The sequence below is a fragment of the Bombyx mandarina genome, chromosome 15 (genome assembly GCF_030267445.1).
Source record: "Bombyx mandarina strain Sakado chromosome 15, ASM3026744v2".
NCBI lineage: Eukaryota > Metazoa > Arthropoda > Insecta > Lepidoptera > Bombycidae > Bombyx > Bombyx mandarina.
Window position 1 is genome coordinate 15227235 of NC_143221.1, and position 120770 is coordinate 15348004.

Here is a 120770-nt window from a genome sequence, read left to right on the forward strand (position 1 = left end):
AAGACAGTTATTCGTTAAGCATACACAAAAAAAACCTCCCCTCTGACAAGACTCTTGTAGTTTCGAAACATTATTATTCATCGATAAAACTAACTGGTGGTAGGACCTCTTGTGATTCCACGCGGGTAGGTACCACCACCCTGCCTGATTCTGCCGTGAAGCAGCAGTAATGCGTTTCGGTTCGAAGGGTGGGGCAGCCATTGTAACTATACTGAGACTTTCGAACTTATATCTCTTGGTGGGTGGCGCATTTGTTATATGTATACACGTTGTAGATATCTATGGGCTCCAGTAACCACTTAAGATGGGCTGTGAGCTCGTCCACCCATCTAAGCAATACGATAAAAAAAGGAAATCAAAACAACCTTTAAACATTTCATACAATTTATTAGAATTTTGGTACAACATTGTTTTAACACAGAATCGCCTTACGTGACTAGTGGTAAACATTACATTATTTAAAAAAAAAAACAGCCATTTAAAGGGCAAAAGCCTTAAACTAATAAATTAGTAGGCAGCACCAAAACTTTATAAATATAAACGTATCCATATAATATAAAAAGCTATAAAAATGAGTACAACCCTTATTAACGAGATTATCCTGCCTATACAAATTGCACATCTACGATAATCATTAATTTAACGTTAATTTATCTAATACGTAAAAAAAACTGCCTGATTTTAGGATTGAGAGAATCAATCGACACTATTAAAACTATCGAATTTTTTGTACGAATATTTAAAACACAAATAAATACAAATAATTACAAAATTTTATGGCAAATTTATATTTTTGTTATCTTCTGGTGAGCATAGACCACTAAAGAATTGGTGATCTCCAGTATAAAATGCTAATAATTCCTTGTAATGTTTTATTTCAAAGTAGATTTTTAATTAAAATGACAGGAACAGTTAATTTCACAATCCAAATTCGTACAAATACAATAAATTATCAAAGCTATAAAAAACTTATCAGAAATGCATTTAATGTAAGGATAATATTAATAGGAAATTAGGATTTATCAGTCATAAATACTCTTTATTTAAATAACTATATAATGACGGGAAACAAAATCTAAAATCAAATATAATGTTGTTCTTATTATGAGCCATAGTATCCTTAAACTATTATAAATATTAGCATTAATTGTCGTACCAATACAATCATTGTGACGAAGCCTTAAACTTTTCTATATATACTTTCTAAGCATACTACAAACTGACACAAGCGAGGTAACTATTTTGTGCATGTCACTGGCAACACTTAACCTACACATACAGTGTTACCAATTTTTTAAACTATATGCATGTTTTATTCTTATTTAATGGACAATTTTCTTTGACTATCACATTTTAGGAACATGCTGAGCACGGGTCACCAGTGATTTACTTCATAAATATTAGATATCAAGGAGTAGCGGTAGGCAGCGGTTTGGCTCTCGCCTGGCCTGGCATTGCTGACGACGATGAGCGACGGTAGACACTGACCATCAGATGGGCCGTATGCTAGTGTAGTTAGTAGTTAGTGAAGTCGAATACAGAATTAATCTTTCCTTTTACGAAACATAAAAAAAATAATGTAACCCTAAAAATTATGATTTCATCGCAACGATTTTTTCTCAGTTCAGTTTAATTTTAGTCTTTTTTTTCAACATAAACCTCTTTGGATTTAGTATTGCTAGTAATCATTTTATTTTTAAAAGGTGAAACATAAATAAATAAATATAAAAAAGGCACTTTAAAAAATACTAAGAGATTCATTTTAGTCTTGATTTAAACAAGATAATAAATATTTTATATTTTATATTCACACGATATTAAGCGGTTACCGTGGTCCACATTACAGCATGGGTGCTACCGCCTACCTTTAGCCATATTACGCCACGGAAGTTAAGCACCTTTTTTTTAAGGTTATAGTGGTTTTTAAGTATGTGAAAAAATGGGAGCGCTAAAAAATAATTTATTCTCATAGTGGGCAAGTACACAAAATAAGTTTGGGAGCCCCTGATCTAGGGCCTTAGGGAGGTTTTCTTTTTAAATCTTGACTCTTTCAACATCACATAACAATTAAAATTTGTAACGCTACAACAATAAGGCAACTTGGTATTTAATTACAGCACAAAATACTTATTTCAACTAAACTAAATTCCTTACAGAAATGTTACAAAAGCGGCGGCGGAAGACAGAGTGATATTAATCATAGTATTTAGATGGATCTGACCCGAAGTCATTATTATGTCTGTTCCTTTAAACATTTGCACATCGATACAATTCCCGAGAAATAAGAAACGTACTGTGTGTGTGACCGATATCAGAGGCAATAATTCTACTATTCTGGTAGAAAATTTATATTTCGGGCAACACGCAGTGAACACATTAGAAGAATAGCTGACTTCTCCTATCAGACTCGTTAACTGGGGAGGTATCTTAGATTTATATTACGGCTTCGCGAAACATAAAACGACAAGTGATTTTTTTGCAAAAACACATTTAACGAAGATTGGTTTTTTATCCGGTTTCAATTTAATATCTGCTTCATTTACAACTCAATCGTTTCATTCGATTAGCAGCGAGATGAAATTTAGAAATAAGCAAAGCTTACTTAGCACTCGAACTTAATATTACCAAAAAAACATTGATCCGGAGTTCGCATCTTATTCAAAACTTTTCCTTAAGCCGATTCATGCTGGTCACAGCCCATGTTAAAGATGGTACTCCCAAAACTCTAAGACTCTTTCCCTACCAAAAATTCTATATCAAAACTCTCTCCTAGCTTACCTTTAGAACTTTAGACTAACATATCCATGAAATGTAGACGTTTCCCTTCTGATATGTTCGCGAGATCCAACCTTCTGACGTAAGTACATTGACCGATTATTATTTTAAAGTATTTGATGACTTGGACTCTTATTCTGTAACCCAATTTATTATAATAATATTTTTGTATTATGATAATATTACCGATAATTAGGCGGAAGGAATGAAGTAATCTCTTAGCAAAATCGTGGCATAACTCCCCTGAGATCTACTCAAGGGTTTATTAACTCTTGAAGGAATACTCTGGAGCAGTGGTAGGCAAAGTGGAGGTCGCGATCCGTGTGGGTACCGCCAGGAGGATATTGGGGGTTGCCAATTTTTTTAATTTTTCGTTCGATTTAGTAGCTGCCTCCTCCCTCCGATATTATTTTTCGTACCACTGCTCTAAATCCACATTCAATGGTTTGTTTTATGTTCCCACGATTTTGTACTCCACAGATAATAAGCGGCTAATGAATTACCACTATCACATATCCAATAAAGCGGATATCAATAACATATTATCTAACTAAAATTTCCATTTCCGCTTCCTCCCGATTTATTCCTAAGCTGTTTGTGAAGCACTCGCTGCAGTATATCCCAAGAAGAATCAAATTTTTTTTTACAACAAACAACATTATTTTGCTAAATTTCAAAGTCACATATCACTAAGGCAATTTTCCGCTTAATCGTTCTACGTTTCCATCCTGTTGGTACATTGAAGCTACTTACTACCACGAAGAAAAGACTTGTAACGACACGTGCAGCGCGGCGCTAGACGGGGGCGGGCGGGGGGCCGGCTGGGTCCACCGGGGGGCCCGCGGGGTCGGGCGGGGGGCGTGCGGCGGCGGCGCGCTCCCGGAGCTCGGCGAGGTCCTCCTGGTCGCCGTGAGCCGCTAGGTCAAAGTCCGAGCCCGAGAGCGAAGCTATATGGTTCCAGTTTGGCTCGGTAGTGTCGCCTGTGGGACATTGACAACTGCAAGTTAGTAAAATATATAATAGTCCTTTATTTTAAATATTATAATTTACTGATTTAAATCAAACAAAAATACAATAATAGAGTTTACCACAAAATAATGTTCGATATTTATATCAATCTTAATAATGATATTTGAATAAACAAAATTTTATTTACTTTTACAAACTTATTTGAATATGTTTATTTTAATATCAATATGTAGTTTACTTCAATATGTAGTATTTGAATATAATATGTTGTAAATTGCTTTTCTTTTGTCACATACATACCAAAGCCATGTATGTACGTTTGCAACTACAAAGCTTCTACAAAGCTTCAAAAGCTGACTGCGAGTAAAGCTGTTACTACACTTCTTCACATTAATGTTCAATTAAGTATTATTATAATAGCTTTAATGTGTACTTCGTGAAATTACGTCCCGCCATACAACCAGATGCGATAAAAGCCATACTGTGAGTGCCATTTTTTGCGTCGATTCGTTTTATTTTTATATTTTGAAATGCATTTCGGAAGTTACAACAAATAAATCGGTGAACGCATTATTCACTCGTCGATTACGACGAAGAGTTCGACGAGGGCGGTACTTCTTTTTCTTTTTTTTCCGAGCTTGGTTTCATCCCTACTTTGTCCTACCCTCCCTTGTCCGCGCCTAGGGGGCACGCGGGGTTTACGGGATGTTTGTTGACAGTCTGCAAATGCTGGGAGCAGACCGCGGGCCCAAGATAAACAACAAGCAATAAGGCAAGCATGACCAATCGCATTAATATACAGGAAAAGCGTCAGTTTCCATTGGATCGCAGACTTTAACAGCTTACACTACTTGCATTTACAAAAACCCACAATATTTTTTTTTCCTACCTAAGCTGGTAGCCTTATATGGCTATGGCAGCGTATCCGTAACGTGTAGGTGAGCTCTCGGTGCTCAAACCTGGGGGCGTTGCTAACACTAGCCCTAGCAAGAGCCGTGCTTCGTAGAATCTACCACCGGATCGAAAACGTGACCCACTGAGAATATCCCGCGAGAAACTCAGTGGCCTGTGTCTGTGGGTTAGTTCACTCGCCGAGCCCTTCGTCGCAAGCGACGGGTTCGATGAGAACGATAACCGGAACTTGAGGTACCTAAAAGCACCGTTAGTGGATTGGGAGGGTCCGTAAGGTAATAAAACCAACACTGACGTTTATAAAATCTCATGAAAAGTCAACGCGTAAGATTTAAATGTTAAATCGATTCTCTTCAATCCGCATTGCTTGCTTTTACAACCCGTTTTCTGGAAATTTCGCGATCCATGCCACCGCTCCATCGACTATCCGAAATGCATTACAAAATTTTAATGTACTACATCTTAATCTATGTTAGTTGATACCGCAAACTCCAAACACATGCTGTTGTTATAAAGGCCATAAAGGCAGACCTCCGTGTCCTGTCAGTCTGTAATCCGGAGCTCGAGACCTCTCACTGAATCGATTGATATGTACTTCTAAACTAAAACTTCTTAAACAATTCACAATTACTATCGACTTCAAATAGTGCAAAGGTTTCTATATTTATTAATTATTTTATACGCTAATTTAAAGGTGCCTTGTACATATTTGTATTGTAAATATTTTGCTGTACATACAACATTTAAGAATCTTCACAGTGTTCAACCGAATTGGATCATATGCGATAAAATTATGTGGTGCTTATTTGAGAGCGCTTTTAGTGTTTTCGACTTAAAAACTTTTTGAATCAAAACACATTGGAAAGTTATACATACGCTTATAACATTATTATTCTCGCAGTTCACTTGTTAAAAACTGTTATAAATATTGTACGAAGGTATACTGCAAACTGTGTATGTGTTTGTGTCTGTGTGTAACCTAGTGTGAATAGTTTCAAACCCCGGAACAGACAGATAGAACACCGACGTGCCGAATGACAATAAAACACAATTTTCAACTCACTGTAACGTCGACGGCCGCAAACCTGTACTAAACCTAATAAATACTCATTTAGTAATAAGCTAGCCTTAGTATATAAGAAAATCGAAAATTTAATTTGCAAGAATCCAAAAACATCATTTCAAAATCGATTTTATTACACTCGTTATACGTAGCATTCGATTAGTAAACTTGGGAATATAATTGATCTGTCTAATGCCTTCTCATAAGGCATGTTTGGGTCTAAGAACAGAAAAAAAAAATTGTTAAAAAAAATTTCATAATTTTTTTTTTGTAAGTCCACACGAACATCAGATAAACAAAGAGCCAACAAAGAAAACAACATTAAAATCACAAATAAGAAGTGATAAGTTAATTGCATTGTAGGTAAAAACCGCATTATTTTATACAATGACGTCAACGTTCAAGCGCGTGTTACTGGAAAGGGATCTACCATTCGGGACGCGCCTAGTGGTAAGTGGTTACCGGCACTCAAAGACAATGTGAAGAAATTCTCCGGTGGATTTCTTTATATTAACAAAACATACATGGAAAATGTATTATAATAACATACGTACATGAATATTTTGAATTCTTGCAAACATTATACAAAGACTGCGTCAAATGTGTATAATACATTATATCAAGAATTTTATTGTCGAAAGCATATTTCTGATGTCGGAATCGGATGAATTATTTTTATTATTAACGGTAGCCACAAAGTGCCGGGTCAACCTTTTCCGGGACATCAACAAACCCGACCGTTTGGCGATGCTAAATGTTTTTAAAATTTGAGACAAAGTTACAATTAAGTAACGTCTAGTAAATAAGCATCCATAAAATTTCAAAGCTGGCAACCCAAGCCCGCTCTAGCCGTTGGATCTATAGAAAATACGTTAATAAAAATCTCGAATCGTCTTAATAATAATTTAAGGAAGTATTTACTAATATATACAAATTTCCAATGGGAGCAGTCAGAGCGCAGGTCTCAAAGCAGAAGGGCTTGATAGAAAAAAAATTTTTAGAAATTCACATGACAATCTCTATAAATAAAAACCAATGTTTGTATGTATGGTTGTCAGCAATTCGTGGAATTAATTTTGTCCTAACACTTTTAACCTACGACAGATGGCGCCAGTAGTTTTTACTGATTTTTGTTCTTCATACAATTGAAGACATGAGGTGATGAAGGGGATAAGTGCCATTTTTAAGATTATTGAGTTTTTACATTGAATGAAGGTGTTATGTGCCTATAAACCATATTAGAACTTAAAACTCGGGATTTAAAGGCTATTTTTATAAATTGCATGTGATGAAGGAGTTATGTACCAAAAAAAAGGACAAGTAACAAAAGTTTGTTGCCCATTTTTCTCAAAATTAACAAATTGTACCATATCCCCTTCATCCCCTCATATCTTCAAATATACTTTATCGATAATGTATTATGCAATATTACTGTGCAAAGTTTCATCATAATATGATTAATTCTTTAGGAACTTATTGACATACAAACATTATTTTTATTTATATATTTAGGGCCATAAACGTGAATTTCAAACTCAGTTTTACTGGGATATTCTCGTTTACAGGGGATAATTACAAATCTCGTTCCTGACATATCCTTACCGGGGCCCAGGGACATATGCTTATTCCTTCAATGCAGCACGATTGCGATCAAGTACGTGTCTAAACAATAACTTCGGCACTAAAATTTGACTATATAACAAACCCCAAAACATTCACATCAATTTCTGGGCATTCACATGGATTCGTGGCATGCTAAAAATAAACACGCTCCGAATTGAGAACCTCGTTTCTGTTTTATTCAGTCGGTTGAATCTGTCTTCTTTTCACGCCCACGAATAAAAATACTTTAAGTATTAAATACACAAAAACACAGCCTTCATTACGTTTTAAGGTCACCGGCGCGTTAATCAACTCTCAAAAGCGCATGTCGCATTCACTTGAGAATAACATAAAAAAAAAAATTAAAAAAATTAAAAAAAAAACATTACGTGTGACGAAACACAAATGATACACGCTCTCGGCGACGCGCACTGGTTCGACGTTAGCCGAACCGAGAGAAAGCTATGACGTCACAAGCAACAAACTTCACACCGGTGATCAATAAAACGTTTGTTAATGAAACCAAAAGAAAACAAAAGAACGCCAGTTTTTTTTAATTACCAAAAATATTGAAAAAAAAATGACTAGTCTTGTCTGTCGATCGTAGCGATCATAGCGGTCATCTATTAATCAAATTTAAAAATAGAATGCAAAACGAAAACGAATTTTTGGTCACGAGATTACCTTAATTCGTTTCAACAATAGCCTCTCTCATTAAAGGTCATTTTCGTCACACTTTTCTCTTTGTGTTTTTTTTTTTTTCATTTTAAACACTGTCCGTAACTTTATCAAGAATATCGGAAAACTTTACTTTCTCTTAGAACTGAGTTTCAGTATAATTTGGAATTTAGAACGTGTCAAGTGACATCCTCTTAAAACTGAGTTTCAGTATAACTTCGAATTTAAAACGTGCCAAATGAAATTCTCTTAAAACTGAGTTTCAGTATAATTTCGAATTTAGAACGTGCCAAGTGACATTCTCTTCTTCTTCTTTATTTTTTTGGCTCCAGCACGGTTCGTGCATTAGCCAGAGATTCTCTTAGAACTGAGTTTCAGTATAATTTCGAATTTAGAACGCGCCAAATAACATATGTTTAGATTAAGTTTTGGTAATTAAAAAGTATCGGCATATATATATAGAGAAGAAGCACCGCGTGCGTACCGTGGCCGCGCGCCACGCCGGCGCCGCACCTTGCGAGTCGCGCCCGGCCTGCGAGCGCGCGCGAGTCTCCTCCAGGATGTACGAGTTGATGACGTAGGCCTCGCGCCGGATGCGGTCCCGGAGCTCGCCCGACATATCCGGGATCGCCCACTTCACTATTATCGTTCCGAGGGCCACTACGTTCTGCAAAGAAACGAACAGAAATATAAAGATTTATATTTCAATAGAAAGATTAAAATAAAGAATTAGATTAAATTAGACTAAATTAAAAGAATTAGAGAAAAAGAAGTAGAATTAGAATAAAGATTTAGATTTTTATTTTATTAATGACAGCGAGGAATCTTAAATTAGTCATTATTTCTGTCATTAATATTGTCAGTACGTTGGTCACGGCTAAGCATGATCACAGTTGTAGCCTACAGTAAAAATATTATATATAAATTAAAAAATGCTTACTACGAATTCTTCGTAGATACTTGTAACCTTGTGCGCTAATACAGACCCACTGGCAACCTCAATGTTTTTAAGATAAAATTAATCACAATAACACTAATAGTATTGCTTTAAAATAACTACTATTCTTTGTGGGTACACACTCTCAAGTATGTCAACTTGACGTCGATAATTATCAAACACGCTATAATTGCGAATCACAGAAAACAGAAAATAATTATTTTTTTACCCTTGTATCCCTGGCCGGTCAAAGTAATAAAATTATTTTATTGCCATAGATTCTAAATATTAGATTTTAAGATTACGTTGTGAAGTTATTGAAAATTATGTTTTTTTTAAATCCTACCTAAGCTGATAGCCTTGAGAGGCTATATCAACGTCGCCTTAACTAGTAGGTGAGCTCACTGGGCTCCAACCTGATGACGTTGCTAACACTGACCCTAGCAAGAGCAGTGCTTCACAGAATCTACCACCGGATCGGAAACGCGACCCACTGAGAAGATCCGGCGAGAAACTCAGTGGGCTGTGTTTGAGGGTAAAATTATGTAAAAACATTATATTAAGTGTCGCATATGGTTATCATAGTATTACACAGCATTTCTCAACGCACTGTACATAAGATCGGCGCATCCCAATGTAACCTCATGTCTATTGAGACATTTCACTGGAATGCATTAGAACCAACCTCAAAGACGACGACGAAGGCGAGTCTGGCTCCGATGATGTGCCAGTACCAGGTGCTGTGCGCGTAGTCTTTGCCGTTCTTGTAGTCCCAGTAGCCGGGGAAACTACAAACGAACAAAATTTCATGTTTAAATAAATATATGTTACGCTTAGAACTGTATGTAAATAAATAAATAAATAATTATTAAATTAATTTAATATAATAAATAATAAAATAAAATAATTAAATTAATTAAAATAAATTATTAAACAATGTGATGGTGTAGCACTGTGACACTCCTGCAATACAAGCTACTACCAGTAAACAACTGATTGCAGTAAGCTGATGTAAATATGAGAAGGCCGTGGTTTGTTGTCGGCGAAATACGGTAGTAGCCTTACGATTCACAAGAGGTCCTACCACCAGTACATACCAATAGAACCATAATAATGTTCAAATTTTAAAATTTCAATTAATTATAGTCGCATTTCGACTACTGCAGGACCTCTAGTTTTCGTAAAAAGGGGGTACAAAGTTTTTGCTTAACGTATTAATATCTAGCTTAGTTAGTCGAGACCTGCACATGGTCCCCCCGTACGTGGAGTTGAGCGGCGGGTGCTCGAGCACGGTGATGTTGAAGTCGGCCAGCGTGTTGTTGACGTACTGCTCCAGCGAGCCGTGCGTGAACGCGTACACCAGCCGCGGGATGAACTCCGACGTGAACGCTATTATGAAGCCCTGGAAACGAGACTGCTGTTAAGATATCTTGTGAATCCGCGCGGGCAGGTACAGCCCGCCTATTTCTGCCGTGAAGCAGTAATGCGTTTCGGTTTGAAGGGTGGGGCAGCCGTTGTAACTATACTGAGACCTTAGAACTTATATCTAAAGGTGGGTGGCGGCCTTTGTGCTCCGGATGTCTGTGGGCTCCAGTAACCGCTTAACACCAAGTGGGCTGTAAGCTCGTCCATTCATCAAAGCAATAAAAAAAATACTCGTTCACGTGTGCTTAAGATCACCGCTGCGAGTGGAGTTAAAATCCAATTTTATGTATCAATATTTGTGTTCGAGTTCAGCTTTCTGGCAATTATGGTATAGAGGACGCGTTTTGTAAATGAAATTCATGAATATCACCATCACGATCACTGCCAGTGGATAGTAAATAAAACAAGAAAATAACATTTTCTAAGCAGTTGTTACACTCGATTTATAGTAGTATATATTATATACAGTTGTATTGTGTAATTGATGTGCCAGTCTTATTAGGCAATTTCAATTCTGTGAGACATGAGGGTTAGTGCTTGTTCATATTCACAGTAGAGCGTGGGGGAGGGTGCGGTGGCGGACGCGCTGTCGTTCGCAGCCACGAAATATCACACATGCGACTTATTCTTAAATTGTTCATATTAGGACGCTGGGCACACCTCACCCCCGCAGTTTTGATGAAAATTTTAATTTATTATTATTATTGAAGTGAAAACTTCTTTAGAATCGTTGTGATTTCAAACCGGATGCAACGGAAAAAACGACAGGTAAGAGACACAAATAAAAAAATGTGTAGGATGAAGCCAGCAAAGAATGAGACAGAAATATACATACTATTTAATACAGCGCCATCTGTGAGATTTTTTAATACTAACGTGTGTATGAAAGCTCTTGTAGTGAATTTTAATTTAGGATTATACGTGAAATTAAAATATCAATTCACAGAGGGCGCTACCTTACAATTATTTACTAATGACAAAACTTTACATATACTTAAGACGTTTAGGATAATTGTATTTTAATTTTGGAAGGTTTCACTTCTACCACGTGTGAATTGCACACATTTTGTTTTTTGCTTTTATTTTATTCCGACATTGTATATGATTCTGGTATACTATATGAAATATTAATGAATGTAAAATAAAATAAAACATAAAGTGTTGAGGAACGAGTCGTCTCACGTTGGTGATGACGCTGAGCTTGCCGATGGAGTCGAGGATGCGGTACCAGACGCCGATGTCGGTGACGCGCTGCGGCACGGGGCGGCGGAAGCACGTGAGGAACTTGCGCGCGTCCAGCCGCATCTCCAGCACGTTGTTGATCAGCGCGAACAGCGGCGCCAGCGGGAACGCCGCCACGAAGATCGTCACGAACCCGTACTGCAGGACTGGGAACACGACGCTTGTGCAATCATTCTAAATATTCAAATTTACTGGTCGTAGGACCTCTTGTGGGTCCGCGCGGGTAGGTACCACCACCCTGCCTATTTCTGCCGTGAAGCAATAATGCGTTTCGGTTTGAAGGGTGGGGATAGCCATTGTAACTATTCTGAGACCTTAGAACTTATATCTCAAGAGGTGAGTGGCGCATTTACGTGGTAGATGTCTATGGGCTCCAGTAACCACTTAACACCAAGTGGGCTGCAAGCTCGTCCACCCATTAAAGCAATAAAAAAAATTGGATTATGAAACATTTGAATATGTGAAATATTATGTATTTTGTTCTTGACTGTTAATTTCAGACTGTATCTCCTTTGTGATTTTTTAGGAGGTTTGTGACTTCTGTCGCTAAATTACGAAATACTATTAAATTATCTTAGGTTTTTCAATGTGAAAGTAATGTTGTACATAATATTGCACGTCTTGTAGCTGTTGAGTCCCGTTCAGAAGTGAAGGTGTTTGTGTATTTTATGCGTCGCGGAGTTAGCACAGTTCCGCCGGTAGCCGCCCCCTCCCTCGCCGCGGCATTACCGACTTTACAAAGGAGGAGTTGATGCGTAAACATATTTTAACTTAGTATAAGTAATTTATTACTATCATTGGGCAGGGTATTTTATAAAATCTTATATCTGTTAAAAAATAAAAAAAACGATTGCACTCACTCATTTCCAAATATTCAGGAAACAGTCCCATGTTCGGGAAGTCGACCAACTTAAAGTCTTTAACCCACTGAAGCGGACTTTTTAACCTAAAAATATATTATTCAGCATCAGCTCATAGAGACATCAGACGGCTAATTTTGATATTGTTCTATTTTAAAAGAAATTCATTTTCTTCTGTATTGTGCTGAGAAGTTTGAAAGCTCGCGTCACCATCGTGTCTAACCGAGCAGTGACCGTTTCCACCTGAAGAGTAAGGTGGTCTTTATTACAACACAAGATACTTTGACTTAGTGTACAATCAAGTCTATGGGCTCTAGACAGCATTCGTCACCTGTGTGCTTAGAGCGAGAATTTTAACGTTCTCGATAGCGTAAAAGTTAACTCAAATTTGTATGCAGTTAGAGCGTTTGCCTACGTTTGCCGCTAGGGGCGCTGTTCCAACTTCATACAAATTTTAGTTAACTTTTACGCTATCGAGAACGTTAAAAAACTCGCATTAAGGATAAAGGCCAGTCATTCATGTAGTTAACAACAGGTTACTTGATTTTGGTCACTCGTGAAATTGAAAGCATAGTGGTGCGCCGCCAGACTCGTGATGCAGTAGATGAGGTAGGGACCAGATCCAGGATGAGAGAGACAGACAGCTCACGGCACCAGTGCCACCAGCCGTTGGAGAAGGCAAGGTATATCTTAATAGACCTCATCACGCTAAGCGAAATGTGAGGTATCTCTCAACTTCGGTGATGCATACAGTGGCAGAAGGCACCATCTTTCAATAATCACAACAGTTTATATCATCGACCTTTAGTGATGATCCTCAAAGATATCATTAAGTACATACTGTCTCTTCCTGCCGATGGTCCTGATGATGTTCCACCAGGAGAGCAGGTACGGCATCATCATCTCCACGATCGTGTTGATGAACTGCTTCCCGACCATTATGATGGCCAGCTGGATGGAGAGCTCTAGAAGACAGCCTCCGGGAGCGCACTGAACAAATGATCATTACTTAGCAGCCCTTGCTTCATACACTGGACAAATAATATTAAGTAACTGGTGGACGCGACTATTGTTTATTGTCCGTCAATGGTAGTTCCCACTTGTACTGTGCTTCTTTGTAACGCCAGCAACGATACCAAACTCTAGCATGACCTAACGAAACGTTTGGGTACGCATACATACAGACATGCAAACATCGATATCTATTTATATCGAGGGGTGAAATGTTAGTTGGTTCAAACGATATTTCGCTTAATACACGACATTTATTTTTGTAATTAAAGGTCCGTTTTATTTGGTATTAGCATTAACAGTTCGCTTTTTTGTTACGAATTTTTTTCCAAATTTTAAACTTTGAACTTTAAATTCGGAGTCGTCGTGGTCTAGCGATGCAACGGTGCTCGAATCCCGCAGGCGGGTACCAATTTTTCTAATGAAATGCGTACTTAACAAATGTTCACGATTGACTTCCACAGTGAAGGAATAACATTGTGTAATAAAATTATATAAAAATTACTGGTGGTAAGACCTCTTATGAGTCCGCACGGGTAAGCACCACTGCCCTGCCTATTTCTGCCGTGAAGCAGTAATGCGTTTCTGTTTGAAGGGTGGGGCAGCCGTTGTAACTATACCGAGACCTTAGAACTTATATCTCAAGTTGGCATTTATGCGGTAGATGTCTATGGGCTCCAGTAATCACTTAACATCAGGTGGATAGATGTCTATGGGCTCCAGTAATCACTTAACATCAGGTGGACTGTGAGATCGACATCCCATCTAAGCAATTAAAAAAATATATATATAGATTCAACAAACCTCCTCTTGTCTGTGCCCGAAGAATCTAATATACTCTCCGGGTCGACCGATGATTTTCCCTTTGAAGAAAGCGATGTAGAATATCGAGGCGTAGTAGTTCACGAACTGGAGCAGGTATATCTTGAGCGTGAGCGAGTCGTCGAACTCGGTCTGCGTCCGAAGCAGTTCCTTCTCCGTCAACCATTCGGCTAGGTACTGGTAGATCTGTCAAGTGCAAATATAACACGGTTAATGTACAGCTGACCATTATTAGTGGACACCCGGACAGCACAGCATTTTGAAATCCAGTATACATTTAATGCCAGGTGCTCACTGGCATATTAGGGTTTTTTTTAAACAGGGTTTTTTTTTTCTAGAATAATAAACCTATTTGAATTTTCACGAGTAAAGTGTCGCATACGCACATACCGGCTCGTGACGTAACCAGCATTATGACGCGGGCGTGCGAGAGGGATAGTGATATGTTGTGACGGTGCACTCACACTGTGCTATGCTATTTCATTCTTATTACTTGCTACGTCATTTTACGATTAATTTCGATGATATTTTCGTTAAAGATAACTTTCCTGTTGTTTAGGATCAAAGCGGCATGACTGTTATTCTTCAAACTGGATTTAGGTAGGCAGCATCCTGGTTGTTCCAGTAGCATGGGCGACGACAAGCAGTTTTACTGGTGGTAGGACCTCTTGTGAGACCGCAGGGGTAGGTACCACCGCCCCACCTATTTCTGCCGTGAAGCAGTAATGCGTTTCGGTTTGAAGGGTGGGGCAGCCGTTGTAACTATACTGAGATCTTAGAACTTATATCTCAAGGTGTGTGGCGTATTTACGCTGTAGATGTCTATGGGCTCCAGTAACCACTTAACACCAGGTGGGCTGTGAGCTCGTCCACACATCTAAGCAATAAAAAAAAATAAAAAAAAGTCCAATGAAAAAGTCTCAGTCAATGACCACCATTTTACTGAGATTATATTTCATCCCATATCATCTCATTTCATTTCATAATTTTTCATAAAAAATAAGAATATAAATTAAAATAAGACATGATTTAAAGGTCTTAGTGACCAGGTCATAAAATCTCATTAAAAAAAAGCACTCACATAGTTGAAGAGGAAGATGAAGCACAGGTTGATGCAGGCCGCCGTCGCGGTGGTGAACATGATGGGGCTGTACGTGATGAGCACGTTGTCGTTGTGGCGCAGCACGGCGGCGCCCAGCAGCGACATGCGGTACAGCACCACGCCCAGCACGGTGGCCAGCGCCAGCAGCACCAGCAGCGCCACCACGCTGAACGACATGAGCGTGGCGGGCAGCCGCATGCGCCAGAACGGGACCATCGGCTCGTTCTCGCCCGTCACCACGTTTAGCTGCGGCGGACAGTCAGCAATGTATTATGTACAGTACTCGCCAATCTTTATGGCCGCTCTGAATGTAGCCGTTGGTACGAACTTGCGCATGGTACAGTCGGGTAGACATTGCATAACCAAGATTTTTTTTGTAATTAATAACGATAGCAACGAGAAACAAATAACCAAAAAGTAACAATATGAAACTATTCTGAACGCGACGATACTGTCACAGCTCAGCGAGTTGTGATTGGTGTAGTAAAATAGCACTCACACTAACGCGCGGGAGGCGAGGATGCTTGCGGGTGGGAGACAGCGCGCGCGGGGGGCCCTGCCTCCACGCCCCGCGTACGTCTCGCTGATACCTGATTTTGTGTTCTGCGCAGCGTAATGCGGCTAGGTTCGGAGCGGCCATAAAGTTTGGCGAGTACCTACAATTCCTGACTGAGGTCAGTACAGTTGTGAAATTTATTTTGTACTAACTGACCCGGCAGACTTCGTTCGAAATCGATAAATAAAAGACCTAAACTTTGTATAAAATAAACTTAAAACAAACAAAAGGAATCCGTCCGACGGGGGACACATCAAAGGGAAAACAAAATTGTTATTTTTATTTAATTCCGAGCATTTTCATATTTATCTACCTTTTAAACCTTCTTTGGACTTCCCCAATAATCTATATCTAGACATCACGATTCGATTAACTGAAAATCGCACACACCGCGATTTTACTGGTGGATTGTGGAGGGACGTCTTATGAGTCCGCGCGGGTAGGTACCACCAACCCGCCTATTTCTGCTGTAAAGCAGTAATGCGTTTCGGCTTGAAGGGTGGGGCAGCCGTTGTAACTATACTTGAGACCTTAGAACTTATATCTCAAGGTGGGTGGCGCATTTACGTTGTAGATGTCTATGAGCTCCAGTACAACTGATGACAACTTCAGTACATTGACCTATTGTTGGGTTCGCTTATGTTCGTTTGGAGAGGCTTAAACGACAAAGGGAAGATCTTCCATCGAGCGGGTGATATTGCTCGGTAGACCGACGGTCCCAATGTTGTTGTTCGGAACTTGTATATATGCAAGCTTATCTTAAGAATGTCGTATGTTGTATGATGGCTACCCGCCACATTCGTTTTAGCTTAAGACATTGTATACACGTGATGTGCGGTCAGTGGGCGCACCTGCCGTCGCTTGACGTGCGCCAGCCGCGCCAAGTACTGCGGGCGCGGGTGCTCCTCGTACACGTCGAACCCGGTGAGGTCCCAGCGGTGCGTCATCTCGGCCGAGTAGCGCTTCCAAAGCTCCAAAAAGCACGCCGCTGCAACAACAACCGTTTCTCGCGTGAAACAACCTCATCACATCGGCAGCGAGGCAGCCCATCACACACCCACAATAGCATTGAGCAGTCAATCGAACTCTATAGATTCAACTGATTTTCGAAGTGAAACTTCTAATGCGACTTCCAACAAGGTAGCGTTAAACGTTTAACGCTACCATAATAGAAAGAGACAGAGCGAAAGTGAACGCATGGAACGCGTGGACGCGTCGTTTTTTTATTCAATGCGAATTTTTTTTAAGGACAATTACGGTAAGCAGCTGCTTTACTACCGCCCATGGACACCAACAAACCAGCGGTGGCCACTGTGCCATCTTGACGTTTCAACAGGGATCTACCCATCAACGGAAATTACTAACCAGATGGCTTTTTGGCGGGAACGCGAGGACTGAAGTTGTGTGATTTGTTTTATTTTGTCTATTTAGTCTTTCTTCAGGTTTAAATGTGTAATAACGTTGCTTTATTAATTGTTTAATATCTGTGAAAATGCACAAATGTGGGAAAATGAAGCAAAGCCGCAAATTTCATCCCAGTTGATTAATGTCTCAAACTAATCATGTTCATTTCATTTCATTTCACTCCATATTATCATCTTTCAAAAATAAGAATATAAATTAAATTAAGACATGACCTAAAGGTCTTAGTTACCAGGTCATAAATACCCTTTAAAAAAAAAGATGTCCGACGTCCCTAAGTCGAGGTCACTCACCCCAAAAGCTCATGAATATGGCGAAGAATACGGTGGTGGAGTTGTCGAAGAGGTACGTGATGCGCGACTGCAGACAGGTCGCCTTCAGATCCCAGAACTCGCAGAAGTAGTCGCACTGCGGACACATCTTTATCGTCGAGTTGTAGTTGCAAATGTCTTCACTGAAATCAGTTGTCAGGGTTCAATTACGCGGCATCGGTTCGAGTAGAGCAGGGCGGCCATTGGGTCAGCGCGGGTCACGTGAACGGTGACGTCATTTTTAAAGTATTGCTTTCTCTGTCTAGCATTAAATCTTAACTTATTATGTATTTCTTCTATCCATGTGTTTGTTAGTGAGCTCTTCCTAAGCAGCTAGAATAATTTTGGTGTTTTTTTTTGTGTGGTTTCGTATGGATGCGAGAATGTTTTAAATTGACAATTCGACAAGTCGACTACAAAAAATTTAATTACTATTTTGAATTTAAAAAAAATTATATATGTTGGAGACAATGTCTGTCGGGTTCGCTAGTACCTTTTATTCTCTTTATTTTATCAAAGGCTTTTATTGTTGGTTGGTTATTAAATTTAAGAATAGACTGTCCCTTATTTATATCTAGGAATACGATCCCTAAGGCCGAGGCATTAAAGTTGAAATTACCTCGGTTTGTTGGAGTACACGGTCGCGGCCGAATATATGAAGCAGATGAGGCCGACGAGCGAAGCCGGGATCAACATGTGCGTGTAGAAACCGAGCCAAGCAAAATACAGTCCTGAAATCAGAATGACACGTTGTAATTATGACAATAATAAAATTATTAATTAAACAAACGACGGCTAGTTTTATCCTAAACTATGCATTAAATGCAGTAGTTCATTGATTTTTCTTCCCGGCAACCCAGGAAAAGTTTTTACTTTAGTACCATCGGAGTACGCTAGATGACGTTGAAAACATTGATGTTTTTCACAAAACTAACGACATTCATAACTGAGTCCCCGTTTCACTAGCATTATATAAATTTCGAAGCAATTATTAAATTTAAAATACGGTTGTAGTAGGCTAGTAATGGACAATATTTTGTAAGCATTACTTCACCAAAAAGTTACATTTCATTCATCATTAAAACACCGTTGCAGCAAAACTTATATAACAGTTGTCAAGTGTGACTCTGTTTTTTTTTTAAAGAAATTATTATTATCTCTTTAATTTTACAAATTGAAAGAAACCTTGTTTTCGTGTAGATGGGTAGACAGCATAGCGTGACCGTCAACGGTGGGACACGCGTTCGAAGTACATATTCATTTTCAAAAATGTCAAAGTCAGAACTGCTCTTACCTATTTTAACACCGAAATAATCTTTCACGTAGTCTAGCGGTTGGTATTTGAGGCATTTAGACACAGCCGCCCATTCTGTGTACAGCAAATATCGCATCGAACCCGGTGTTTTGAGATCACCCTGTAGGCAAGGAACAGAGATGTTAGTAAAAATAAGTTCAGCAACAACCACGCGCGTACTCATAGGACATTCGATCACAAAAATTCGAAATACGAACTTACCACTATCCTGTCTGTTTCTACGACATGTTTCAAAGTCATGCTTTGAGGCTTGAGAAAACCGTTATACAATACAATCGAGACTTCAGCCTCATGGTCTCAGGGTGGGCGGCACTTACCCTATGCTGACTGCGGACCTTGATAACCACTCACACCAATTAGATCGTAGCTTGTTTACTCATTAATACAACAAAAAATTCCTAATACATTCACCACTTTCTGGTTCAAGGAAAATTAGTGATACCTCATTAATAACAGATGGCGTTAGTTATGTGCTTAGAAAATTTAATGAAAGCACTTTTGCAGCGCACTGTACGTCAGCTACGTTGCCACTGCTGACTAAACACAACCCAGGAACATCTGACCATTCTCTCGTTTTGACGATTCCAATCTGACCGTTTTCTTTAACTCACATCGTGTAAGGGATAGGCCGCGCTATAAGTACAGTTTGATATGAGTCTGTTGATACCGAATGCGAAATCGTCACCCGGCTTCGAGAACTTCTTCCTGTCCAGTATGAATTGAACTATCCTAGAGCGGATCGAGGGTGTCCAGAAGCATTCTGATGTTGTGTCGAATCTGAAAAGGAAAATATGCATTAGGAGATAAAAAGCCTTTATAATGAGAGGTAGGTAGATCCCAGGGGTATTATTCAATAAAACTATGGGTTAGTCACTAATATCAAATGTCTAATTCTAGTCTTGTTACACAAACAATTTACGATATAAAACAATAATTCCAATAACACGCGGGCGCACGCAACTCACACTTAAAACGGAAGCTACCGGAAAGAAACTTAATTATCTTTTTATTTTTTTTTTATTGCATAGCTGTGTGGACGAGCTCACAGCCCACCTGATGTTAAGTGGTTACTGGAGCCCATAGACATCTACAACGTAAATGCGCCACACACCTTGAGATATAGTTCTAAGGTCTCAGTATAGTCAACGGCTGCCCCACCCTTCAAACCGAAACGCATTACTGCTTCACGGCAGAAATAGGCGGGGCGGTGGTACCTACCCGCGCGGACTCACAAGAGGTCCTACCACCAGTAATTACGCAAATTATAATTTTGCGGGTTTCATTTTTATTACACGATGTTATTCCTTCACCGTGGAAGTCAATCGTGAACATTTGTTGAGTACGTATTTCATTAGAAAAATTGGTACCCGCCTGCGGGATTCGAACACCGGTGCATCGCTTCAACACGAATGCACCGGACGTCTTATCCGTTAGGCCACGACGACGACAATGTCAAAAAGACGGATATAGATAGTAAAAACTATGTAAGCGAGCGGGCATACGGCCGCGAAAGTGACGTACAGGTCGGTTTGCTATAATACCTTCTTTTATTTATTGAATAGATAGGAAAACAGGTAGACTACCCACTAACTGTTCAGTGGGTAGTGAAGGCAGCACCACACGACTGTCACTATCTGCCTCAGGCTATAAGGTCTGGACTCTTGATAGTACTCTGTGTTGGTTTTCCCATTCTCTAAGCCAGTAAGCTTGGCTTCTTCGCGGCAAAAAAAAAGCAGGATGGTGGTACCTACCCGCGCCCTATAAAGCGGCACGTGAGTTATTTTAGCCATCTTGGCTAGTAAAAACGACTTGTAAGGTATTTGAGAACACAATCTACTCTAAGGTTGTTTAATTAGTTTTTTTTTTTTGGCTTTTTAGAAAACATTTTAACTTCGCTTTTTTGCTAAAAATGATATGAAGCAGCTGACTTTCATGCTACTACTCGCTATTAATTAATTTTTTATTTATTTTATATCCCAATATACAGGACCCCTTCACGTGTATTTTCTCAAGGAAACCTCACGAGGCCACGACCCTCAGCATTGAGGATTGTCGACGCAAGGAGGAGGAGAAGCACTGTATAAATAAAATACAGGCTTGTATATTGAATATTTGCGTTTATTCTAATTTTATTAATTTAAATTACAACTTGCCATGAACGGGGCTATAAGGCTGGAACAGACGAGGGTTGCCAAGCGCCAAACTTAAAATTAGCAACTTAGAACTTAGGTGTTACCATTACAATATAATTCTAATGTTCATATTTTGATTGAACAAGCGCAGTAAAACAAAACTTACAAGTATTCTTTGTCTTTGGAGTAAATAGCGGTTAGACGATGTCTTCTTTCAGGGAACAACTCCGGATCCACCCTTATCTTTGATATGAACTTATCCCAAGTAGCCTCAACTCGATCTATGAAATTACTAGTCTTCACTGCTGAAAACTGAAAAAATTTTTTTTTGTGAATTTTTAATTTTGTAGATCAGACGAAATTGATTACAACGCCATCTGTAATCACTGGAAAACAGCATACGAAAAGAAAACCTGTTCTGCTTGTTCTGTAGCTTTTTTTTATTTACTGGTGGTAGGACCTCTTGTGAGTCCGCGCGGGTAGGTACCACCGCCTATTTCTGCCGTGAAGCAGTAATGCGTTTCGGTCTGAAGGGTAGGGCAGCCGTTGTAACTATACTGAGATCTTAGAACTTATATCTCAAGGTGGGTGACGCATTTAAGTTGTAGATGTCTATGGGCTCCAGTAACCACTTAACACCAGGTGGGCTGTGAGCTCGTTCGCCCAACTAAGCAATAAAAAAAATAAAAAAAACAATGCTGATGGTCTTGAGAGACCATATCAGCGTCACCGGGCGAGTAGGTGAGCTCACGGGGCCCAAACCTGACGTTGTTGCTAACACTAGCCCTAGCAAGAGCCGTGCTTCGCAGAATCTACCCCCGGATCGGAAGCGCGACCTCCTGAAAAGATCCGGCGAGAAACTCAGTGGGCTAGATGCATGAGTTTTTTGGATATTTTTTTGAATAAAACACAGTAAACTTCATCATTTACTACATCACTGTTTGTGTGAAAACGCCTATGCTTACTTACCTGGAGCCTATAACACTTTGAGATATGGCTAAACAAATATACGAGTAGATAGATAATACACGACAATCTGTGACCAGCATCAGTATTTGCGCATACACAATAATATTTATAATTGCGTGTGTGTAGCGATGAATGTATCGTGTGATATGCGATGCACAAATAAATCTGCGGGAATATTACGTATTTCAACTTTGATCAGTTTGTTTAGTGGGAGCTTTTTAACGTTCTCGATAGCGTAAGAGTTAACTCAAATTTGTATGCAATTGCAACAGCGCCTCTAGCGGCAAACGTAGACATACATTCCAATACCATACAAACTTGAGTTAACTTTTACGCTATAGAGTAAGTTAAGAAACTCGCACTAAGCACGCTGTATACATTTCTGAGCTTTGTGATCTTTGGTATCGGGGCACCGCTTGATATTCTATTTTAACACGAGGTATCTTATCCTTTAGGCCACAAAGGATTAAAATTATCGATACATTGACGAGGTCAGAGGTAGATGTGACCAAAATTAAAGAGAATTAAATACACACACTGTTTATGTTTATTCGTTAATTGTTAAAATGGGATCGTATATGTGGACTTAGATTATTAGGTCATTAGTACCAAGTGTTAGTGCGAAGCCGTCACGTTATCTTTTAGTTTAACATGCGGTGTTAAATTCCTAATGATATAAGTATCGTACCGTACCACTATTTGAAAAAGGGCCCTTTCATGTTTTCACCTGTCTTCGCACTGCTATTTTTAGGTAGCAATACTATTAATTAATTGTTGAAGACAATTGCAGTACTGATTTAAAAAAAATCTGAAGTACAATTGAGAAACATTATCCTTCTGCGGCATTCACAGTATTGGATAACATAACAGATTGAGAATAAATTATCCAGATTATAACGCATTGCCAACGACTCATGTTCCGTAAATGATCGCTCTATTTACCAGGAAATACTTCGAATAAAAAATCTTAATTATTTAATTTATAACTTTGGCTATAATCTATGTTTACAACCGTTACATTAAAGAGCTTATGTTGTGTTCAAGTGTTAGAAATTGGGAATAATTACAACGCATTTTGTTTTGTATTCACAGTCAGCTGCAAGCATGTCTGGAAGAAGACAAATCATGCTGCAGACTAAAATTTGTCTTTGAATTTATTGCTTTTATCTACACATACGAGTATAAGTTATCATGACTGATTGTATGATTCTTCATCGCAAAATCCAAAGAGATGAAGCTACAAGCCTGAAATTTTAGATGATCAGGCCTTTTATTTTGTATGCGTCCACTAAGACATGTTTTGTTCGGAAATTAGAACTCTAAGGAGGTAAAATTTTGTCATTTTAAAGGTGGGAAGCGCAAAATTATTTACATATTTATGTTTGAGGATAAATGTACAGGTACAGCGGCATTTTTTTATATATTTTTCCCCTACGAGGGGATTGAATTAGAGGGTTTAAAGTTTATATGGAAGTTCGCCACTTTTGCAGGAGAGGCATGTAGTTTTAAATGAATTTATAAAAAAATAATATGAATAATTTATATATAATTACTGTGATTTACTTTTAGCACAATAACCTCATAGACCCGAGCGACGTCCTGACGGATCAGTAGTTGATAGTTACAGGCTTTATCTTTGATTGAGGACGACGACCAACTTCATAATATAATGGTGGACTAAAATTTTATTTTGAGTGCACCAAAAGAAGCATTATTTTAAGAATCAATACAAATGTTTTATTCATTATTAATATTAATAATATAAATACCAATAACCCACACACAAACAACGATGAAACAAGACATTTGTTATAAGCGCCATCTATCGAGCAAAGCTAGCCAAGCTCACGTCAGGGACCGCGGTCGTATCGCACATTGAAAACAGAAGTAGCGCTAACAAGTTTTTTTTAAAAGTTAAATTATTGATAAATTCAATACTTTAATTCACAAACCCGTCTAGAAACAAATACGTCAAAAAGACTATGTCCGTACAAAAATATTAAATCATTATTCTATATAGGTACAAAAAGTTTGAATTTAAATTTTGAAATTGTAGTGAAAGTTTGGGTGTTTACCGATAAAGTTGCCGTTTACTGTACAGAAAATGGAAGTCAGTTTTTATAAAAAAAAATTCAATCAAACAAAGTATGCATATACCTTGCCAAGGCAAAGCATACCTTAATGCGTTCTTCTTGTTGGCTATCATTCGGTTCGTGCAGCGGCCATTCCTAAATTTTCGGTAGCTAATTTGACGCAAATGGACCAATGTTGCTTTGATGCTAATGTTAAAAACTACTAAATGCTGTTGACGCTCAGCAGTAGAATGAGTATCGTCAGCTTCCATTATCGCCTTTAAATTGCGGTTCAAATGGCCGGTATCGTTAAACGGCAGCTTCATAGGTAAATGCCTATTAAATATCTTGAATAAAAATTAAGTTCGCTTTATTAACTTGTTCAATCAAGCAATTCAATAATTACAGCCGTTGGTGCGCTCACCATAAAACCTAATAATCATTGCTCCTTAAAATTCAAAAGTACATAATTACGTAACAGTTAAATTTATTACAACGCGATCTATTGACGATTTCCGAAAAAGCATTAACGTTTTTTTTTTGTTTTTTTTATTGCCTTTGTAGGCAGACGTGCTTATTTCTGCATGCTATCGCGATCCACGAGTCAGTGCGGCGTAGAACGATATTCCCGTCTCTATTATGATCACTTTTGATTTCAATATGCGATGACGATGTCATACCTTAGAGATATACAAGGCAGCGTTCAGTATCGCATTCGTCCGTCCAGATTTCCTTAACTGACTGCCATCCTACGAACGTACACACAAATGTTACTCTCGCTGTGCTTCTCTCAACTCCTCGAGCGAGAGGGACGCGGCTTCATTTCACATTCAGCGTCATCAACTCATCTGAATGCGCTTTTTTTTTTGTCCCTACCTAAGCTAATAGCCTTGAGAGGCTATTTCAGCGTAACCTTAACTAGTAGGTGAGCTCACGGGGCTCAAACCGGAGCGATGCTAACACTGACCCTAGCAAGAGCAGTGCTTCGCAGAATCTACCACCGGAAAAATCACGGATTTCAATAGATAGCATTAATATTCGTTTTGAAAATCTAACCAAACAAATTACTCCACAAGATAAGGTAAATCGATTTTAATACTTTTATTCTATTTTATGTTTTTATTGAACCGATGCCGAAAATAAAAATTAAGAATTATTTTATATAAAGAAAAATTGCACTTTCTATTCAGATACCCTAACCCAACTTTTTATTTATTAAAAAGAACAGGTTGATATTTCAAATAATTTTTGCAAGCATCTCGTGACATTTTGATTTCTCTGTCGTTTTTATTGTGAAAACAATTATTTCTAGTACTTTAATCCAGACAAACGCTACCAATATTTAAATAAGCTTCTAATTGTACATACGTTGATTACTTTAACTGTGTATTTTTATCTATTTAAACGCATTTAAGTTTGAAATTACTTCCACGCTTTGCGACTAGTAAACATACATGCTTAGACTACAACATCAAAACGGATGAATATTTAAATTTAACATGGATTATCAGATTTTTGGAAAATGAAACAAAAATCGAAAAGTATCCAATCCTGTTTTCAAAAAAATATAAATACGTTACACAGTGTACAAAAAAAACTTTAAAGTGATTAAAATACGAAATGAAAATTAAACACCCTGTATTTATTGATTTAAAACTTAACACTAAAATGTTTTGCTCTATATTCAGATAATCCACGTCAACTATAAAAATACATCCCGTACGGCCGCACATTTCGACAATAAAACATACTATATATGTATATAATTTTTTTTTAAACAACCATTCCCCATTGAAATTAAATCAACAAAACACGTACAGACTATCGATGCACAGAACATTCTACCTCGAAGCGTAAGCCCTTTGGATCGTGAAGCCATTTGCAAGAATCCTCAAGGTTGGGAACTATTAGTTCTTGACTGAGGGGATCACGATTACGAAAATTGCACCTACCTTCATCGGCATCCTTAATTTTAATATCTCACTGTAATCTCTCAGGACATCGACCGGCACGTGTATCTGTTGAACAAAAAATAAACGGGGACTTTATTCTACACTGTTTATTTCTTAACAACTGCACACTACTGGTGGCAGGACCTCTTGTGAGACCACGCGGGTAGTACCGCCACCCTGCCTATTTCTGCCGTGAAGCAGTAATGCGTTTCGGTTTGAAGGGTGGGGCAGTCGTTGTAACTATACTGAGATCCTAGAGCTTATATCTCAAGGTGGGTGGCGCATTTACGTTATAGATGTCCATGGGTTCCAGTAACCACTTAACACCAGGTGGGCTGTGAGCTCGTCCACCCATCGAAGCAATAAAAAAAAAAGTAAGCCGATTAAATAAAAACCAACCTTAACAAAATTCAGTCCATAAAGTCCCTCCGGCTCCTCCCTTTCTAATTGCAAGCCATCGTGCTCCAGATTCTGCTCAAAGATCCTCCTCTGCTCGTAGGCTTCGGGTGTGGTCGCGTCGTTTCTACCACTCTCCCAGACCAGAACGTAGTCGATCGAACGAACGCCATCGTTGAAGGTCAACGAGGGTTATTGTTGATACCGCCCATAACTATCCTGCGAGGAAAAGTAAGCTATTAATTAATTTTTATTTTTTTAATTTTAATTCAACACTAGCTGACCCGGCAGACTTCGTAGTGCCTCAATCGATAAATAAAAGACTGACGGGGGGGGGACATCAAAGGAAAAACAAAATGGTTATTTTTATTTAATTTCGAGCATTTTCATATTTATTTACCTTTTAAACCTTCTCTGGACTTCCACGAATAATTCAAGACCAAAATTAACCAAATCGGTCCAGTCGTTCTCGAGTTTCAGCGAGACTAACGAACAGCAATTCATTTATATATATATAGATAAATGAAAGTACATACTTGTTGAACGACGTCAAAAAGAACTACCGCCAATTCACAAAAACTAGCCTCCGTCCTGAGAAGAACTGGCAAGAAACTCAGCGTTATTTTTTTTAATATTACATTTTTTTTAATATTCATTTTTGCGGATGATGATACGTGGTAGGTAGGGTCATATCATTATTAGGTTGTGCTCGTACAATTTTTCGTAATTAGACCGTATCAAGTCGACTTACTAAAGAAATTAGACAGTAATCACTAATCATAAAACCATTATATTGAATCTTTCCTCTGTCATTTAAACTACAAACATGTCGAGGGGTGAAGGCTATTTATATAAGCGATATTTCCCGTAAAGTCGCTTTCAGACTACGCTATAATATAATAGCATCACTACATAGTATAAAACAAAGTCGCTTTCTCTGTCCCTATATCTATCTGTCTGTCCTTATGTATGCTTAAATCTTGAAAACCACGCAACGGATTTTGATGCGGTTTTCTTGAATAGATAGAGTGATTGAAGAGGAAGGTTTATATGCATAATAACATCCATTAAATAGGGGAGAAATCAATAATAAATTACAGTTTCCGAAGCGAAGCGAGGGCGGGTCGCTAGTATAGTATATAGCTCATAGCACAACATTATCGCACACCATATTATGTACATTGTTAGGGACACGTTCACACTGTACTGTACTGTACTATATATTATTGGCTAAGTATAGGCTGCTATAATATATTATGGCACTGTAGTATAGCGTAGTCTGAAAGCAGCTTGATGCGTGTCATTTATCTTTGTAATTAAAGAAGCGTTTTATTTGGTATTAGCATCAACAATACGATGTTTTTAATTGAACATCAATTAAGTTTACTCAATTCAAATAGCTGAAGAAGTTTTTTTGTTACGATTTATTTAAAAAAAAATTCAACTATAAATGGCTCTCCTTACAGTTACTGTTAAAAAAATGTGCCTAAAGCCAAATTACCTTTCACCCCTCGGTGTTATTTGTCAAAACCTTTGACAAAACGCACGCGCAAGATCGCAGATTTTTTGATCAAAAATCATTCACTACAATAATATTTAGTTTTAACATATGCGTTTCGGTTCGAAGGGTGGGGCAGCCGTTGTAACTATACTGAGACCTTAGAACTTATATCTCGAGGTGGGTGGCGCATTTACGTTGTAGATGTCTATAGGCTCCAGTAATCACTTAACACCAGGTGGGCTGTGAGCTCGTCCACCAATCTAAGCAATAAAAAAAAAAAACTATTTAGTTTAATAATGAATATTAACGTTCATAAAACGAACGGTATTTGTTAGAGCTGATATAAAATTATTCTCCGGAACAGCATAATTATGTTGATTGCCTAAAAGTCCTTCGGAAACCAGATTACAAAAAAAACTAATGACTTTGTACATATATATTTTTACGTTCCACATTTAACAATCCTGCAGTAATAGTTATAGATAAGAGCCTATAGACATCTTGGTTCGTATAGCCATTGACCAAAATGTCAATTTTGTCATGTCATTTACTGGTGGTAGGACCTCTTGTGAGTCCGTACGGGTAGGTACCACCACCTTGCCTATTTCTGCCGTGAAGCAGTAATGCGTTTCGGTTTGATGGGTTGGGCAGCCGTTGTAACTATACCTGAGACCTTAGAACTTATATCTCAAGGTGGGTGGCGCATTTACGTTATAGATGTCTATGGGCTCCAGTAACCACTTAACACCAGGTGGGCTGTGAGCTCGTTCTCCCATCTAAGCAATAAAAAATAAAAATAAAAAAACACACTTAAAAAGTAATACGACTATTTTATGATGAGCAGTTACCAAATTCTCCTTGCAGAATCGATATGTTACGTCATTTGTCAGTATCATTTTACGTAGTCAGGGTCACTAACCACTAGTCCGAGGAAACGATAAATGACATTGATATTAACAACACAAATAAACTACAATAACACTAAGGAGTGAATCACGGCCAATTAAATACATATAGTTAATTACACAACATTTGTACCAATTTACTAAATATTCATTGATATCTCAATGTAACGAATTTAAATCAGTAATGAATGCTTAAATTTTATTGCTTAGATGGGTGGACGAGTTCACAGCCCACCTGGTGTTAAGTTGTTACTGGAGCCCATGGACATCTACAACGTAAATGCGCCACCCACCTTGAGATATAAGTTCTAAGATCTCATTATAGTTACAACGGCTGCCCCACCCTTCAAACCGAAACGCATTACTGCTTCAGGGCAGAAATAGGCAGGGCGGTGGTACCCACCCGCACGGACTCACAAGAGGTCCTACCACCAGTGATTACGCAAATTATAATTTTGCGGGTTTGGTTTTTATTACACGATGTTATTCCTTCACCGTGGAAGTCAATCGTGAACATTTGTTGAGTACGTATTTCATTAGAAAAATTGGTACCCGCCTGCGGCATTCGAACACCGGTGCATCGCTACATACGAATGAACCGGACGTCTTATCCTTTAGGCCACGACGATGACGTATTAACGTAACTAATGTAAATGAATAAATGAGTGCTTAAAATGTTATGAGTTTTGAATTTAATGACTTTGACTTAATTCCTCAAGGTGAACGACAGTCGGTATTATCCAGTTAACATGTTTCGTATGAGTTCACAATTGCACACGTTTAGAAGTCAGTTAGAAAATTATTAAGTCTTGTTAATAACAACGGAAATGATCACGTTCAAGACTATCACCGGTTTACCGGACTGGACACCAGAAATTTGGAACGCCTTGTGGTGACCGGTAAAATAGAGGAGAAAACGCCTAGGGGTAGAGGTCCCAAACGATGGTCGGGCCAAATAGTGGAGGAACTGGGGATACCTGTCAGCGACGCACTCCACCAAGCTACAAAATGGGATCGATGGAGACAGCTGGTTGATGGAATCGAACGGAGTCACGATCCTCAGCAGTGAGGGACCGACCGAAGAGAGAGAGAGAGACCGGACTTGAATAACTAATCAATGGTAAAGGTACGTTTTCACTTAGGTCCACCAGTATTTATTTATTGGCTAGCGTTACAAAAATAAATATACCCTTAAATTTTAAATTTGTTTTCTAGTGTCGTCTTTCATGGCATAATTTTTAACCGACTTCAAAAAAGGACTCTCTCTCTCTCAATCGACTGTATTCTTTTTTTGTTTTGTTTGTTTGTTACCTCAGAACTTTTTCAACTGTCTACTGCCTCGGACTGTACAATAAGACTGAGTTCAAATTGCAATTTAAATGACAACATCACTTCATTGAATTTCGAGAATTGGGTGTACCGTTTCTTAACGTTGGCAGTACTCATAAAACAGAAGATAATTCTGAGTCGGAATTGTTAAAGTTATGAATCTTTATGACCCTTGTACCTTCATGCGCAAAGCCGTTAATTCCTCACCCCACAAAGCATACAATTATGCACAAAACACCAACATAGATACAGGAAAAAAACAAAACAAGAAACTTATAAGTAAATACATACCTTTGTTATTTTTCTAAGAAATTTTTACACAATAAACTAATTATAATTTAAGTTATTAGTTCGCTTAATAATAAGGAAACTATAAAGCAGGTCAAAGTTTTCCTCGTTTGTATTAATTCTCAAATAGTAGATAGAAAACACGACTTTAATACAAACCAGTCCAACCTTTGCTTGTCGCGATGGAAATATGTGAAAACGTGTCCCTGTGCCGTGGGTAAAAACCCCGAGGGATCTTTTAAGCTACTTGCGTAGATACTAATGTCGTCACGATATACGATAGGTCCATCGGAACCTTGACAAAATGGTGTAAAAATGACAGGTGCTTAATGAATTAAGTTAATGATATAATTGAGAAACGTGTCTGTCTGGTGCTACTCACGAGCAATGGTTGGCGACGGGTTTGCCATTGGGTTTCGTTAGTTGGGGCTGACCGCAACCGACTTCTTCGGCAGCGCGGGTAGAAGCTTCGCTACCGTTGTCCCTGCAAACGTTGTATAATTCGGGACAATGGAAACTAATTTTTTTTTATATCACACTGCTACGAGACGTTTGCTTCGAGTTTCCCGTTCCCAACCCTACGCCTTCAATAGTTTTCATATCACTTGATAAGATCAACTAAGGCACCTTCAACGATTACTACTGCAGCCGTATGACTTCCGGTCATACCTACATATTTATACGCTTATTTCTAAAATGACAAATTTTTTCATTGTTAACGTTACGAAAAACTGTTACTTGAGAATGAAAACTTGAAGCATACTAGTACCAAGCCAAATCCACAATAAGTTACGGGTGCGTATTAGCCGGATGACAGGGGCCGAACCGTTTATTAAATACATATAATAATTTCGCACGCATGCTTTTGTCACCGGTTGTTACACTCCTTTGGATGATTAATTCATGAAGAAGACACGAAATAACGACACTTCATATACGAAAAAAATGTACATCTGGGAGTCGTTGCGTAGCATATAATTTTTATATAGGAACTAGAAAGTGACGAATTATGTAGGTAGGAGAATCTTTAGTAGTTTCTGCCGATTTCGCAACTTGTAGACGTGATTAAAACTACTTTTGCGATTTAATCTCGATTTAATACTACTTCTTCTTCTACTACTACTTCTACTACTATTACTGATATGGTTTATTCTTGTTATTTTAGGTTTATCGAGAAAGAGTTCACTTCAGTCTCGGATATCGTTTCTAACTTTATATTTGTCTAAAAATAATGACTCAAGCGAAAACTCTGTCAAAATAACATTTCTATGATGATCAAGTTGATGAATGATGAAGTTAGTCGTCATTTCATTGATGTAATTAATTTTCTAATTAAATTATTACTTTAAATAAACTCCATCGAGACCATATTTTGACATTCACAGAAACCCTAAAATCTACGGAAGCCAAAGGAATATAACATCTAAATAACGCACGATTGAGCGCATTCTTAACTCGCAACACTTTCAATTCATATTCACGAATTATTATTTTTCAGACTTACAAATCCATTTTTATGAAATTTTTATTTTCAGTTGAGAAATCGAGAGGATGCAATTGTACCGTCGACGGTGTTATCTCGTTGCCAATGTACGGAAGCAAGCTCTGTGGGTAAAGACTGTCTGGAAAATGTCAGGTTTTATGTACACAATTTGTCACGACAACAAAAAGTGAAGTAAGTTTTTTTTACACTCCAATTTGTATAAAGTTGGAACGTTTGCCTACGTTTGCCGCTAGGGGCGCTGTTCCAACTGCATACAAATTTGAGTTAACTTTTACGCTATCGAGAACGTTAAAAAACTCGCACTGAGCACACTGGGCTTGTGAGCGCGAGTACGTTTACGTAGAATAAGTTTTCCTCATACAAAGAAAGGCTTTATCAACAAACGCGTGCTTTAACACGGTCACAATTTCAATGTTCTCTCAGCTGTTTAATTTCAATATGTTGTTTGGAGTTTGCGCGAAATCTTAATGTCATTGATGGCAAAAAGTGGATAGCTCTTTCGGCTACATTTTTAATGATGTTAGTTTATAGTACTTTTTTCTTTCACAAACAAAATTGGATATTAACAGGGTTTCAAATTTAATTAAAGATGGCGACTTCGATTGAATTTATACAGACTTCAAGCAAACAAAACTCGTGGAGTCTTCAGATCGACTATGATAATGAAATAGGAAATACTCTTAATCGACTTTCTTACTAGAAAAACTAAGGAGTCATTACGCGCATTTACAATTGAAGTGACTTAATCCAAAATTCTTGTTTTATGGCAGACGGCCAAAAATGCGTTTGATTTAAAAGAGACGGCAATAGTACTTTGTCCTTTTCTAGACTAAAAGAGACTTTTTAATTTTATGAACTGATCATCATTATCCTGCTCCTCTCCCAGTCACCTGGGGTCGGCGCAACATGTTTTCTCCTTACATACTCTTCTATCATATACCATTTCTTCGCTCACTCCCCTCTTACCCATATCGTCTTTCACGCAATCTATCAATTTCTTCTTAGGTCTACCTCTTTCTCTATATCCTTCCACATTCATAGTCAACATTCTCTTAACAACCTCATTTTCATCTCGTCTCATCACATGTCCATACCATCCCAAACGCGCACTTCTCAGCTTCTCTGTCACAGGTGCCACTTTCAGACTTCCTCTAACATATTCATTCCGTATTCTATCCATTCTCGTTACTCCACACATCCATCGCAACATTCGCATCTCTGCTGCATGCAATCGCAATTTTATAAACTGATAAAAGACATATTTTTAAGGTGTACAAAGTATGAGACTTATTTTCTTAAATCTTTTAGTTATGCCACTTCAATTCTAAAGATGCGATCTGTATAGTTTCAACGACTTTAAAACATCATTTCTTCCGTCACAAAATTCACGCGTGAACATCGGCACTTCCATCCACATCGGCAGCGCTTCAAAGAAACTATTGTTAATAAAACCATTTATGAGATCATACAAGCACACGATTGTTTTATAATTAACGCTTATTCTTGTGTACAAAATACGTCACCGTTCTTTGGATTTACAACTAAACCGAAATAAAATTATAATTAAACAACATTCTGAGATCAAAATGGCCTGAATGTAATCATTACTACAACAGTAGGCCCACTACTAAAAAAGCTACTGCCGTAGTTTACATAGTGTCACGTTGGAACTGTTTCGCTAAAGAATACTATATACATAAGTATAATATCGAGGGGTCAACGGCAATTTGGTTTAAGCGACATTTCGCTTAACACGCGACATTTATCTTTGTAATTAAAGGTGCCTTTTTATTAGATATTAGCATCAATAGTTCGATATTTTTAATTGAACTTCAATTAAGTTTACTCCATTGAAATAGCTAAAGAAGTTTTGTACTGTGCTATTTTTTTAAAATTTTAAAATCTAAATGGCTCTCCTGTAAAGCTCCAAAAAATGTCGCTTAAGCCACATATCCTTTCACCCCTCCCTCCATATATAATATTACATAAGCTTTTTAGGTAGATTATTTAAGAAAAAATTAACAAAAATCCCGTTGGATAAATCTATTAATCATGTAATGTCTGTTATAAAAGTCAAATTCTGCCTTATGACAAATGATAAGACAAATTTAACACATCATATTTTAGAGCTCGGTGCTAAGTTGAACATAAAATCGCAAAATGATTCACGAACACGGTCATGACTCAAGACAATTCGCCAGACTAAGTTCGATGACATACAAACACATGATACACAGGCAAAACAAACACATGCAAAGTATAGAGATCGTGCAAGCATAACCATTTTGAGCTTCCGTAAGGATGTGTAGCGGTTCAGTTGTGAGTCTAAGCTCACAAATCGAATAAAATCAAATTGTCAAGTTATTATATGGATTTCGTTTTTAATGAACAATTTTATTTTATTGCTTAGATGGGTGGACGAGCTCACAGCCCACCTGATGTTAAGTGATCACTGGAGCACATAGACATCTACAACGTAAATGCGCCACTCACCTTGAGATATGAGTTCTAAGGTCTTAAGTATAGTTACAACGGCTGCCCCACCCTTCAAACCGAAACGCATTACTGCTTCACGGCAGAAATAGGCAGGGCGGTGGTACCTACCCGTGCGGACTCACAAGAGGTCCTACCACCACTGTTTATTGGTAAATTGGACTCTAGCATCAATGTCGATATCCACTGCGCGGAGGGCAGGAAAGAATAGAGGATCATAGTCCTGACAAAAGTGCTCCGTAAAGGTCACAACCTTCAGCACTCAGGAACACGACGCACGGAGGGAGGTTTGATAAGTTGATGTTGTTCGGAACGGATTATGAGAATTGTACGCTGACATTGCTTTTTTTTTACCTATTCTAGTAACCGCGAAGGGTTATAGATTCACAGAACGAGTAAGTGACCTCACTGGGCTCTAACCAGAGGACGTTGCTAACACTAGTCCTAGCAACAGCAGTGCTTTGCAGAATCTGCTACCGGATCGGAAACGCAACCCACTGTGAAGATCCGGCGAGAAACTCAGTGGGCTGTGTCTGTGGGTTAATTTACTCGCCGAGCCCTTCGTCGCAAGCGACGGGTTCGACGAGGACGGTGACCGGTGTTTGAAGTACCTAAAAGAACCTAAAGATGATGTGGGGATGATGACAATACATGTTTCGGACGACTTCTTTGCGTGGCCCGGTCGCCTGGATCGAATAGGATTTTTCATATAGAGTTGAAATAGCAAAAAAATAAAATCTATGTATAATAAAGTACTCATTCTTTTGGTATTATTACACAATGTAAAAATTTAATTAATTACATTCGAATTCCCGACCCCTGAGGGACCACGCTTGATAGATATAAATTACTCAATGTTGTCATTAAAAATTAATTAGGACGTAATAAAATTCATTTAAAAATTACATATTAGTCAAATTATCAACCCCGTGGGTCAGTTGCCTACACTTGCGGGGCGTCAACTCAATACTCATCTATGTATAATTTAATAAATTATAGTTTTTTTTTTGGAACGAAGTTCCTTATGGGACGATGCGGAGGGGTACCCTAATCGGGAAAAAACGTCCGTAACGAAGATTTTTATTAGTAATGCACACAGTGTAAGACTTAATTTGTAATAAAGTACAAATTAGTAATGCACACAGTGTACGACTTAACTTTGTAATAACGTACAAAAAATAACATATTTTTTTAACATTCATTGACCACGATCTCAGAGCGTTCGTTTGCGCAATACACTAACTCTTATGCAAACAACCGTGAATGAAATGTACCACAATAAGTTCGCACGTTACCGAGTGACCGTGGGTTGTTGCGAAACCTCCAGTTTTATTTTCTTTATACCTCGAATAAAACTTAAAATTAATATTTTTATAATAAGGAACTTCGTTCCTATCCGGTGTCCCACGACACCACACATCTTTTTTTTATTTAATTCTAGTTTCGATCGATGCTGCGGGGTAGTCAATACGACCCTCAGTAATGAGGAGAACTACGCAAGGCGGAGGAGGTTTATTTTTTAATATTCTTATTTTGCAAAGTGACTCAAATGCGTTTTAAAAATACAGTAACTTGTTCTGAATTACAATAAGCGTCAATAACCTCGAGGGGTGAAAGGCAATTTCGTTTAAGCGACACTTTTGCAATTTTACCGAAGAGCCATTTAAAGTTTAAAATTTTGGAAAAAAAATATCATAACAAAAAAACACATCTTCAGCTATGCGAATGGAGTAAACTTAATTGAAAAGCAGTTTAAAAAAAAGGGTGCGTGTACTTATGTACGCGCGTAAGAAGTTATACTTTATTTTTATTAAATTTATTTCTTTTTTTTATTTAAATTTTAATCAATTTGAAAAAAAAACGATTAAACAACATCCTCCAACACGCATATTGGACATCCTTTTTCTTGACATCGTATAAATTCGGCAATTCTCGGTACGGTTCGGAAAGTTCACCTGCGGCTATATTCAGACTCGCCAAGTCGGTCGTATTGTAATGAGCGATTTAGTGGGCAACTTCATTCTGTTAATATTGTGTCACGATGCATCGTAAAATTTCACTCTCATCAATATTTCATAACGCGACTAAAGAAGTATAACCTCAATAATATCAAACTGCTGATGCGATTTGGTATTTGGTTTATTACAAAGATAAATGTCGCGTATTAAGCGAAATGTCGCTTAAACCAAATAGCCTTTCACCCCGCGATACGATGAGACGAGACAAGAAAATGACCCACCCCAATTTTTTATCCTTGTTACCTGTATTTCTACAACTCAACGCAATTAATCTCGTGCTCAATTTACTGGTGGTAGGCCCTCTTGTGAATCGGTATGAAGGGTGGGGCAGCCGTTGCAACTATACTGAGACCTTAGAACTTATATATCAAGGAGGGTGGCGTATTTACGTTGTAGATGTCTATGGGCTCCGGTAACTACTTAACACCAGGTCGGCTATGAGTTAGTCCACCCACTTAAGCAAAATTAAAAAAAAAAAAAAACTACTCGCTTATATTAGGAGGACATACCGCAGTGCTAGGCCAAAAGCGTCTTACATTTTATATTCAGTACGAAAAGATAATGATAATGAAGAAGGTAATTTTAAATTCTACAGCAGTGTAAATACGAACGTGACCTAAATAATTTTATCATTATTTATACAAACTCATAAAGGTCCGTTAATATTGATTGTTTACTAAAGTTTTACTTAATAAGGATTTAGTGTTCCAAAATAAGGGCGGTTAGTATCATTATATGTATTTTGTGTATTGCGATTCGTGTGTGTATCTTTTATTTGTTATTTATATGTATTTGGTCGTTATCGAATCACAATGTTGAATTTAAAACAAGTTAATAACATCATTATTATACATATTAAAAATTTCGACCATAAACAAAAAAACGAATAATGCAAAACTTTTTGCAGTACGATATCAAAAAGAAACCTAATTTAGATCCCATAGAGATTGAACATAATAAAATGAAACCTTTTAGCGGTCACCGTTCTCGTCGAACCCGTCGCTTGCGACGAAGGGCTCGACGAGTAAATTAACCCTCAGACACAGCCCACTGAGTTTCTCGCAAGATCTTCTCAGTGGTCCGCGTTTCCGATCCGGTGATAGATTCAACGTTAGCAACGTTAGCAACGTCGTCAGGTTTGAGCCTCGCGAGCTCTTTTTTTTTTTTTTTTCCTACCTAATCTGGTAGCCTGGAGCGGCTATTCCAGCGTAACCGTAACTAGTAGGTGAGCTCACGGGGCTCAAACCTGACGACGATGCTAACACGAATCCTAGCAAGAGTCGTGCTTCGCAGAATCTACCACCGAATCGGAATCGCGACCCACTGAGAAGATCCGGCGAGAAACACAGTGGGCCTCGCGAGCTCACCTACTAGTTAAGGTTACGCTGAAGTAGCCTCTCAAGGCTCTCAGCTTAGGTAGGAAAAAAAGGAACCTTTTAAATAACAAACAAAATTAAATTAGTCATGATTCATTCCGTAATTAAAATTTTTAATGGGCACGTAACAGTTATAACTTGTATAATGATATACAGGTTTAAACATACTTTGATGGTGCATTGATAAACCAGTGCATGACAACACAAAACATTAAAACTCACCGGTCGGTATTCATGTCTTGGGAGAGGTTGTCTTGGTAGTTGCTTAGCACCGACATCGCGTGGATGTCACCGATCTTCTCTTGAGCCGCCTTCTCCGTCTGTTGCCAAACGAAACGGCTTTCTAAATCACATTTCATTTTGTGACTGCAATACTTAGGGTTTCTATTAAAATTTAATTTAATCTTGCCGAATTATGTAAATATTTGATAAGATCACACAGTTTTATTTGCAAAACTAAACTCGATTATCATTTAGGAACGTATTTAATTATTTTTTAAAAGAACTAGTATTTATTAAAGTGCTAACGACTCGATTATTATTTAAGAACGTATTTTAAAAAAAAGTAGTAATTGTTAGTGCTAACGTAGCGAGAGCGTGACCGAAATAAATGACTAATTTCGAACACTTCAAGAAAAGTGTTGACATCGGTAATAGGGGCGACCGGCACACGAGATAAGAGAAGCAATTCTCATTTAGGATACATTTATGTAGCATACATTTCGTTTTCCTTGCGCCGAATTGTTCTTCGGCCTCCTCAATGCCACATCGTACATCAAATAACAGATAACTTCCACTAAATATCTATACATTGCCAAGAAAAAATTGCATTTAATCGAGCGGTGTACGTAACCACCGACCTTGGCTCAGCACAAGACTGAATCATTTTGTTTGATTTAACAAGATACCTGCGATCGCGCTCACCTACTGTCATCACATCTTAAATTATATAATTATTTTTTCAAGCACATCACATTAAGTCTAGGAACATTGAACTATGAACGTATTCACTATTTGACTACGTAGTGCTCAATGCCAAATATGTGCGAATGAAAGTAAACAACACACGCCCGGCGTTCGCTAATGACGGCGACACAACGGGGAATGGTATTTAAAATTATTTTTATCATTATTCGTGGATTCAAAATGACAATGACAAGTGTTCACACACGTGTTTTAATGTTTTTATTCACCTACCTACCAAAGTTATTTTAATTAATTTTGTCTAGTGTCAACGTTGAATCATAATATGTTTGGCGCATTGAACTGGTAAATAGCAATTGATGCACGGTTTGCGCTAACAAGGTTATTTCCTCATCCCCCTATACCTCAGTGGTGGGTGAGGAAAACGTGTATTTCCGTTGTAGTTAATTTTAGTTTTACTACCGCCTGTCTGATATCAATACTATTTAGGAATGCTTTGGATTTTCAAGGCGGGTTAAGTGCACCAATAGTGTGAAACTGAAGATAATATTGCGGATGTGTGATAAGAGGAAATTATAATGACGCTAATTGCGTGAAGAAGGCCGGTGGTTAGTTTTATGGTAATGTACATATATTGATATTTAATTTATTATCATATATACAATTTAATTGGTTCAAACTCATAATATGATTTACTACAAATCACAAGCACCGACAAATAACTCACTTATCATTTTTACGGAGTTGGAACGTTTGCCTACGTTTGCAGCTAGGGGCGCTGTTCCAAAACCGGATACAAATTTGAGTTAACTCTTACGCTATCGAGAACGTTAAAAAACTCGCACTAAGCATACTGGTATTTACGTTAAATGTTGTTTCCCTTAGTGCACACCGATCATACACCATAATTACCTAATTCAATTATCTTAATTAACTGAATACCTCGGAGAATTAACAAAGATACTTTTCGAATTTAATACGTTTGTAAATTCATCCACAATATGTATGCGTCAATAATCATTCTATTTGAAATTAGTATTCCCATTATGTTAAAAAAACATGCGACTTTACTGCACAATGTAATAAGAAAATGTAATCTACTGCTATGACTATTAAAAAAATATATGTTTGCTCTTTATGTATCGATATATATTATTTTGATATCGTTGCTCATTAGCGTCAATTGGTCTCTCAACCTTGAAGTCTCTGAATCTAGATCAGACACTGCTGTTAGGGCGTATTGTGAATATGAATGTTTTGGACTGGACCACCGGACTGTCCATTATTGACGCGAAGTAAACATTCAGTTGCTGTTTTAAAGATTTTTTCCCGACCTAACCGCTGATATCCCCAAGGGGCTATCCCTTTTTTTTTTTTTTTTTTTAACGCTGGGGAATCCATTTACATATACCCGGTCCGAGGGGGTAACGAACCGGGTTATGTCGGACTCGGAAGTCGGAAGAGGGGGACGAGAAGGTCCTCCACCCCCCCGAATTCCTCGCAAGAGACTACGCCTTGAAAAAGGCGCGCGAAGCACTTGCCCCGCAGAACGACTACCGACTAAACCCCATCGAGCTCCACCACACCGGCTACACCAGGGTACTCACAGTTTAGTAAGTGAGTCCACGTCAACCTGGAAGAACTTCCTAAAACTAGCCCTAGCAAGGACAGTGATTCACTGAAATCTACCAGTTTTTAGTTAGTGAAGTCAATCAATCTTTACTGGTGGTAGGACCTCTTGTGAGTCCGCACGGGTAGATACCACAACCCCGCCTATTTCTGTCGTGAAGCAGTAATGGTTTCGGTTTGAAAGGTGGAGCAGCCATTGTAACTATACTGAGACCTTAAAACTTATATCAAGTTGGGTGGCGCGTTTACGTTGTAGATGTATATGGGCTATATAGGTCCGGTAACCACTTCACACCAGGTGGGCTGTGAGCTCATCCACCCATCTAACCAATAAAAAAAATATCAAAATCAATACATTTCAAGAATGCCAAGAGTGAAATTGATTCGATTTATACTAGGTAAGTAGCTGTTCTCATTACGTCACCATTCCAAACTGCAAATATGAGTGGGAACAATCCGATAGTGTCACTTTGAAAACTTTATGTTAATTATCCTTTCATCAGTTGACGATAACGTCACTTTGAAAACTTTATGTTAATTATCCTTTCATCAGTTGACGATAACGTCACTTTGAAAACTTTATGTTAATTATCCTTTCATCAGTTGACGATAACGTCACTTTGAAAACTTTATGTTAATTATCCTTTCATCAGTTGACGATAACGTCACTTTGAAAACTTTATGTTAATTATCCTTTCATCAGTTGACGATAACGTCACTTTGAAAACTTTATGTTAATTATCCTTTCATCAGTTGACGATAACGTCACTTTGAAAACTTTATGTTAATTATCCTTTCATCAGTTGACGATAACGTCACTTTGAAAACTTTATGTTAATTATCCTTTCATCAGTTAACGATAACGTCACTTTGAAAACTTTATGTTAATTATCCTTTCATCAGTTAACGATAACGTCACTTTGAAAACTTTATGTTAATTATCCTTTCATCAGTTGACGATAACGTCACTTTGAAAACTTTATGTTAATTATCCTTTCATCAGTTGACGATAACGTCACTTTGAAAACTTTATGTTAATTATCCTTTCATCAGTTGACGATAACGTCACTTTGAAAACTTTATGTTAATTATCCTTTCATCAGTTGACGATAACGTCACTTTGAAAACTTTATGTTAATTATCCTTTCATCAGTTGACGATAACGTCACTTTGAAAACTTTATGTTAATTATCATTTGTCACATTGTCATTGGAATGTAATGGTTTTTTTTTCTACAAAACTATCATCACGCATCTCTTCTACAATTCCATTTAAATAATGTTTAGTAAACTAGTAGCCTACGATCAAAAATGAATTGATTAAGTGCCACTAATATTTTCATGCTTTATCTTATCACACATTTTTATTAAAGTAATAAATGTGATTTTATAATGAGTCTTTGTTTAATGATATAAACATTTAATTAAAATTGTGATTTGTATGAAATTTTCACAAGTGAAAAGTACATTTTAGGTAAATTGTTTTGAGGTTTTTATTATCAAAATATGTTATACCTTCACCGTGAAAGTCAATTGTGAACATTCATTACGTATGTTTTCATTTGATTTTATTAGAAAAATTGATACCTGCCTGCAGTATTCAAACACCTTCACAGTTACAATGCTTGATACAAATGTACCAGGTGTCTTTATCTTTTAGGTCATGACACATCCATGTGATGTTGACAATAATAATTAATAAAATATGTTGTAGATGTAGATAAACATAAAAATTCAAAAAGTAGACTTTTTATTGATAAAATTAGACTTACAAGGCCAAACATTAAATGTTCAAAATTTCAGTCAAACCATTTATGCAACTTTTTCTAAAAAAACACCCCATGGATTCAACAGCAAATGTGATATGTGATTTTTAAAAAAGCCACCTTTGGAGGTGAGATGGAAACAAAAATTTAGTGGACTTGGGTCTTTCAATAAGTATTTTGTATTGTTTGTAATACCTTAAAATAATACCTTTTAAAAGTCCATAAATAAATTATCATTTTCAACTTCATACTTACAAAACTATCTTAACAGAACTAAATTTAAATGCCCAGGAGAGTGAGTCTCATTATAAGTGAATTTTATAACATGCCTCATTGAAATCTTTTCTCATCTAATTTCTTAAATTTTTACAAGTTTATTCATAAAAATAAAAGAAAAAATCATATTACACACAAACTAAACAGTAGAGTGTAATGGACCTTAGGAAACTGACAAAGTTTATTGACATCTTGCTATGCGTTACAAAATTGAATTAGAGATGGTTGGGCCACATGTGCATAGACCCAACCAAAAAATGGACTACAAAGTCTAAAATAATCAACACCTCACCTTACAGCACCACAAGAATTAGGGCAGAGGACATAAACAATAAAGTAAACAGTAAAGTAACTTAAATAAAACAGCCAGTACCCTGCAGCTGAGAACAACACCAAACAGTAAATAAACAAGTGAAGTGAGAACTGTTGGAGCCAACATTGGGACAAAATGCCCGAATGTTGCATTCTAATCAAGGGAATACTGTGTGCCAAAATAATAAGGAGGCTTTAACAAATAATAATTTTAAGCAAATAGCTTTCCTATAATCATTGCACCAAATATCCTTAACTATATCTGTGAAGATGTTAATGTACAATGAAGAGATAATAAATAAAAGTCGAAACACTCACTTCGTGAAATGCATCATCTCCATCCTGGAAGAGTTGTTGGAATGCAAGGTCATTCCTCTGAGAGTCTGAGAGGAAGGATTCCGTTTCAGCAAGATCGGTCCTCTTGTGCTGCAGTTTAACACCACCGGCGTATATCGGAGTGGTTATCTTAGGCGTGAAGACATTCTCTTCTACTTTTACCAGCAGAGGCTTTGGTACGTCCTCTTCAAGCGATGGGTCTCCGTCGGACATCACAATTCACAATATTCACCGAGAACTCAGCGTCATTTCAACAAACACTAACCAGTCCGTAACTTCTCTCAGCGATTAGTCACACAATAGAAACACTAAGATTTATCTCGAAATAATTTTCTTGGATACCTATTTATGAACAACGAACAAGTGAACGTGCGGCGGTAATACGAAAAATTACTTAGAAATACCCACAAATTTAATTATATTTTTTAAACAGGCATACATTTAATGATATGAACTTTTTTTAGAAACTCAATTCAGACTTTTTTAGGTACGGTACCGTAAAATGGGGCGATTAGGGACAAATTCCAACTTTATGACCAATTTTAAGGTAGTTGTTGATGTATATAATGCTATATCAGGATCAAAATGATTGAGTCTTGGCGGCATCTTTGTTGTCTAATTTAAAATTATGCAACTAACATTCCAGTTTAAGCAAAAAATGCAAAAATAGGTGTAATCCCTATTTACCCGAAAATTGCGGTTAATTGGGACGAAATGAGAAATTTGCTAGGGTTGGCACTACTTTTATTTTTTTATATAGTTTTAATTTATTTATTTATTTAGTTGCACCAACAAAGTGATCATCAATAAAAAAATTTGAAAAACTGACAAAAGTACATGGCAGACATCACCTCAATTATAGGTGCAATCGACAGTGCATTAACAACAATATATATATATATATATATACTTATTTATACATATATAGTGGGCTTTCTTAGAAACGGTTTATATTTCTCCGTTCTTGGTAAGTACTTAGGGGCTGATTTTTCTATCTGGGTTAATAGATTTGGTGTGTCGGTTATTCCATGGATTAATCAGATGAATACCCCCACTCTGAACAAATATAAAATATTTTATTAAGTATTACTTAGACATTTTTGTCCACCTTGAGATTTCATTGATCTTGTTACATGTCTCTGCAAAATCGACTTACTTATATTAAATTGATTATCTATTTCAACTAAAGACTTATTCCCAATTTCGCTTCGAATAAACCAAATTTTTACCAACAAATTTAAAAAATATTGTTATAACTACATAGACAACCCTACAAACCTGTACCTATTTATACTTAGGTCGTTTCCATATCACGTATTCTCATCCCAATTGACCCCTTTTTCGTTGTTATTTATACCTAAGACGTCCCCAATATCCTCAAAAACAACAGATTTTTACATGTATTTTTATTTAATCAAATACATTAAAACCAATAACAACTGAGACTTACCTTTAATATATATGCTAGTTCAAACACTAAATAACGTTTATAAATCATAGTCGTCTTCTATTAATATCAAATAGCAAATAGAGAGCAAAGTTTCTAGCACTAAAATAATTACCACCACAGGAAGTTAATTTGAAACGCGATTTTTTATAAGTTAGCAGCTATTATCATGCATATTCAGAGTTGTTTTGTGAACTTTCAACATTCTACTATTAAACTACAAAAAATGGAAGATGTTGCAACGAATATAAAACATATATTGAGCGTCGAAAGATTTTCCCGGTTTTTTCCCGATTCGCCTCTCAATCCCTAATCGCCCCATTTTACCGGTACCATACCAAAAGTCAAAGACTTCTTCCCCCGCCCGCTGTCTTAGAAAACTTGTTCATAAGTGTATGACCATTGGTGCTTACACTTTCTGACCAAATCTATGGTCAGTAAATCTGCACTAAGCAAAACATCTTCTGTCATCGTCTCTGTTGGAGTTTGATTATGCAGATACGGCGTTTGGATTTCTAATTATTTTTTTGTTTTAGATATTTGAGTTTTTTTAATTTTATACCAGTGATTGGATATTTTTTTTATTGCTAGATAGGTCGACGAGCTCACAGCCCACCTGGTGTTAAGTCGTTACTGGAGCCCATAGACATCTACAACTTAAATGCGCCACACACCTTGAGATATAGTTCTAAGGTCCAGTATAGTCACAACGGCTGCCCCACCCTTCAAACCGAAACGCATTACTGCTTCACGGCAGAAATAGGCGGGGCGGTGGTACCTACCCGTGCGGACTCACAAGAGATCCTTCGACCAGTAATACTTTTTTATTTCCAGTCAACGTGATGCAGCCCGTGGCCGAGGAAGAGGTGGGCGGGGTGGCGGTCAATGTGTCCAAACGCGTGGTTGTAGTCGCCACCAAGCCCGGCCTTTGGCCTCTATATCGTAATTACCCTTATTTTTATAAATTTTTGTTTGTTTGTTTTATTGCATTGATGGGTGGACGAGGTCACGGCCCACCTGATGTTAAGTGGTTATCGAAGCCCAGATACATTTACAACTTTTTTTGTTTGTTTGTTTTATTGCATTGATGGGTAGACGAGCTCACGGCCCACCCGATGTTAAGTGGTTACCGAAGCCTAGATACATCTACAACTTTTCACACAAGCTCATTTCATATATTTATTTTAATGCTAATATGCATTTCAGACTTCAATCGATGGTTATTGAAGAGTTGCCACCCGGCCAACCACAGGAGAACCCACGGCACCCTAAGAGGGTAAGAGTGCTCTCTCCTAAGGTCGCGAAACACCCAGGGTGTGTATTCTAATACTTTTAAATATATTTAAGTTTTTTAATACTGATACTTAGAATATGGGCCTGGGAGTAGCTGGGCCAGCACCCCGGTCATGGAGCGGCCTGGCACTAGCGGTGCCAGCACCCCGGTCATGGAGCGGCCTGGCACTAGCGGGGCCAGCACCCTGGCCACCGAGCGGCCTGTGTAAGTATACATTTTTTACACATGCAAATAAACATATTTTTATACGTATTTTTTTTTAATATATAATATGTTATTAAATATTCTTTCTATTTTGTAATATCTCTTCGTCCCCTCGACCTCCTCGTCCTCTTCGCGAAGACGAAATTATGGCTCTGCTGAATTACGGTAAGTACATTATGACATCAATCTTTTTATCAATAATCGCGAAAGTAAAATACCTATTAAAATCGAAACCATAACTAATAACTTTTTTCCTTTCAGGCAGCGAAGAGGACTCTGAGGGAGAGGACGAAGATATTCTGCAGCCGCCGCTGGTTCCCAGGTCGACCAGGATGTGGCTGGACGAAGAGGATGAGGAAATTGTACCAGAAGCGGAGAGGCTTAGTATTAATTTGGAGTGGCCTCAACCTCTTCGTCCATCCACGTCTGCCCCAATGGACGCCTCACCGACGTCAACATTAGAACCTAAGGATAAATTTAAGTTCAAATGGAGAAATATGTCGATGCCTCAAATAGAACCTCATTTAAGGCGAGAACCTTTCTCCGAAATTAGTGGTCCATCGGTTTCTTTCGTGACTCCGTATAAGGCATTTATTGCCATATGGGGTCGTGAAATTAAGGAAGTGATAGTCACGGAAACCAACATTTATGCACAGCCGCTGGCAACGGTCATATTGGCGAGTGGGACGATCGGCCCTCATAGCCGGATTACTCGATGGCAAGATACGAATGTAAACGAACTTTACACGTATTTTGCCATCGTTCTGGCTATGGGCGTGGTCGCCAAAAGCCTATTGAGGACTATTGGCATACTGCGAGGGACATTTTTTATACTCCGGGCTTCTCCGCGGAGATGTCTTATGACCGTTTCCAGCTGTTGTCCAAATGCCTGCACTTTAATAACAACGAATATTGTGAAATTACAATGTTGACACGACGCCAGGCCAAGCTCTATAAAATACAGCCAATAGTAGACCATTCAAATACAAAATTTGCGGAGCTGTACAATTTGAGTCAGAATTAAGCAGTGGATGAGAGTTTGACCATGTGGAAGGGCTGGCTTGATATAAACCAGTTCATTCCTAACAAGGCAGCGACAATTGGGATCAAAACTTATGAAGTGTGTGAATCGCAGAGTCGTTACCTGTGGCAGTTTGAAGTTCACGCAGGCCATGACATCTCGGCTTCACAGGACGATCCAATTTCTGGCACAGTACCAGCTCTCGTGCTCAGACTTTTAAGTGGTCTTGAGCATAAAGGGCACACAATATGTATGGATAATTATTATAACTCTCCAGCGCTAGCCCGAGAACTTAAGACCCGCGGCTTTGACTGTGTGGGCACACTGCAGACTAACCGACAATTTGTGCCGTACGAATTGACGTCCCTTACAAAAAAGGATATGACAGTCGGTCAAGTGATGGGATGCACCTCGGGAGATGTGGATCTTTTGGTGTGGAAAGATAAAAACCGGGTGGCTTTTATTTCCACATACCATGGTCTCGCATCTGTTAGGTTTGAGGAAAGACTGAAGCTGACTGTCGCTTGCGATTATAATGTTTGTATGAGCGGAGTAGACCGCAAGGACCAGCAGCTCGCGATGTACCCCATAGAAAGAGGAAGGACAAGAGCTTGGTACCAGAAGTTGTTTAGAAGGCTCTTAAACGCTAGTGTCTTGAACTCACACATACTACACCAAGATCATTCGTTTTCACACCGTAAATTCCGGACGGTGTTGATCACTCAATTATTGACTAGACATAGAAAACATCCTCCACATAGCACACAACTCACACCAACACAAGTGCATCGCCCGGCACAGTATGACCTGATCAAGGGTGGAAAATCCGACCGCCTTAGGCGAACATGTATCGTCTGCTCCAAGCGGAGAAATTCATATTGTAGAGCCTGTAACCAGGCAATATGCACCTACTCCTGCTACGGGACACACCACGCCACACGCTGACACTTTACCGCTCATTGACACTTTTTATACACACACGCGCACGCACACATACAGGATATATAGGCACTAGTGTTAAAGATATTTCTATGGCCCTTGTAGCCAGACGAGCATACCTGATGGTGAGTGGTTACCATAAAAAGTTGCGACGAGCATATCTGATGGTAAGTGGTTACCGTAAAAAGTTGGTGGTTTGTTATGGTTACCATTCATATTGTTGCACAGTACTTAAAAAAATGCTGCATGTGTTGTACTTTTTTTTTTGTTATTTGCCGAGCTATGGCCAGCGTCGTGTCAACAATGGAATTCACAATTAATTATTAAAGTTTTATGTGCGATCTTTTAACTGTATGGTATCTAGGTACGATTAATTGCAAGTTACCTAGTTGTTATAATTTTTTTTCATCACCAAATCACTAAAAAACATTTTTATTTGACCTATCAATCAAATAGGTTCGAAAAAAAAACAAATAATAATGATTATTTTTATTTTGAATAAGTCCATGAAGAAATCCATACTTTTTTACCATTCGTTGTTATTTTTTCACTATATAGTATATTTAGGATTTATTTTGTTAGAATTGGTTGTCATTGGAATCAATGCCCAGTTTCATGTAAATCTTGAATAATTAATTATTATAGCACTTGCAAGCATATATTCTGCAAAATCTTAGTTTTATGAGACACTGTTTTTTGTACTAATTTTGAGTGTCATATTTGAGACGTTCATATTCAAAATCTGTAAAATAAAACAAAGTGTCATTGCTTAAAATAGCTTGGCGATAAGCTCAAATTATTGTAAACAAAACATTCTTTGGCCCTGACGCCAAGAACATAATAAAAACAAATGAGTTACGAGAGCCACTCGAGAGACATTTGCCGAGGGTCGTTTTTGTGTAAACACGTGCAGTATAAAAAAAATGTACCGGAACATGTGGCGGTTTGCCTTTTATTTTATCACGTAGGTTAGTTTGTTTTATAAATATATAATATTACATCCAGCAAGCGTTTTAATTTTTTTTATCGGAAAATGAAAGTTAAATTTGAGTACCCCGTATTATTTTTATTAGAACTGTTAGGTGTAGTATTAGACATTACATAAATAAATCTATCTTCTTGATAAATCTAATTGGAATTCTACAAAATTCCAATTAGATTTAGAGAAAATCAGATTTTTCTAGATCTAGGTCTCAGTTTCACTCCAACAGTTGATTCACTGGAATCCGTTTCAACAGTTGGGGTCAAATGTAGGGTTACAGTTTTCGAATATTGGAATGCTTATTTAAATGTTTAAAACACGAACAGTGCAACATCTTAGGGTTTTATAAAAACTAGAGGTCCCACAGTAGTCGAAATTCAACTATAATTAATTGGAATTGTAAGTTTGTACGCTATTATGATTGTAAGTTTTTGCTTCATGTATTAATATATAGATAAAATATTATAATGGTGTAATAGTGCACAAAGTATTTGCAATATAATTATATTAACCATGAAGCAGAGTGTTTTTAAATAGCCTCTCACCTCCAGAGCCCATTCCCCTCATATTTAACCGTCCAACAGTCTCAGTTGGAATTTTACAGAAAATTTATATAAAATAGTTTATGAGAGAAGCAAATGGACAAGCAAGCAAGCCAAGCTGGGCTCATGCGTAAGTCCGGCGATATCTATTGTCAAATCAAAACCAACCACCGAACGTTTTCACGTTTATAAATAGTAAAATAATAACAAAGCTCTCAATCATTTCCCACAATTTTATTGGGTGGTTGTTACATTATTATTAATTCTATATGACGCATTTTATGATTTTTGCGGTGCTATCTTCGAACAGAATGAATTGACCGATTGATAAATTGAACAGAGTGTCATAATATTATACCTTTTCGTGGAAGTATTTCGTTGTTGAGTAATTTATTAAAAAACTTGATACATGTCTGCAGAAATAAAACACCAGTATTTTATGGGACTTTTTAGCGAGAACGCGAGGAGTGAAGTTGTGGAATTTGTTTTATTTTATCTATTTAGTGTTTCTTCAGGCTTAAATGTGTAATAACGGTGGTTTATTAACTGTTTAATATTTGTGAAAGTGCACAAATGTGGGAAAATGAAACAAAGCCGCTGGACGTAACTTCTCGGGATCCTCCAAAAAGTCCACTGAAAAAATCTCAGTAAATGACCACCGTTTTACTGAGATTATATTATTTCATCCCATATCATCTCATCTCATTTCGTCGCAGTTGATTAGTGTCTCAAATTAATCAACTTCATTTCATTTCACTCCATATTATCATTTTTCATAAAAATAAAAACTTATATTAATAAAATAAGATATGGCTTAAGAGTCTTAGTTACCAGGTCATAAAATCCCTCAAAAAAATATCAATGGAAAAAGTCTATGCCCTATGCCACGCTGTTGTGAACTGTCAGAATTGTCGCCGACTGAAGAATATTTAACGAAGGTTGCCGGTGCTTCTTACTTTGATTATGCACTATTAAATCGCAAATCTATGTGAAATTAAAATAAAGTACCCATAATAAAAAAACAAAATGACGGCGGAAATACAGAGCAAGTCTAGATTACCGTACTTGTCTTCGGACAAACAACTAACATTTATAAAACTCTCTGTTTTGTCAATGGCAGCAATTTTATGTAAGTAGCAATAAATTAACTAAAAATAAAGTAAAAAACAACACTAACAACATTCATGAATTGATATCAGGGAACATTCATACACGAATCGATATAATACGTGGCCCAATCGCTACGACGAATTATACTCAGTAACTAGCATGAAAACTGTATCGAAAACACAAAACATCGTTGATAAAAAACATGTTTTTTAACTGAATTTATTAAATTTCCCCTTTACGATAAAATACCATAATTATGATTTATTTTAGCTTTTGCGACGCGTTTATTCTCCGTTCTGCGTTTTGAGAGCGTAATCCATGAGTTTGATCCCTACTTCAACTATAGAACGACGAGGTATCTCACTGAAGAGGGATTTTATAACTTCCACAACTGGTTTGACGATAGAGCATGGTATCCTCTAGGTCGTATTATTGGAGGTAAGCCTTTTTTTATAAAGACTATCAGTTAATTTCTGACCTTTTTTTTTTATTTACACATTGTGGATGTGGATAAACAATGAAAGAATATTTGTTTTAAATCGGTCTCACAAATCAGCACGAGAGAGGGCGCTGCAGTCAGTATTTAGGTTATTTTCCTAGAATTATTCCTATTATTCCTAGAATAAAACAATGTTTGCTGGGTCGGCTAATGTTTAATATGATCAATTTTAGAGATAAACATTTTTCATATCCAGGTACCATCTACCCTGGCCTGATGGTGACTTCTGCCACTCTTTACAATATAATGCAATACTTAAACATAACAATTGACATCAGAAATGTATGTGTGTTCTTGGCTCCATTCTTCTCTTCACTTACAACTATTGTCACATACCTCCTTACCAAGGAGTTAAAGGTAATTATCATTAATACAGATAACCTATCAAATTATTTTTTAATATCTATTACTATAGTATCTTGTTTGAAAATTACAATTTATTATTTATATATTATATATTATTAATATATTTTAAACCTATAGAATTTGCACATGCTTATTAAGAAGCGATATATTCCAAATTACTTAAAAAAATTAAAGTATAAAGACTGAATTTTAAAATGTAAATATGTATAGAACTGTCGAGTTTCTTGTAGTGAAGTAAAAAAATAGAAGTAGGTAAAGAAACCTTTGATGAACACCCTATTAAATTTAATTCAAAATTGCTACTAAATCCAATTGAACAAATTTAAATTTGTTTAATGTGTGTTTGACAGTATTTAACTCAAATAATTATAGTGTCACCCACATTACATATGTATTGTATGCCTGACATAGCACTCCACTAATTTAATTGCCAAAAAAATTTAATGAACGAAATCAATAATAATAAAAAAAACAATATTGAGGAATTTAAAAAATGTGAATGTTTATAGAGAATCTATGATTACTTTAAAGGAATAAATGTGATTAGATTTTTTATTTTGTTAATTAATAATTATTCTTATGGTTTACTGATTATTGAATATTAGCATAGTGCAAATTCTTATATATACTCTGTATATATTACAACTGTGTATATAAATTATTAATTCCTGTAATAAAAAATAATAAAAATTACTTATTCATAAACAGAATGAAGGAGCGGGGTTAGTGGCAGCAGCAATGATTGCAATTGTCCCTGGTTACATCAGTCGTTCAGTCGCAGGAAGCTATGATAATGAAGGCATCGCCATCTTCTGTATGCTGTTGACTTATTATTTTTGGATCAAAGCTGTTAATACAGGAACTATCATGTGGGCAACTATGACTGCTCTGGCATATTTCTACATGGTGAGTATTGATCTAATTAGGTAACAAACGACTTCCAGTTATTCATTCTTCACATACTTGGTGGACAGAGCTCAAGTTTTAAGTCCATCAAATGCACTCAAGGATTATGAGAAAGTGGAGGAATTTATATACTTGGGGTCGCTGATCTCTAACCGTGGTAACTGCGAGAAAGAAATCGGACGCCGTATCGGGATGGCTAAAAGTGCCATGACTAGCCTCGATAAAATCTGGAAAGACCGTAATATTCGCCGAGTAACTAAGATGCGTCTGGTTCGTACGTTGGTCTTCTCTATCTTCCTGTACGGGGTGGAGACTTGGTGTCCCAGGAAAAAGGAACGCAAAAAGATTGAGGCGTTTGAAATGTATTGCTGGAGAAAGCTGCTACGCATTCCATGGACAGCTATGAGAACCAATGTCTCCATCCTCGAAGAGTTGAAGGTCACCAAGCGCCTGCTGACTATGTGCCAGGAAAGGATCCGGAGTTTCTTTGGGCACATATGCGATCCTCATTGCACAGCCTGAAGAAACTCACAATTCTCGGACAGATGGAGGGGAAGCGCGCTAGAGGAAGAGCGCCAGCTAGATGGGTTGACCAACTCAAGGAGGTGACTGGAGGCCAGATATGGGGAGCGGTACATATGGCGCAAAACCGGACCGAGTGGAGAAGATTGACATACAGTCACGATCCTCAGCATTGAGGGAACGACCAGAAAGATACTTGTTGATATTTTTTACTGGCGTAACCTGACTTTGGTTATAATTTTACTGAATCCTAATACTCCAGTTTGAATGAATTGTCAAGAGATCAAATAAAAATGTATTTTTTACATAATCAGTTTTGAAGGCAAAAAATTTATAGGAAATTTTTTGAGTAACTTGCATTGCCTGTCCCATGTGCATTTATGATAGCCTATATGTGGTTCTATATAAAATTCAACATGTTTGAGACACAGGTATCATCTTTTCTTATGTGCTTCTCAAAAGGTGCCATGCACATCTGTGATTCTAGCTCATTTTATAATGGAGGTACTTTACAGTCTTATATTGTTATAATTAGAATGCAAGGAAAAATGTCCAAACAAAATTGGTTTTGGAAACATTAACATACTATAAGACTAGTATCTAGCTTTTCTTCGGTACTTTAATTTCGAAAATTCACACGAATTACATAAGATAAAAACACTAGGCTGGTGGCTCTGTAAATTACGTGAAATAGATTTCTCAGACAGTCTTTAAGAGTATTTTCCTTTAACATATGGGTAAACCAAACCTATAAATGCAAGGTGACTCAATTTAGTACAGTGTGCATAGAACGAAAATTTTTTTTTTTTTATTATGCTACTTAACATTAAACTTAGTTCAAATTGAGATATCCTCCTCCTTGCGTCGATAACCTTTAATGCTGAGGATCGTGGTCTCCTTTAACAACTTTCTCCTGGATTATCTTGCGCCATTCCTGCCTAACCTCGGCTGTGTGGATAGCAACTTGGACTGAAGTGTTGAGAGTAGAGCGTATCTGGTCCGATCAGCACATTGGGCTTCTACCTCTGCCGTAACCTGTTACCAGCAGCATTGAGATATAAAAATTAAATAATTTCTTAATATACATACTTTGTTTACATGTTGATTTAGTTTTGATTGACACAGTTAAAATTTGATGTTGGTCGAAAAATACCATAATCAATACAGTCAATCATACATTAAACATGTGAAAGTTTGAAGCCACTAGTGCAAGAAGCTGGTTGGTTTTCGCGCTTTCATACAAATCTATTAAATTGTTCATTTGAATTATGTTTGGCTATGTCTGGTGTTTCTTTATTTAGTAATTGGATCAAATTTAAGAATATCTCTATAAGGAAAATCACTGACATAAGAAGAATATTGTTAATGTTATATATTAACTACATACAATTTTTTATTAACTACTTAAATAACATTAACAATGTTTTTATAAACTGAAATAAAGTTTTGCATGTCGACCAACATAAAGTCAGATGATCTGTAGGAAGTCTTAAGAATGTAATGAATATAAACCACTTTAATTTGTTTAATCTATTTATATATAGGCTACTCAGTTTTGCTGATTGGCTACCTGAGGACCTCATCTCTAAAAATAATTTTACAGACTTGAGAATTCAGTGTATTGCTTGATATAAAATTTTATGTTACACTTCTATGGCCTAATACATAAAAGTTGTGTTAGCATAAAAAAAACCTAAATTAACGCAGTTGTAACCACCATAGTAACATCCATTAATGCTACATTATTTTGAAGTCGTCGTGGCCTAAAGGATAAGACGTCCGTTGCATTCGTATCGCGCGATGCACCGGTGTTCGAATCCCGCAGGCGGGTACCAATTTTTCTAATGAAATACGTACTTAACAAATGTTCACGATTGACTTCCACGGTGAAAGAATAACATCGTGTAATAAAAATCAAAACCCGCAAAATTATAATTTGCGTAATTACTGGAGGTAGGACCTTTTGTGATTGAAAATTATAAAAATTTTGGTTGTAATTGTAAAATTTGTATAACCTATTCTGTCAATCATAGAACAATCAGATGAAAGTTTCACGCCAGCTGGCAAACATAGAGTGGCTTTCTGGTTTTTGCACTTTCATACATTTTTTAAATTGATGTTTTCTTACTATTATTTTAGTGGTTTTATTGATAAAAATAATAATTTACAACATCCTTACTGCAAGTATAACTTTCATTAGTTTATGCCAGACAAGGAAATGGTTTTAAGGTCTCGATCATTGATTAGTGTTGAAAATGGTTGACGAATAATCGTGATTTGTTTGCTATAATTATATCTAGAACCTATTTAGTTTATGGGACTTTATGACAAATATTGTCATTGAAAAAAAAAATTGTTTCTGCTTGACAACTTAAGACTGCTACCTTGTTTTTCAAGTTTGGCCACACTAAACGTAAAGTGAACTTATGATATGAAGACTGTTAATTGTCTACTATAAAGTAGTAAAAGTATTTCTTATTTTGAACCATAGGTGTCATCATGGGGTGGCTACGTTTTCCTTATAAACCTGATACCGTTGCACGTACTGGCCCTCATTCTGCTGGGAAGGTTCTCGTCGAGGGTGTACGTGGCTTACAGCACGCTGTACTGCATCGGAACCATCCTCTCAATGCAGATTTCTTTTGTGGGCTTCCAACCTGTGCAGAGTTCGGAGCATATGTTGGTAAGAATATTATAATTTGATCAGCAATTGTTTTAATGTTTTTCTTGTAGACCATAGTATTGTAATAAGTATTTAAATTATTTGCAAAATAACACTAAAGACTATGATAAAATAGTTAGATAAAAACCATAAATATCAAACATATTCATATATTAACCATCTGATATATGGCATGTTAAAAAGTATATTGAATGAAATATTACATAATAATATTAGTTGTTCAATCACACATAAAGGCAGATACAATTCTAACCCATTTGAAGATATTATGTTGTTATTGTATCTCGGTATTCTCACGAAGACCAATATTTTTTTTTATTACTTTACTGGATGGACTAACTCACGGCCCTCTTATTGTTAAGTTACCGAATCCCGTAAACATGAGTAACGTTTACCTTGAGACATGAGTTGTAAGTGTCAGTTTTATAGTACAGCGTCTGCCCTCATTACTCCAATTGAAATGCATTACTGCTGCAGGCTAGTAATAGACAGGTTGGAGGTCCCTACCCAAGCAGGCTCCTTTATAATTATATGCATTTCTTATGTACTGGTACATACTATTGTGATAAAAGACTTCGGTTACCTAACGTGATTTTCCACCAGGCACTCGGTACATTCGGACTGTGTCAGCTGTACGCGTTCACGCAGTACCTCAGACAACATCTGTCGCCGGCTAACTTCGAGCTGCTCTTCAAGGCCCTTGTTACAACGCTGCTTCTCACCCTGGGCTCTGCTATCATAGCCCTCACTTTGACCGGTAAGTGACGGGCAAACAGTTCCATCGTTAAATTACTTTAAAAATATTATGCTTACTTAAATTTTTCCTCAGTTAAAATATCAATTAATTCATATCTGCAGGAAAAATCTCACCGTGGACTGGCCGTTTCTACTCATTGCTCGATCCATCGTACGCTAAGAACCACATTCCTATCATTGGTGAGTATGGTTTGGTAATAAATGCACTCACTATTATATAGTTGTCTATATATTAAGTAGTTAATATATGTAGAACGGAATGGATCGGTATGGATGAATGACAGATATGGAGCATGCCTGAGTAAGAGAGATAGGAGATGTCGTGTTAGGAAGTGAGAAAGACGACGAATGAATGCGGAACACATAGTTGTATTTTTAAGGAAGAGGAGGGTAGTTACCGGACGCAACGGCGAACAGACACGGTGTAACTCTGAAGACGTAAGACATTTAAATTTTAGTTACATAGATTAAGAAAGATGTAATAAAAATCAAGTTTGTGTGAATTCATCAACCGTTTCACTGCCCCAGCCTGAATAGAAAACCCCACATATATATTTAAAAGTAAATATGTAGACTAAACTAACCTTACATATCGAGGGGTGAAAGTTGAAAGGATTAAGCGACATTTTTGCAACTTTACAGGAGAGCCATTTGAAGTTTAAAAAGGATCATATCAAAAAACTTCTGCTATTTGAATGGGGGAACCTAATTGAATTTCAATTAAAAATTGTTCATACTAATACCAAATAAAACGGACCTTAATAACCAAGACAAATGTAGCGTATTAAGCGAAATGTCGCTTATACCAAATAGCCTTTCATCCATCGATATGTGGTACTCTCTAGACGTCTGTGGGAACCACTAAACACGTAACGTCAGATGTTTTGTAACGTCGTTAACTTATCTATGCAAATGAATCAAATCGTTAAGTTACCGATAAATGGGCTACATGCGTGGAAGCTTGATATGAACCACATTTAATCATGACGTCATAATTGAAGACATGAGAGGATGAAGGGGATATAATATATTTTATAAATTTTGAGAAAACGGGCAATAAACTTTTGTTACGTATACTTTTACTTTGTACATAACTCCTTCGTCACATATAATTTCTAAAAATAGCCTTTAAACCTGGAGTTTTAAAGCGTAATGTGGTTTACAGGCACATAACACCTCCATTCAATGTAAACACTCAAAAATCTTAAAATTTGTACTTAACCCTTCATCCACTTAGTCCAGTCATTATAGTAAGTTCACCTCGGAATTCCGAGATTCTTACCTAATTTAAGCTTAAATGACTATCATGTCTTCAATTGAGATGAAAATTTATGTCTCCAGCATCTGTGTCCGAGCATCAGCCCACGTCGTGGTCATCATTCTACTTCGACCTCCAAGTCCTGGTGTTCCTGTTCCCGGCTGGACTGTACTTTTGCTTTAGCAAGCTCACGGATGCAAACATATTCATCATTCTGTATGGCGTGCTCAGTATATACTTTGCTGTGAGTTGATGTTTTTGAGTGTTGGTAATACATTTTATTTCAATTCTGGCAACATTTTCATTCAAAGAAATATGATTCATATACTTACTTAAATTCGACATCATTGAATAAATTTATTAAAATAAATAATAAATTTTACTCGTGAAGTTCCTGCATCTGTGTTAGGGAACATCTATTAACTTCGTGACCTGAAGTTAGTTTCAATTTCCTTTCCCCATCTCCTAGTCCAGCGGTTCCCAAACTTATTTTGTCTACTGCTCACTTTATGAACAACTTATTTTTTAGCGCCCCCATCTTTTCACCTGCTTAAAAACCACTATAGCGAGAGCTCAGTCGGTGTGTAAAATCGCTTCCCAAGCCTCTACACAACGCCCCCATTTTTTTTCTGGGTCTCTTACGGCCCCCTTTAGGCCTGCAGTGCCCACAAGGGGGCTATCGCCCACTTTGGGAAGGCTGCCCTAGTCAAATTGAATGATGCGGTGAGACACCCATGAAACAGTTTTAAAAAAAAAAATGTGGTCTAGTGAAAAACGTTTGTAATTGATGTCTGAGAATATGTAAAAACTAACGTTAACAATTAGCTAGTAAAATAAGTACTCTAGGAAAAATCGTGATGAGAAAGAGATCTGGAGCGCGTAGAGACACGTAGAGCGAGCTCCGTCGACTCCGCGCCGTGACTAAACACTTTGATCGCTGACTACCCTCACGCAAACAACACTAATTTTGCCAATATAACTCGAACTCACCATACTTTATTATTCCTAGGGCGTCATGGTTCGTCTTATGCTGGTACTCGCTCCGGTCATGTGCATCGTCTCCGGTATAGCAGCTTCCAGTCTACTTAGTCTTCACGTTAAGGATATTGAGCCTAAAGTTGAGAAACACGATAAGAAGAAGAAGCATGAAAATAATCTTGTGTTTAGATCTGAGGTAACAACTCTTTTCATCAACTAATCTCAACAACGACAACAATCTTCGTCAACTACATTTGAGAATGTTTTAAGTGGTAGATATAAGTTTGCATAAAACTACTAAATGTATAAAAGACATTTTGAGGCAGTATTACTCACTGTACAGAAAAAAAAAACTCACGGTGATGTTCATTAAATCTTGAATTTATGTATGCAAGTATCAAACAATACCATTAGCTTGGGATATGTTTTCCTTATTTACATGTTATGTAGTAATTTGCACTGTTTTTTTTTTTTTCAAGCATTTTGAAACTTGCATGTTTCAATATAAACGTTAATGTCATTTAATTATAAAAATATTTTTGACCTTGCCGCCTATGATACTTACTAAACATATGTTATCCTTTCATAAATTTTAGGTAAATTCAAAGCATGCCCCACAAGTTTGACTCAGGGCAATTAAAAAAAAAGTTTAAAAGCGTATTATGTTAGTTTTGTTAAACTATTATTTATTTTTAATTTTTTAGTTGAACTTAAATTTTTTCAAATTTTCTTTTTTTAATATTGAATTGTCATAAGTATACAAAATTTCGAGTTAATTCGACGTTTTGAAGGGGGTCAAAATCATGTTCAAAGATTCCGCTACATACATACGTCTGAACTTTTTTTTTATTATTGCCCGTGTAGGCAGACGAGCATACGGCCCACCTGATGGTGAGTGGTTACCGTCGCTCATGGACTTCAGCAATGCCAGGGGCAGAGCTAAGCCGCTGCCTACAATAATGCTAATAAAAGCGTATTAAAAAAACGGAAGTTTGTCTATGAACGTTGCAGGTGGGCACGTTGTTCGTGTGCGTGCTGGGCTGCCTGCTGGTGTCGTACGTGGTGCACTGCACGTGGGTCACGTCGGAGGCCTACTCGTCGCCCTCCATCGTGCTGTCGGCGCGCGCACACGACGGCGCCCGGATCATCTTCGACGACTTCCGCGAGGCCTACACCTGGCTCAAGATGAACACTCCCGAGGTACTCTACTCTTCGAATCCGTCAAATTTTAAAAATTCAAGTACTTACCGGTGGTAGCACGAATTATGAACGCGCACGGATAAGTGTTGCCATCCTAATTGTGACGCGAATTGAAAAATCAATATACAGTACGATTGAGACTTCGAAATCCATTCACGATGCTGTGGGCTTATTCCACACACACACACACACACACATTTAGGTACTCATCACAATATAATATGTACTTATATAGTATATTTTTTTTATTTTTTTATTTATGTACACACAGAAAACAAGACACAGTACAGAGTAATAGGAAAATTATGTACAAAGGCACTGCTTATTTCTTTGAGAAATCTCTTCCAGCAGACAGATAAGAGTGTGTAGAACAAATAACACATAACTAAAATAACAAATACAACATGAGAATTATAGCACATACACAAAGCAAATATTATAAGTAACACAGTAACACTCGTATATGCGAAGAGTATAGAACCATGATCATTCGGTTGATGAGAGATAAAATTGTTTGACCTTGTATTTAAAAACAGAAACAGACTTGCAAACTCGGATGTCAGCCGGCAACGAATTCCACAGTCTGACCGCGTGCACAGTAAAGGAGTGAGAATAGAAATTGGTTTTGTGGGAAGGGAATAACAAAACAGAACGTTGGTTGGACCTGCAGGGAGCATCAGGAGAACGAATGAAAGAGAATCGCTCACGTAAATATAAGGGAGAAGTGGGCTTATGTAGGATATTGAATAGGAGACATAATATTCGAGTATTCCTACGAAGGCGTATAGGGAGCCATTTAAGTTCTTTGCGAAAATGAGAAACATGATCGAATTTTCTGAGATTGTATATAAAACGGATACATAGATTTTGCATCCTCTCAAGCTTGTTTGAGAGCTCCTCAGTGGCATCCAAGTAGCAGGCATCGGCGTAATCAATTATGGGTAGAATGAGAGCTTGGACGAGAGATATTTTTGTATGCTGAGGTAAGAAGCCCTGCAGACATCTCAACGAGTGCAAGGCAAAGTGCACCTTCCTACTAATCTCAGCAACGTGAGAACTCCACGAAAGATGTCGATCTACAATAACACCCAGGTTTTTAACTGAATCGGTTAGAGTTATTTGAGTCCCATCCAAATAAATTGGGGGGAGTATAGGATCGCTGAGTCTACTGCGCAGTTTTTTACCCCCTATAATGATAGCCTGTGATTTTCCCGGATTAATGTGCAGACCGTAGGCTTTTGCCCATTATATATATTTAATATAATTATTAATACACACAAAATAGACATACACGACAACTTATCGTACCGCGTCAATCAGTTGGTCGCCCGTTCGTTTGCGCTGTGGACACGCGGGCTTGGACGGAATGTCGCGGGTAGCTCGACAAAGTATTCCCGCGCAGCTGATCGCGGCTAGCTAATTGACGCAGGTGACGATTAACAGATGAAAGTGTATTACCTAAAAGGCCTTCATGAACGGTAAGGTAATACACAGGAGTATTTTATTTATTAAAAAGCCCCTTAAATAATTACCATTACCATTCATACCAAGATACGCATGTCCGTTCATGGTGTGGTGGTGACAACACTATTCTGATAAAATGTTTGAACCTATAATCAACTTATCGATATTTTAATTATTCCGTATAAATCACAGGACGCCAAAGTGATGTCGTGGTGGGACTACGGCTACCAAATAACGGCGATGGCGAACCGGACGGTGATCGTCGACAACAACACGTGGAACAACACGCACATATCGCGCGTGGGGCAGGCGATGGCCTCCACCGAGGACAAGGCCTACGAGATCATGAGGGAGCTGGACGTGGACTACGTGCTCGTCATCTTCGGAGGACTGGTCGGATACTCTTCGGACGGTAGGCCATTTGTAGCCAAGTCACAAAGATTTTGAAATCGAAGATTGATAGCGTTGGACAAATTTTGATCGGAGAAGAACCTATCACATCATTTTTATTATTTTATTATTATTATTATTGCATAGATGGTTGGACGAACTCACATCCTACTTGGTGTTAAGTGGTTACCCAAGCCCATAGACATCAATAACATAGATGGCGCCACCCATCTTGAGATATGAGTTCTAAGGTCTCAGTATAGTTACAACGGCTGTCCCGCCCTTCGAACCGAAACCCATTACTGCTTCACGGCAGAAATAGTCAGGGTGGTGGTACCTACCCGTGCGGACTCACAAGATGTCCTACCACCAGTAAAGACGGACTGACTGGTGTTTCTTGAGCGCTATGACACATGTAACTATACTGAGACCTTAGAACTTATATCTCAAGGTGGGTGGCGCATTTACGTTGTAGATATCTATGAGCTCCAGTAACCACTTAACACCAGGTAGGCTGTGAGCTCGTTCACCCATCTAAGCAATAAAACATTAAAAAAATCGTCTTCATACGAGAGTAGCGGAGAGTATGTGGTGTGGGGTGTGTGTGCAGACATCAACAAGTTCCTGTGGATGGTGCGCATCGGCGGCAGCACGGAGCGCGGCGCGCACATCCGCGAGGCGCAGTACTACACGGCGGCCGGGGAGTTCCGCGTGGACTCGGCCGGCGCGCCCGCGCTGCTCAACTGCCTCATGTACAAGATGAGCTACTACAAGTTCGGACTCGTCTACACGGAGGGCGGTACGGAACCTCTTCAACACTCATACCACTACCACTAACAATACAGTTCAATCTAAAGTATTATTAATTTAAGTTATAACAAATTATTAAAACTATTCCCGTTAAAGGTGTATAGTTTTAATGATATCGATGTAAGGTTATAGTTCGTTGGTGGCCATATCGACTGACAGTTTCTCGAAGCTTCGTGGTTTTTTTGCCAGCGACGTCTCTGCCGCTCCGCCCGCACGCATGCCCCTCCAAGACCCACGAGTAGAACAAATAGGAATGTGCGCGTTATAAAGTCTATTTTTTATTTATTACATAAATCGGTGGACGAGCTTATAACCCACCTGGTGTTAAGTAGTTACCAGCGACCATCTACAACCCAAATGCCGCCACCAACCTTGAGATATAAGTTCTAAGGTGTCAGTATAGTAACAACGGCTACCCCATCCTTCTAACCGAAACGCATTACTGCTTCACAGCACAAATTTGCATTTGTAAATATCGAGATCAAAACTAAAGATTAGAATTATTTATTTCTCTTAAAATATTGTGGTCATAAAAGAAATATTTTAAAACTGATTCTGTTGTCTCTAATTTTATCTTTGGTTCATGTCGTGCAAACTTCGATAGCAGGAATATAGTTTATTATGCTTTTATGACAATTATTGTCATTAAGCCCATTTTTATGGTACACAGGTCGGCCGCCAGGGTTCGATCGGGTTCGAGGAGCTGAGATCGGCAACAAGGACTTCAATCTAGATGTTCTAGAGGAAGCGTACACGACGGAACATTGGCTGGTCCGCATTTACAAAGTCAAACCTTTGCCGAACAGGGGAGTGTAATTCTAAACTTTTACAAGACTGAATAATGCCTTTTCTAAACATTTGAATCACAATTTTTGCAACTATTTTTGAATGCATTTTTTTATATTTGAAATAATTTAATTTTCAATTCAGGCTCAAATTGTCCTCATTGTCTGTGATCTGTTGTGACATTATCTTTATGTGACTATTGTGAAGGATATTTAGAATAAGTCATTTATATTAAATTGGTCTAGAAATAACTACACAATACACATAGTGAACTGATAGAAACAGTTCACTCAAGTTTGTTTACAAAGTCATTAATAAAAATGGAAAGATAATTTAAAAAAGGCATTCTTCAGTCCATACTAGAGGACATTTGGCGTATTAAAATAAAAAATAATGATATTCATTTTTAGTTCTCTCTAACGTTGGCAACTTGTCTCAAAATGCTAGTTTTATTTTAATACACCAAATGTGTTATTTTTATAATGTAAAAGTGAAGCGAGTTTGTGTTTTGATGTTCACACACGGGCTTATAACATTCTTGATACAGGAAAAATATTTAGGAAATTATAATGTTACAATTATGAAATTATCAAGATGTCTTTTCAATGTTAAATGTAGAGGAGAAATGTAATGTAATTTTAGTTTTTCAATAGTTGTATGTAATTTTTGTCCCTATTTTAGTGAAGTTAACGATGTGGCAGCAGAAAACGTTGTCCCTTAATGAGTAAAATCAAATTGAAAATATTGAAATTCTGTTCATGTTGGTAAAGAAATACACAGTTATGTTTCAAATACTTAACTTATTGAGAATGAAAATACTATTTTAGTCAATTTGTTATTTTAACTGATTAGAGCTGATTTTAACACAACTGTTCTACTTATAGGAATGTTACTTTTACTGAATATTTTTGGTGTATAATTTTGATAACTGAATTTAAATCTCACTGCATTCTGAAATCGTTTTCGAAATATAACCAAACATGTTGCCCTTAGGGCACTTGAAGGTATGTTATGTAAATAAAAAAAAAGGATACATTAGCTTAGAAAAAAATCACAGGCAGGACAAACAAAAAATGGAAAACTGCAGTTTGGTGGCGAATAATTAGTAATTTGGTCACTGCGCGTTTGTCGGCCGGAATGTATACATGCAAAGTATGATGTACATTGAACTTTTGGAATTTCTCTTCGTGTCGACGGAACTTGAGTGTAGGATTTCACATTGAAATGACAATTTTGTCTTATATATATGTAACTTTAGATACGAAACTACGCACAAATCATTGATTGGTATGCGATTTTAGACAATTCTCAATCTGTGTGCTAATGATGTAAAATGTTTTTTTTTATTATTTTATTAATTAAAATAAAGTTTATTAATGAAATATATGTATTTTATTTAAACGGGTTATAAAAAAAGCGAAATTTATAAGATTAATATTTATATGCACCAAAATAAATAAACTCTTAACACTATTTATTATTCTAGTTTTAATTAGTATTGGATGAACAACAATGAATCTTATCCTTCATGCCTTCTTTAAGTTAAAGAAAATTACATTGAAACATTCCATGAAATCGACCAATTTAATAAAATTGTGTTAACAATCTTACACAACAGTTCCAATGGTATCAATTGCTAACTAAAGTGTGTTGTAAGTCCGACTGGTGTCTTATTTACAAACTTCTCAAAGGGAACTATTTCTATAGTCAACGTTTTGCAGCTGCAATGCATTGGAGAAGTAAACGTTCTATCAGAATCAGGGCTCTGGTCCCTCTTCGCTCTGGTCGGAGCAGTCCTCGGGTCGGAAGGTGTCATCGTTATTATGGTTGTATGGATGGGCTTTGAAACGCTTGCGCCTGTGAGATTTACGTTCCACAGGCTTGAAGCCGATCTGGGGAAAAAAATAATTTATTAGCCAAGATGGATAAGGCTCACGGAACCGCGATGAGCACTCAGATGTGACGCTATGTAAATTAAAAATATAAAATACTTTTTTGGCCGAGCAACTGACGTGACATAACCCCCAGAAATAGCAGGTTTTCTTGAGCTGGTGGTAAACATATCACAGCTTTGACATTCAGCAATTATGTTTAGATGAAAATAAAATGAATTTAATTTAAATTTTTTGACATGTTTAATAACATGTTTCCGTTTGCTCACCTGGTGAATCATCTGGTAAGGCCCGACACCATCTATAAACGCATCTCTGAATGCCCTCTGTAATGGTTTTCTTTTAAATACCGTACATTGTTCTTTTAAAGCCGCTACGGCTCCTGCAGGGATGTCTGGAATAATCGGATGAATTTTGAGTTAACAATACTGAACTTGACTAATGTATTGGAAATTCAGTTTATACAACTCTTTACCATAAATTTGTGTGAACATATCTCAATTGTGTCATTTGGTTTACAGTATTATGCGCAAGTACATTTAGTTGAATTTTGAATTTTGAATTATCTATACTAATATTATAAAGAGGAAAGATTTGTTTGTTTGTTTCGAATAGGCTCCGAAACTACTGGACCGATTTGAAAAATTCTTTTTCCATTAGAAGCCGACATTGTCCCTGATGAACATAGGCTACTTTTTTTAATTTTTTTTTTTTTTTTCTTGTGTGTTTTAATGTTTCCGAAGCGAAGCGAGGGCGGGTCGCTAGTGAATAATAAATAGAGCATGGAAAATTTTTGACTGTTATCTGAATAATTGTCTAACAAAAGTTGTTCAACCTGTGTGGTCAATGTAAATAAAAGTATTGTTAAGCACACGGACATCCCTCCGTAAACGTAATCAAAGCGCCGGAAATAATATGTCGTATATTGATCATAACAAAAGGAGAATCAGGCCATAAAGTCTAGTTTTAATAGAAAATTTAATATCATAATGTAAATAAAATAAAACTGCTCTTAAAGAAAGTTTAATATGATGCAAGCCGGAATGTAATGTTATTTCAAACGCGCTTGATTTCTTCAAACACTAGTCACTTTATATTAAATGAAGATATGCCAAATTTTTTTTTTTTTTTTTTTATTGCGTAGATGGGTGGACGAGCTCACAGCCCACCTGATGTTAAGTGGTTACTGGAGCCCATAGACATCTACAACGTAGACGCGCCACCCACCTTGAGATACAAGTTCTAAAATCTCAGTATAGTTACAACGGCTACCCCACCCTTCAAACCGAAACGCATTACTGCTTCACGGCAGAAATAAGCAGGGCGGTGGTACCTATCCGCGCGGACTCACAAGAGGTCCTACCACCAGTAATTACGCAAATTATAATTTTGCGGGTTTGATTTTTATTACACGATGTTATTCCTTCACCGTGGAAGTCAATCGTGAACATTTGTTGAGTACATATTTCATTAGAAAAATTGGTACCCGCCTGCGGGATTCGAACACCGGTGCATCGCTTCAACACGAATGCACCGGACGTCTTATCCTTTAGGCCACGACGACCTTTAGGCCACGACGACATTCTACAAACGACGACAAATTTCTAACAGAATGAATAAAAAGAAATTCAGAATTAACAGGCTAGTTTTGTGTGATGTCCCGCAAAATTATAATTGGCGTAGTTACTTACCAGTGGTGGGACCCCTTGTGAGTCGGCACCGATAGGTACCAGCAGCCTACCTATTTCTGTCGTGAAGCAGTGATGCATTTCGGTTTGAAGGGTGGTGCAGCTGTTATGTTCTAAAAACTGAGACCTTGGTACTCATATCTCGGTGGTGGCGTTTAGGTTGTAGATGTCTATTGGCTCCAGTAACTGCTTAACATCAGATAGGCCGTGAGACTGTCCACCTATCTAAGCAATAAATAAAAAATTCAAAGCATGACTACCTCATCATAGAAACTAAAAATAACTAAAACTCAAAATAAAAAATGACCACAAAATTATCATTAAAGTACACACATACCTAAATCCTTAAAAGAATACTGTTTGGGTCTTATATCATAAACTCGATAGTCTAACACGAGTACCAGATTCAAGTGTTCATCTTCTTCTACGGCGCTTTGAGCAGAGAAGGATATCTCAATGTGGGAAGCGTCCAGAAGTTTAAAGAGTTGAGCTTCTACGTTCAGCATTTTCTGCAACCACGAGAATATTAAGTCTACAAATAGATATGGACAATCTCCTCTACTTATCAAACGTTGTAGACATTTTTTTAATGTTTAAAAATATATTGGATTCAGTTTTATGTTAATTATAAATGCACCACACTCACAAGGTCTGGACACACATCTTGGGGATGTGATATTGAATTCTCAAAATAGCTCTCCTTTACTACAAATGGGCATATCTGTGCAACATAAATAGGCAGGATGCAGACACACGTTGCGCACTTAAAAAAATTGTGCATCTTTGAATTGAACTGTAAACATCAGGCATCAAATAAGGACTTCAACCCAGCCTATTAATGCGGGAAAACAGTAATGGTTTGAAAAAGGAGCAGTCATTATACTATATAATTAATACTCATGTCTCAAAGTGGGTAGTGATAGTCTTGTACAACTAAATCTACAACAAGTGCAAAAATATGTTAGCACACTTACTTTTAGTGCTTCAAACTGTTGTAATCTATCATAATAAGCAACCAGAGCCTTACGTATAGCACCAAGACATTCTGGCATCATGATATTATCATATTCTTCCATCACTGCATTAATATTGAAACCCAGAGGCAAAGACGACTTGGAAACTACGTTTGCTCCTACAGAAAGATATAAAAATTAGCACTTAGGTTTTTTCTTCTTTGATTCAAATCTTTTCTAAGCCTTGTTATTTACTGCTACTGGTGGTAGGGACTCTTGTGAGTCCGCACGGGTAGGTACCACCACCCTGCCTATTTCTGCCGTGAAGCAGTAATGTGTTTCAGTTTAAAGGGTGGGGCAGCTGTTATAACTATACTGAAACCTTAGAACTCATATCTCAAGGCGGGTGGCGGCATTTACGTTGTGGATGTCGAACGCTGCCGAACACGGAGGTCGATTGTGCCTCTTTGTCGCTTGTTGCGTAAATGGAACGCCTCAATGAGTCATGTTTTTTCGTGCGTGCAGCCAGCTCCATCGAATTATAAGACGTTGTTACGTCAAAAAAACATTATCAAGAATTATTGGAGATGATCTATTAATGGTGTATGGTTTTCATGGAATTAATTTAATATTTAAGTTTTTATAGCTCTGAAACATCCAATGTGCTCACAAGTTGATATCATCAGTTTCATAGCATCTAGTAAACATCTGGCTGTGCCCCCAGTGCTGGATTTGCATTCATGAATAATAAACAACTATTCATCAGATGAACAATGTCTTTTTCTTGAAAGGCAATATAACATTTTGGTCAACCATTAATAATATGAAAATGCATTTATTACCTGCTTGCATTTCAATCCTGAGTCCATGTTTAACCACATTATCAGAATCATGTTGCATGTGATACACCACACAGCAGTGTTCGCCTACAACATATGACTGAACCTCCATTCCAGTTAAAATAGACATCAGTTCTAAATTCCTCTTTAGGCTGTCTATAGAGTTTGTTAATACTATTTTCTGTAATTCAGAAATGTAATCAAAGTTAATCATAGTGGGACAACATTAAGGTTCTGAAAGCTTTATAGAGATTTAAATGTCTAGTATAATTTAATGGTTTGGGGGATTTTGTGAGTCTGCACTCTCTGATTGCATTATATCCTAAATCTATATTTACTATAAAGCCTTGTGGGTTGCTCTAGGTAGACCACTAAAATAAAACTGAAATTTCAACCATATAATTTTAGGCAGCGGCAGCAGCATTCATTTTGTTGACCAGACCCTAATATCATTTAATACAATGTGGTGTATGAAATTATTCCAAGGAGATATGGTTTATATAATGGAATGGAATAAACAAATAATAATTAAATACCAATTTAAATCTTCAAAGTTCTGGGTAAAATGTTAATTTTGAAAGGTTTAAATTGGATATGCATAGCTTAGAATTAATCGATTTTTTTTAAATCATACCTGTGGACGTACAAATTGTTCAGATTTCTTCTTTACTGGGGAAGACTTATGCTTATAACTATTTCTTTGTAGCTGAAACAGTTCGTTTTGTTTTTCTTTAAGGTTCTCCCTAAGTTTTTCGATCTCATCTTGAAGTTCATCACAATCATCTGAACTACGCCTTGCTACAACTGTAGAAAACTTTTAATTCAGATCTAAGTTACTACTTCAAGCAAAAGTTTAATTCTAATATTTTAATTAATATTGTTTGAGCGTTTATATAGTATTTCTTGTATATAATAGAAATAGAAGATTAAAAAGCATTCAAGGGTTTCAACTTACGTTTTGTTTGAAACAGCTTTGTAATTTTCGTTTGCTTCATTATTCTTATTTTAAATACAATGACTATCAAGCTTTGTTGTATGGACAACAACAATCTATTGTTTTAGTGAATCTATAAAATTATTTCCATTATGGGAATGTCACGTGTAAATCGTCAGTGGTTATAACAAACAACACTATGTAGGTATTATTATTAATTTAATTATATACATATAATTTGCTAGCTATTAAAAGTTCTATAAGTCTTTAACCGACTCCAGAAATTTAAATTCAAAATGAAATAATCTTGTCAACAATGTGACATTAGTTTATCATTTCGACAGGCAAAGAAAAAGCCCATACAGCATTTGGTTTGGAAACCAAACCCATGGTTGTGACATACGAAAACTAAAATGGAACACAATGAAATGAAGGAAAAAGAAATACTTGATATTTTTATACATTGATGAACAAGTTCACGGCTCACGTGGTACTATTTCGTGCAAGAAACATTTTAAAAAGACCCAATCTGAGTAAATCACCATCTTATATTGAATATGGTCAGTAGGTCGGGTTGAAATCGACGATAATTAGATACCAATATTTCAACACAATTATGTATTGCATTTTAGATTACTGAATTTCTTTATCTATTTATGTTTAGCTTCTGTTCGCAGCTTCGCCTGTACAGACAATACTTTACTATTTCAAAAGATTATTCTTCTATCAACTAGCATGCTGAATTTCACCGAAATCGGTTCATCAACAATATTGTTGTGGCGGCGCAGTGCCGTGTAATGCAGAGTTGCCAAGCCGGAGATATGTGATCGTAAGTGTTAGTGATCCGACATGGCAACTCGGTGTCAGAGGAGTCAGCTAAATGTAGCGGGTAGTATCACAGAATACAAGACATCCGGGGCGTAGTGACTTTTCGATAGCTATGATGAAACACAGGATATTTGAAAAATACTTGAATCTCGGTAACGACACTTTCAAGACAACTTTGTAAATAAAAGTTCCGAATAATAACATTCGGACAGTCGGTCTACCGAGCAATTTCACCCGTTCGGTAAAAAATTTGCATTAGTCGTTATGAGACGTAACGACAAAGGCAGTATTATTAACTATTTTACTTTCAAAATTTTAAATTAAGAAAATAAATTGTATAGTTTTTTAGCCCTTTCTATTTAAGCCAAAGCTAGAAGATTTTTTTGCAACTTCCCTTTCCTTTCTAAGGAGTTTGAACCAATTATAGAAACAACAATGCCTACGAGGGCAATATTTAGGAGAAAACAAAAATGAGAACAACTTACAAACACTTTTATTACATACATACAAATGACACAGAGTTTGACATTTTACAAAAAAATAAACAAAATGTAATAAATATTATTTATATTCGAGGAACGAAGTTATACGTAATGATAGCTTATTGACCATTTAGTATCTTTGAAATAACACAAGTATAGAAAAATAAAACATAGTCGCCGGAGGTGACTTCTCGGGTTCTCTAAATCCCCACAGAAGTTTTTATGATTACTAAATTTCCACCATTTTATTTGGTCATTTTTCATTTCCATTTCATTTAATTTCATACCAATACCAAATACTATTTCAAATAAACAATTTTATCTCATACAGTTGCAATTTGCTTAAAAAATAATTTATTTTTAAAAATTCGACACTGGCAACAATGGCATTTAAAGAAGCCTATTACCATACTGGAGAAGAAAGTGTACTTAGAATCTCTCCCCATTTATATTCAAGACCACCTGGCGCCAATCACTTTGAGATCATTTTCTGATAATCTTCCCTCACTCCATTTTATCCACAACCTAAAACCAAAAATATATATATGATAATTTGTCACAGTGATTTAAAACTATTATATTTTTAATGTTCAACTGAAGGCGTAAATGCAAAATAACAATTTTTCATCACCTGCCTCATTTTATAGGAAATAAATAAAATCTTAGGCATCGCATAGATTAATCTAATTGTTCTGTCTTTACATCATATCGACACAAGATAATAAAAGCTTTGTGGAACCTTAGGCAGCTTATGGCAATTTATCATCTTACATTGCGGTTTTTAAACTGTCCATCACATAAGAGCGTTGATATCGCCAAAATAATACACAGCGAATCCCTTACCACTGCAAGGACATATACCGTTCAGTAAAAACATTCTGTGGAGACAATAATCTCTGGAAACACATAAACTGCCAACTGCCTTCGCCTTTTCGTTTGTAAAATTAAAACACAAATGTCATACTTCCTTTTAATTTTTTCAATATGGCAATTAGCTTCTTGTAATGTCATTGTTGCCAGTGCCGAATTATAAAACTCATCAATTATTAAATAAATACTGTAAATAAATAAAAACGGTACAATATGAAGTTGTTCTGTTTGAAACTGTAATACATAGGGAGTGCTCTGAGGAATTGTTCGAGATAACTATACTGAGACTTTAGAACTTGTATCTCAAGGTGGGTGGCGCGTCTACGTTGTAGATGTCTAGGGGCTCCAGTAACCACTTAACATCAGGTGGGCTGTGAGCTCGTCCACACATCTAAGCAATAAAAAAAAAAAAAGATGATACCGGCCATCTCGTTTTTACCATCGCACCGCCCGCCACCGGAGTAGAGTTCATCCATACTACCTGGAGCCACTGTGTTCATCCACAGTGCGTTTCCAGAGGTCTTTTTTGCCACGTACCATCCGGCTTTGTAATGAGCTCCCCTCCACGGTGTTTCCCGAGCGCTATGACATGTCCTTATTCAAACGAGGCTTGTGTAGAGTATTAAGCGGTAGGCAGCGGCTTGGCTCTGCCCCTGGCATTGCTGAAGTCCACGGGCGGCGGTAATCACTCACGATCAGGTGGGCCGTATGCTCGTCTGCCTACAAGGGCAATAAAAAATAAAAAAAGACATAGGGAGTGTTATACCTCTCTTCGTTGTGTTTGACGGACCACAGATCAGGCAAATAATTAGGCTTCATGACATTTATGAAATGTTCCCGCCACATCTGCTCCAGAGCGAGCAGACCGCCGTCGCGTTTAGAGAAATATTCAACAACCTTCATTCCGTGAGATTCATAATCAACATTTTCTTGGCTAGAATAAAACGATTTCTGTATGAATACATTTTTGTCATGATTTTATCAGAACAAACATAACAGACATACAATATGACAGTAAATTTAGAAGTGTTGAATACACAAATAAGAATTCATTGCTACTTTTTGTTTTTCTAGCAACACTAGAAGATAAAGAAAATCAATGTTATGAATAAAAGCTGAATGACATTTTTCAGAATACAAGTTTATTTTTCTATAGTTTGGTATGAAGCGTTTGGTTAGGTGTTTGGTTTAAGATCAATGACGGTGGGGAAATAAAAGTATTCAGAGTAATATTTTTTCACGTGTCAGGTTATATATAAACATAATTTAAAAAAAAAACACGTTTGGCACTCGGGGACTGCCGCGGTAAAGCTATTGCATAGCATTTATCAACTTGAGCAATTATAATTAGACAATATTTTTTTTTATATTAACACAATATTAAAATAAGATCACGCTATATTTATAAACATCAACAAAAGCAACACATTAACTGTACCCTTCACACTCATAAGCTAGACCGCGCGAGAGAGATGGGCAGACTTTTCATGATGCGCATGCAGTGCGACGTCACGCCACGCGCTTATTCACAAACACTACACCAGCGCAACGTGTAAATGTGTTGAACGCGAGCTACATAGTAGGTCGAGTGGGGGTGTTAGGTTTTATTTTCGTTACGGAATTACTCGATTCGGTCGCCGCGCTCAAAGCCCGCGATAAAAGCTATGCAATAGCTTAAAAGTTTACGGTTTCACATCGCGTTTCTTTATTGTCATTATACATATTGTTTCATAGTATTATTTGGGCTGGGGCTCACGTGGGTTGGTATTTGAATCATTAAGAACCAATTAAATAAAATCACAATTGATTTTTAACTTATATATCCGATTTCCATTTAAACGTAACTTGCAGGCTTCTATTTAGGTGAATGGAGATCGAAGGGGTCAGGGTGCAGTTAGCATGCCCATATCTTTAGAAGACCACAACAGCTTGATATTTGAAGTTCAAATTTTGAAACTATCAGCAAAAGGTCATTGCACTTTCTGTTTGTACGTGTTTCGATTTCAATAAGATCAACAACAGCATCCGTTAATATTGGGGGTGTTCTTCTGTAACTCACACGACACACAGCTCGACCGCTTCCTTCAGTACGTCCTCGGAGACCTCCTTATGTTGAGGGTAGTAATCGAGGATGATCTGTTCTAGCACCTTCCGCCTCTCCTCTGGCAGCTCGTGCTTCTGGGATTGGTAAAGCAACGCGTTGGCAGCAGACTTCACTTTTCTGTTGACATAAACATAGAAATTTTACTGGTGGTAGGACTTCTTGTGAGTCCGCGCGGGTAGGTACCACTACCCCGGCTATTTCTGTCGTGAAGCAGTAATGCGTTTCGGTTTGAAGGGTGGGGCAGCCGTTGTAACTATACTGAGACCTTAGAACTTATATCTCAAGGTGGGTGGCGCATTTACGTTGTAGATGTCGATGGGCTCCAGTAACCACTTAACTCCACGTGGGTTGTGAGCTCGTCCACCCACCTAAGCAATAAAAATAAATAAATAAAAGCTGCCCTTATATATATAATAAATAAATAAATAAAGGCTGCCCTCCCTTCAAACCGAAACGCATTACTGCTTGAAGAGCAATAGCCTTTCACCCATTGATATGTAGAGGTAAGCAGCGACGTACTTCTTGCGCACGTCGAGCGTCTCCCGGGCGTTGTCGGCGGCGGGCAGCGGCGCCCGCGCGCGCTCGGCCAGGCGCGCCCGCACCACCTGGTCACGCGCGTTGCTGCGCTGGTGGCACGCCGCACACAGCAGCACCACGTCGTGGGACGAGTGCTCCTTCATTATTTCTGTCCAACGGATATTATACTGTCACGGCAGTAAGAGTAACGCCACCTATCGCCGAATAGTCGAACGAATATCGAAGGACCTAGAAACACCTAGTACGATCGACAATTACAACGCATCTATTGACATATAGCGGAAACTACTACTAGAGATGTGTAGAATATTCTCGATAATTCTAGGGATGAGGTATCGGCTATAAAAGCGCTGTAGCGATGGCAAGCAATCAGTCAGTAATCGGAACTATTCGAAGCGAAACAGCGATCGGATCACCTGAAGCGAAGCAGAACAAGCGAATTGAGAGTTTTAAAGTGTTTGTGAAGTGTTTAACTGTTTTAAGTGTTGAATACAGTTTTTAAGTTGTACTTTGGTGAAATTTTATTTATCCCGAACCCCAGCGCGTAACATTACCATAGAAAATACACATAAATTAGTTGTAGATAAGCAACACGAACATTCCACAAAAATGTTTACGGGCGTCAGCCACTAGGTGGCTTCGCTTCGATTGGTTTCTCGTTGCTCTTGTAGATGGCAGTACCATATTACCTATCCTATATTTTATTTTTAATGAAGGATTTTGTAAATTTCAACATGCATGGAGGCATTGACGTCGTTGTCACACACCACAGTAAAAAAAAACACGTGTGGCACTCGGGGACTGCCGCGGTAATACTACTACATAGCATTAGCATTTGTAGGCAGCGGCTTGGCTCTGCCCCTGGCATTGCTGATGTCCATGGGCGACGGTAACCACCACCTTCAGGTGGGCCGTATGCTCGTCTGCCTACAAGGGAAATAAAAAAGCAATGTGTTTAACGTTATTCGAAATTTTGCCTAAAATATGTGTTAAAACAAAAATTTTACCAAATATTATATATTATAATATTTTCAGAGTGTAATCCCAAAAACCGACCGCTCTGTGCTTCCTTGAATATGCCCAAACGTTTTAATTATTTAACAGGTATAACATATAGAAGTAAAACTTACCCGGGAAATACTTCCTGTACTCCCTGGGCACGACGTTCTTCCGTATGTAGGAGTTGGTGGCGCCGCAGACGACGCACCTGTTCGCCTTGGGCTGCGCGTAGTAGCGGCCCACCTCGCCCACCGAGCGGCCCGCCGGCTCGAACCGCAGCCGCACGGTCAGCGGCTCGCCCCCCACCACCTCCGCCAGACCCTTGTCCACGTACCTCGGAGATCATATGAGGCCGTCAGCACAAAATTGGCCTATCCTACATTTTTAAGCTATTGCATAGATTTTATCGCGGGCCTTGAGCGCGGCTTGAGAGCGGAATCATGAAATTCCGTAACGAAAAAAATCTTACACCCCTCACTCCGCCTCCCATGTAGCGCGCGTTCAACACATTCACACGTTGCGCTTGTGTAGTGTTTGTGAATAAGCGCGTGGCGTGACGTCACACTGCATGCGCATCATGAAAAATCTGCCCATCTCTCTCGCGCGGTCTAGCTTATGAGTGTGAAGGAGACAGTTAAGGTTTTGCTTTTATTAATGTTCAATATAGCGTGGTTTTGTTTTATTATTGTTTTAATATTAAATTATCATTGTCTAATTATAATTGCATATTAAGTTGATAAAAAATGCTATGCAATAGCTTTACCGCGGCAGTTCCCGAGTGCCACACGTTTTTTTTATATTCGTAGATGGGTGGACCTTGAGATATAAGTTCTAAGGTCTCAAGTATAGTTACAACGGCTGCCCGTCAAACCGAAACGCATTAGTGCTTGACGACAGAACTAGGCGGGGTGGTGGTACCCACCCGCGCGGACTCACAAGAGGTCCTACCACCAGTAAAGTCTCTGTCAACAGTACTGAAGATAGGAACAGAGGAAATCATGTACAAAAGCAAGAAGCGAATATTTCCATGGATGGTAAAAAGTGGACGGTATCTTAAGGTCATCTTGGATGTGGTTCTGTATCTTTTTATTTTATTTTTAAGCGAATAGACCACACTAGATTCTGGTACTGCTGAAACTACTATACAATTCAGAAAAAAAAGGACAGCATGCCCAAAAAAATATTTGCCGTATTGATGAATTCAACAGGATGCAAGTGGCACACATTTTTGATTCAGGAATAAAATTAATTTATCGACGTCATCTCTAGTAGCAAAGGGATCTGAAGCATGACTAAATTACTGATATGGTCAGCGTGTGGGTCAGCGAGTGTTTTAGGGAGTGAGTGAATGAGTAAAGGAGATGAAATGAGTAGAGTAGTGTAATCTTATTCAAAAAGGTATATACTCACCACAAAGCTTTCTTGTTGTCGCATGTACACAATAAGTCTCCATCGGGTGCTTGTAGGAAACAATTCTGATACAATGGCTTAGAACGGAGGACATACCTCTTGCTTACTCTTACATCTTTAAGCTTCGACTCTTTAGGGCTGTAAAAGATAAAACGTTCAAAATTACTTTCAAACAATATGAGCTTACTCTGACGAAGCTTTTATATGCCGCGTACATGTTAATTTTATGTAAGATATTCAAAGCTTTTTCAGCGTCAACATTTTCAACTGGTTGCATTGTAATTAAGCATTCGGTATGCTTTAGATATTCCGTCAACAGAACCCAATTGTTTGGTATCTTGCATGAGTAACCGGGACTACGTGGAGCCATCTAAAGCCTGTCATAAAACCCAAAGCGAACAACCTAATTAATACTAACTAATAACCTGAGTAGATTCAATGAGAGGATTACAAATATTTTAAAATCTGGTCACTTTTGAAACTCCTTTTTAACTTTATTATATGTACTGAATTGTCTCTTCTGCTTCAGGCTGAACTTTTAAATAAAGAAAGCAAGGTTTCTTTTAAAGAAGAGAAAAGATCTTAGATTATGTTTAAAAAAACTTCTCGGCAAGACGACACAACAATAATAATGAAAACTAACTGACAACTCCAAATGTGTAACTAAAATAATACACACACTAGCACATTCCAAAACACTCTGTGGGGACTTTCAGATGTGTAATTGTTTTGATGTACAGAAGCACACAAGCAAAGCCTCAGTCATCGTTATCTTCGAACCCGTCGCTTGCGATGAAGGGCTCGACAAGTAAAATAACCCACAGACACAGCCCACTGAGTTTCTCGCCGGATCTTCTCAGTGGATCGCGTTTCCGATCCGGTGGTAGATTCTACGAAGCACCGCTCTTGCTAGGGTTCGTGTTAGCCAGATCGTCAGGTTTGAGCCCCGTGAGCTCACCTACTAGTTAAGGTTACGCTAAAATAACATCTCAAGGCTAACAGCTTGGGTAGGAAAAAAAAAGCAAAGCACAGTTTAAAGCAAAAGTAAGTTACAATCTAGACACAGAACAGAAGGAGGCATAAACTATATACATCATAAAAATCTTTATAATCACAACAGGCATATGCCTGCAAGGGTCCTGAGTTTCGCAGTAAAAGACGGCTGATCTCTGCAGAGATCTGCGAGCGAATGGCGTGGGAAGCTGCGGCGGCACACTCACAGATACCTAATAAGTACACTTAATTTCTTAGGGCGCAGCTCGCTCTGTTGATGCTTACACTTTGAAACAAAACAATTACATGTGTGTGAGTCATCAAAAGTTCACTTGAAAAGAGAAGATGTCACTAACTACCCCACACTGTCACTAACTCCACTCTATATTACGAATACAGAATAAAAGTCAAAATACTGCCCTAACACTTTGGGTTCGTGACCATTTTTTGCTATGCGTTTGGAAGGTATCTAAGATTCAAGAAGATATAATCGTGAAGGCTGTTCAAGAAAGGTCTAGTCAAGACTTACACAATGTTTGAGGAGATTTTACTGAGTTTCGGATGTCCAGTTTAGTCTGGTATAGTGGTGAACGGGTCACTCTTGAAATGGGCATCTCTGAAACATGCCTGTTTAGTGTGTGTGTTGGTAACCAAATTTTGTAAAATGGTATTCTTATGACTGTTAAAACTTTTAGTGAAAATGTCAAATCAATTATTCTTTTTCCTAGAGGATTGAAATTTGGCATAAATAAAGAATTTTAGGAGAATACTACTATACTGCTTGTGAGTTAAGGGAATATAGTGGTCAAGCTGAAGTTTCCTGATGCATCACTTATCAATGTGGGGTTTTCAGATTTTAAAACCTATTGCAATGATGAAATTTTATATCTTGCCTAGATAAGTTTTTGATATTTTATTTACTTACATGTCTCCTGCAACTTTTCTGCTCTTCTGCTTGAATCCAATATCAGCATATTTTTGGCAGATGTCATCTACGCTTAGCTTCTTTGATAATCTTAATAGATCCTTCATCATAGATTTGAAACGGTATTCTTTTAGCAAATATTCAAATATCTTGATGGCTACATGAGCATCAGCAGCAGCGTATTGTTTTTGCTTGACCGTCAGTTCATCAGCTTCCCAGTTACTACAACGAATCTGTTTTTAAAAATTAGTAAGTGGAAATTAAGTGCAGCACACTTTTTTAGTTGCTACAGATTCTCAACAAAACAGATAGCCCCATTAGCATGATAAACCTCCAAACGTATTGTAGCATAGCTATTTTTCAATAACTACATCATATTTTAGGTTGGAGGAGGCTATACGGTAGTAGATAAGTAATTTGTAATATTACATTCTATATTGTAAATTGTATGTAAGCTAGCAATATTTATTTTGATAAACAGACGGTAGTTAGCACAACATTCTAATGTCGGAAATAACATCTTAGTCTTCCGACATCAAGATTACTCTAAAGTATTCCAAACATCGGAAATAATATAATGCAAGTATAAACGCGAATTCAAACCGTAAAAGTAGTTTTAAATATGTCTATTCGAATAAATCGAAGAAAATATGTACACCGTTCATAATTCAACATTCAATTTTATTTCAGCATCTCATGTCAATTTTTAAAAATCGAACTTCAAAACTTCATATTTCCTAAGTGATGGCACATCCCTAATGTGGAATTTGTGGACCATGAAATGCTAATGGAAGCCCATTTATACTTAGGAAGTATGCACAGTACGTAGTAACAGCATCCTGTTGTATTTCTTCCGTGAAGCAATATATTTTCCGGTTCAAAGAGCAAGGCAGTTATTCTGAAATACAATTGAGACTGACCTCACTCATACTTTGTAGTGGCTTTCACATTGTGCTTTGTATGAGTTCTGATAATCAGTTTTCACCAGGTGGGCCAAGGTGACCCTTGTTCACGAATTTAAGTAATAGTAAACGAGAACAGATATATCACATATTACTGCCTTAATAATATTGTAAAACTGAACATCTAACTTCTTTGAAATAACGGCTGCATAACCTTTAAATGATGGTTGGATAGAAATAGGCATGGTAATTTTCCTAACCTTCGATTTACTCTACAGCCAATAGCTATACAATATGTTTCTTTATTAACTCACCCTCCAACTCTTATCCAAGACAATTCGCAGTAGGTTCTTGGATAAAACTGCAAGACCACCTGGCTCTAGTCCACATAGTTCTGCTAGATATCTTACATCTAATGTAGACTTTAACTTCACTGAATAATCTTGGAACAGATATTTTCCATCATCATTTGCTGCTACTCCAACTTTATAGATTTTTTCATCTTCTAAGAGATCCTGTCAATTTGATGAGGTTAGACCACATGCTTCCTAGTGTTATAGTATTAGCTTATGCTAATATCTAGGCCCTGTTTTATTATCTATTAAAATTATACACATAAATTGCTTATATAGAGAAAAAGACTCGTATCAGATACATACTTTTATTTATCACATTTCATTAACAATTTCACATTGATATTTTTTTTCTACATATTATTGATATAATATTGGACTCTGACATCCCAGTCTTTGTAATTATATTATTGAAATGGTATACAAGATTCGAACTTTGTGACTCACACTTTTAATATGTAATATTGTGCAATTTACATATGATGGAGATTTAAACCATTTGAATCAATTTTGGTGAACTATTTTTAGCACTTAGTATGTATCTATCGCTAAAATGAGAAAATATCATGCAACATGGAGTCTTTTTAATTGAAGATTTTTTCTGAATAGATCAGACAAGAACAAAAGGTTCCACATTAAATGGCCTCCAGATAGGATTTTCTTCAGGTAGCCACCAGATTTATTCATGTACAGTAATCACAATCACTGACTATCAGCAACAACAATAACTTACCTTTAAAGAATTAGGTACAGTTTCCATTGAACTAAGCCTGAACAAGCAACACAGGCCATCAGATGATGATAATTGTACCAGTGCAACTGGCTTTCTTTTTCCGTGATCTGTCACCCATTCACAGTCAAATCCTAAAGCATTGTAGTCACAGCATCGCCTTTAAAACAAAAAGGAAAATGTTACTTTGAGTTTAATTATTTTTTCAGCACTTAGTTACTGAAACAGCTCACAGACCATTCGATTTTAGGTGGTTACCTTATTATACGTAATATCAAAATCGTATTTACAATTTTAGATAAGTTTGTATAGTATATTGTTGGAGTTTGAATATGAAGATAATGGCAGGCAACACTTGACACATGTAAGGTTACAGATTTCGAATATTGGAATTATTTAAATGTTTAAAAAAGATGATTGTCTTCTCATCAGTAAAGACAATGACTTCTCATCTAGACACGGTCAGAGCAACATCTAAGAGTTTTATAAAAATAAAATATTATAATGGTGTAATAGTGTACAAAGTATTTGCAATATAATTATACTAGCAACCCACCCTCACTTCGCTACAGAAACTGTAATTTATTATTGATTTCTCCACTGTTTAATGGATGTTATTATACATATAAACCTTCCTCTTCAATCACTCTATCTATTAAAAAAAACCACATCAAAATCCATTGCGTAGTTTTAAAGATTTAAGCATACATAGAGATATAGGGACAGAGAAAGTGACTGTTTTATACTATGTAGTGATTAACCACGAAGCAGTGTTTTTAAATAGCCCCTCATCTCCTACAGAACCCAGTCCAACATATATAATTTAAAATTATTAACCTTGGCTAATTATCTTTTTACGGTTTAATCTCACGTTTATTATTGCGGGGTGGCAGTATTAATACATCCATGACTCGTCAACAAAAGTGAAATTTTAACTTAACTTAAATAAGTTACAAAATATAATAACGTAGAAAACCCATTTAACAACTAAATAAGAGTATTGAATCAAAGTTCTGCTTTTTTAATTTTTTACCTTACCTTCGTAATTCATTGACCGCTTCGTCGCAATTTCTTTCATTGGTGACAATTTTGATATTTATATACGAAAAAGCATTCACAGCGTCTAGAAATCTGCTTTTCCGTTTCCAAAATAAATAAGTTACTGCCCCTACAGCAAGAACTGCTGTTGCTAAATAAATCTCGTATCTTGTTTTTGATTGCATGATAAATAAATAGAATACAATAATATAATAAACAGAACCAATAAACACCTACATTCTACAGATTTTTACTACACAATACAACATCTAATAAATTTAAACAATCCAACATTTCATTTAATCCAATAATCCATCACATTTCACAAACTTCAAACACAATATTTTATATTTACTTTTTTTTAAGGGATTTTATGACCTGGTAACTATGACCTTTAGGTCAAGTGTCATTTTAATTTAGATGAAAACTTTTTTTTATAAAAATGATATTAAGAAATGAAATGAAGTTGATTATATATGAAACATGGCAGGAAATGAAATGAGATTGAATAATATGGGATTAAATATAATCTCAGTAAAATGCTGGTCATTTACTGAGACTTTTCAGTGGACTCTTTGGAGGATCCCGAGCTCCTTGCCTGAGATTCGTACCACCCAGCGTACGGTCAGGCAGGAGCTTCGGCTTCTCGATGTCCTTATGGATGAGCAGGATGAATTGCATTTCCGTAGTGGATCGGAAACGCGACCCACTGAGAAGATCCGGCGAGAAACTCAGTGGGCTGTGTCTGTGGGTTAATTTACTCGCCGATCCCTTCGTCGCAAGCGACGGGTTCGACGAAAACGATGATCGGTGCTTGAGGTACCTAAAAGCACCGAGATGTCGTGTTTTGGGCAACGTCGAGTGTTTACCATTTGGTCCGCAGGATCGGTTATGTTATTATTATCTTAAAAATTTATATTTATAAATAATTAGTTAAATTATTATTATATAAAAAACAAAACAAAAAAAATTGTGTGGACACCCTATCCCCAAAAAGAGTGACCGGTCAGACCCCTCGAATTGCAGAACTATCGCGATAGCTTCCTAGCTTTCCAAGGTGATGGAGCGAATCAAAACATCCAGCTCCTTTAGTATCTTGAAGATCGCCAGCTCATCAGTAACCGGAAGTATGGTTTCCGTCATGGTCACTCAGCTGGCGATCTTCTTGTATACCTCACACATATAGATGCGCTAAAAACTTGGAAGGTAAGGGTGAGGTTCTCGCTGTGAGCCTTGACATCGCGAAGGTCTTCGACAGGGTCTGGCATAGGGAAACTTCTATCGAAGCTTCCAGCTTACGGAGTCCCCGAGGGACTCTACAAGTGAATCGCTAGCTTTTTGGATGGACGGAGTATCACAGTAGTCGTCGACGGCTGCTACTCCGATACCATGACCATCAACGCTGGCGTTCCACAAGGTTCGGTATTCTTCCCCACGCTTCTATTACTGCATATCAATAACATGTTATCTATTGATGGCATGCATTGCTATGCGGATGATAGCACGGGGGATACACAATATCTCGGCCATCAGAGTTTCTCTCGAAGCGTTGTACATGAGCGGCGCTCAAAACTTGTGTCTGAACCGGAGAACTCTCTAGGGGGAACTCCACGTGGGGTGAACTTGTTAGAACTGGCCTTCTTACTATTTGTAACCATCATAAGATTATTAAGAAGAATATTTGTTGCCTAGCAACAATTATTCTTCTTCTTTAGGTCTACGGAGGGACTTCAGCTCTGTCTGTGTTTTATACCGTATGTTCCATGGGGAATGCTCTGAGGAATTATTCGAGATGATCCCCTCATCTCTTTTTTATCATCGCACCTCCCGCCATCGGAGCAAATTTCATCTATATTATCTGGAACTGCTGCGTTCATCGACAGTGCGTTTCCAAAGATATTTTTTGTCACGTACCATCCGGCTTTGGAATGATCTGCCCTCCACGGTGTTTCCCAAGCGCTATGACATGTTCTTCTTCAAACGAGGCTTGCGGAGAATACTTAATGGTAGGCAGTGGCTTGGCTCTGGGTCAGAGCCAAGCCACTGCGGCATTGCATGGCATTGCGGACGTCCATGGGCGACGGTGACAACTTACCATCAGGTGGGCCGTATGGTCGTCTGCTTACAAAATCTTCTTTTTTAAGTATGACCATTATTAGCAGTGTCGATTTTTTCAGTGGACTCATTTGAAGAATACGAGAAGATATTACGTCTATCAGCTTCCTTAAATTTTTCCACATTTGTGCAGTTTCACAGATATTAGACAGATAAGAAGCTAGGGTTGAGAAGATGAAAAAATCAGTACCTCCCCGACATAACAGCTCCGTGGAACTGCTGCCATGCAGCGCGTTAAATAAGTAGGTAATATTCTGGTAGTTTTCCAATTATAGCAATAGAGCGCATTATGCGGCATAATGCTTAACGTTGAACGTTTCAACTACAGCAACGCTGCGCACATGCTGCGCACAGTCGAGCACTCTCAAAAGTACTGCTCATAGATTATACACTTTGGTACTGCTCTCGCGTGATACTCGCAATCGATACCAACTCAGTGACAGAAAATTGACAAGTGTTTTTTCTTTAAGTTGGCATTGATCGAAATTTGTTTTTATTATCGTTAGTAATATTATTTATTGTTGAAAAAATTTGTAAGGCTTTCGTTTCGTCGTAGTTTCTTAGAAATAATATAAGTTAATTCAAACTGTGTTAAAAAAATAAGTATAAGTATGGATGAAGGTACAAATAATTACTTTTTTTTATATTCCACATTTAAAATGTGAATACAATTTCATTTTAGAATTCGAATCCGTAAACAAATTTATTTTACAGTAATATACTTTTGTAAACATTGCAGTGGCTCGATCGAATCATCATCATGAACTTAGCGCAATCTGCTGATGCATTTGAAAACTAATTCACGTTCCAATTAAGCTTCAGCATGTGCCACTGAGTCGCATTATGCTCTGTAATTGGAAAACTACCTAACTTCCAAGTGTTTTAGGGCCATTTGACAGTTCACAAATTATGTTAGTGTCAAAATTGACAAAAATGTGACATTGAAGTTGTTCACATACTGCTACATTTTGTACGTGAAAAATACACAGAATTTACACAATTTTATTGTATTTGCTGTAAAGAGATTTTAATAAAATAATAACCGGTGGTTCCATAAACCAAAAATGGCCAGAGACAGAAGTCCTGAACGGCGGAGGTCAAGATCACGAGATAGAAGAGATCGGGATCGTTACGATGAACGCGAATCATATCGTGAAAAAGTAAAGCGCAGGGACAGGTCTAAAAGCCCTAAAAAAGATGCGGATAAAGTTCGAAGCCCTTCTAGAAAAGATCGCGATCGTTCCAGGAGTCCGCTACGTAAAGAACGCGGTCGTTCGCGCAGCCCTAAGAAACGTGACGGCAAAGACAAAGATCGACGTTACGAAGACAAGGAAAAGAGTAGATCAAAAAAAGAAGATGAAATGGAGGAAGACACTGCAGACATGAAGAAAGAGGATGAATCCATAGATAAAAAACCAATTAAAAAAGAGCCTTTGTCCTTAGAAGAACTACTTGCTAAGAAAAAGGCTGAGGAAGAAGCCCGCAGTAAGCCAGTATTTCTTACCAAAGAGCAACGAGCACAGATAGCTTTGGAGAAACGGCGTCAAGAAGTAGAAGCTATAAGAGCTAATACTGATAAGCCTCAAGTCACTATTGATTTAACAGGTCCGTCAAGACGTGAAGAAGATAAAAGGCACAGAGAAGAACGTGAAAAAGATAGAGAAAAGGAACGTCGAGAGGAACGGGAAAGGAAATATGAAGAGAGGAAAGCCTATTCAGATCGTCGAGAACCAAAAAAAGATAATGAAGAGACATCTAAAACAAAAGATAAAGAAAGAGAAGAAGAGGCTATTAAAGCTCGTTACTTAGGTATAGTAAAGAAAAAGCGTAGAGTAAGACGGCTGAATGACAGGAAATTTGTTTTTGACTGGGATGCGTCAGAAGATACATCAAATGATTATAATGTTTTGTACAAAGAAAGACATCAAGTACAATTCTTTGGTCGTGGACACATTGCTGGTATAGATATAAAGTCTCAAAAGAAAGACCATAGCAAATTTTATGGGAATCTTTTAGAAAAGCGCAGAACTGAGTTAGAGAAAGAACAAGAAAAACTACGCTTGAAGAAAGTGAAGAAGAAGGAAGACAAACAAAAGTGGGATGATAGACACTGGTCTGAGAAGGATGTGGATGAGATGACAGAGCGTGATTGGAGGATATTCAGGGAAGACTACAATATTACCTTAAAAGGAGGTAAAATTCCTAACCCTATACGTTCTTGGAAGGAAGCTCCCTTGCATACTGACATTATGGACATAATCAACAAAGTTGGATATAAGAGCCCAACTCCTATTCAAAGGCAGGCTATTCCAATTGGATTACAGAACCGTGACATTATTGGTGTTGCTGAAACTGGTTCCGGTAAAACATTGGCATTCCTTATACCATTACTTACATGGATTCAATCTCTGCCGAAGAGTGAACGTATGGAAGATGCTGACCAAGGACCTTATGCTATAATTTTAGCTCCAACACGTGAATTGGCTCAACAAATTGAAGAAGAAACTAATAAATTTGGTATTCCTCTTGGTATCACATCAGTAGTGGTTGTTGGAGGTTTATCTCGTGAAGAACAAGGTTTTAAGCTGAGGTTAGGCTGTGAGATTGTCATTGCCACTCCCGGTCGTCTTATTGATGTCTTAGACAACAGATATTTAGTACTAAACCGTTGTACCTATGTTGTTCTTGATGAAGCTGATCGGATGATTGATATGGGTTTTGAACCAGATGTTCAAAAAATCCTGGAATACATGCCTGTATCGAACATAAAACCTGATAGTGATGCAGCTGAAGATGCTTCAGTATTGCTTGCCAATTATAACACAAAAAAGAAATACCGACAAACTGTGATGTTTACGGCAACAATGCCTCCGGCTGTAGAGCGGCTGGCTAGAAGTTATCTCAGAAGACCGGCTATTGTATATATTGGATCTGTAGGAAAACCAGTAGACAGAACTGAACAAATAGTCTACATGATAGGCGAGAATGAAAAACGTAGAAAACTTACAGAGATTTTGCAGCGTGGTGTCGAACCACCCATTATTATTTTTGTTAACCAGAAAAAAGGTGCAGATGTTCTTGCAAAGGGACTAGAAAAACTTGGTTTCAATGCCTGTACGCTGCATGGTGGTAAAGGCCAAGAACAACGTGACTTTGCACTTGCCAGTCTCAAAGGGGGCGCTAAAGATATCCTCGTGGCGACAGACGTGGCAGGTCGTGGTATTGACATTAAAGATGTCAGTATGGTCATTAATTACGATATGGCGAAAACTATTGAAGACTACACTCATCGTATCGGCCGTACCGGTCGTGCAGGAAAAACTGGTAAAGCTATGTCCTTTGTTACAAAAGAAGACTCCGCATTGTTCTATGATCTGAAGCAGGTTTTGTTGGCAAGTTCCGTATCTACGTGTCCACCGGAACTAATGAACCACCCTGAGGCTCAACATAAGCCAGGGACAGTCGTAACAAAGAAGAGACGTGAAGAGATGATATTCGCTTGACAATCCTAGTTATAGTCTAAAATAATAAGCAATAGGTAAATTACCATCATGGTCGCCAGCAAGTTATAAAGTCTACAGTTGCTAACACATTTTAAACATCCACTTTTAGAATCAAAAGAATGTAGTTTTAATTAAAAATCGTATATATTTCAAGAAATAAAAACAATAATTAAATATTTCATTTATTTATTTTAATGTCCGTTTATTATCACTGTAACAGTTAGCCATATTGGCTAAATTAATTTATTGCCATAAATATTTTCACTAACAAGATGTCCCATCTTGTGATGATAGCTTAAGACACTGAAACAAGAACATCACATTTGTGTAATGTTTATTAAAGTACTGCATTTCAGAACCAAGACCCAAGCTGTTTTAAGCAACAGTAGGATTATTTTGCGCAGAAAATAGCTATTAATATTTTTTAAACAAACAAAATGGGGTGAAAATATGAAGTGTGGTCATATGCTCATGCTCCAATGTACATAGAAAAGACCATGCAAAGACCCAAGCAAAGGAACAGGCTACATGCAAATCCCAATAAAAATCAGCATCCATTCTACCTATTCAGCTTTCTCTGATGATTTAGAAACTTCTGGAACCTCCTTGGGTGGTGGCATTACAGCCTGTTTGAAGGATGAAGCTAATGAAACTGTCATCTCGACAAATTCCGAGAAATCTTTAGGTAAAGACAACTCTGGGAATTTCACTTCTAGCTGTGGATCGCCTGGTTTCACTGATGACAAAATATGTAACTCGTCAAACATAAGAATATGCTTTGTGTACTCTATATAAAAATGCACTAGGAGTTTGAAAAAACCCTGAAAACTGGACTTGTAATTAATGTTTCAGCTATTAATCACAAGTTACATATGACTAGTCTCCTTGAACTATTGCTTTAATAACAACACCATCAGTTTGTAGAGAGCATTCTACTAGAATGTTCACCATACTTTCCTACTTCACTTCTACTCCTCCATTTAACTCCTATCAGGATTCAAGAAAATTCTGTTCAGTATTTATTGAGAGGCAACCAAGGGTTCAGGTTAGAAAGGCGAGCTAGCTATTTTTCCAACGGAATTGAGACTTCAATCCAACTTCCCACTTTGAGACCAGTGTGCTTAGTGCGAGTTTTTTGACGTTCTCGATAGCGTAAAAGTTAGCTCATATTTGTATGGAATGGGATCGTTTGCGTACATTTGCCGCTAGAGGCGCTGTTCCAATTGCATACAAAATTGGCTTAACTTTTACGCTATCGAGAACGTTAAGAAACTCGCACTAAGCACAATCAAGTCTAACTATCCTGGTATTTAATCCAGAATGCCAGGACGGTGGTACCTGGCTTATAATAAACCGGTGTTAGGGCATATAGGTATAATAAAAGCTCCAACAAATGTATATTACCTCCATATAAGAAATTATATGCAATGTTGATGTACTGCTTAGCTAGGACAGAATTGTTCTTGTAAATTTCCTTAGTATCTTCAGGGAAACAAACTAGTCCCATTGCTGTGGTACCCGCACCAGCATATATTATTCTCTGAAAATTTTATTGTTGTTTCATTTTCCACTCTTATATTTAGTAAGTGAGTAAATTTAAAAAAATGGTTGACATTTCTTGTTTACTTTGTTTTGAAGTTATTATGATTAGTGCTAATTACAATTATTCCAGTTGAGAGTTCTACAACTACCATAAAATCTAATAATATTAAAAACTTTTGTTGTGCAATGAACTTGAATCAATTGTATACATTTTACATAGGTACCTACTGAAATTATTCATTCATAATATAAGCGTTTCGCAACTAACCCTAATAAATCCACCCCTGAGTCCAAATATGAAGCCTGTGAGACCACCCATTGCAACAGCTCCATATCTTACTTCTTCATTTTCTTCCTCGCGCAAATACTTAAAGATCCCTGAAATAGAATCAAAATAATTATGTAGAAACATGTAATTATACTGTATATTAAATTACGAGTATATAATATGGAGGCTAAGTTTGACATTATAATTACAAGGAGATTTTGAAAGCCTTTAATGCTAAAGATTTTAATTAGACTATAATCTTCTTTCACTCCACCTTATTCCACTAGGTGGGGTCGGCACAGCTAGTTTTTCTCTTCCATTCTCTTCTATCAGCCGTCATCTCAACACTCACTCCTCTCTCTCTCTCTCATATCGTCATTCACACGGTCCATCCACATAATATATACGGTTAGGAATTAATTTTATTTTAAAACAATAATATTGTTTTCTATCATTGATTGTTTTAATGATTTGATACATGGCACAATTAACATAGTATGTATTAGGTCTTTATCTACTAAATTTTCGTTCAGTTTACAGAAAGTTGGTAATTTTTCATTTATTTCTATGAAACATAGCATCAATGCATCTGCCAATGACAAGTCAGGTGTATGGGAGCCAACATACTCTTGAACTTCTCAGTTATTGAATTTTTTCCTTACTAAGAAGTTATAAAAAAATTAGAGAAATAGAATTCTGTCAGCGCACATTCTAGTGAGTAGAATGAACGATGAAAACACCGAATTCTAGCTCTTGTAGCTTAGACTGTTGTGCCATATGAGGTCGAATTTTGTAGTATAGCAGCAGCTTGGAAACGAGTGATTAACCAAGTCTGGCTGGATATTGGTGAGCTTCTCTGTTGAAATTCAATTCCTTGAAGCATACATACACAGAAATGTTGTCACTCTTTGACAAGGAGCTGTGACGAAATATATCAGCAGTATACCATCAAACAGTGACTATGACGTTTTAGTGTATATTTTCATTTGCGGCATTATCTAGGTGTTAAATCTACCAATATGATGACAGCTTATGCTACTATGACTATGACACGATTTTGCTAAAGTTGAGCTGCTACTAAGTCATGGGTAGATAGAGTATCGTCAGCTTCCACAATTGCCTTTAATTCGTCATTGTTGACACTAGCTTTCAGGTGACCACTAGGTCCATTTTTTAGATCAACATGTCCATGTCTTCAGAGTTCAAACCAATACGAGGGCTGCACTAAAAGTATCGGGAATGGAATATTTCCACTGTTCCTGTCATATTAAAATCTTTTTAATTGAAAACTCCTTGGTTTTAAAAATCGAATACCATTTATTTATTTAAAAAAAGATTCTCGGTCTTGTCACGAGGTTTTGTCAAACTTGTTTAGTCGTTGAGAAAATGGAATTGACTCGAGAAAATTCAAGAGCGATGATTTATTATGACTTTCGAAGTGGTTTAACACAAAAACAGTGTGTTGACCGGATGATTTCTGCATTTGGTGATGAAGCCCCATCCAAAACCACAATTTATCGCTGGTTTGCTGAGTTTCAACGTGGACGTGTCAAGCTCAGTCAAGATCCCCGTCAAGGTCGTCCAAAAACTGCAGTCACCCAAGAAAACGTTGATGCTGTGCGTAAGCTGATTGAGGAAGATCGACATGTGATATACCGCGAAATTCAGGCAACTTTAGACATTGGCATGAGTCAAATACAAATAATCTTGTATGAACAATTAGGTGTAAAAAAGTTGTTTTCCCGATGGATACCGCATTCGCTCTGTGAAGAGCAAAAAGCGGCTCGCGTTACTTGGTGCATCAGAACTCTCGAAAGATTCCACGCAGGATCCTCAAATGCTGTATACAACATTGTATCAGGTGACGAATCCTGGATATACGCGTACAAACCCGAAACAAAAACCAGTCACGAGTTTGGGTGTTCGAAAATGAGTTAAAGCCAACAAAAATTGTTCGTTCACGGAGTGTTGCAAAAAAAATGGTGGCCACGTTTGTCTCCAAAACCGGCCATGTTACGACTATTCCTCTTGAGGGACAAAGAACGGTTAATGCAGAATGGTATGCTAGCATTTGTTTGCCACAGGTCGTTTCTGAACTCCGTAAAGAAAACTGCAACCGCCGCATCATCCTCCATCACGACAATGCAAGCTCTCACACCGCGCATAGAACAAAAGAGTTTTTAGAGCAAGAAAACATAGAATTATTAAACCATCCGCCGTACAGCGCCGACCTAAGCCCTAATGATTTCTATACTTTCCTTATAATAAAGAATAAATTGCGTGGACAGAGATTTTCATCACCTGAAGAAGCTGTGGACGCCTACAAAACGGCCATTGGAGACCCCAACTTCCGAATGGAATGGTTGCTTCAATGATTGGTTCCATCGTATGGAAGAATGTGTCAAATTTCGCGGAGAATACTTCGAAAAGCAATAAATACATTTTTAAATAGTAATGTTGTGTCACTTCGTTAATTCCCGAAATTTTCAGTGCCGCCTATGTAGCAAGTTGTGCTTTTGTTTGTAACGTTCACTCAATACACATCATTAATATTGTGCCGCATTCCTACGGCGACGGAACTCGTATTCCATATTATTTAGTATTCTTATCATATACATGTTGATGAAAAAAATACAAATGTAGTGAAAACAACACACAAATCAATAAAAAAATTACTGAAAATTTAAACATTTGAAAATAGAATTAATATATCGTCTTGTTGCATTAAAACTGTATAATCTCAAAACTTACTAATTTTACAGGGGAGTGTTTTAAAGGTTTAACATATTGTGATATTTTTAATATTAATCCTCTTTGCAACATTTATTTGTTATTTTTTACCAGTTACATAATCTATCTTTTAAAGTAAGATAAAATTATGTATTAATTTTGTTTATAGTAGTCAAAATGTAGATAAACTAAAAAAAAAAATCTAAACTTTGCTTTTTTGACCGTATTTATGAGAAAAATACTGGTGATACCAAATGATTATACATATTAACTCAATTTCAAATATTTTTGGAAATAATACACTTTTAATGCGAAGAGACCACATAATAAATACACTTGAATTTCAAATTTATTGCCAGCTAAAGATAAATTACTTTTCACGTGGCCAGTATTGGTAAAAAGCTACATTAGAGGCAAACAGCTCTTACATTCTGACTTATCTTGGAATTCGTGGTAGTTATCCTGAATGGAGTGTTTGATGAAATCTGTCTGATCTACAAATGTTTGCACTTGTTCTCTAAGAGCACGTACTGGAGGTAATAATGCTGATTTTAGGTAGCTTGTCTTCTGCTCATGGGCTTTGGCTTCAAGATACCTTAAAAGAAAGAAAAAAATCTTTGTTAAATTTGATAAAGCTGTTTGCTAATTATTCTTTTCAAAATTAAACTTTACATTTCAAAATTAAACTTTACATTTCAAAATTAAACTTTACATTTCAAAATTAAACTTTACATTAATTACAATTTTAAGCAAAAAAAAAAGTGTAGTGAAAACACAATTTTTCAAATAATATTTACAAAAAAACTAAATATGTACATTTTGTACTTAGAAACTTGAGTTTGAATATATCAAAAAAAATATATTTTAATACTATTTCTATTTGAATTTGTCACAATTACCAATCAAATTCGAATGAAAGGAAATGGATTTGCCGGCCAGCTAATTAATGCCTTAGTGCCATTATATACAGATTGAGTTTTATGTAATTAGCGATATTCAAAATTTCACTAATGTGTACCCATCTACACAAGCTGATGGCCCAGATTGAGACATGACGTCGAAGTCTCTAATTTATGATGCAACGGCTTTTTCACCCCTCGTACTAGTGTGTATTTTACTCACTCAGCATAATCGGCATGTGGAGTTTCATATAATGGTAGTTCCGATACCCGCATGGGTGGAGGCTTCGCGGGACCATTTGATTCCTCGTTGATAGGGGCGGCCGCTTTGATAACCGGAACCAAAGCAATAGCCCCCATAGAACTTATCACCACTTTTCTAAGCATCTGTTTGCCAAAATATACGAAATTAAGCACAATAAAAAACACAAATTGATTTATTAATACAACCCATAATATTTGTTTATTTTTAGGATTTATTACCTTACCATTAAACCCAAAAGTATTAATCCATAATACTCGTATAATTATATAAACACTTTAACCCTTAATCAAATAACGGGAAGTATTTTCCCACCTCCAAAAATCTTTGTTTTTTCATAAACAGCAACATTGACCAATACCAGTCTTAACAAAATAAATCTCGGATGTAATTCTTTTTTTTTTGTTTGGCAGCACTTTAGTGACGGTTAGTTTAAGTCGCCGTGAGCTAATGTCAAAGTCAAAAATTGCCCGTTTTTTTGAAAGTGGTCGGAGTGCAACGTTATTTTTTTGGAAATTGTTAAGAAAAAAATCTGGTAAGTACATGAACTTATTGTCAACTTAAACTAGACTCATTTTTCAAGGTTTTGGCTGTAAAATAACATTGATAACGTTATAATTTGACGGAAAAATATACTATTTAAAATGTGGGAATTTATTTCCCCTTGTCTGTTACTGACATGAAAAAATTCAAACTATATATATAAAATGTTTATCTGTCCAATGGGAATCACTTTGTATGTTTTGGTTTTTTATTTTGTTATTATATATGATTTTTTATGATTTTCAGCTATTTCAAAATGGAAAAAATAAATAAAATACCACTCTCAAAGAAAGAACTCGAAATATGCATAGAAAATTTAGCGGATCTTTCAGATTTGTCCGAATGCGATGAAGAAGACGATCCTTGTTACGAAAATAGTATCCATTCTCCTTCTGTACACCTAGACCAACCAGATGCTCAGACAGAAAGTCAAGGAAGTACTGGATGAGACTTTTGTTTTTCTTTTTTGACGCCTCAATAATAAATGCGTATATCACCTACAATCATACACATATACCAACGCTGCATGGACATCGCGAATTCAGGTTGCGTTTAGCACGTTCACTGATCAATAGCTACACCACCAGAAAAGAAAACATCCAAAGAGTCGTTTATAAAAACAAAAAAGGTGGAGTTTTCGGAGTGCCGGATGAAATCCGTCTGATGAATGTGGGTATTCACATGCCGGACGTAATACAAACTTATAAGAGATGCAGGTTTTGTAGCACGAAAAAAATAGAAAAGAGGACCAATATACAGTGTTCAACGTGTCAAGTAGCCCTGTGTGCCAAAATATGCTTTAAATCTTTTCACGCTGCTCCTTCTCAGTAATTTATCTAACCTATTTTGTGTTTTTTTCTTTCCTATTATTGTCCCACTGCTGGACAAAATTCTCATCCAAACATAGTATATATGTTATACGTATAAGAGTACTTATTATTAATTGTATCTTTGTAAAGCTTAGTAAGTAATGAAATATTTCTGAATAATTATTGTTTTTTATTGTCTAAAAAAAAAATATTTACAAAAATCTGTGGCAAATCCGAGGTACTAACTAGTCTAAAAAATACTCCAAAACAATCTTAAGTGGTAACGGATAACGGGAACTATTTTCCCATTTGGCGATTTTTGTGTTTGCGAATACGAATAAGGGGAAATAATTTCCCACCGAAAAACACCCCCTTCCCTCCACTTTTTCGAAATTCCACTAAGATTTTTGGAATCTACGGACCTATTTTACTTAAAAACCAACCTTACTTTTAATTTATCTCACAAAAAGTTCCGTGTTTGATTAAGGGTTAACCAATGTTTTTGACAGATATAATCATAGATTATACACTTAATATATTTGAGAGATATAATGTCATTAAATATTAATGCCTCACTTAGATACTCGCCGAATACAGACGAATAGTCATGAGATTATCAGCATGAATTTGCATTCGCCACGATATTCGCCTGTTCACCTTTTTTTTCCTACCTAAGCTGATAACCTTGAGAGGCTATTTCAGCGTAACCTTAACTAGTAGGTGAATTCACGGGGCTTAAACCTGACGACGTTGCTAACACGAACCCTAGCAAGAGCTGTGCTTCGCAAAATCTACCACCGGATCGGAACCGCGACCCACTGAGAAGATCCGGCGAAAAACTCAGTGGGTTGTCTCTGTGGGTTATTTTACTCGCCGAGCACTTACTTACTTACTTACTTTACGTCGCAAGCGCCGGGTTCGACGAGAACGATAACCGGTGTTTGAGGTACCTAAAAGCACCGTTAGTGGATTGGGAGGATCCGAAATGACGTGTTTTGGGCGACGTCGACTGCTTTCCATTCTGTCCGCAGGATCGGGAATGCCCGTTCACCGCGCGCTGTCTTAAACTCTTAGTACTGGTAAAATTCCAAAGGTTGGTTCTTATTGGTATTGGTTTATATTCGTGTGTTTTGTACACAAGTTCGTTGTTGTTTAATTATTTCGTGAACTTGGTCGCAAGCGGTTTGTAATTTGTGATGAATTCGATGAACGCATTTTACTCTACCATATTCCATTAAGCGTTAATATATATTTCGGAAAGTGGAGGTGTTTGTGGCAAATACCAAGTAGGTACCTAGCGGGTGATTTTCAAACATATATTCGTGTCTATTAAGTTGCACTCGGCGAGTATCATACCTATTGTAAACAGTTTTAGTAGAAGTAATATCACTAATCTGTACATGGTTCAGGCTAAGCGACAAAAAAGACTTTTGGGCGGGTACGCGAGGAGTGAAATTGTGTGATTGGTTTTATTTTGTCTATTTAGTGTTTCTTCAGGTTTAAATGTGTAATACTATGGGTTATTAACTGTTCAATATCTGTGAAAGTGTACAAATGTGGGAAAATGAAACAAAGCCGCTGGACGTAACTTCTCGGGATTCTCCGAAAAGTCTACTGAAAAATCTCAGTAAATGACCACCATTTTACTCAGATTATATTTCATCCCATCTCATCTCATTTCATAACATCTAATCTCATTTCATTTAATTTCATCCCAGTTGATTAATGTCTCCAATTAATCATCTTCATTTCATTTCAATTCATTTCACTCCATATTATCATTCTTCATAAAAATAAGCATTTAAATTAAAATAAGATTTGACTTAAAGGTCTTAATTGCCAGGTCATAAAAGTCCTTATAAAAGATAATGTCAAAATAAATCAACGGTCAAACAGTCAAATAAGGTGACAGTATTGACATTTATGAAAATCATTTTTATCTTCCTTCCAGTCAAGTTAATGAATTTCTAGTTTCTATTGTGTTATGTACGTTGCTGTGATTTCCGTGCACGCTCTTGTAGATAAAACAGAAGTTCGTTAGGATAAAAAATAACTATTTTTATTGTGATTTCGAGATTGATCCGCTCTTTAACTTATGCCTTAAATCTAGTGCAATTTTTTTAAGTACTGTCGTGTAATAAATGAAGAAATAAAATTGTGCATGTAAGATTGTGAGTACTGTTTAAAAAAATTGTATCAATAAAAACGTTGTAACACGTAGTATTTGCATTAAAGAATTATTGTACAATGTCTGGAGTACTTGCCGGTCATGTGTCTAAACGCAAAAGAGGTCAACATGTAAAAAGTCGTGCAGGTAGGCTGGAATGATTGCGTTGCGCTTGCCAGGTTGCCCACTGCTTGGAGTTCTTAGATTTATATTTGCTTCTTCACGAAACATTCCAATAATCTTTCTTACAATGTGGGAACGAGGTTTCATTATTACTTCTATCTTAGGAAATATATCATTTTTTTGTGGGAAAACTATGTTAAAAGTGTGGATTTACATTAAAATATACACCACCCGCATCATTTTCATAGTGAATTTTTTTTGTTTACTCAAATAAAATTCCACAGACTAACAAATATTTTTAAAACATAAGTTTTTTGAATCCAAGAATTATCATTTTAAATTGTCAAAAATAGTAGATGACAATTTTTTCTTTAAATAAGAAAACTACTTGACTAAAGTTAAATATAACAAACAAATTCTATAACGTAATTAGTTTTGGTGATTTCAAGGATACTTTGAAGCACAAGATTCTTTTCTTCAAAATCAGTGACTTTTTGAAAAAAAAAAACATCCTAATTAACTAATTTAGTTTTTGTGGAGGTCTAACATTAGTGAACTGATACTAACCCAGTTGTGTTGATTCAGGACAATGAAGAGCATGATAAGTTTAGAGTGGCATACATAAGCTTACTAGCAACGAGTCAAGCTATCTGCGTAAGAAGACTGCCATTGGGATGAAATGGTATTTCACTTCTATATTCTTCCCCTTAGCTATGAGAATTTTCAAGAAATGTAATTACAATACAGGTTTCTACCTGGTTCACCGTTCAGAAACAAAGAGTTTGTGATGTAAAACATTTTATGGTACCTATTTGGAAATGCTTTCACTTAAAATGGTATTGAACCTATAGGTATAAAAGAAGAAGGCAGGAAACCCTTCTATCAGTGTTTCCTGCCTTCCTGTGCTTAAATATGATATAATGCTGATGCGAAAGCTGTTGGGATGCACCTTTGGGGCTCTAGTCTTGGCATTCAAGTAGTATTGGTGAAAATTGATGAAACACCAAAAAACTGCTAATGAAACTTCCTTAATTTCAAAATACACAGTCACAAAATGTAATTAGTTTTTTCTTGAAAATTTTCATTCATAAATACTACTAAAGCTTCTGATACATGATCTAAATAATCATTCGTCAAAATACATATTATATATTTAATAATCAAACTTAGGTATAGGAAATGAATACTCAGTCCAGAACCTTTGGTATATTTATAAAGCAAAATAAACTGGATAACATGAAATCGGTCGCATGTTTTTGGGTTTTAATTATTATTCATAAGGTATAGAAACATTCATGCATGGTAGTTTTAGTTACAAAACTAAATAAATAAAAATATAAGATTTTTTTAAGACGTTTGCAGTATCTGATTATGTGAGCAGAAATCATAAGTTTTACACCTTCAGTTTTGAAGCGTTAGAACAGAAATGCTATCTATACAGATGGTTTCTTTCTGCTATGTACAATGGTTTCGTCGTAGTAAAAACCCCCATTTATGTTATATATATATACTGGTGGTAGGACCTCTTGGGAGTCCGCACGGGTAGGTACCACCACCCCGCCTATTTCCGCCGTGAAGCAGTAATGCGTTTCGGTTCGAAGGATGGGGTAGCCGTTGTAACTATACTGAGATCTTAGAACTTATATCTCGAGGTGGGTGGCGCATTTACGTTGTATATGTCTATGGGCTCCAGTAACCACTTAACACCAGGTGGGCTGTGAGCTCGTCCATCCATCTAAGCAATAAAAAAAAAAAATATTCAGTAAGTAACTTGTTTAATAGTAAGCATTGTTACAACTCTGCATTAAAATAGTCGATAATATCACAGCTGCTTATTTTGTGTTATACACCTTGTCATACATGTACCCAAGAGCTTATATTAGAATTGTGCTAGGTATTAAGTCACACTTACTCTAACCGACGCCATCTAGGCGGGCTTCGGATAGCCTGCCGACCGAGAGGGTTGGTGGTCGTAGCGCCGACGATCGCCGGTCCGGCGTCCCGAGGGGGTGGGTGATGAGAGAGATGTGCTCCACACTAAACGCTTCACTTTCCCCCTTTTGCCTTTTCATGAGTTCTGTCTCATGCGAGGCTTGGACGTTGGTTGTTGAGCGACATGAGGTTTTAGTCGTTTCGGCTCAGACATGCTTCTCCCGCCATCCCCAATGGAGGGCGGAAGTCCGGCGATTTCCTCCTGACAAAAAAAAAGGATTAAGTCATATCTTATCCAATGTTCGAAATATCTAATGCTGACCAAAGAAAAATAAGATATCCCATCCTTCAAACCTGAATATAAGACGGCTTCTCAGTAGATATAGGATAGCAGTACCTTTTTTGCCACGAGGAAATCTATAGACTCCCACCTACAGGCCATGGGCGGTAAGATAGGTAGGGATGTATGATTTTAACCACCTAAAATTTCATCAGATGCAGACCGGATGCAAGGCGGCTCATTACATGCGGAGCGCATAAAATAGCAATACTTAGCTGTGTTGACTTGTGTCGTACCTATACGTTGGTAGCCCAAGGGGCTATTTTAGCTACTCACGCACTGGTAGATGAGCTCACGGGCCCAACCTGAGAGCTTTTTAAAACTGGCTCTAGCAAGAACAGTGATTCGCATAATCTACCACCATGTCGAAATCGCAATCCACTTAGATGATCGAACGAGAAACTCAGTGGGTTGTATCCATGAGCTAATTCGCACGTTGAACTCTTCAAAATCGACGAGTTCGACGAGGACGATGACTGGTATTTCTTTTTCTTCTTAGTCGCATACTTCATTTCTGAAGGTCGTGTCCCTGAAAGCCCTTCGTAGCTCTTTGTACCATCAGGTATTTAAAGAACCCAAAAGCATCGAGAGCGGATCTGGAGGATCCGACAAGACATGTTTTGGGCGACGGCGGCATTACGTTGCCCCGTGGAGCGTCGATTAACAATACGAGCTACCACTTCTATTTTGCAAATATTTACAACTAGCAAAACCCGATCGCGCTCGGATGTGACTAATTGTATAAAAACCATTTTCTTGAAAGGATCCCGTGCGCTACTTATCGCACGTTGATCGCAATATATTATAGCCTATTTGCTTTTCTAATAAGCTATAACATTATGGAGTTTCATCATTAGGCAGCGGCTTGGCTTAGGCAGCGGCTTGGCTCTGTCCCTGGCATTGCTGAAGTCCATGGGCGATGGTAACCACTCACCATCAGGAGGGCCGTATGCACGTCGGCCTACAAGGGCAATAAAAAAAAAAAAGTCCAATAGTTGTTGCGTGAAAACCCAACAAATATTTATCCGCCCATTACAAACTTTCGCGATTAAAATATTAGTAGAATGCTGTCAGCTAGAACGAGTTCGTATAGTTTTTAGCCAATATTTGTCACGATACCGTCGCACGATCTCAATTTCGAACCCTAATTATTTTTAAAGTTATCCCTTAACAATATTTCTCCAAAAGGATCCATAATTATGATTATTTTTTAAGTAATAATATCGAATTCTACAAAACGAACGCATATGTACTTTCAAATCATAGTCATCGTGTCCTATTGATAACAAGGATAGCCCTAAGAAGACTGAGGTAGTGTCAAACTGAGTACTCAAACAAACCTAAGCGCGGTCAGTCCTGACGTGACAACGTCTCCGATATTTATTTGAGATGAATTTAAGTGGGAGCTGTCGTATTCTATACGTTGGTCCGACCAGATCCGCATCGCTCTTGATACCACAGTTTATAACGCTCTCCATACCACCAGAGACAGAAACAGATGGAGAAAGATCGTGCGTGAGAAAGTGATACAGAAGTATGGTCACAACCCTCAGCTTAAGCCTTTGCCTTTGAGGAATACGAAGCAAGGCGGAGGTCGCATTCTTTCATGGCTATTGAGAAGCCGTTACGAAACAATGATCAGCTATGATGAGGTTATATGTTTTATCGATACAATTGAAACAGCGGCATCGACAATCAAAGGTAGTTTTTAGTAGTCGTCGTGGCCTAACGGATAAGACGTCCGGTGCATTCGTGTTGAAGCGATGCACCGGTGTTCAAATCCCGCAGGCGGGTACCAATTTTTCTGATGAAATACGTACTCAACAAATATTCACGATTGACTTCCACGGTGAAGGAATAACATCGTGTATTAAAAATGAAACCCGCAAAATTATAATTGCGTAATTACTGGTGGTAGGACCTCTTGTGAGTCCGCGCGGGTGGGTACCACCACCCTGCCTATTTCTGCCGTGAAGCAGTAATGCGTTTCGGTTTGAAGCGTGGGGCAGCCGTTGTAACTATACTTGAGACCTTAGAACTTGTATCTCAAGGTGGGTGGCGCATTTACGTTGTGGATGTCTATGGGCTCCAGTAACCACTTAACACCAGGTGGGTTGTGAGCACGTCCACCTATCTAAGAAATAAAAAAAAATGGTAGTTGGCATCCATTTTGTGGTTCCCGTGTAAGGAATGCACTTTCGGACGAAATTGCCACATCAAAGTCCGGAACTATCTTTATATCGCTCAGAACAAACAAGCCATAATCCCACCGTCGCATAAACCAGTCTACGTTGATACATGGCAAATAGTCTGCGAATGTGAGTACTCGTGAACGCCCTTCATTTTTAGTAAAACTGAATACATTGCGGCAAGGGCACGGACTCGTGCCTCTTACCTTTTGATTAAGAAGCACTAGTTAAACCGCTGGTTCAGGCAGAGCTGCGGCCTGTACCCAACAAATACTTTTACAATTCAATAACACATTTGAATGTTGTACTCGCTAGTGACTTCGTTCTCGTACTTGACAAACGTAACGAGTCGTACTCAAAGGACGATCTTTGTAGTTCAATTCGCAATTAACATAACAAAGACACGGTAATTGTGTCCACCGTTACATTATAACGTTGTTGACGTAGCGCAACGTGAATATATGAATTTTATTTTACATAATATTAGATTATTTAGATCTATATTCTATAGATGTTTATGCGTTACTCCGTGTTCTGCCAACAATTATTTAATTTAGTTAGTAGTAGAGCGCATTTTAAGCCTTCATGGGTAGTTATCAGCACCCTGTCTGTTTTACCAGGAAAATCGTTGTGCGTCCCGTTCCCGGTTGAAGGGAAGAAAAACGGTTAAGTAAACTAATGTTGACCTTTGGATTTGATCTCAAGGTGTATGAAGGCTTTGAGTGCTTTGACGTTGTTGTCACAGACCACAGTGAAAAAAAATCATATTACCCGGTACAGATTAATTTCGAGTATAATTTGTATAAATGACCGTTGGTTCGGGAAGTTTATCTGTGGTCGTGCTGATATTCATCAATATCATGGTCATTAATAAAAAATCGAATAAAATCACCGACGATTCTAGATTCTAATATATTTTTTGTTTTGTTTACATTGGTAAAGTAGTATTTAACTGTTCTATTTATTTTGTAGATAAATAAGCGACTGGTTGAACTTTGTTTTATTGGTAACACTAAAGATCGTTAATATCTAGTGAACAAGAAAACAATGCTAGGTACTTAACTTTCTGTCTTTGCCTTTTCATGTATATGCATGTAGGTAGCATATAAGTATGATAGCTATAGAAGACCTTGATCCTTGTTAAACTTCGTTAAGACAATTTTGTTCTACGCGATGTTAATGACGTTTTAATTTTAATTTTAACGAACGTAATGTGATCTCTCGAATAATTAAAACCGAACATTTTTAGTGAAATAAAATAGTGAATTCTAAAAGTTATATTCAACGAACAGGTCGAGCCTTGTAACCTTGCTCTGTAAATAATCTATTAACCGATTTTAAAGAAATGCTCGCAACTTTGTCGATGTAAATTTTTTCTTTTATAGAAAATAGAGTTTTCAAAATTGATTTAAAGTACATTATTGAGTATCCCATTAAGGAATTTAAATATATGTATTTTGCCTGCTTGAAATAAAATAGTTCTTAACTGCACGTGCAAATTTAATACGACGCATCGCATAATATTGATTAGATAGAGTTGTTTCGTTTGTGGGAAAACCCGGGATATAGTCTGTTCCTTCTTTTTTTTTCTTCTCGGAAACATCGACAAACGCTTCCTTCAATTTACAAGTTAAATTTGTTCTTCAAGTTAAATTTGTTTCTGTGCGATTCTTTCCAAAGTATGAAATTACGATGTGTCTGATGTTTTTCTTTTCGGAGTGTTCGAAACTTTTGCTAGCAATACATTTACGTACGTCCCAAATCTCGGTTACCTTGGTCAACTGCGAAGTCAATGGCCAACTTGTTATTGGAAGGCTTTGTATGAAACTATTGTCGTTTAAGAGTCTTTATTTGAGTAAGAACTGTGTAGCGAGAGAATAAATTATTTTTGATTGAAATGCGCGCACGAATTCAAGGTCGAAGCAATTGCCGGAACCCATAGTTGTAGCAGCGTAAATCCCATCGTCCCGTTGAGTTATCGTGACATGAAAATAACGATGTTATCCTCTGCCCGCTGAGTTTCTTGCCGGATCTTCTCAACCGGTCGCAATTCCGATCCGGTAGTAGATTCACTCTCGAAGCAGCTGCTCTAGGTCTCATTCGGGGGCGTTAGGGTAGCTGTTAGCAAATCCCATCCCTCCTGGCTGAGCCTGTGCTCGCCCACCTGTCCTGGTGAAACCGGAATGGCCTACGGACCACCAGTAATCATTCCTTCATAAAAAACACATGATTATTGCGGCAAAAATAGATAGGATTATGGTAACAACAGGTATTTGTTTATCTCCGTCTCATTGATCTACGTTTACGATTATTTTCGGATGACGATAACAAAACATGGAGATCACGTTCTTGCGTCATTTTTCTAATACATTGATATTAATTTGCGATAACTTTTATCAGTTTTAATCACGTTGTTCAGCAGTCGATATCCTTGATTCGTCTGTCTCGTTACGTCACACTCTGTACTTGTCAAACACTTTTGATAAGTTAACGTAGACAATAGCGGCCCGAAATGAAGCTTCCGTTTTACCCGAACTCGGACGCGTGCTCCGCCTATTCCCAACGCACATGCGGAGTTTGGGCGGTTTCATCGTAACCAATCAAAAATTTTTGAACAGGGCCCTGCGCTTCGACAGGCAAATTTTGTCGTGAAAAATAAATACAGCCAATAAAATTAACTGTTGAAATAAACAGGGTGTGTAGCAATCGTAACCGAAAATGAAGACGGCGTCAAGTGAAAGGCTCGTTGAATTAATTATTCGTACGTACGTATTTAATTAGGAAAAATTGGTACTTGCTCGCGAAATTCGAACACCGGGACTGTTACATCGCTCGCTACAAATGCACCGGGCGTTTTATTTTTTAGGCCACGACGACTTGAAACTTTTTTTAAAATTCGACTTCATTTTTTTAAACTGCCACGTTTCTGTAGCGCCTCGGGGATGTTTGCAGACGCCGGTGTTGACGGCTTTGCCGCAATACTTAGGAAACGAGCAGCATCCCTGATGCGGCGGGTGCGTGGCGGCTCCAACGGTTACCTGCAACTCATTGCGAACAGAATAGAGATGGATTGTCCATTCTTCTTAACATGGAATCGCCTACATGTGGCGGGATAAATATATGTATCTCCGAATTGTATTTTCATATATGGGCAAAAATATGGTCTCAAATAAATTATTATTATTATTATTGAGGCTTTTTGACAAAAAGGATTGTAATATAGCGAATAAAATAAATCGCACATACGGTGCTATAAAGTCACTTATGCAATTTTTGTTAACACTGAACTGAGCATGAGAAAATACCTTTTTTAATGGCCATTAGTGAGACGAGAGAGATGTTTGCTCTTACTGATGAAGTTTGTAGTTAATTTTATTTCTATAGCCTAGCAGAGCTATATAAGAATTGTTTAATAAGATGTTGAATTTTTCAACGTTTCTCCTGATAAATTACATAACTTGCATAGAGACGTTATCACATTCTATGTTCGAAATGATCAACTGAAAAACAACAACTTCGATTGTATTACAAATTTTTTCTTTCTTTCTGGTCGTTCCCTCAATGCTGAGGATCGTGACTGTATGTCAATCTTCTCCACTCGGTCCGGTTCTGCGCCATATGTACCGCTCCCCATATCTGGTCTCCAGTCACCTCCTTGAGTTTGTCAACCCATCGAGCTGGCGCTCTTCCTCTAGCGCGCTTTCCCTCCATTTGTCCGAGAATTGTGAGTTTCTCCAGGCTGCGCAATGAGGATCGCATTATGTGCCCAAAGAAACTCCGGATCCTTTCCTGGCACATAGTCAGCAGGCGCTTGGTGACCTTCAGCTCTTCGAGGATGGAGACATTGGTTCTCATAGCTGTCCAAGGAATGCGTAGCAGCTTTCTCCAGCAATAATTTCAAACGCCTCAATCTTTTTGCGTTCCTTTTTCCTGAGACACCAAGTCTCCACCCCGTACAGGAAGATAGAGAAGACCAACGTACGAACCAGACGCATCTTAGTTACTCGGCGAATATTACGATCTTTCCAGATTTTATCGAGGCTAGTCATGGCACTTTTAGCCATCCCGATACGGCGTCCGATTTCTTTCTCGCAGTTACCACTGTTAGAGATCAGCGACCCCAAGTATATAAATTCCTCCACTATATTTTTATTTCAAAATTTTACTCATAGCGAATAGGCTCTCGCATGGATATATGTATGTATGACAGATCGATATAAAGTAATGTGTTTTCATTGTAACTCGAATAGGGTCAAGGTGAGCGCTAATTGCATACGAAATATAGATAAGGCGAAACCCATAGCTTACAAATTGCTTTCATATAAAATTGGGTAGGATATAAAATAAAATAAAATTGAGCCGAAAACGTTTTGAATAATTCTTAACTTAATTAAGTTTAAAGTTTGTTGGAGATTTATATTCCTATTCGTGTATGTAATACCTTTTTCTATTTCTAATGTTTTGAATACGGACTGTTTTCAGTGTTCGTCGATTCATTATTATTTTAATCAATTAATGTTTTTCTTTTGAAAAAAAAAAACCCTATAAATATTAGAATCATCAAAAAACTAGAACCCCTATAAAAGTTAGAATAGAAAAAAAGAATTATAAAGATTTTGATCGCATATTCATAGAAATAAAAGTCAAACTAGATTATATTAGGAAAAAAAAGTCTTAAAATTCATATTTTGTATATTCATATTTTGTAAAATTTGTAATTCAAAGAATCGGGATCAAAGGGATTGAAATAATATTTTCGTCATTAGACAGAATATACAGACCCAAGTATACGCGCTTATGATAATACATATTTGTCCGTTATCAGAGATAGTATCAATTACCTTATTCTCCTAATTCCCCTCACTTGAATATTGGTGCACAAGCATGAGTGTATCACATTCCTGCTCAGTTATAGCGAAAACGGTATGGTTCGTTATCTACACATATGTCATAAAATATGATGTTTATATGTATTAAATACAATAGGCGGTGAGCCGGATTGGAGTTGCCTGTCAGCTAAATTTTAATGCAATTTTGGCAGTTTTACCTTACCGTTCATGACATCAGACGGTATTCAATCGTTGAAAAAGAAACGCGTGTGATAAAAAAAAAACTTAAATGGCTAGAATATAACAATAACGCTAGCGAGATGTTTTTGCGGTTTTTTTTTAAATGTTTTCGCATGCATCGTCAGTTTCGTCCCTTTTAGGTAATGGTTGTTCCGCATAGTATTATATCCTTAACATAATATATGCCTTATCGTTTAGCCTTCGGTCGAATTGAAACGGAAAGTTAGAACTCCCAACTCTTTGTCCAACAGGGCCCTTTCTTCGTCCAGTCTCACAAGCTAATCTTTCGATACTTTGGCCGAGCTTATGGGGCATTAGTACTATATACATTACGCTAATTCCTACTACTGAATTACATTCCCAACTACGATTGAACGCCACGATTACGCATTACTAAAGGAACGGTAGGCAGCGGCTTGGCTCTGCCCCTGGCATTGCTGACGTCCATGAGCGACGGTAACCACTCACCATCAGGTGGGCCGTATGCTCGTCTGCCTATAGGGCTATAAAAAAAAACTGTAACAATAATGAATACATTGCAAATTCACAGTGCTGAGAATGATGGCAATAATGCAGGACAGGAATAGAGAAGAAGTGCCCAAGGAGTTCTTGGAGACGGGACGCACGGGACGGAGGAATGCCATGCCGGACATCCTGCATCCACAAGGCGCGGAGGTTACGACCGCGGATCTGCCGTCCAGGCTGCAACAGCTCGTCACCACTGGTGAGAGTTCATTGCGATTTGTGTTTATTGCTTAGATGGGTGGACGAGCTCACAGCCCACCTGGTGTTAAGTGGTTACTGGAGCCCATAGACATCTACAAGGTAAATGCGCCACCCACCTTGAGATATAAGTTCTAAGGTCTCAAGTATAGTTTCAACGGCTGCCCCACCCTTCAAACCGAAACGCATTACTGCTTCACGGCAGAAATAGGCAGGGCGGTGGTACCCACCCGCGCGGACTCACAAGAGGTCCTACCACCAGTAATTACGCAAGTTATAATTTAGCGGGTTTGATTTTTATTACACGATGTTATTACTTCACCGTGGAAGTCAATCGTGAAAATTTGTGGAGTACGTATTTCATTAGAAATATTTTTGTACCCACCTGGGATTTGAACACCGGTGCATCGCTCAACACGAATGCCGGACGTCTTATCCCTTAGGCCACGACGACTTCAATGTGTCCCTTAAGTGATAAAGAACAGAATCACTGTCACATACTCATCGTATGTGACAGTATACGTATCAAGCGGTAACAGCAACCATCAGCTTAATGTACATATTACCAGCCGGCCAACACAGAGTGATAGAATATTCATACATAATTTAATTATTTTGAGTACATACACACACTACAAATTTAATGAAATCGATTTAACATTCGTCATGTGAAGTTACCAGGGAATACTTTTTCAAATTTTACAATATTATGTCGGCTACTTATAAACTAATTAATTAATGTTATTAAAGTCGACAATATAAATTCCAATTCACCTTGAGACATGGTCAAAATTTCACTTTATATTGTATTGTGATTACCTTTCGTAGAAATAGGAATTATATTACGCGGACGGAGGAGTATGAAATTTTCCACACTTATAGAGAATATAGAGAAGAAGTGCACAATGCTAATATTTTTTTAAAATAATGCATAAAAGATACATTAAATCAGTAAAGAAAACATTACACACACTACATACCATGTATTTAACGCACACACGCATGCATAATATTTATTGTCAAACTTTTGTTCTTGACGTCTGTGGTCAAATTGAGAATAGATTAAATATTGTTTGTCTTTATTAAAAAAATGTATAGTGTAGCCTTGCCAAATTTGTAATTATAGAAGTATAAAATACTATTATAATAGTGTACAACTTACAATTCCAATTAAAGTCGAATTTCGACTACTGTGGGACCTCTAGTAATTAAAAATACATAATCTTACGATACACCAAATTGGCCAATATTCATTTTATTGCTTAAGGACTCCGTAGATAGCTTTTCTGACCATTAGCTGTCTACTTAAGTCATCAGAGGTAATGTACGCTTTGACATCTACTACGAGAAAAATTTACGATAATTTATGACACAAAGCCCAAAACGTGTTCTATAAATTATTATTTAAGGTTTACGTATGTTTGAGAAAAAAGATAAAATTAAAAAAAAAAACTACGAGTTAATTCCCTATTTCAAGTAACGTGTATAATTCTAGCAATTGATAACGTATATACAAAATTTTAAAGATGTAGAGAAAATTGCCCTGATGCTGTCAACTCAGAATTCCGAGAACAATTTTTTGAAGCTTCCGAACGTTTCTAGGCTCTGAAAAAATATGAAAGATTTGCGCCTACCGTCCTTTATATTGCTTTACACAGCCGTTAGCCATGCTATTAACATTCACTGCAATGTGAAATCTTCGAGCTAATATCACATTCGTGATGACTCAGACTTCATGGTTGACAGTAGCTTGCATCACCCCATTGATTGGCACGAGATGATCATTAAACATCTGACGTCATTTACGTTTCAAACACGAGAATTATTAACTACTCTGCGCTCTGTTTTCTCTGTAATATAATTTTGTTTTATTAAATTACATTATTTTTTTTATTGCTTATATGGGTGGACGAGCTCACAGCCCACCTGGTGTTGTGTGGTTACGGGAACCCATAGACATCTACAACGTAAATGCGCCACTCACCTTGAGATAAGTTCTCAGGTCTCTGTATAGTTACAACGGCTGCTTCATCCTTCAAACCGAAACGCATTACTGCTTCACGTCAGAAATGGGCGGGGTGGTGGTACCTACTCGTGCGGACTCACAAGCGTTCCTACCACCAGTGAAAAGTGTACCATCGCAAGTGAACTAAACAAGTTTTAATTGTGTGTTTTTAGTTTGGTATTCCTTTCGCCTTGTGTCTGCCTTTTGTTTTGCTGTATTTGTGTCTTCATTTGTAGTCAGAACTAACTAATACTATTTATAGTACACTGCGAACTGGCTACCAGTCTTGAGCACGCCGACTCTGATCGACAGTTATACGCCAATTTAATACAGCAAAACCTTATTTCGTATTAGTCTCACGTTGCCTTCCTTATCGGTTAACACCTATTTACTTTCAAACCCGAATTCTTAATCTTAATCTCGCATTGTTATATTTTCGGTGTTTAAGAATACTCCGAGTGAACAGTCTTTATCAAGAATCTCCTTTGAAACATACGAATTAGTAAAAATTAATGTGATTATTGAAAACCAACAAGCCGTGACTGTCGTTAACGTGGTCATTTTACTTAGCAACTGGATTATCTTTCGAATGCAAATGACGTACGTACTTATCATTGTATCTTATCGTGTAATCGTTTTGTTTGTTTGTAATTGTATTCTTCATAGCTGCGTAACGCTGTAGGGCAGAATCTTCAATGCTACAATGTTGTTTGCAACTCTTTGCAAACAACGCCTTTTGGTGATGACATCCGCTCAGTAGATCTTTCCGTCGTCGTTATTCCCAAACAGCAAATATTCAAAAACTACCACATTTATAGTATACAAATATGCTCAAACTTATCTCAGTCTTAAATATCTTTAGTACTGGATTCTTTCAATGTTGGGTTGGTAGGACATGTTGTGATCTCTTACTATTTGATACCAACTTTCGAGAAATTTCCGGCTCGGGGCAATTATGTATATCAGTTTGAATGTTGAAGTTGTGATATCTATAGCCTGTGGTATTTTGGGTGATTTTACACAACGGGAATTGAATACAGATGCTCTTTTACAAAGTGTTAATATTGATGTTGGCATATCACCACTGCTCATTAGTGACATTTCTATGTTGAGTTTGAACCGTTTCGTAAGTCAGTTAAGAACATGAATGTGATATCTGTTTTTTTTTTGCAAATGTGTCTATTTATGGGAACATAAAAGTATCTTGAGCTGGTTTATTACAGTAATGCACCGGATAATTTAAAATTAAACGCAACTACGAATTGCATCAGTACTTGGATACTCCCCAAATAGTTTGCTCTAGCTAATATAATATTTGAGAGTATATTCATTTACATTTGTATGTATGTAGATCTTAATTGCATTATATTCGCATACCATATCAATTACGTATTCGTCGTGGATGACGTGTTCGTCTATTAGGCACTTATTAAAAATAATTACGTATACAAATAATATATGTGAGTTAGTAATTTATTAACCCCTCTAATTTAATACTTATAGATTCACGCCATGTCCTTTTCAGCATTAATTTGCTTACTTTTTAGAGTTTCAAGCGAAATGATAAAGAGAGCGACACTTTTAATATCATTATGTAGGTACATCAAGAGTATGTCCATAATGGTCGGCAGTTGTTATATCTCGCATTTTGTGACGATGTAGTCATATGGAATTTATATCTCCTCCTTGCGTTAATATTCCCCAATGCCGGGAATCGTGGCCTCTCTGAATCACTTTCTCATGGACTATCTTGCACCAGTTCAGTCTTATCCTCATGGATGCTGCATGGATGGCATCGTGGATTAATATATCATGGCACACAAACCAATATTTCTTTCTTTATTATCACCGCAAAATTTGAAAGGTGTCTCATATTTATATATTTTTTATATTAATTAAAAAATGGTAGTAGCCGTAAAGTCGTAAAATTTTATCAAGTCTAAGCTGGAGCTCATATACATCTACAACGTAAATGCACCGCCCACCTTGAGATATGTGTTCTAAGGTCTCAGTATAGTTACAACGGTTTCCCGGCCCTTCAAACCGAAACGCATTACTACTTCACGGCAAAAATATGCATCATAGAAAGTCTTTGCCAATAGAACCTTATTAATGTTCAAACTTATAATTTAAATTAATAATTATGGTCCAATTTCGACTACTAGGCGACCACTAGTACGAATAAAAATAGAATTAGCTACTGGGATGAAACATTTCATCAGCCTCGTGTTATCGTTATCAGTCATTGTTTTGTACGAGAGTCATTCGTATCGCAATCCGCCTGTCACATGTGATAATCGAAAGCCCGCGATGACGTTGTCGAGTCGACCGATTAATATCCTGATAATGCGGGGTAGTTCGTATAGCAAGATACTTTCATAACATTCTATTGCGTGGGTACTGTTGCCAGAATAAACACTTTATTGTTGATTTGTGAATTTCCATTTGCCATTTAAATTAATTAAGTTTGTAGACGTGGCAATATTCATTACTTATTGATATATATTATTGATATTTATTACATAAAAACAAATTCAAATCACAGACAACCACTTTGATTTATTTATTTGTGTCTATGTATTTTTATGTATGTATGTATATTGATTCAGTTTGGCAACCTATGTAATCTTCCGAATGGTGTAGAATAAGAAAGTGCTAAGATCCTAAGATCAAGCAATCGAAGACCAAAATAACGGTAATAGATAGAGCGCAACTTCTTCCACGCTCTGATGCACTCAGCGACTACAAGAAAGTAGCGGATTTCATATATCTTGGGTCGCAAATAATATCCGAGGATAGTTGCACGAGAGAAATACGCCGAAAATCCGTTATGGCTAAAAGTGCGATAGTGTGCAATTCAATATGCATTAATGAAATCGATTTAATCCATTATGATTCTTTTAGTTTTATTTACTCGGTAAAGTGCATTAAAGTCTTTAGTTGAATTTGAGTTTCCTTACACCCGTAAAATAGCACATACAGGTTGTAATTCTTTTTAATAACTTTTGTTTTGTTTACCGTACGCCGATAACGTAAAGGCCTACCTTTTGATATGACTGTAGTCGATTTCACGCGATTTCGACACGTGCTCGCTTAATTTGTTTTGGTATATAAAATGTAAACAATTTTATTCTTAGATTTCCGTAACACAATACTATCGTATTGTTTAACTACGATCGCGTTGGCCTTTTGCTTTGACATTTGAAGGGTATGTATATATTTTCAAGTAGCGTTGTTTGGCAAACTTTTGAGCTAGTTAAATTGGTGGTTTAATTTAAAAAAATGTTATTAAGTGATAAAGCATGTATAGATAGGATTATGGTCGTTTTTAAAATGTTCAGCATATTCATATTCTTAAAGTCGTCGTGGCCTAAAGGATAAGACGTCCGATGCATTCGTATCTAGTAATATATCGGTGCTCGAATCCCGCAGACGTGTACCAAATTTTCTAATGAAATACGTACTTAGCAAATGTTGACGATTGATTTCCACAATGAAGGAATAACATCGTGTAATAAAAATCAAACCTGCAAAATTCTAATTAGCGTAATTATTATTACTTGTGGTAGGACCTCTTGTGAGTCTGCACGGGTAGGAACCACCGCCCCGCCTGTCTCTGCCGTGAAGCAGTAATGTGTTTCGGTTTGAAGGGTGGGGCAGCCGTTGTAACTATACTGAGACCTTAGAACTTATCTCAAGGTGGGTGGCGCATTTACGTTGTAGATGTCTATGGGTTCCAGTAACCTGGTGGGTGGGCTTGAGCTCGTCCACCCATCTAAGCAATAAATAAATAAAAAGGTGGAAAGGTGGAAAACAACGACTATCTCGAATGTAGCACAATGTTAAATCATATCACTCCTTTTCTCGTTCAAATATTATCTCTTGATTTTATTTACCAAAAATGCTGTTATACTTGAACATTTCGGCACACGTCGTCAAATAAGGTTTTTATAAGCGTAAAGATATTACAAAACTTCAACTTCAAGGTTGTGCGGTTTTGTTCATTTTTTGAAACGTGAATCGTATTCGTAGGTAATGTATTACGAATTAATGCAATTCGAATTAACGCAATTTTATTGCAAAAATAACTTAATTAAACGAGAGCACGCTGTATGCCTTATTGCCAATTTGTTGTATATTTAATGTTTAATCTATCATTTACGGCTAATGCAGTTTTTTTTAAAGTTTAAATCAGAAAACGAAGTTACGTGTATGTTGATAAAATTTCACAGAGAGACCATCGCGCTTGTTAATTACTCAGTTTATTTAATTATTACGTGCGTAACATGAAGAGCGTTATCGAGTTTATAACTGCAGTATTAATGGCCTATGCACTCGTAAACATCAAGGTGAACACCTTACACAAGAGAACTACGAACAGAAATAGACACGAAGATTGTATTCAGAGTGTACTTCTATCATGAGTTGGTGTCATCAGATTGTTGACGCGAATTAAATAAGAATTCAGTCACAAGAAGGCCTTTTTTTTTTATTGCTTAGATGGGTGGACGTAATCACAGTCCACCTGGTGTTAAATGGTTACTGGAGCCCATAGACATCTACAATGTAAATGCGCCACCCACCTTGAGATATAAGTTTTAAGGTCTCAATTATAGTTAGTTATAAAGGCTACCCCACCCTTCAAACCGAAACGCATTACTACTTCACGGCTGAAAATAGGCGGGGTGGTGGTACCTACCCGCGCGGACTCACAAGAGGACCTACCACCAGTAATTACGCAAATTATGATTTTGCGGGTCTGATTTTTATTACACGGTGTTATTCCTTCACCGTAGAAGTCAATCGTATTTGTCAAGTAATATTTTCATTAGAAAAATTGGTACCCGCCTAGGCGCCTGCGGGATTCGAACATCGATGCATCGCTCAAGACAAATGCACCGGACGTCTTATCCTTTAGGCCACGAGACGACTTAAAATGATAAACTCCATAAATTTAAATTGTAATTTCAGATCCCGACAATCCACAGGCGGGCGCATCGACGACGGATCTGGACGTCAAGAAAGCAGACGAACAGACCGCTAAAAAGGACAGCTGCAGTTGAGCTGTCGGTCTCACTCAAGGTCGAAAGACCGAACTGGACTAGCCCAAAGCTAAAGTAATCTCAACCAGGTATAGTATTACGTAGTCACACTTCCGCAGGGGCGCGGTCGTACAAATGTAGTTTAGGCGTTTTTAGTTTGACAAATTAAGTTTGACGTAACATTGACGTTTGACGTAACATTGACGTTTGACGTCATCTGTAATGGTATCTATGAAATGATTTATTAATTTATTGTGCACCAATAATATTATCCCAAACGATCGTTTTCGATAAGGTCCGCAAAGGCTTCGTGGGTATATATCGACTTGGCTTGGACACTGTCATTAATAAATCTATGTGCGGCAGTAAAACCAACTCGATCGAAAACCCAAACTGCTTTTGTTGGCTAATGTTAAAAACGTCAAAAAGTTTCTTGAAGAGCAATGAAATCAGATAATATTTATATGAATCATTGTTTGCCTAGTAACTGATAATATCATTTTATGAATACAAAAATCGTTCTGTTGTCTTATGTTTTTGTACGAATAAAATTATTGACACAGTGACGATGTAGTATGGCAGCTTTTTTACATGATAAATGTCACAATGAGTCGTTTCGTTCCTTTCAAAATTATAACAAATTTAATTCTAAACTATATTTTCAAATTTAATTCTTATATTTATACGATTGTTATAATCTGTAATTAAAATATATTTTTTCATGCAGCTTGTCTATGGGTTTTGTTGAGACATTTTCCACAACTGTTACATTACAGACTGATCAGACGATATTTTTACACACGCTTAATAGGGATATTTGCTAAATTTAATCTTGTACATTGGCTTAAAAGCAAATACCACCAATAAGAAAACTTGCGAAAACAGCATCGAAATTAGTTAAGTGTAATGAGTAAGTGATGTATGAATGAGTAGTAAGAAAATATTTCCCAACTCCCTCGCACCCCTACAAGCGACGCCTTAAACAGTTGTGAATACTCTTGTTTTTACTTCACTACTAATCCCACTACAAAAGCTTAAAAGCTTTCTGACTTCGTTCTTTTATAAATCGATTTATTCTTGCAAATAAATATATTTTAAGTGACAACACTATTTAAACAAAAAGCACACACATATTCGAATTTTGTGTATAAATTGATTTTATATTTACATAACATTGCTTATTCGTTAATCTTAAAGAAAGATATGTAAAAACAAGTGAAAGTAATTAGACAATACAATTTATTCTAGAATAGTGAAATAGAAAAGTGATTAAGAATGTGCGTGTTTGTAGTTGAATTTTTAATGTAGATTTTGCTATTATATTGAAAAACCTATATTCGGCTTTTTCTGTACAAAAGTATATTTGTGAGTAATTTGTATCGATTAAATATTGTGCGTAATTGATGTGGCAAAAGGACATAGTGTTGACTGTGGGGTTGCCAGATAAAATGAATTAACTCGTAAAATATATTAATGGTGCCACATGATGACACCTTAATATCTAAATAAAAAATGTCAATTTTGTTTAAAAGACTAATAATCCTAAATATTGGATTTGTATTGATATATTTAGTGGCAAGCGATTAGAATATTATTAAAATTTATGGTTCATGTTTTGCATGTATGTGAGTAATGTGTAATGTTCGGTCTTGCTACCTGTGGTTGAATAATGAAGAAAATGTAAATACGTTTTCTAATATTATAAATTATTTGCGTATTTTATCAATCGTTACATCTAACAATATTGGTATAAGTGGCCCCATGATGTTATGACCAACAGAAAGCTAGCACCAGACTAGAATTGGACATAGCGAGAAATTAAACATATCAAATGAGTTGATTAGTCTCAGATAAACGAATCTGCCTTTTTAAAATATATTTTAGCAAACAGAAAATCCAATAAAGATTGTTTTTTACAAAACATTTCTTCAATTTTCTTTAACACAGCTGTTATGTTGATTAATTTATCGCCACGTGCAAATGCAAGTAAAGAAAGTGGACTTTAATCTATTGCTACGTCTATTTGGTAGGAAATTCGTTCTTAATTCTACACAGAAATTAATTTTATAACTTCATATATCATCATCTCTGACACCGCTATTTTATTTACATTCTACATTAATACGAACTGCTTTTCAAACAGGAAATAATTAACTTTAAAGGAAGTCCTCTTTTTTTACATGCATATTGAAATGTTTTTGTTTTGTTCAGATTATGTTCTAAAATTTTCCAGTGATGTGAAATATAAATTTTAACTCAAATAAGCGAGCCGTATTCGAGCTCACAAAGTATAACACAGACGTACTATCAAACATAACTAAATTTTTCTTAATTTTTCCAAAAAATCTGTCAATAAAAATAAAGTTGGACATAGTACATAGCGGGGTACTATATAGCAGCCCTCTGTCGCGTCATATTTGTTACGATCAAGAAATACAGTTATTTCTAAATTTGTATGTAATTTATTTTTATGGGTAGACGCCCAGATTTCTCTTCATCGGACCAACATTGTATTTGATACAATTAAAATTTTTCAATCGATCAAACGTACGGGCCACGATATCATTATCCATTAGCCTGACTAATTTTATTATATAGTCTACTTGCATTAAAACTGTATAATCTCAAAACTTCCTAATTTTAAAGGAGAGTGTTTTAAAGGGTTGCAACACTTTATTTTTTATCAGTTACATTATCTGTCTTTTAAAGTAAGATATAATGATGTATCAATTTGTTAATAGTAGTAAAAAAATAGGTAAACTAAAAAAAAAAACTAAAACTAGACTATGCTCTTTTGACAGTATTTATGAAAAAAATACTGGTGATACCAAATGATTCCGCATATTAACTCAATTTCGAATATTTTTGGAAATTGTACACTTTTAATGCAAAAAGACGATATATGTACCTACTATTTATAGATAGCTGTTAAACTAGGCATCACAGAAAGTCTGTTGGACCGAACAGTTTTATTTAAAAAGGAAAGTATGATGTGTAAAAAAATGTTCGTGTATTATAATATTTTATGTTAAAATTTCGTAACTTCCTAATTATATTTAATGTATACGCTTAGTTATTTATTTTTAGTATTCATTAGCATTTTATTTATTTATTTCTGTTTACGTGCTGTCGGTACTGGATTAGAAATAAAGAAATCATTTTAGTTTTTCAGCTAGATGTTTAACGTTTGTATTTTGTGTCTTGTCTATATGACGTCAAATGAATCATTTCTTAATATTTAATTAAACGCACAAAATATATGTACGTATGTACAATGGAGTTAACGTTACACAATATCTTATGATTTTTGAAATGCAGAACTTTGTTTGTAGTAAAGGTCTGAAAAAATAATACAGATATATTTTTAAACTAAACTTGTTGAAAAAAGCTCAACATTTAATAGACAAAATGAACCAAGAACAAAGAATCTCAGAACGCAATTTCCACGTAATAATGTCATGTAGTATAATGCCTGTATACATTTAAACAATGGGAAATATGAAGCGACCCATAAGATTAAGATTTCCACACGTCGCGCTTTTGTTTTTTATGCAACAAGCCTCATAGATTTGTCAAACCGTTTGCCGTCTCTAGACTTCATGAAGTCGCGAATTAATATCACAGTATGACTAATATGAATGTTCTGGAAAATCACACCTTACGTAATATCCACATTGAATAAAAATTAAATGAGAAATGTTGGTAGCTAAATTTTGTATCGTTAAGTAGACTTTTTCTATTGGATAAGTGATTGTTTCAAAATATTCGTGAAGCTTCTTAAATTCGTCTTCTTCTTTGTCTCCCACTAGGTGGGGTCGGGAGAGCGAAAATTTCTATTCCATTGTCTGCTATCAGCCGTCGTCTCAACACTCACTCCGTTCTCTCTCATATCGTCATTCACACACTCCATCCATGTCTTCTGCGGTCGACATCTTCCCCCTCTACTGTGAAGGATCTTGACGTGTGGTTCGATTTTATAGGGGTACTGTGTTTTAATTATCAATTTTGACTATGCGGTCCATCTTTGCTGTACAAATGAAAAATAAAGATACACATTTTAAATGGCATATAGCGTTACCATTGATCATTCAGTAAATATAAAACAATATAGAGAATATATTCTACATTGTGAAATTGTGTTCGAAATAAATTGATCCCTATTTAAATGTCAATAATTTGATGATACATTTATTTATACTCTCCATAGTTTAATTGTATCTTTTTTTTTTCAATCCGTTTTAAATGTCAAAAATTTGATGATACATATAATTAAACTCCGTGGTTTAATTGTATCATTTAATTGACGTACCTACTGGCGTTTCATAGCGATCTACACGTTCTACCATGTAGGGACGTGCTAAGTCATTAATGTTCACAATTTGGATGTGGTACATGAAACCAAACATAAAATAAACTGAATATCCAAGTTATTCGGTGCTGCTTTAAAGTAAGCATTTTTTTAAAGCGCTTTTTTATTTGTTTATTACATTAAATTCATGTTTGTGAGGCTCGGTTAATTGTTTAAATTACATCTTAATGTAACTACTTAGCTGTTAAGATGACGTGTTCACGTTTAATTACGAATGTCGATTTACTACACTTAATAAATTTACAACATTCTTCTAGATCTCCATTTTATATTTAGTAGCTTTTATTTGTACTGGTATCATTAGAATTAGGATAGCTGTAGTTCGGGCTGTGTAGAATAGTGTAGATGTATTTATTTATATTTGTTAGTCCTGTATATTTATTTTTAAATACATCGTGATTTACAGTTCCAAAATGTCGTACAAAAGTAATTATAATGTTATTAACTGATTATTACTGAAGTACGATGTTGACAAATTCGTGAATATAATGCATATGAGCCGCGTTTTATCACTGAATTCTGCTATTTTAATATTATTTAAAGAAAGGTTTTTGTGGCAACTTTTTCGCTTTTGATTTACGCCTTATCGTCGCTGCAGATACACAGTAGGTACAGAATCCATAGTTCGACAATTTGTGTTATGTAAACAACGAATATTAGTGCAGGCTTTTACTGGTGGTAGGACCTCTTGTGAGTCCGCACGGGTAGGTACCACCGCCCCTCCTGTTTCTGCCGTGAAGCAGTAATGCGTTTCGGTTTGAAGGGTGGGGCAGCCGTTGTAACTATACTGAGACCATAGAACTTATATCTCAAGGTGTGTGGCGCATTTACGTTGTAGATGTCTATGGGCTCCAGTAACCACTTAACACCAGGTGGGCTGTGAGCTCGTCCACACATAAGCAATAAAAAAAAAGGCTAGATATTTTCCTTTGAAATTGTTTACATGCAATAAATTTTAAATAAATGTATAGTTGTATACATTAGAAACGTGGTTAATGAACGAAAACCCAAAATTGAATCCATAGAATGTATTCTTTCTATACAAATACATCGATATTAACGGAGAAAAAAAAAATTAAACTAAAGCAGGTTTAATTTTCTTTACTGAAATTAGTTCCGTTACAATCATTAAAAGAATAATTAATATTTAAAAAAAAATCTATTCATACTTGTCAACACGAGTCAACGCGAATAATGATTAAAACGGATGTATGAAATAGAAATTTAAGTTTAATGTCAAAGATTTATTATCAACCTACTGGTGATTAAAGCAATTTTTGCTAATTGAAGAGCTTCGAAGCGGCACATTTTATTAGTTGTGATATAAATAGAACAGCCAATCTAGTTCTATAATATGTAGAGGTCAGTGGATTTATAGTTTAGCTAACGCACCTGAAGTTACATAGCTGTTATGTAAATAGTTAGAAGTGTCCATACATACTTTTTCTCGTACACCCCATTATAGCAAGTGCTCTGAAGACTGCTATGATGAACAAAAGACACCGTGTTAAATTAGGATTAAACACAACATCCACATTAAATACAGTGTCTTTTAAATTAATGGGCGTCTGAATACTATGACACAATGTTTGGTACGGTTGCAATAGTTGTCTTCTCACATTGTCATTTAGGTCATAAAATAGACTACTGTTTTACAATAAACTTCACCTTACACATTTAATAAATAAATAAAAATACACATATACACAATGACGGAATATTTTTCTTTGGCACAAAAGTAAAACTATGTGATTGCTACTGAAGCCCCAAAATTATATAAAAAAAATAAGTAATCAAGTAGTATTGATGACATTATTATTATTGGATACACAGTAGATATAGATATGCGAGTGTTTTAAGTCATCTTTTGTACTTATGCCTTTTTAAAAATTATTTAAAATAATGTATCTTATGCAATAATTCTGTTGTCGTTATGTGATTATGTTAGATTAGTGAAATCATAACGAAGTAACTGTGGATGTGCAGTGGTGCAATTGTATTAAAAAACAATGTTGTTTTTGTAATCTAGCATAATGTTAGAATTAACGATTTTGTATCGTTTTGTATCTGAGTAGCCGTGAGGCCGTATGAAACACGAATAAAAAGTGAAAAAATTATTGTAATTGTGTTATTTATTTGAACATATTATACTGTATGGGAGTGATAATTGGTCTGTATGTGCTTATAGTATAGGATCCGTAGTGGTATAGTTCTTCACTTATCTGCTTACCAGCCGAATAATATACTTTATCAGTTATTAAACATAAATGAAAATATATGCCAAGATCGCATTGCCAATGACAACACTAAAGTCGTCGTCGCCTAAA

At 37.0% G+C, this 120770-nt stretch overlaps 7 protein-coding genes and 2 long non-coding RNA genes across 11 annotated transcripts; 5 read left to right on the forward strand and 4 right to left on the reverse strand.

The window, feature by feature from the left end:
- Positions 1 to 366: 366 nt before the first annotated feature.
- Positions 367 to 43697, reverse strand: LOC114249972 (anoctamin-4). Its single transcript, XM_028183701.2, is given in 22 exon segments — positions 367 to 3755; positions 8513 to 8666; positions 9622 to 9724; positions 10178 to 10338; positions 11544 to 11749; positions 12464 to 12549; positions 13305 to 13453; positions 14279 to 14482; positions 15378 to 15644; positions 16806 to 16942; positions 17670 to 17830; positions 18307 to 18418; positions 18982 to 19102; positions 19614 to 19779; positions 21301 to 21446; positions 24856 to 24924; positions 26128 to 26193; positions 26527 to 26711; positions 26714 to 26742; positions 30929 to 31030; positions 38160 to 38257; positions 43162 to 43697. Coding segments are annotated over 22 exon segments (3138 nt in total). The 5' UTR covers positions 43393 to 43697; the 3' UTR covers positions 367 to 3570.
- Positions 38886 to 45940, forward strand: LOC149501542 (uncharacterized). Its single transcript, XR_016324148.1, has 3 exons — positions 38886 to 39481; positions 45461 to 45568; positions 45833 to 45940. It is a non-coding gene; the product is annotated as an uncharacterized LOC149501542 (long non-coding RNA).
- Positions 45941 to 50470: 4530 nt separating this feature from the next.
- Positions 50471 to 64718, forward strand: Stt3A (catalytic subunit 3A of the oligosaccharyltransferase complex). The gene is made up of 13 exons (XM_028183669.2): positions 50471 to 50737; positions 50989 to 51156; positions 51414 to 51574; positions 52292 to 52489; positions 55503 to 55694; positions 56298 to 56451; positions 56553 to 56630; positions 57792 to 57952; positions 58718 to 58882; positions 59698 to 59886; positions 61543 to 61762; positions 62351 to 62539; positions 63221 to 64718. The coding sequence occupies exons 1-13, from the start codon at positions 50635 to 50637 to the stop codon at positions 63364 to 63366; spliced, it is 2124 nt and encodes a 707-aa protein (XP_028039470.2). The 5' UTR covers positions 50471 to 50634; the 3' UTR covers positions 63367 to 64718.
- On the reverse strand, positions 64706 to 70339 carry LOC114249945 (uncharacterized). Its single transcript, XM_028183670.2, has 7 exons — positions 69664 to 70339; positions 69343 to 69512; positions 68712 to 68889; positions 67891 to 68048; positions 67254 to 67425; positions 65498 to 65622; positions 64706 to 65228 (listed from the first exon to the last, which is right to left on the reverse strand). Exons 1-7 carry the CDS (start codon positions 69701 to 69703, stop codon positions 65094 to 65096), a joined length of 978 nt encoding a protein of 325 aa, XP_028039471.1. The 5' UTR covers positions 69704 to 70339; the 3' UTR covers positions 64706 to 65093.
- A 607-nt stretch (positions 70340 to 70946) lies between these two features.
- Positions 70947 to 82181, reverse strand: Exd2 (Exonuclease 3'-5' domain-containing 2). Its single transcript, XM_028183685.2, has 10 exons — positions 81814 to 82181; positions 80779 to 80935; positions 80007 to 80207; positions 78791 to 79023; positions 76873 to 77010; positions 75594 to 75796; positions 74446 to 74611; positions 73882 to 74043; positions 72589 to 72756; positions 70947 to 71477 (listed from the first exon to the last, which is right to left on the reverse strand). The coding sequence occupies exons 1-10, from the start codon at positions 81996 to 81998 to the stop codon at positions 71405 to 71407; spliced, it is 1686 nt and encodes a 561-aa protein (XP_028039486.2). The 5' UTR covers positions 81999 to 82181; the 3' UTR covers positions 70947 to 71404.
- Positions 82182 to 84352: 2171 nt separating this feature from the next.
- LOC114245778 (putative ATP-dependent RNA helicase DDX23) lies at positions 84353 to 87612 on the forward strand. The gene has a single exon (XM_028178051.2). The coding sequence runs from the start codon at positions 84993 to 84995 to the stop codon at positions 87429 to 87431; it is 2439 nt and encodes an 812-aa protein (XP_028033852.2). The 5' UTR covers positions 84353 to 84992; the 3' UTR covers positions 87432 to 87612.
- On the reverse strand, positions 87601 to 93514 carry LOC114245779 (uncharacterized). Of its 2 annotated transcripts, none has more exons than XM_028178053.2 (7): positions 93354 to 93514; positions 93094 to 93257; positions 92400 to 92566; positions 89242 to 89351; positions 88836 to 88971; positions 87995 to 88167; positions 87601 to 87734 (listed from the first exon to the last, which is right to left on the reverse strand). In XM_028178053.2, exons 2-6 carry the CDS (start codon positions 93255 to 93257, stop codon positions 87995 to 87997), a joined length of 750 nt encoding a protein of 249 aa, XP_028033854.2. In that variant the 5' UTR covers positions 93354 to 93514; the 3' UTR covers positions 87601 to 87734. The 2 variants fall into 2 exon arrangements, with proteins under 2 accessions (XP_028033854.2, XP_028033853.2); XM_028178052.2 differs by having other exon boundaries at positions 93359 to 93466.
- Positions 93515 to 93533: 19 nt separating this feature from the next.
- Positions 93534 to 94664, forward strand: LOC149501543 (uncharacterized). The gene is made up of 2 exons (XR_016324149.1): positions 93534 to 93667; positions 93922 to 94664. It is a non-coding gene; the product is annotated as an uncharacterized LOC149501543 (long non-coding RNA).
- A 1730-nt stretch (positions 94665 to 96394) lies between these two features.
- LOC114245790 (uncharacterized) lies at positions 96395 to 118228 on the forward strand. Of its 2 annotated transcripts, XR_016324147.1 has the most exons (4): positions 96395 to 96798; positions 106855 to 107028; positions 114004 to 114163; positions 114802 to 118228. XR_016324147.1 is itself a non-coding variant. In XM_028178066.2 (3 exons), the coding sequence occupies exons 1-3, from the start codon at positions 96732 to 96734 to the stop codon at positions 114093 to 114095; spliced, it is 333 nt and encodes a 110-aa protein (XP_028033867.1). In that variant the 5' UTR covers positions 96396 to 96731; the 3' UTR covers positions 114096 to 118228. The 2 variants fall into 2 exon arrangements, 1 of the variants encoding a protein (XP_028033867.1); XM_028178066.2 differs by having other exon boundaries at positions 96396 to 96798; positions 114004 to 118228.
- Positions 118229 to 120770: the final 2542 nt, after the last annotated feature.

What these genes read in the sequence shown, in the direction of transcription:
- LOC114245778 (XM_028178051.2), top strand. Translation starts at nt 84,993, where the DNA reads ATGGCCAGAGACAGAAGTCCTGAACGGCGGAGGTCAAGATCACGAGAT.
- LOC114245790 (XM_028178066.2), top strand. Translation starts at nt 96,732, where the DNA reads ATGTCTGGAGTACTTGCCGGTCATGTGTCTAAACGCAAAAGAGGTCAA. An exon ending in ACATGTAAAAAGTCGTGCAG is followed by an intron (nt 96,799 to 106,854) that starts GTAGGCTGGAAT and finishes GCAAATTCACAG; the next exon opens with TGCTGAGAATGATGGCAATA. An exon ending in GCAACAGCTCGTCACCACTG is followed by an intron (nt 107,029 to 114,003) that starts GTGAGAGTTCAT and finishes TTGTAATTTCAG; the next exon opens with ATCCCGACAATCCACAGGCG.
- LOC114249945 (XM_028183670.2), bottom strand. Translation starts at nt 69,703, where the DNA reads ATGAAGCAAACGAAAATTACAAAGCTGTTTCAAACAAAAC. An exon ending in GTATTCTTTTAAGGATTTAG is followed by an intron (nt 65,623 to 67,253) that starts GTATGTGTGTAC and finishes CGATTATTCCAG; the next exon opens with ACATCCCTGCAGGAGCCGTA. An exon ending in CTTACCAGATGATTCACCAG is followed by an intron (nt 65,229 to 65,497) that starts GTGAGCAAACGG and finishes TTTTTTCCCCAG; the next exon opens with ATCGGCTTCAAGCCTGTGGA.
- Stt3A (XM_028183669.2), top strand. Translation starts at nt 50,635, where the DNA reads ATGACGGCGGAAATACAGAGCAAGTCTAGATTACCGTACTTGTCTTCG. An exon ending in CTCTGGCATATTTCTACATG is followed by an intron (nt 52,490 to 55,502) that starts GTGAGTATTGAT and finishes TTTGAACCATAG; the next exon opens with GTGTCATCATGGGGTGGCTA. An exon ending in ATCTTGTGTTTAGATCTGAG is followed by an intron (nt 58,883 to 59,697) that starts GTAACAACTCTT and finishes TGAACGTTGCAG; the next exon opens with GTGGGCACGTTGTTCGTGTG.
- LOC114245779 (XM_028178052.2), bottom strand. An exon ending in ATTCCAAGATAAGTCAGAAT is followed by an intron (nt 89,352 to 92,399) that starts GTAAGAGCTGTT and finishes ATTCTATTTCAG; the next exon opens with GGATCTTTAAGTATTTGCGC. An exon ending in TCAGGGGTGGATTTATTAGG is followed by an intron (nt 88,972 to 89,241) that starts GTTAGTTGCGAA and finishes TAAAATTTTCAG; the next exon opens with AGAATAATATATGCTGGTGC.
- Exd2 (XM_028183685.2), bottom strand. Translation starts at nt 81,998, where the DNA reads ATGCAATCAAAAACAAGATACGAGATTTATTTAGCAACAGCAGTTCTT. An exon ending in GCGGTCGAGCTGTGTGTCGT is followed by an intron (nt 72,757 to 73,881) that starts GTGAGTTACAGA and finishes GTTTTATTCTAG; the next exon opens with CCAAGAAAATGTTGATTATG. An exon ending in GTCAAACACAACGAAGAGAG is followed by an intron (nt 71,478 to 72,588) that starts GTATAACACTCC and finishes TTTTGGTTTTAG; the next exon opens with GTTGTGGATAAAATGGAGTG.